This window comes from Lissotriton helveticus, chromosome 7 (genome assembly GCF_964261635.1).
Source record: "Lissotriton helveticus chromosome 7, aLisHel1.1, whole genome shotgun sequence".
Classification (NCBI taxonomy): Eukaryota; Metazoa; Chordata; class Amphibia; order Caudata; family Salamandridae; genus Lissotriton; species Lissotriton helveticus.
This window is the reverse complement of record NC_136068.1, coordinates 1,126,215,953-1,126,360,131: the sequence shown is the minus strand read 5'-3', so window position 1 is coordinate 1,126,360,131 and position 144,179 is coordinate 1,126,215,953. Positions and strand designations below refer to the sequence as shown.

Here is a 144,179-nt window from a genome sequence, read left to right as displayed (position 1 = left end):
TTCCCCGTGTGCCCGTTTTGTCCTCCCCGTTCCCAAGCCGACACCCAGCTCTGCCGATACCATCCTTGCCCCTCCCCGTACAATAGAAAGCTTCCCCCATCAAAGAATCCCCGGGTTGATCAAAGCCCCCACCCCGTGAGATCCGATCAAACTCCCCCCATTCCGTGAATCGGCGGATTATCCAGCTGCGCGATGCTCATCACCTGTTGTGACTAGGGTGGGGACTTCAACTGTAAATGTGTGTGGGAACGGGCCCAAAGGGGAGTTCCGAGAATGTCTTTTCCGTACATCAAAGCTTTTACATGTATGTGTAATCTACAATAAAGTCATAAATGTGGGTATAAGAGGCCAGGCCTCAGAAATACAGTTAGAGCACCTCAGAACGATACCTTCTGTCCGTTTCGTTGTGTTCTCCTCCGGAGAGAATAAAAAAACCTTGTTTCCTGCTTTCCAGTCTCCAGCGCCTGCCTCTTCATTGATTTAAATAACTAGGGGGTCACAGAGGCAATACCGCCGGGCAAATATCGATTGTCCCCGACCCGATTTGAACTTTTTACACTGGTTCCCCCTAAAAGCCTCTTATAAACGCCTTAAACGACTCCCAAAAACTTTGTTCTGTGGTTGATCCCACATTAAATAAAAATAACTCCAATATACTGTTCTTAATTTTGACTCTGATGCCTTCCTCCAAAAGAATAGTTCTATCAAGAGTCCATCTGTGTTCACATACATGGGTCGCAAAGTTAATAATTAATTCTACCACCGAGTGGTCTGAAAGGCCCACTGGGGTATGGGAAAATGAGATCAAAACCGACTTGAGTATATGGTCCACCAGAAACAAATCTATTCTTGAGAATTGCCTGTACTTTTTAGTGTAGAAAGAGTACTCCCTTAGATCCCCATTCTTTGATCTCCAGGCATCCAGCAAATTGAAGTCTCTTATTATATTCTTGAGAGCTGAAAGAGACCTCTTAGGTGGAACATACTTTGCTCTAGAGGTGCGATCTAGTTGACAGTCAAAAACAAGATTAAAATCACCCCAAGAATAACAGGTGCTGTACCCAAGATTAGGATCTTCGCTAGATTTCGGAGAAAAGTTTCATTGTCTTCATTCGGGCCATAGTATACTGCAAATGTGTAGGGTAAGCTAGCAATCAAAAGGACCGCCACTAACCACCTCCCTGACTGATCAGTGTCCCAACTTTGTATCCTTATTCCCTTATTTGCCCTTACAATTATTGCTACCCCCCTGGAGATTCCCTTCTGTCTAGAGCACAGCACATCCTGTACCCAACGTCGTTTCCCAAAAACTTTCCTGCACGCATCTGCCTCGAGGTGAGTCTCCTGCAGCAGGTATACACTGGCCTCTAAGTTCCTTAAAAATTCGCATACCCTCTGCTGTTTCTTCTGACTCCCTATACCATTGAGGTTACAGGAGATAATTTTGCTACTAGATTCGCAGCCATAACCAAGTGTTACCCAACCAACAACCCCCCTGAGTGACTGTAGCATCTGAGTCAATAAACATTGCATTTTTACTACAAAAGAGGACTTTTTGTTTTTTTCTCCCCCCGCTCCCCAACCAACCCACACCCTCCCCTGATGAACCCTCCCTTCATCTCAGGCATTGTCTAGCCCCTATGGAGCTCCCCGCCTTCTAGCACCGTGTCTAAACCTTCCCCTTATATCTGTTATATCTACTGTATGTGATTTGGTGCTTTTTCTTTTTTTCTTAGTGTTTTCCCCTTTTTTTCCCCTTTTTCCCTTTTCCTTCTCTTTACCTCTCTTTTCTTTTTTACCCTTCTTTTCCCCCTTTTTTTCTTCCTTTTTCTTCCCCTCTTTCCTCCCCTTTTTTCTTCTTTTTTATCTTTTCCTTTAACTATTTTTCCACGCTTCTCTCTAAAAGAGAACCCCTTATTTTTAACTAAGTGTTATGCCACCTAGCAATGGGTGCAAAAAAAAAAAAAAAAGAAAAACCCCGACTTCCAAGTATCATTAGCAAGTATCCCTTGCAAGCAATATTCGTGTAAACAGTAGACAACAAACAATGGCAGTGACTACATATAGTCAAACCAAACTACTTCCTCATACTCATTAGCAACTCATCGACCTCATCTGGCTGGTTACATGTGTGCATTTTATTGTTCCACATGATTTTTAAAGTGGCAGGGAACTTCATCTGCACCCGCGCACCCAATGATCTAAGTTCGGGCATTCTTGAACCCAGATCCCATTGCCTTTGAGCTGTACGTCCTCCTATGTCTGACCTGATTTGATATGGATTAGCCCGATAGTGAAGTGAGGCACTCGCTAGGGACCTGCTGAGTATCAACTCCTTGACACTATATGTCTGGAAATGTACCAAAATCTTCCTAGGTGCCTTGCGGTCTGGATGGAGTCTGAAAGGATCTCTATGGACCCTCTGTATCTCTGCCTCTAAATCTATATCTAATCGATCTTTCAAAACGCCATCCCTAAAGAGCCTACAAACAAAGGCTTTAATGTCCTCCACTTCCTCGCCCTCAGTTATTTTCAATATACGAAGGTTGTTCCGCCTTGAGTGGGTCTCCAGACGCTCCATATCTATCATTAAAGCCCGGTTTTGCTTTTTTAGGGTGCAAAGGTCCGTGGAGCTTTCTGCAGTAGTGACCGAGAGGGTAGAGACCTTTTTTTCGAGTATGGTAGTCCGAGTCTCTATACCCTCTAATTAAGTTTCCAAAAGATCGAACCTATCGTGTAATTTCTTTTGGTTGGCCTCAGAGATTTCAAATTTCTCAAATAAATCCCCCCTCAATGATTGGAATAAGAGCCCTATTTTGTCAATTTCTGGGGCAGGGTCCGAACATATATCCGTTTCGGGTCCAACCAAAGACAGACAAGTTAAGCCGCTTGTAATGTCAGACGGGTTAGGTCCTGAAGTCATTCCTGAAACTGGGTGCTTCCCTAAGGGGGGTTGAGATGGCTTTACACCTTCTGTGTTAGTAGAGTTTTTAGGTCCCAGTCTCCCTTAAAGGACTTGGGATGATGCTGCTATAGGAGCTTGTTGAGTTTGTTGAGCTGGGGGTCTCTTCGCCACGGTAGGACTACCACTTGCCCGTGTATCTGCGTCCGGGTGAGCTAAATCAGCTAGCTCATCTAGTGCCTCCTTAGCTAATGCCTCATTATCTTGCGTCGCCGCAGGGTGGGTTGACTAAAGGTCTGGGTAAACTGTGAATCAGGATCCACTCCTACCCCCTCCTTCAAAGAATTCAAGTTCTCCATAACTTTGAAGTAGCTTTTGAGAGAAGGTGTACTTTTTTGTGTGTAAACCTGTTGTTGGGGGGTTTTATTACTGCCCCCTTTCTTAGCGCCCCACTTCTTCTTGCTCCTATGTGGTGTAAGTGGCGTAGGTCTCACTTTCTCGCCTGATTCTACCAAGTCCCAAATCCCCTGCTGCCTCAAATCTTGTTTAGACCTCAGTTGGTACCTGTTTCTTACCACCTCCCCCCTGTTTTTAGGCTCTTTAGTCCCAAAGGATCCCTTCCCTCTGGGCGCTAAAGATGCAGTTGCAAGGTTTGTGTTCAATAGAGTATTGATAGTATAGCCTCCCCCTGCTCCTGCTGACTTGACACTGGCTTGATAATGCTTCTGCTCCTGTTAGCAGGTCTGCCTCCATGCAAACACTCCCTTTGCCTAAGGCTAAATATTTTGTGGCCGAAAAATGCCCCCAGCATACAGGGCCTCTAAAATGGTATAGAAGCGCTCCCTTTGAATGCTGCCACATTTCCCATTTCCAATCGGCATAACCCGTGTCTCTATCCCCGGCTCCTAGACTTATCTGCTGCCTTGGTCCGAGGAAACTGCCACAAGCGCCTCTGCCTCTCCCTCAGCTCCCACTTCAGATGCGGCGTTTCTCCAGGCGAATGCCGGCTCCTCCTCTCCCTCCAGCTGCAACATCGATTCCACCATTCCGCCTCAGGTCCTAGAGCCGCCGCCGCAGCCGCCTCTGACAGCGTACTCTCAGTACCGAGGAGGTGGAAGAGTATGGGGAAAAAGAAAAAAAAGCTAAAAGGAAAGCTTATTTTTTAACGCGCTGAGTTTTCCGTAACACCATGTATTTCGCTCTCACCGTGAAACTTGGGAACTCATCCTAAACTTCACTCTTGGTGCCTCGATGCGGGGAGCTCCGCAACAGCCGTTAGCCTGCCGCCACCATGTTCCTCGTCTGGACCGATGTTCTTTGCTGGCGTTTGCTGATTGTTCGCGATTCGGTGCTCATTTCCTCACCCAAGATGGCCGCCTGTTCATGTGATTTTGCGTACTGTTTTGGGCGGTGGCCGGGTTGTCTCTGCACGCGTTCTGGCAGTAATCATGGCGGTCCCCCTCTGGAAGTACTTTGCTTGGTTGTACTTGGCTCGATGATCGCTTCCTCCCGGACTAAGGTCGCCTGCTTGATGCTCGCTCCCACACCCAAAATGGCCGCCTGTTTGAGTGAGCCCTGCTCGCCGATTAGCTCGGTAGCGCTCTAGCAGGCCATTCTTTCCCCAAGGCGGCTGTGTGGCTTCTTCAATTTTGTCCGGTGCCCTTATACATTGTTCGTTAACTGTAGTGCCTTTCCTGTGCTGGCCCGGAGCTGGTTTCTCTAAGATGGTCGCCCCCTGTGGCAGTGTTGGTTTCGCTTTCATTTATGATTGCGACTCGTGCACTGTTCTGTTCATAACCTCGTTAAAAAGTTGTGTGACGGTGCTGTGGGGGCTATTTATTGTAGTAGTCGCGCTGCGCTAACCTTGTGGCTTTGGTCTGCTATTCGGCGCGGTCCGCGTTGCTGTTGCTTGTCCTCCGTTGTAGCGCTTCTCCCGCCATCTTCCGATTCCGCTCTGCTCTGCTAACAGGATCGCAACTTTCTTGTTTTTTTGGGTGATGGGTCTCGTGCAAGTCTCCGTTTTTCTTGCAGTGATGTGCCTGGCCGGTTCCGATTGTTGATTCTCTGCTTGGATGTTGGTAGTTCGGTAGATTTGCACTGAATATTCTTTTTCTGGTCCCGGGGTGCTGAGGAGCTCTGAACTTACTCGTCTCCTCTCATTCCCGTCCAAGCCACGCCCTTATTAATTGCACAATTGTGTGCAAGACTCAATATACTTCTTTGTATTATTAATTTGTGTAATTTGCATCAGAGAAAGCATTTTCATAAATAATTCCCATAACTATTTTGTTAAAATAATATAGTAATCAATTATTAAGCATGTCCAACTCATTGCATTTTGATTCTTCTATTTCTACAAATCCAAACACACTTTTATTGTGCTGGTACTTTTCTCAGTTTCAGTGCACATTATAATTTTGATGTCATGTAAAGAATGATCAGCCTTTTAGGCTGTAACACTTTCATAAAGATATAAACATCACATGAGTTTCACAAGTTTCAAAACAGTAGTTTTCTAAAATCTGAATTTTTCTTTCATACACAAAGTGCCTGCTTTCTTCTCCTCACAATGTTACACTCTGAATATAGTAATTTGTGGTTAGCATGGGAAAAGAAATCTCTGAAATTTAAATATGGAGACATTAATGCAATTAGTTTTTATGATCTGATGATAGATGGGGCAATGATGCTAATACCTTACAATAACGTTGTGCTTATTAAAATAGCAGTTTGCTTTGCTGTAATATAATATGGTATCATCTGCAGATGCAGGAAAGTGCTGTCACTGAAGCTCTGTGGCTCAGAAATTCTTTCTAGTTTGGAACTGGTAGACAGCCCAACAAACAAAATCTGTTAAACCTCTAAAACCTTATTTTTTCACTCCATAAATATTATAAGTCACAATAAAAGGCTGGATATAAGAACTGGTGCATATGAAGTTTTAAATGCTAGGAGAGCTGAATTTTCCGAAAAGAAAAGACATCCAAGTGCTGGCTTGTAACTATGTTTTTTTTCCTGAAAAATTGACTGAAATGCCAAAATGCTTTTAAACTGTGAAGGTAAGGAAATAAAGCAAAACTACATGAACCCCGCTCAGGTTAAATTATGCTGTTTTTTTGCTGTACAATTCACCTCTAATTAAACCAAATAACTAATCAAAAAGGATCATCACAGCTCAAACTCCTAATTAAAGTTGATATCATGGACTTAATACAAATCCCTATATTCCCTGTATCAATATTGGGAATTTTGCAGTAAGTGGCTACCTGTTCAAATCCCCCACAATCCATCTCAATTTAACATGTTTTGGCATGACAAATGCAGAGGTTATATTCTGACTCAAATCATTTGTACCTTTTAACATGAGTATATTGCAACTGAAACGAAAATGTTGGGATGTATATAAGTGTGTTTTCTGTCCTTTTCTTTACTGTGCCTGAATTAGGTCTCAGCTCCTTATTGTAGAACATGGCTGTTGACTTTATAATATTCATCTTGCGTTTATATTTCATATTTGAAACCACACACAATAAAAGGTGCACAGCTTGTTTTGTAATGATATGCTAATCTAGAAGAACTCCAGAAGTAGCTTTATGTTACTTTCAAGGCTCTTCCTGCTGGCTCACTGAAGTCAGTTCAACTATGAGTCTTTTCATTGTTTGTGGTAACACATGTTTTCTGACATCTCCAATGAGGTTAGTTCATGAAGCGTTTAATATATGTGTATTCAAATCATAAATATATTCATATTTAATATATTCATATAGCTAGTCCGGTCTATTGAGATTGAAATAGAAAGAGGTCTACATCCCTGAATCAGAAACAAAAAAAGGGCTTTCTGTTTACACCCCTATATCAGAAACAAAAGAAGTTTCTTTTTAGCTACCCTCTTAAGACAGCCATATTGTTAAGAATCAAATCAGTGTCCTATTTTACCTATAGAAATAGAAGAGGTACAAAAATAATAATAACTACCTGCTTTTAGCAACCACATTGAATTGATTCCAAACTGTTCTGACATAACTGGCCCTGCCCTGCTTCCTAATCTGCTGATCCTAATGTTGAAAATGGCAATGTATGTGTACATAAGCGGCGTTCATTTGTGTTCACTGTACCCCTTGTTGTAAGCAGAACGAATAATTACGAAACACTGACTGTGTTATCCCGCCAGCATAAGACCCATGCACATATGTACACGACAGCTATTTTAGGCACCATGGCCTCTCTGACCGTTTGCTAAACCCCCGACAACCCTCCCCGCGCGCACTGCTCATGCATCGGCCACAAGACCCTCTCCCTCTGCGTGACCCTGCTCTAGAAGTAGCACTCCTGCTTGACCCACACCCCCCATTTCCTCCCAAGAACACCCTTCCCCTCAGCTGACAACCCCACCCCCGGCTGCACTTGACCTCTCGACCCGGTCCCAAGTCCTAAGACCAAGCCTCGTGGATGTACATCCCCCTTTTCCCTGCCCAGCATAACAAAACCGTGATGCACCAACCGAAGTGTCCGACCTTATCACCTGACCAACCTTTGACCTGATCATCCCCTCCTGCCCTCGTGCCCTGTAGGAATGTCCAGCTGAGAGGTCACAATCTCTTGTTACATTCAGGAGGGGAGGATGACATCTGAGCGACTGGTATGGGAATAGGCCTGATGCTGGGATTCCAAGCATGCCTTTTCCCACCTCAAAGCGTCTTTATTGTAATAAGGAATGTTTGTGCATCATAAACATGTGTATAAAAGACGAAGCCTCAGAGAACTTTTTAGAGCACCTCCTGAAGACACTATGCGAGTGTCCGAAATGACAGGCTCTCCTCATGAGAAATAAAACTCTATTCTTGTCTTCCTGCTTCCAGCGCCCGTCTCTTTATTTGGTAATTGTTCAAGATGGAAACTAAGAGGCGTCGTGCGCCAGCAGCCTGGGCATCAGGTGCGTTATGGGCTGACTTTTCCTCAATTGGCGCCCCAACGCGGGGCCCATCAGCGACATAAGGTCCGGTAAGAGAGGTCCAGACGATGGGGTGAACATATAAACGATTGGAGTATACCTGCCTTGAGAGGGCCCTCGTCCGGCTGCCGATTGAATGAACTTCACCGATTCTGAACGGACCTCTCTCAAGTGACCTACTGTCCTGACTGGAATCCCACAGGAATGCTGCGGTAAAAACATGGAGAAAGAGAACGATGGGGCGCTGGAAAAAGGAAGGCGAAGAATTGCCCACATGGTCCGGTCCGGGTAAGGTTAAGTAGGACGTCTTTACGTCTGATTGGTAGGATGGCTTTATCCATCTGATTGATTGATTGATTGTTTTGAAATCAGTATTTAAAATACTGGTAGTGTTCATTGATTGGTTCATTTAGCCTCGGTTGCTACTTGAAGTATTGGTTCTCTTTGAGACATTCTCTGTTTGCAAACAGCGACGAATAGGAACGTTCCTCTCTCTTTGCAAATAGTGAAGGATAGGTAATGCGGACTTTTGTCCCCCGTTGTAATCCGTCATGCCTATTTTTCTCCCCACTGATTGATTGGTTGCTCTGTTGCTCTTTGAGACATTTGCTGTCTACAAACGGGGAAGAATAGGAATATTCTGTCTCCCTTTGCAGATAGTGAAGGGTAGGTAATGCAGACTTTTGTCCCCGTTGTAATCCGTCATGCCTATCTTTCTCCCCATTGATTGTTTGTTATCGGTTTTTATCGATTATTGCTCTTTGAGATATTCCCTGTCTACAAACGGGGAAGAATAGGAATATTCTGCCTCCCTTTGCAGATAGTGAAGGATAGGTAATGCAGACTTTTGTCCCCGTTGTAATCCGTCATGCCTGTTTTTCTCCCCACTGATTGATTGATTGTCTGGACATTTATTGTTCAAGGAATAGTTCTTTTGAGGCATTCTCTATTTGCAAATAACGTGGAATAGAAATGTTCTGTCTAGTCTTTGCAAGTAAGGAAGGGTAGTAATGCGGACCTTTGTCCCCCGTTGTTATCTGTCATGCCTATCTACTCCCCACTGATTGATAAACCAGTTCCACCCGGACCATTTATTGGAGGTAGGTCATCTGGCTCGGCCAGGAGGGTACCCCTAATACAAAAGGACAAATATAAAAATGCGGATTAGCCGCTGTATCGTGCTAGCAAATAAAAGAGAAAAATATATATATAAAAATCGTTAGGGAAAAGAAAAGGAATAGAGTGAAATCAGTAGGCCGCTGATGAGATCTCTTTTCAACCTCGCTGAAATGGAAACATAGGGAACAACCCCTCAGGAAATATGAAACTGGTGAGGAAAGCCGAACTCAACGCTATGACTTCGAGACAGCTTGGCTCCACCACCCACCCCGCCCAATTAACGACAAACCTTAGGCGAATAATAAGAAAATATACAACACTATAGCGAAGTAACAGGTGAACACGTTTTATTTTGTTTAACAAACAAAGAAAACATTTAAGCAACTATTTACATGACAAACGGCTGCAACGACAAACGAAACCCACAATGCATTTCGCCGTCTGCCTGACGCCGTTCCAGTTCTTCCTTCCCCAAAGTAGCAATGTTGGGCTACTTTGGGCTACTTTCTAGTAGTTTTTGGGCGTTTTAAAGTCTACAAAAACCGTCAGGGGCGGTGGGGTGGAAGGACCACTACGCGAATAGCCCGAAGGCGGCACACACGCCAAGGCCTGTCCCCCGGATGAATCAAGGGACCCGTTCCTGGGGCCAGGGCGAAGAAGCGTCCGGCCGCCATCGGCTGTAGGCCCGGCCCGAAACGTGCCAGGCGTCCCCACTTCTTTCATAATGGCTGCGACAACACTGGGGGGGGATGTCTTGCACATGCCTCCGACCCCCCCCTCGTCCTCATCGCCTGGTCCGGCCATAACAAATGTCAAGCAAGACGCCGTGGGGTGCACCGGGAGGGAGAGGCGGCGCGAACGAGCCTCTCCCACCTCCCCAGGTGGAGGCTCCCCAGCTGCACCCCCAACGCTCCTCGCACCCGGCAAAGGGTTCGTCCACTCTTACGGTGCAGCGACGCTCCACGCACCCGGCAAAGGGTTCATCCACTGTGGCGATGCTGCGACGCCTCGCCCGACAGGTTGGAGCCCGTCTGCTCATTTGACCCCGCAATTGCCGGTAGCGGCCGAACTCTCAAAATGGCGGTCGACCTTGCAAGAGCGGGCCCAGCATGAAGGAATGGCCCGGTTGCTTGTTGATTCCACCATCATAAAAGTTCTCCTCGACCTTGAAGACTCTATAGGAGCCGCGGGAGCCCCTGACCCCGCAGATATCCCCGATGGGGATTGACTACCATGACAGCCCGCGGAACGATGAAAATGTAGCCGCGGGATGTCGGCACTCCCATGCTGACGCCAGCTCAATTTGAATGACTAAAATCCTGCAGACTACAGTTCGGATCAGTTCCGGTGAAAACGCAGTATGACCCGGTAGAAAAAAAATGTTGACTCCCTCCCCCCTTTGACTGATGGTTCATACTGCCGATTCCTTTCTGTTGCCCTTTAACGGAACTTTTTGTACTGCCGAAAGAGGTTCTGGGCCAACCACGAGTTGGTGGAGGTTTTGACTATGCCTGGATCTGCCTGGCCGCACCCAAAATGGCGCTGGTACAAATGAAACTTTCAACTCCTTGTTGTACCCCGATTGCTCAACCTTGGTGTCATGAAATATGCATACAGTTTTTAAATACAATGAATTGATATGGGATGGGTACTGATTATGTGTTCGGACAATGAATTGAAGTGAGATGGGTGCTGATTGAACATTCGGACAATGAATTGTTGTTAAGTTTGGCGCATCATGATTATTGAAAGTTCGAATTTCAACACTTATGATACTTGCTCACACTGAAGTTTCGATATGATTTTATTGCACTTCTCGCACTTTTAGTATGAAATCAACGACCACCGACTCCATTAGGTTTTCCACTAATAAGTATTCCCACATGTACAGTTCTGGCCGGCCCACAGGGTTGTAGGCCCGTATTTATGCACCGACATTTTTTTATTAAAGATTTTTGGAGGAAAACGTACGTAGTTGTCACGTGTGAATTGGTAAGTTTCGAATAAATGACCACTGTTTCCGATATAGCTGAATTACAGGTGAAATGGCTCAGCTCGATTAGTTAAGGGTTAAAAAGTATAGTACGCAGAAATATTGCAAATATGAATGGTCTAGGTTTTTGTTGTATGTACTTTGCACATTTTTGTACAGCCTAAAGCAACCGCTAAAAGACCCTGGAATTCAGCCTATACTTTATATGCTACCTGTATCAGGAAAATTGTGCTAGAAATGCCCCTGAGTCGCCCCGAAGGAGTGCCACCTGGCCTCCCTACATACGATCCGTAATACCACACTTGGGTGACCTATGCTATCCACCGGCTTCCGATAATCATCTCTCCCACACTAAAAGGTCCATCTGGGCTTAAATGCCGAGTTGGCAAGGACTGCGTTCCGTGGAGATAGGCCGAGTATGTAGTAAGTAAAAGCCTTTTCGGGTTTATGCGCGCTGATGTGTTTTTTAAATGCTGCCCCCGCCCCCCTTCTTTTTCCCTCTTTCTGCAGGTCACATTGGAAAGTCGATTAAAATACGAAAAAGAAAATGGTGGTCTAGCGGACGAAGAGATGGGAAAAAGGGGTTCGATTATGGTACCTACACACGATGGCCTAACAATACCCTGAACTTAGCGCTTGAAAGGACAGCCTGAAACGGAAAAAAAAATACAAAATGTGACTTCGCTTGGCACCCCGAATAATACAACCAAAAATGACGTGCACTTATGATTAAGCATTCTACACTTAACTAAATAGGGAAAGTTTAAAAGAATATTCTGAGGTGAGGTTTACTCTAGTACCCTCCGTTTGGAGGACTAGGAATGTTGTCAGTGTTTAGAAATTACTACATCCTTTCCATACCCTCATGGACCGGAAACTCAGAGCTGCCCTATTGTTTTCCCAACTGACACCCACTGTTGCCTCAGCCTGGAAACACATTAGCCCGACCAGGTTAGTTCCTGACTGGTTGCCAAAGGTGTAAGTGTGTACAACCACAAAGACCAGTAAAGGCAGCCGACAATAAAAGAAACGAAAAGGGTAAAAAGAGCTTAGGATACTAAGGATGCGCAGCATACAGGAAGAGATCATTATGGCCAATAACGGTTATATGTCTTGTCTTGGATTTTTGTATATAATACATGTACTGTCTCCCTCACCTGAGTATGTGTGTACGTAATGTATGGATCTACGTCATCCCTCTGCCTGTGTTTCCGTATTACTTAACCCCTGTTGTTCTGTGTTGTGAGCGCATTGAATGACCCATTATTGTACACGTCTCTCTCTCTCTCTCTCTCTCTTTCTCTCTCCATGTCATACGTGTACCAAATGGACCATTTAGAGTGCGGTCTCTCTCTCTCTCTCTCTCTCTCTCTCTATCTCTCACTCTCACTCTCACTCTCACTCTCACTCTCACTCTCTATCTCTCTGAGGGTCCCCCTGTTCCCTCTTTCCTTGTATGGTGACGTTGTGCCCCCCCCGGCACCAAACTTAATTGGGTCTCCTTGAACACAAGGGTGTTCAGCAAAATTGACAGGAACTAAAACGATTGTAACTTGCCATATTACTACCTCTCCTTTTCTGCAAAACGATAGAACCCGAGTTGGTAATGAAGGAAAGGACAGGTAAGACGACTGATGTCCCCTAATCTGGCTTTTTATAGGGGGACTATAACGTCAGTGGCCTTCTGTTTTCCAGTTCGCTAGAAATGCAATTCCCAATGCACCGATTACTTCACCCCTCTGCACTTAAGTGCGGATGTCCAAAGCGCCCCCGCTTCTCCCGATTGACCCCAGCTCCCTGTCCAGAGCGTCCCCGTTTGCCCCGATTAACCCCAGCTTCATGTCAGCTACCCTCGAAGCGTAATTGATGACCTTGATTAACGGTCGCTCCCCAAGAAAAGCATGTTTAACATCTGCCCCCTCCCCCTTCTTCATGACGATAACGCCCCTGCTTGCAAGAGTTAGCCGACCCCGAAGGGAAATGTAAGATTGTCGATACTTGGGTTAAATAGAAAAAGGGCGAGTCTCTACATAAGGACTCGATTTTGAGTTTGATATAATACACTGTGTATAAAGGTCCAATTTCTCTCCACATACGTCACGAACGAACGCCAAACAGGTTTATGAATTCAATGGTAATGCCCTCCTACATACTCCATAAGTGATGACTTCTGACTGTGACCGATGAACTTATCTCCCACCTACATAGGATTGGGGACGGAATTGAGATGTTATGTTATGTTATGTTATGTTACTATTTTTTTTATATAGCGCGCAGCGACTCAAAAAGAGTATCCTGGCGCTTTCACAGCGAGACCTACAGAAAGTAACACAACACGACAATAAAACAGCAAGAAATAAAATAAACCAAAAGGGGACCTATAAAGTAAACAGCCACGTCTTGAGACCCTTCCTGAAGGCCAACAGACTAGTAGCACCACGAAGTGACAGCGGCAAGGCGTTCCACAACTGGGGGGCGCGCAGACCAAAGGAGCGGCCTCCGATACGAGCTTTCTGGACGCGCGGCACAACAGCCAGAAACTGTGATTCAGATCTGAGCGCCCGGGCCGGGTGATAAAAGGACAGTCTCCTTTGGAGATACTTCGCCCCTCCAGAGTGTAAGGCCTTGAAGGTCAAAGTCAGCGCCTTAAAAATAATGCGGTTGCGAATAGGCAGCCAGTGCAGGTCCTGCAAGAGGGCCGACACCCTCGCTCGCCTATTTAAGCCAAAGATGGCCCTCGCCGCCGCATTCTGCGTCACCTGAAGGCGCTGTAACAGGTACTCCGGCAGGCCCAGGTAGAGGACGTTGGCATAGTCCAGCCTGGACCCAATCAGAGCCTGCACAGTCAGCTTCCGATGCTCTTCCGATAACAAGGGAAGGAACTTTCTAAGAGTCTTCAGAAGACCAAAGCAGGAGCCCGTCACTCCCAAGATCTGGGCTCTCATTGACAAACCCTTGTCCATTTTTACCCCAAGATTTTTGGCAACTAAAGAAGGGGAAGAGGGCGGAAACATATCAATGGGCCACCAGCCATGCCAGTCAGGGTCAGACGCACACCCGAAGAAGAGCACCTCCGATTTCTCTGGATTGCACTTGAGGCCACTCGAATGAAACCATCCGAACACAGCCCCAAGGCAATCCCGGATGCTCTCCCCGTTAAAATCTCCTCCCCTCTCACAGGAGAAGAGGAGCTGAGTGTCGTCTGCATAGGACACGATCCGGGCCCCGAAAGACTCCGCCAGAGCCGCCAAAGGGGTCATAAAGATGTTAAAAAGGGTCGGGCTCAAAATCGAGCCCTGAGGGACCCCGACACCCAATGGCGGCATCACAGCAGAATCCGGCGGGGTCCAGACCGTTTGCCGGCGGTCGGCTAGAAATGACACAAACCAGCTGAGCACCGTCCCCCTGAGGCCTATCTCGTAAAGTCTCGAGAGCAGGCGATCATGGGGGACGGTGTCAAACGCCGCCGACAAGTCCAACATGACCAGCATGGCCCTGCCTCCAGAATCCAAAACTCCTTTGATATCTTCCGCCACCTCCAGAAGTGCAGTCTCAGTACTGAGATTGGGGCGGAAGCCTGATTGGGAGGGATGCAAAAGCTCATGCCCTTCCAGAAATTTGGAGAGCACCGCTTGAATGTGCTTCTCCACAATTTTCATCAGGGCAGGCAGGAGAGAGATTGGTCTATAACTGACCAAAGCCTCCGGATCCAAGCCAGGCTTTTTCAACAAAGGGATCACCATAGCCTGTTTCCAGGCTAATGGGACCAAGCCTTGGCTCAGTGATAGATTGAGTAATGGGTTGACCAGTGGATTTGGGACTTCCGCCATTCTAGATAGAAACTTTGCCGGACAGGGGTCCGGCGAGTATAAATGTCTTCTCCTGCCAGTCTTTCTAAAACTTATTTTGTACCCATTCAAAGATACAATCACCGGAGGAGAGGAGCTGGACGTGACGCACAGCCTGGCCACAGATCATGAAGCACGTATGACCGCGACCAAAGGTGGAGTCACAGAGCAACGAGACGCGGGACGAGGCACCACTCTCAAACTCGGCAGATTAAGGAATAAAGGGCTGCTTTGAAGCCCTCGATTTGCTAACCCACTCGTGCCTGAAGTCCCCGTCCCTTTTTTGAGCCCGACTGATGGGCCTGCCTGCTCGCAATCCTTTGCTCCTTTTGGTCCCTTGGTGTGCTCAGAGATCTGATCCCACTCCTCCCTCTCTTCCCTTGATTATTCAACAACATCACCCTTTTCGCATAACTTTTGACTATAGAATGAGGTTTTGCCACGGAAAAGGAAAGACACGCAGGTGCCCAGCATGAGGCACCCCTAAGAAAATCAGTTAAGAAACAGGACTGTGATCTAACAGCAGAGGACTGATCGCACCCTGCAACGTGTAAGGATGCATCCGAGCTGGACCTATAGCTCCACCGCCGGTGCTCAACAGCGCCAACAAAAGAAGACGGACTCTGTTAAAAAGACATTGTGACTAAAACTCCCTTCCTGAACTTTCTACTCACCCCCTTGACTAAATTGCTTGTATCAACTTGAACTCCTCCCTCAGCCATTTTGTATTGCTTTCTAAATTGTTTAATCGATCACTCATGCATTTAGTTTTCCAAAAGTCTCTTATAGCACTGACAAGACCCGAAGGTATCAGAACTCTTTCTACTGTATTTTGATGTCACCGGAGAGAAAGTCAGAACATGATTCTATAATGTGTCTAAACGTTTTTCTTGATTAACCCCGACTAAGTATAATATCGATCTCTAGACTTGTATGAAGAACCCAACAAATGTAAATTCACATGTATTGCATTCTGCCTATCGTATCGACTATATAGAATTGAACTTGCTTATGTAAAAAAGCGGCGACTGTTGAAAATGGCAATGTATGTGTACATAAGCGGCGTTCATTTGTGTTCACTGTACCCCTTGTTGTAAGCAGAACGAATAATTACGAAACACTGACTGTGTTATCCCACCAGCATAAGACCCATGCACATATGTACACGACAGCTATTTTAGGCACCATGGCCTCTCTGACCGTTTGCTAAACCCCCGCCACCCCTCCCCGCGCGCACTGCTCATGCATCGGCCACAAGACCCTCTCCCTCTGCGTGACCCTGCTCTAGAAGTAGCACTCCTGCTTGACCCACACCCCCCATTTCCTCCCAAGAACACCCTTCCCCTCAGCTGACAACCCCCCCCCCCCCGGCTGCACTTGACCTCTCGACCCGGTCCCAAGTCCTAAGACCAAGCCTCATGGATGTACATCCCCCTTTTCCCTGCCCAGCATAACAAAACCGTGATACACCAACCGAAGTGTCCGACCTTATCACCTGACCAACCTTTGACCTGATCATCCCCTCCTGCCCTCGTGCCCTGTAGAAATGTCCAGCTGAGAGGTCACAATCTCTTGTTACATTCAGGAGGGGAGGATGACATCTGAGCGACTGGTATGGGAATAGGCCTGAAGCTGGGATTCCAAGCATGCCTTTTCCCACCTCAAAGCGTCTTTATTGTAATAAGGAATGTTTGTGCATCATAAACATGTGTATAAAAGACGAAGCCTCAGAGAACTTTTTAGAGCACCTCCTGAAGACACTATGCGAGTGTCCGAAATGACAGGCTCTCCTCATGAGAAATAAAACTCTATTCTTGTCTTCCTGCTTCCAGCGCCCGTCTCTTTATTTGGTAATTGTTCAAGATGGAAACTAAGAGGCGTCCTGCGCCAGCAGCCTGGGCATCAGGTGCGTTATGGGCTGACTTTTCCTCACTAAGGCAGAGAAGGTCTATTAGAAAATAGTTCCAGATCACAACTCTCACCAACTACATGACAGGATTAAATATGAATCCAACTGGAAGTAACTCCTTCTCTACTCTTTACTCCGCTAACCTCTCTAAAATGCAACCAGAAATTTCAAACACACCCTGCTCAGAAAGAACCCAGACATTCTATTCTTAGACCCTTCCTTCAACATAAAAAAGGCACCATTAATAACGGTCTTATATTTTTCACCATAAGAATGGCGTACTACTTTCACTAAACAGCTATATATCAAGGAAAAAAAAACATTCCATATGGCTTCAAGATTCTAATGGCACCTTCACATAATCTTAGAGAAATTCTGAATATTACCTCCTACAAAAATGGCACAATTCTAATCAAAGCAGCAAATAAGGACCTCGAGCTATTCGACGACTATTTTGCCACCCTAAAAGACCTTGTATACAACAAATCATATCCTGCACACCATCAAGATGTTTCCTCACAATCTGACCCTCAATCAGATCGTCACCTCAACACAATAGAATGTATAATCTCTAAGGAGCTGCAGCAACCTACGCTTACGACCAGAATCCCTGAAACAAGGGACAGCATCTCCCTTCTCTTAGCTCCCAAATCACCCCCATCTCCATAACATCACGGCTCCCAGTCCAATCTCAAAGACCCTCTCAAGCCCCTCAGTCCCCATGGTTACCAGTGGGATCACACAATGACAGGCTCCAGATAGCAAAAAGGAAAAAACCTATACACCCAGCTCAAACTCTGTTACCACTGAACACTACTAATTCAACCACTCAAAACACCACCATTTCGGTACCATCTAGCACTGCCCAGGACAACCAAAGACTAAAACGTAACCCCAAAATGAATCCCAAGTCATACCCTTTAAAAAATCCAAAAAGGTCAGATGGAACTTCTACCAGACCCTCTCACATGGATGTCGAACAATCTAGCATTCCTACCTCCCGGCAATCTGTTCTAACCGTTCCCTTTGTCCTTACTAGAACAAAAAACTCTCTGAACCCAAACTGATAGGATCTATTTAAACTTTCAAAACACCATTTCAGAAATTAAGAATCTTTTACTCATCTCAGAAAATTACCTCTCTAAAATCTACCATTTTCAAAAATCTACTCTCTCAAACCACAGCAAGGCAAATACTATTCCCCTGCCTCTATCTTATCGCCATCTCCAAAGCTGCAAAGAACATTGATACCTGACAGATTTAGGACACTAAGTCCCTGTTACTATCTTACGAATCACCCCCCAATCCACCCCCATGATGGTTGAACATACAATTCGCTCACTCCCAATCAATGCAACCTGAACAACTCACCCAAACAACAGAAAGGTTACCCCTAATAACCTCCAAAAAGTAACATTTACTCCTGAAATACATGAAATTAACAGGGGTAACTCATCGAAACCAATCTCCTGCCTTCTACTCAACTGCCGCTCAGCAATCAAACATGCTGCTAACATCGCTGAACTCATTTTGAGCCGAGAAGTTGATCTAACTATCCTGACGGAATTGTGGCTTACGGAATCTTCTTCCCCTTGCCTAGACCTTCTGGTGCCTTCCGACTACAACATTGTTAGGCTAGACAGACCACACAAAATGGGCAGAGGGATTGCCTGTATCCATCGAGCGGACATCTCTATTATTATAATTCAATCCGACTCCCTCAAATCTTGTGAATACGTTGGGATCTCCTTAAAATCCACAGATTACCAGATTGGCAAACTACATGTATTTTACCATTCCCAGGCAAAACTTCCCTATTCATTGATCAACTAATAGAAATCATTACAACAAACTCTACCCTGCATTCCAATTATATTTTCCTAGGGGGTTTTAATCTTCACTGGCAAGACCCCTAGGATCCTCAAGTCAATGCAATCAAAGATTTCCTTACAGACCAATCCCTAGTCTAAGCCTGCACCTTTCATACCCAAAATAAAGGTGCAACACTATACTGGATAATCGCCAAAGAAATTATTAATACAATCCAAATCAACCCCTGTGATTGGTCAGACCATCATATTATCACCTTCCAAATACCCCCTACAAGAAAGAAACCAACCTCACAATCCACCAAACCTAAACTTTGGGTTTGTGACACAAGAAACCTAAAGTTGGAATTACTAACAACACAATACAAGAAAGAACTTTTCCCTCCCATCAATATAGAGAACGTCAATGAGTTCACTGAACACTATAATTCCACAATGACAAACATTATTGACGATCTAGCCCTGCCAAAACTCAAAAGGATACCGGATAAAGTCAGAAACATTTGGTTCAATGGTTCTCTCAACAAAGAAAGATGCAAACTGAGACTAACTGAATGGCAACAGAGACAACATTCTTCATACCCTCACTTAAGACTGCTAAGAAAGTCCAGAAACTCCTACAACAAACGTATCCTAAAATCTAAAAAAGACTTCTTCAAATCAGAACTTTGCAACGGCAAAAACAGACCGAGGAAACCATTTGAAATACTAAAACAGCAATCAAACAAACTGGACAAATCTGCGCCCTTGGTATCAAACTCTCATTTAAACAGTGAAGAACTCTCCTCCTTCTTTACTGCTAAAGCCACCTCCCGGGAGAAGGAACTAAAGACTGCCGCTGATAACCCAGCTTCCCCCAAAAATTCTCCAATCATTCATCCAACTCAACCATCTCTGTCAGGATCCAAAAATAAAGCCCACTGGTCCTCCTTCAAACTTTATGACTAAAGAGACATCACTAAAATCCTATTGTCTCTAAAACCGAACAACCACTACAATAACCCCCTCCCATTGAGTTGCCTGAAAGCTATCAACCATACTATCATCCCCATTTGGACCAAGATAATCAATGCATCGCTCTCTCAAGGATCCATCCTGGATTACCTCAAAACCGTCATCTCCATCCGAAAAAACCTACGAGATCCCTTCAGACCCAAATAATTTCCGACCGTTAACCAACGTTCCTATGTTAGCCAAAGTGATAGAAAATGTGTTCAACAACAGCTTAACCAACACATTATGGAATTCAAGCTACTTGACACCTGCCAATCAGGCTTCAGACCCGGGCACAGCACGGAAACAGCAATTCTACATATTGTGGATGACCCCCTACTAGTATTAGACTGTAGTAAATCATGTCTGCTTACACTACTTGACCTCTCATCTGCTTTTGACACTGTTAATCATGGCCAAATTCTCGAGAGACTTGAGAACAGCATGGGTTTATTGGGAAGGTCCTAAAATGGTTTAAATCCTTCTTAGACAACAAAACGCAAAGATTCCTGGTGAATGAAAAACCTATCCATGCCCCCTAACCTACTAGGAGTACCACAAGGCTCAATACTATCCCCATCATTATTTAATCTCTATATTGAACTCTTAACCGTAATACTACAGCACTGAGCACAATGCAAGAATTTGCCAAATGCTGCACCAGTGCAAGTCACATCCCACATACAGCTTAGTAGGCAAAGGTGAAATAATATTCAGTCCACATGATCCAAGGTTTGTTACACAATCAAAATTTGAAACAAAAAACACAATGGATATAAATCGTATTAGTAATTCATCCATTACTTTTAGGGGACACACAGTAACACAAGAAGAAATACGATACAAGTACTAAAACCAATGGCATCTATCTGGCAATCAACATGCTGGCCCTGAGGTGCAAGGCCAAACACCTACAAACATATTCAAACGTGTCTATCTTCCTATGTGAATTGAGTGAGAAACGGTGGAATTATTTTTAATGTTCAAATTCCCCGTCTCTAACAAGAGTATGCCGAGCTGTGGGCCCTTACTCACTGTGCCACTTGAACCAAGCTATACCCGATTGAAAAGCCCCAATCAGGTTGATGTCAGTCTTAAGTTGCTTGTGTTCTTGTTCAGGGAGGACATAGCCTGGATTTTCAGGCTGGACTGTTCCAATGGGAGCTAATTTGCATATGGCTGTGTCTAAACTGCGATGGTATGGTGGGCAAAAGAGTGTTGGTTTGGAATGCCACCCAAGCGATTACAAGTGTTCAGACAAGCTTTCCTCACATTAACTTTTGTGCCTTTGATATAAATCTTAGAAGCAATTCATCCCTGACATTTAGGGCACCAAAAGCAACACACCAAGATATATAGTACAAGTTCTAACACCAATGTTCATCCATCTGTTGATCAACATATTGGTCCTGAACTGAAAATCACACACCTACAAACATATCCAAACTTGTCTACCCTGTTAAGTGAATAGAGTGAGAAACTCTGGAGTTATGTTTAGTGTTGTAATTTTCCTTGTCCCTCATGTTTTCAATATAGTGGGGGACCTATGAAGAATTCCTGAGATTACATTATTAAGTTACATGAAAAGATCCCCCATTTACTGAAAAGCAGTTCTCTAGCTGTTGACCTGCTCTTTAATGCCTGTAAACCTCTTTTTTGCTTTAATTCATAGAACTGTAACAGTTACTTTCAGAGACTGCTCCTTTTCCGTAGAAGCTGTAAACATATGGAATAACTAAATATAAAATCAATGTTAGCCCTTGACAAAAAAGCATTGTAACACTCATTAGGAAAGAAAGAAGGAGGCAGACAATGGCGGTCATGCAGCGTACCTATATTTATGATCTCTCCTCTACACCTACTTTCTCTCTCTGGCCCACAATGGCCATGACTTCTCCTACCCCTGATGTGCTTCTTGCTTCCATCTCAAGGTGGTCGGAGTTGTTCCCCCTGAGACCTAATGTCTACTCCACACCTCTCTTCAAGTTAAATACCAAATCAGTTTTAGACATCAGTATTAGATCTCTTCAATCAGGCTGCGTGGCCAATTAATCTGATATCCAGGCCTTGAGGAATTCGCTTATAGACATACAGTTCCACCTGCTTCCTTTCTTTCTTTTTCTGCACTGGTGGGCTTGGGTTCATCCTGGGTCAGGACTTTGTCTCTGGATGGTGCCTTTGTTGGCTGACGTGCCCGCTTGAAGTGTGACACATCACATGTGATGGATTTACCTGGCCTTGTGGTTGTGGCCATGGTTTAGTTCCTCTCTTTTATCTGCAGTGGCTCGATGTGAAAGGGAGTGTCAGCCTATCATCTTTGTTTCTGTCTGACCACCACCGATTCTCATTCTCTCAGTGAGGTGCCTTGGGCTTTTCTCTTGCCTTCCACAAAGACTTTCAATGTTTTCTTCTCTGTATCATCTGTACTGAAGAGTTGGCGAGACTCCACATGACTTTCCATAGGCCAGTGAGGTAGCTTTGTGCAGACTGTTCCGCCAAACAAGAGCATGGGAGGGCTCACATTTGTTGTTGAATGAGTGGTGGTTCCGTAAGCTCGTAGGCATTGGCACAGAACTTGGTCAGTTATTCCTTCTGATTGGGCCCTCTACGTAGATCTTTTGAGAGTACCCATGAAGCATTCAACCACTCCATTAGCCTGGGGCCACAGCAGTTTGACTTTTCTGTGCTCTACCCCAGGTGAGACAGGAACTCCTTGAACTCCCGGCTGGTGAAAGGTGGGCCACTGTCTGACCTTAAGATTTTTGTGATTCCTCAGGTTGCAAATATATTGTCAAGAGCTTTGATTAGTTTGTCATGCCTTGTGGATAAGATGTTCTTGACAAAGGGAGACCTAGAGTGTCCATCCATGAGGACTAGTAGGTATTTGCCATTTACAAGGGCCCAAAGAATTCAACAGCAACTTGTTCTCACAGATTGCATGGGAGGTCTGAGATTATTAGTAGCTGTTGAGTCATTGTTGGAGACAGGCAGGCCCAGATGCGGCAAGCTTTCAGTTCACTTTCTACTTGCTCGTCCAGTCGTGGGAACCACACTCCTTCTCATAGGGCACATATGGTGGCCACAATGTTGCTGTGCCCTTCAGGTGCTAGTTGACTGGCTTTCTATTTTAGACACAAGTGTGGAATACTATTTGTGATGCTCTGAGAGTTACTCCTTTATCGGTAACAGAAAAACTGTCTTGAATGTTGTGGAACCTTTTGATTTCTTTACCCACGTTTTGTGTTTGACAGTCCATGTTTAAGTCTATATGAGGCATTTGACCATTGTTAGTTTGTCATCTTCCTGGGTGGCACTGGCTATCTGAGTAATGGAGAGTGAAAGCAGTGTGCCTTAGTGAACAATGAATATAAGACACTACTCAGCTATCGATGGCATGGACTTAGTCACTTGCATCAGGACTCTCCAGAAGTAGTTGGCAGTGTCGTGCTCCTTCCCTTGTTTGTGAATAATATTATAGTTGTATTCTTGAAGTCACAACCCCCATCGCTCAATTCATGAAGGCATTTTAGCTTTGGGGTTGCCAAAGATGATGGGTAGGGCTTGTTGATCCGTGATGATAGATAAGTGCTTCCCGTGGAGAAAGATGTGGAAGTATGGCACAAAGAAGGGTCAAGGCACACAAGTCCTGCACTCATCCACACAGGGTGATCGTAGTGAGAATTTTCCTAGAGCACTGGTGCAATGAACCAGAGACTTGACCCCCTTACGCCTCTATACGGGGAAAGAAAAAACCCAAACCACGACTCACAGCATGGTTCATCACTCAAATGCACATTTAAATGAACAAGTAACAGCGGTTATAATCCATTGTCCACAAATAGGGAAAACAAAGTGATATCTTCTCAATAAATCATTGTGTGAGTTGTTCTTCATTCAAAATGTATTCTTTATTCTTTTTTCATTAGTTGTCCTTACAAACCCAGCATGCAATTGATAGCTGACGTGTTTTGTCCCCCTGTGATTTCTTCAAGGCTTAGCATGCAAGTTATGTTTCCCGCATGTACTCCATGTCGTCCTTTCTAGTAAAGATACAGTGATGTATCGATTAAATGGAGTATAATATCTCCCAAAAGTGATGGTGTGATGTCCGGTTCAGATGGAACCGCATGAATTCATTCCATGTTGAGATGCAGATTTGCAGCTGTCGTGGGGCCTTTTTATGACTGCTTCTGATGGCCAGTGCCATCTTATTGTACATGGAGCCTGCCTCCATTGCTGCCACTTGTTGTTCCACCCTTTTTTCTGCTCTAGCAGCCATTAGCATCTTCTCTAGACTGTGAGTTTCCCTGAGCATTTGCCTCCTAAATGAGTCTTACTGCCATTCGTCAATTAACCTGGGTCGCATGGCTTATTCGTCATTGAAATCACTGAAGTGACAGTATTTTATGAGGGAATTGTTCTACGAATTTGCCCATAGTTTCTCCTGACTGTTGTCCTACCTTGTGGAAAAGGTACATTTCATAGTAAACATTCGGTGTTGGGTAGAATTTCTTGGAGAGTGCCTTCTTTATCCTTTGATATGACACAGTGTCTTCATTGCCAAGTTTTTGAGGGCTTCCTTACCTCCCTCATCTGCCAACTCTTGAGGTATTTGATGATGATGCCATCATCATCCTTCTCTGGGGAATCTATGAAGTTGGCAAAATGTTCAATCCATGTAGTCCATTGGGCTCAAATGTGTTGTTTCTTGGCCACCTAGAATGGAAGGGAGCGGTTTCAAGAAGGCAGCATCCTCATATTTGGTCCCATCGTCCTGCACTGTGGTGTGGAGCGTGTGTGTGGTTGCTGGGAAAGGGCGAAAGCAATTGAGAAAATGGTGTCTTGTAGAGCTTCAGCTGATGTATTATAGTGGCCACCCTGAGAAGAGCAACTTGGTTGCTGACCCTGCTAAGGAGGTATGCAGGCAACTGGGAGGCGACAAACGCACCCAGGGGCCCATGAGATTCTGGGGGTAGTAACTATCATGGGGCCCTGTCGGGAAGGTTGGCAGTGGAGGCTGTAGAGGGGGTGCCTGGTGACGCAGCATTGAAGAAAAGCAGGAGACAATGGTCTCAGGTGCTCTGCCCAGTCTCGGAGACTTTTACACATTCTGTAGGGCAGTGACTAGGGAACAGGTGACGCTGGCCAAAGACACTCTGCCTGAAAGAGTTGACACATTGTGTGGTCACGTGGTTCCATAGGTACAGTGCATCTTCTGGCCGTGTGGCAGAGGGCCATGGACGTGGCTGCAGAAAGCAGCATGCAGGAACGTAGCAGTATAGTGTGCTCCAGTGCTGTAGCACGGTTGTTCCATTGGACCAGCCAATGCGGCATGAGCAGAAGGTGTACTAAAGGGTTGTTTTTACACTTCATCACCAGTTGTAGCATTATTTAAGAAAGAGGTGAACAACGGGGATTGTGCACCATAGTTTTATTTCTCAAGCTCTTCTCTATAACTACTTTTTCTCACAGACCCACAATTCCCCGTGACTCCTCTTACCCCTGACACGCTTCCTGCTTCCACCTCAAGGTGGTCAGAGTCTTTACCCCAAGTCCTAATGCCGACTCCACAGTCATGTCAAGCTCATCCTATTTAAGTATTTAAAAAATAAAAATAGTCTGAAAGTCCTCAGTTAGAGTTTGTTGAGCTAACTATAACTTGCTCTCCCACCATGCACCCCTTATGACCTCACTTATTACATGACATGTTCAATTATCATTGATACACACAAGGAGATGATGAACGGAATGCTGAAACGCTTCAGACACTCACCCTCAGTCACAGATCTGGGTTGAATCCATCATCGTTCTTTAGCTACTTATCACTGATGACATAATGAATACCCTCTTAAATGACATCATTGATGGCATCCTTTATGACATCATACAGTCATTGGAACACTGTCCTGTCAGGACTGCGGTCTTGAAGTAATTCAAAATGCTACACCAGTTGACAATTTTCTATTCACCTTAATGAGATTACACTCTTAAAGACTGAAGTAAAGACATTGACAGGTATCATTTGCTACTGCTAATGTAACACCTTCAGTTAGGCCCCATGGACAGCACTCCATGGTTTAGTAAAAACATTTCATAAATTCCTTAGATGGGCATAATGGCATTTAACTTTAAATCCACACTTATAATACTATAATGAAGTAGACCACCTGTAAGTGGGACATACCTTAATTCTACATTATTCACTAATCTCAATTTTGTTTTATTTTGATATGGAACTCTGACGGAGGTCCACAAAAGTACACAGATAGAATAAAAAAGAGATACTTTATGTAGAATACAACATTCTTCCATATTCAATCAGATACATACATAGCATTTAAAAATTATCTAAGAAATAAACAGAAAAGTTAAAATATATATATATGTTGAAACAAACCATTTCATTTGGAGGGGAGAACACAAATGAGCGGGCCTCCTGGGTGGAATGAATATTTATTTGATGAATACAGGTCTTAAAAACATATACCCGGCCCTTTGTAACTCCGTGCAAACAAATAACACATGATTATAATCTTGAATTTGCGTGTGACACATTTCACAGATTCTCTCCTCACTAGGAATTGTGTCTCTTAAGGGCAACAAATTAGTTCCTGATAAAAGAATTAGCCTTCTAATTTCATGAGGAAGGTTCCAGGTTAAATAAACTGAGGTCTGTTCCCCAAAATCACTCCCACAAACTACCTCATTGCGAGACTTAGACTGACTTAAGCCAGTGTCTCTAGCCAAGCAGATAGAGGGTGCAAACGTCTTTATAACCAGCTTTAATGCAGTTTAAGGCATAGGTGAATCAGCATTCAAGGTAAGCTCAAATGAGTCATTGCTTGTACAAAGGACCTAAAAAATGTTGATTGTCTTTCAATTTCCCAAAGATTTCTATTCTCAAGGCAGCCTTAAGATTGCCCTCATCTCCCCAACACAAAGAATTACCCCAACTAAAGACCGCAGCCAAGGATAAAATATATGAAGAAACTAAACCAAATTCCAGACTTAAGACATGCACGGCAGCCTGAGAATTTAGGTTGCAAATTTGACAAAGGATACAGCCTTCAGCCTTATCAAAAGAAAGCCAATATATCATATCCAATACCTCAGCAGCGTATATGAATGAGGGGGGAATTTTTACCTTAAAAACTGACAGAACATGACTGAAATGGCGTTTCCCACAAATTTTGTAGAATCTGTTTAAAGCTCCAGCCTGCGAGATAGCCTTGCTAACACAAAGATTAATGTGCTCTAGATCTCGCCCTGTTTTTTAAAAAACCTTCCGCAGATATAAGTAGGAATCAACCAATTCCAGTTCTTCAGACCCCAGTGACCATTTGAAACATCTCTTTATTCTATGTGCTCTCTCACGGAAGACCAAAATTTTGCTTTTAGCAATATTAATTTTCAAAACGTGGGCTTCTGCATATTTGATTAGGGCATCCAGACGACGTTGTAGACCAATGGGTGTTAATTCAAAAACTGCGACGTCATCCGCATATAATAAAGGCTAATCTACAATGCCCTAAAATATTTAGAGAAGTTCAGGAAAGAAACATGCACAGTTTATCGAATATATATACATCACCGTAGTACAACTATTTAACACGGGCATGTGCCTACCTGTCCACTGGTGGATAATGCATTATCAATAACAGCTTTGGCCTTTCAGACAGATTTTGTAGAACAGGCGGTTGCTTTGAGCCCCAACCTATTTTGAAACATACCTCTGTAACCCACATTAGGTGTGCTCCACCTTTTCTTGTTTAAAATATTATAATTTTTCCCTCTCCTAAACTTTAGTGATTTGTAAACATTAACATTAAAAATACACAATTATACTAACTTGCTTCCAGGGCTTACACTTTTTCCATGCTATTGACACACACGTGTACACTCGGTAACTCCATGCTCCCAAGGAGGCAGAACTTAGTGCGGCAGAGAAAGGACCTTTAGTATTACCGCAGGATGGTAATTATGTCAGAGATCCACAATTTAGCTCAGGGTCTCTCAGCTCTAACTTATATGGCCACCCCCTAAAACCGCAGAAGCTTCATCTGCCCCCTGCCGCTACTCCCTATACAATCATTTTGGCCAACGTTCCTGCAGGGACACATGAAGCTAATGAAACATGGATTATCTTGAGAAACAGCGCTATACATTGCTTGGGAAAAAGAGTAGAGTTGACAAGAGAAATGTTCTCTGCCTTTAAGATGGTAAGACGTGTCCCATGGGTGGGTGCAAGCAGGAAAGTTTTCAGAGAGGACTGGGTAGTTCTGTCCCTGGGGAATCCCTATTGGTGAGAGAAATTATTCATAGAACGTATGACACCAGTAACATGATGGAAGGATACAGGTTCTACCCAGGGATATTTTTATCAACCTGAAACTACTATTAGACCATTGACTTTGCATTATTCCTCACAGCCCACCACTCTTTTCAATTATAATCTAGCGGTGTCAAACATATTTGGGCCCCTTCAATCTTTAGATGAAAATGATTGATTCCTTGATAGTAGCAGTGATGAATGTATAGGTAAAACTGGATTAACCTACCAAACTACTAGGGAGAGAATTTCAACTTGTCATACCAGGGTATTTAATACTGCTCAGAGACGGAATATGAATAGTAGAGGGGAACCAGGTGGCACCGGTCTTAGAGAAATTAATAAAGAGAGCTTAGTTGTGGAGCTAGGAAGAGAAGACACGGGTCAGGTATTGGATCGCCAGTCTAATGCTTTAACCAATGTAGGTGTATTCTCGGGCATCAGATTGCTCTACTGGAATATAGCCGGTTTGCAAACTAAAGTGAATAACCCCATTTGGTTAGACTACATTCGTGGCTTCGATACTTTATGTTTCCAGGAGACCTGGCTGTTGGAAGAAGCAAATATAGCAGGGTATAACACCTACCATACGGCAGCAATATGGTCAACTCATGGGAGACACAAAGGAGGGATTTGCGTATACATCTCTAACTTTTTCAGGGTTTTGAGAATTGAAATGAGTAAAGCAATCACGTTCTATCAAATTGTTATCATCTATTTGACCTGTAATATAGCTGTGTATGTTATCATTTTTTATAACACTGACAGGGGTCAACTGGGGGAGGTCCTAAAATCAATTAGCGAGGAATTGGCTAAGATAGGAGCTCCCAAAAAATCTGGCATGATTAAAATTTGGGAAGGCGATTTTAATGTAAATATATGCGCCCAGGCTGGATCGGGACAGTGTGGCGTAGTAAATGCAGAGAATGAACCTCTGTCTCATTTTATCCATGCTGATAGGAGAGATAAGCTCAATGATTTAATGTCTACGTATGATATGGGTTTCGCTAATACGTTGTGCTCTCCGCCTGTGGATTTCGCCCATACATTCATTGGCAGGGGCTGTAAATCTGCAAATGATTTCATAATAGTTCCAAACCACTATGCTTCTTGGTTTGGGAACTTTGAAATTCACCCAAACAAACGTGCTGAGTGACCACTTACCCCTAAGTATCAGGTTAATCTTACCCAAGTGAGAAGTCCAACCTAGTACAAACAGTCTGGCATGACTCAGAATATTGCCCTATCCCGCCAAAACGGTTACTCCCTCCGATGGGCCACGAAAGATCCAGAGGAGTTTAATAAACAGATCATCACGAAAGCATATGATCATATAGTAGAATGCTTAAAATAAAGCACTTCTCCTGACTTCTCTTAACTCGGGTCCTTGAAGCTTGTTGCACAAGGGGGTTTATCCGGACTTGGTTGGTATCTGTGATTATATCGATCTGCCTGCTACTGCCCAATATCACTTTTAGACTCCCTGGTGAAGGTAGCTGGCAGGATTGTCCTGAACAGACTACAAACATGGTCTGAGGATAACAATTTATTGAGCACGGTACAATATGATTTTAGACAGGGGCTTGGGACTAATGAGCAGGTCTTAAATTTAAGCTTAATAATGGGGATGTATATACAAGCTAAGGCTGACAATTTATATGTAGCCTTTGTAGACCTTACAGCCGCATTTGACTGTGTTATTCATACTAGACTGTGGCAAATTCTGATGGACTTAAAGGTCGATTCAGTCCTGGTACAATTTTTAAGACAGCTATATGCGGGGCTAGTGTCAGGGTGAGGTTTGGGCTAAAGGGAGAATGCACGGCATCATTCCGCGTGGAGAGGGGAGTGGGACAAGGCTGCGTCCTGGCCCCATTCCTATTCTCTCTATATACCAATGCTTTAAAGGAGGAACTGGTGGCTGGTGGCAAGAACCTCCTCGAATTAACAACAAGCCATTAATATCTCTTCTCTACTCGGATGATGCAGTGATAATGGACAGAACTCAACTGGATCTATAGCAAGCTCTCGCAAGGTATATTAGCTTCATGGACAGTTGGGGATTACAACTAAATGTTAAAAAGACCATGGTAATGTCTTGTTGAAAGGGGAAAAGCAAATTTAGTAGCATGGACAGTCGGGAAAGACAGGATAGATTCTACTTGTAAGTTCACCTATCTGGGCGTTGTATTTGAGCATACCTGTTCATGGGGAGCGGCAATTAAGAGTCTGTGCCTCCTCTTTAGGAGGTCAGTGATGGCAGTGATCAACTTTGCAAACAAATTGGGTAGACGACCCCCAGAGATTCTCCTCAAAATGTATTAAGCTAAGTGCATGAGTATTGCAATGTTTGGGTAAGGAATTTGGGGTTTCAACGACGTCTCCCTTATTCAAATAATTGAAAATACTTTTTTAAGATTTATTTTAGCGGTCACACAGAGCTCCATGGTTTTTAACTGCCACAGTGAATTGGGGATTTCATATATTTCAGATTTGATTCGTATACAACCTCTTATATTATGGCATCGAGCCTGGACATCTACCAGCTCAGGACTGAACAGAGATATTATTAGGGATAATATGAAATTGGATAATGTCTCTAGGATAAACTGGTTAAATTACATAAGGAAATTTATATTGTATATTGATCGATATGATTTTTATACCTCTCCTGAAACTATGAATTCTATTTCAAGGAAAGATGTTAAAATATTATGTATGACACATTTAGACTCCTTGAGAACTGTACAGGAAATGAATACATGTACAGTGTTTCAGCACCAATTGACACTGGTACCTTACAATATAAAACCATACTTGGCTTGGTGCACAGGAGAGTATGACTGATATGTCCTTACAAGGTTTAGGTTTGGCTGTTTCCACCGTTTGGTCAGCTTTCCTGAGGTTAATGACTGGTCGAAAAATGTATGTCTTTGTCCGTGTGATAATATTTCAACCCAATCAACTATCCATGTAATTCTTTTTTGTAAATTGTATTTTTATGAAAGAGCTAGATGTATTATGCCATTTTTAAAATAAGGGGGTTGGAGGCAGTACCGTCCAGGTTTTTTTAATTTACAATTACTGGAAAATGTGTATTGCATGTCCATCATGACTGGCTTTTTGAATAGTATAATAAGGAAAAGAAAGAGCTTAACCCTGTAACAATGTGTAATAATATGTTTTAATGTTTAGACATACTGACGAAAACTTGATGGAAATATCTCAAAATAGAACCACTCTATGTAATTTTGTTTTATGAATCCTCAATTTTAATGAATAGCTAAACTGTGACTTTACTGATTTTAACTTGTTTTGAAATCGAATAAAGTATATTTTGAATCTGAACTCTATGCTGTATATGGCAGTGTTTTCACCTAGGTCATCAAAAATGTCATCAATTATGTAATTTTACATGAAGAGTGATGTAATATGTGAGGTCATAAGGAATGCATGGCGGGCAGAAAGTGTTAGTTAGCTCGGTAACCTGTAACTCAGAAGGAATTGAATTGAATTGAATTGAATAAGCATCTGTAGAGCGCATGGTTACCCGTAGGCATCCCAGCGCTAGAGGCAGCAGTTCAGGAACTAAGTACCAGCATTATGGAAACAATAAAGTTTTTAAATGTTTCCGAAAGGCCAGATTATTGGGCTTGCGATGAATGTCCAGGGGAAGAGTGTTCTACAACCTAGCTGCATTAATACGTGAAGAGGACCACCAATCTGTGCTTTCCTAATTTTGGGAACAATCGCCATCCGTTTGTTGCTAGACCAAAAGGCTCTGTTAGGGAGATACGGGTAGATGATGGACTGAAGAATAGGTGGGCCATTACCTAGTAGTGCCTTATGTGCAATGCATAGTGCCTTGAACTGAACTCTCTTCTGAATGGGCAGCCAGTGCAGAATGCCCAGAGCGGTCCTAGCTGACTTTCGTCTGCGAATATTCAGCAGCAGGTGGGCTGCACAATTCTGCACAGTTTGAAGTTTCCTGATGGTGGTGGCATTAGCTCCTGAATAAAGGGCATTGGCATAATCGAGCCTAGAGAGTATAAGGGCCTGAACCACTATTTTCCTGGCGGGGAAAGGAATCAGGGGGAGAACATTTCGTAACATCCTCAGCAACCCAAAACAGCTGCCTGCCACCTTCCGAGCTTGTTCTCCAAAATCTAGCTTGTGATCCAGCCAGACCCATACACTTTTAATATATTCTTTAGATGAAAGGAGTACGGCCAAGGTAGATTAAAACTGGGTGAGGGATTGCCTAGTAGCATCAGCTCCGTTTTGGACCCATTGAGTTTCAGAAATGATGCTTCCATCCAAGACAAAACTTCTTCAAGGCACCCCATTAGATCAGGGACAGTTTTGTTGAGCTGATTAAAAGAGACAATCAGCTGTGTGTTGTCGGCATATGTAACCATTTGAATGCCGAACTGTTTGACAATGCTGGCCAAGGCACTCATATATACATTGAAATGAGTGGGGCTCAGGGAAGATCCCTGGGGAACCCCACATCTTAACGGCCGAGGTTCAGAGGTAATTCCATCTTTAAATACCTGAAAGGACCTGTCCTCCAGGAAGGAGCAGAGCCACTTAAGTGCCATGCCCCTCAGTCTGGCTTCTCTGAGTCTCTGAGTAAGCAGCTGGTGGTTGACTGTGTCGAAGGCTGCGCTAAGATCCAGTAGCACAATGGCAGCGCAGCCTCCGTTGTCTAAGATGTTTCTGGTTTCCTCAACTACCGCCAGAATGGTAGTCTCGGTTCCCTGTTGGGGCCTGAAACCATTTTGGGAGGGGTGAAGGCATTTATTGCTTTCCAGAAATGTAGAGAAACCAGAGTGTACATGCTTTTCAGCTATTTTACTAATACCAGGCAATAATGATATTGGGTGATAATTCCATAACACATCTGGATCTAAATTTGGTTTCTTTAAAAGGGTTTTGACCATTGCTTGCTACCATATAGGGGGGGACCAATCCTGTTGCATTGATTGTGACTAAGATAGCGGAGGACACAGTGTCAAATACTAGATTTAAAATGGGGGGAGGAACAACGTCTATGGGAGAGCCTGACTTCAACTGACTAGAAAATACTTTGTAAAGAACACTGGTCCTGGGCGAGGAGGGGGAGGACATGGCGGTCGGATAGGAACGCCGGTCGGGAACCTCCTACAAACATGGGCAGACCTCTAACATAATTTTAGTTAAGTTATGTGTTAGCGTTAGTGGAAGTTAAAAATCTACCTCTGAGATTCCCGCGGCCTGATGTGCCCCACACTGTCTCGCTGTCTGAACTACTGCTTCAGCCTCTCGTTCAGTCGGCGCCTGTGCCTTCCAGGATTCTCTTCGTGACTCAGCGCGGGATGCGGGGGGAGCCTCTGGCGTCTCCGGTGTTTTCGCCGTCCTGCTCTCCTGCGGAGACGGAGCAGCGGCTGGTGAAAAGTCCCGCTCGTGTCCCTGGTCGGAGCCCTGCTGAGGCCCCCGTGAAGTTTGGGGACTCAGTGTGGTCAAAGGCGGGGCGGTACTTCGGCAAAGCAGGAAAGCTGGAAAGCTGCAGCAAGAGTTTCCTTTCAGGTAAAGGTTGCTCTCAGCCCCAGCAGCAAAAGGGCCGTTGGAGGGGAGAAAGAATTGGCAGGCAAAGGAGAGCAAAAGAAAGGCAACAGGGATGCCAATCTCTCAAAAAAGGATCAGAGCAAGATCTTGAAAATAACAGAGAGGAGTCTAACAGATACCCAAGTTAGTGGCAAATTGGATATAAAATCGGTGGGTAATACAGCAATAGCTCAGAAATTGGCTTTGAACAAAGGTTTGGGGAGTCTAAAAGCATAGTCATTGATATTGATATTGTAGATATTGATTGTACAGTCAAATCACCTAAGAGAGGGATAAGATATTGCCTAAGAAGCAGGACCCCCTCAGAAAACCCACTAAATACTGTGACACTACAAAGGAAAAAGAAAAAAATATAAGAAAAATTAAAGTAGTGTCTCCACCACAAACCCTGGAGTCTAATATAGTCTCATTACGGCCCAAGGCTGCGACAAAAAAAGTAAAAATCATCCCCTCTCTCCGTACATACTTTAAGGTAAAACATACCCTCCCCAAAGAATTAAAAGAGCTGAGCCCAGAGAAGGAGAGCACGATTATTTACCCAGAAGAAAGCTCATCACGATTTATAATGGCTGAGAAGAACCTAAGAGCAGGTATCCCACATAGCCCCAATCGTTTTAATGAGCTGGCAACCCTAGAGCAGGATAGGATAAGGAAGGGGAGAATGATGAATGTACACCCCAAGGACTTTAGTTGAAAAGGACACGGGCACAAAACCAAAAGAGGGGGTTAAAACAGCAGACCAGTTAATGGAAATTTTGATCACGGAGATGCGATCGAGCTTTGCCACATCTGAAAAAAATCAACTTAGAATTCAAGGGGTCTGTGAGACCCTGGAGACTAAGAAAACAATAATGGAAAGGGTCACTACTCTGGAGACCAACATGAAAGAGCTGGATAAAAGGCTTACCATTAATGAAAAAAGCACAGGGGCCCTGCAATCTAGCGCAAAGGGAATAAGAGGGAAAATTGAGTCTCTAGAAAATCAGGATAGACGGAATTCTAAAAGAGGCGATAAGTGCGGGATCTCATAAAAAGGATGAGTGGTCATTCCGAATAAGATCGGATATATCAAAGATGACACAAGACCGCCAATGGCAGTTAGGCCAATACATGCAGGAATTAAAATCCTTGGGAGCAAATGTACAAATGAAATTCTCAGCATTGCTGAGGATCATGTGGGATAACCATATGTACAATTTGAAGGAACCGCAGGAGGCACTGTTAAACATGATAAAGGCACATAAAGTTTGAATGTAAAATGCCCATAGAGTAGGGATCTCGAATAGGCAGGATAGACATGCCAATGAATAAAGGGGGGGTTCTCTATGAGAGGGGTGAGACTGGGGGAGGGGAAGGGGGGCACAGGTTCTGTATAAAATATTACACATATGGTGTGGGAGCATTACGGGGAAAAAACTCAAAATAAATCTGTTCCGAATCACGCAAGTTAAAGGCAAAAGTGAATTCACCATTTTAGATTATGGAAATTAAAATTCTCTCATGGAATGTGAACGGCCTAAGAGTCAGACAAAGAAGGCGAATGATTCTAGACTACCTTAAATGTAAGCAATGGGACATAATAATCATTCAAGAATCCCATCTCTTAAAATCTGAATGGGAGGATATAATGAAAACCCTACGCTGGGTAGATTTTTATACTTGTACTGAAACATGCTGTGTTAAGGGGGTAATTATTATATTTAAAAAATCAGCGAAAGTAACTATAGATTCCTTCAAAACTGACATAAAAGGGAGATGGGCTGTTGGAAATATCCACTTAAGTGGCAGATCATTAGTGATTGCAGGGTATTATGGGCCTTATGTCGATGATCCATCAGCTCTACAGGCACTCTATTCACACCTTCTTGGTGGTGATTTTAACATACTGCTTGACCCCACACTAGCCAATAAAGAAATGGGGTAACCCAAAAAGGTACTGGACCTGGGTATTACATCGATATTAAACAACAATGGTCCGAGACCTCTACATTTTCAAACAAATTGAATTGATCAATCAAGATTCACAAGTTAGGAGCATGTACCTATTGATCAGCTCCAATCAGTTAATGATATGCACATAAATAAGGCAACAGCATCCATTTCCAAAGATCATACAACACTTTAATCTATTGTATCAATTTCAACCAAGAATGTAAAATTCAAAATTCAAAGCTTCAATTTGCAAATTAATACAAAAATATATACATTGCCCCGTATAGAACGTGCAGCGTAGCAAGGGGTGTCAGAAATTGTGAAAGTGATTAAAGAGGAAAGAAAAGAAAAATCACAAAAAAGGGTAAAATACAATTCCAATAATTTTCAATTTTAATGGACAGTATCAGGCCTGTAATTGCCGGACCTGCACAACCTAGCCACTCGAATTAGTTAATCCACACTCTCTCTTTTATTGACTTCAAACAGAATTATATGTCATTGATATCTGTAAACAACAATGAGGGAGTTACACCTGGGGGATACACTCAGCCTCAATAGAGGCGAGTCCGTGTGTTAGCCACAATCCAAAGGAAGGACGTCCTTTGTCCTTAAGAAGACCCCTCTCTCACCAACCTAGTTGGTGACATGCTTCATCATCGGGGTCCCACCCGGACAGCCGAATGCCATCCAGGTGTGCTGCCACACCTGATTACAGTGGAGCTGGTTTTGTTTTTTATGTGTGAGAGGGAAAAACTAAGTGTTATTAAAATTATCCGGAACTGCCCACTTACGTAATTTATTCTGGGGTGTAGCGGATATAGGTTAAAAGAAGGAGGCACCTGTTGCTCAATTAGGAGAGCTGTCGGTGAAAACTAATTGGCGTGTGGGATAAAATGGTCTACATGTTTCTACCTATGTGTCAAATTAACAGGTATTCGTCAGGACCGTGGGGTACTTACGGGACGGTGTGCGCACGCAAAGGCGCACCCTATCCACGTAGGTAGCAGTAGGAGAAACAAAATGAATCTCCAAAAAAGGTTTCTTCTTTAGTCTGTTGAAAAAACCTGTGGAAAGAAATAAGGGGAAAAAGGGTTGTGGATAACGAACATATACATATATAAAACACAAACATAACACACAATCGGTGAATGGTGATGATCATCAACATACATCATAACCTTGATGTGAGGGACGAGTGAAATGAGTCCCAATAATGCCACATACCACGTGGTGGCACACCCAATGTATCAAAAGATACTGAAATCACTTAGTGTCAGTGCTGTTTGTAGGAAAGGCACTGGACACGTAACGGCAAAGTACTGGGTGTTTGTGTCTCAGGGGCTGAGAAACAGCGAAGTCGTCGTGCAAGTGAAGGCGACTGCGCAGAAATAAAATAACACATATATACGTGAATTAAAAACTGATTCTGGACCTAGCACAACGACCACACGTGGACCGACGGTGTCTGATAGTGATTAGCATGCATGATTATGGTGAACAATGGTTCAGGCTGATCCTCTTACTAGGAGCTTTTATATTCAATGCTCCATGAGCCACTCCGGGATCGGCGTTTATTCTCGTTACGATCTAGGTAGATAATAGCAATACAGAGTGTTAGGAATAATTCCACTCTTGTCATGGGGGTTAGAGGCTACGCCGTAGAGGAACAATCTTACTTGTACGAGGAAAGTGAGGCGCCGTTCGCACCTATACCGTCACCGCGAGTGCTCCGAGGGTTACTGGGCTGCCGGGTCGGCGAGGTAAATGAGTGTGTCGTTTCCGGGTTTGGGCGTGGTTAGACGGGTAGGGCGTGATCGGCGCAGGGCGTGTGAGCGAATGTGTAGCCAATAGGAGGGGGTGCTGAACAGTTAGACGTCACTGCACGTTCTGCCATACAGGGAGCTGTCATCAGCGTTAAAGTGATATTGTTTATTTATTTCTGTGGTCTAGTGACAAATGACTATTTGGTCGAGTGCAGATCGAAACCATGCAAAGGTATCGGAAATGTGACTAACATCTTACAAAACGAAAATGCGGGAATAAAATGGCGCAAATGCATTGCAGCCAAGGCAATTCTCAGAACATGCAGCAAAATAGAAAGTACATAGGAGATTGCACAGATCCTCACAAGAAGGGTTAGTTATTTACTGAATTCCAAGGAATATTATCGTTCAGGCCCCGTTTATGAGTGGCCAATCTATAAACCCAATGCTGTTCCTTTTCGAAAAGGTTGGTTTCCTTTTCAACTTTTTCAATAATGGTCCATTTGAAGTCATTGGGGCCATGTTTCATGGACAGAAAATGTTCTGTGAGTTTAGTCATTGTTTTTTGGCAGCGGATCGTGCTGCGGTGCTCACATATGCGTTGTTTGACCTTCCTACTGGTCATGCCCACATATCTAAGGTTGCAAGGGCAAGTAATAAGGTACACCACCTGCGAGCTGTTACAATTAGTGTGGGATCTGATGGTCCAGATCTTGCCTTCCTCCAGCTGTAATGTCTTTGTGTTCTCTGTTAGGGGGCAGACACTGCAATTCCCACATTTGTAGTGACCCAAAACCTTAGGTAGGCCCCATAAATTTGATATCTGCACATAATCGTGGAGAGAGAAAATAATCGCGGTCCAGGTTTTTAATAAAATGTTGACGTTTCGACTCGTCTTGCGGCCTTGCGGTTAATTATGCCTGGGCCATGCGAGTCTTCTTCAGGACACATTGTAACGGGGCAAACAGGGATCTTTATGATGACCCCTTATCGAGAAACAAGTGGTTATAATTCCCACTCCAGTTGGATCAATCAATGTAATCCTAAAAGATTCCTGTTGTACGTACTGGTATGATGGTTAACCAGAGTTCTCTTCAATGGTCTAGAATTCTCGTGTTATTAGTAGGTGTTCACCTTAGTATTTCATGTCGTGTCCCCAGGAAGAGTGTAATAATTCCACACCACAGTCCTGGGTTAATCCGAGACAACAGGAATCTTTTAGGATTACATTGATTGATCCAACTGGAGTGGGAATTATAACCACTTGTTTCTCGATAAGGGGTCATCATAAAGATCCCTGTTTGCCCCATTACAATATGTCCTGAAGAAGACTCGCATGGCCCAGGCATAATTAACCGCAAGGCCGCAAGACGAGTCGAAACGTCGACATTTTATTAAAAACCTGGACCGCGATTATTTACTCTATTTCTCGAAACTTTTCGTGCTGAGGACTAAGAAAAAAAAAAGAAAAAAGAAAAACACTGGTCCTGATGAGGGACGTCAGTTAAAAGGCAGTTATTAGTACCAGCACCGGTGTTAATATCGGGGGTATTTGATTGAATAGTGCCCTGAGGGAAGGAGATATAAATGTCCTGTATTTTATTAAAAAAGAAGGTTGCAAATTCATTGCAGCAGGAAGGTAAATTGTCTAAGACCGTGGGGGGGTTAAATGAAGGGTTTCATTATGCAAAAAATTTCACGGGGATAATTAGAGGCTGAGAGGATTTGCGTTTCGTAATAGAGGGCCTGTGCCTGTTTAATTTCTTCTTTATATAATTTTATATTCTCCCTATAAATTGTTTTATTAAATGCGGAGAAATCTTTTCTCCATTTTCTTTCTGTCTGTTTGCAAGCTTGTTTGAGTTGCCAAGTTTGGGCGTGTACCAAGCTGTTCTATTAGCTCCCATCTTGTTATTGATCTGCCTTTTTTAGGAAGGTATTACTTGACTGAGAAGATGGGTAGGTTGAGTAAATTGATGTGGAAGGGGGATGCTGTACTTATGCAGATGTCTCCCTCATATACTATTTGTATCCTCTTTCAAAAATACTGTATGCCTCCAACTACTAAAATCCTACACCTCTCCTCACAAACGTAATCCCTGGTCTATGTAATACCCAATGGTGGTTGTCACTGGGGGGTTATATTTAGGATTGTGTTTCCATAGGTAATGCATTGTTGTGTTGCACTTTGGTGCAATTTTACGAATCTCCACAAAACTTTCTTAAATGTTCTATTTTGCCTAGTTTGTACACGGAAAGTTCCAGGATGATCTGTCAAGCGGAGTTTGAGAAAAAATGGAAAATACAAAATTCCGATGCATTTTCCATAGACTTCTTTAGGCAGCACTGTTGCAAAAACTGCAGAACGGAAGCTAGATCTTTGTTCACAGACTGTTCTTTTTCTGATTTGATGTAATCGTTCAGTAATTTTTGAGAAATTATTGCTCAATATTGTTAGTATATCTGGATGGTTTGTTCTGCAAGAGTCTTGCGGGAGCGCCAATTAAAAAATAGAGCATTTTTTCAATGAATTTCTATAGTTTTTTTAATGCTATTTCTTCACTATTACTTACCTGTAATCTTTGTTTTTTTCAGTGAATTTTTAATTGTAAAGTAATATTTAAGTATATTTAAGTACCATACGTTATTCCAACTGCTGCCTTGGGCCAGGACGGCGGGGGGTTGACTTCAGGGCCTGGCAAAACCTTGCTTGCAGCCAACTAAAGGTCATGCACAGTGTGGGGTTGGCCACAAGATCTGGCATGTGTCCAGGCCCTGTTGTCAACCCACCAAAGGTAGCCAACACGTGAGGCCCTCCCCAGGCTGCTTTTGACCCTGAGGACCCCATCCCCTGGCACCTGGTTTATTTTTTAGGGGGACAGGGACATGGGCCCCCCCTCCATGGGCCACTATTAGCCCCAGGGACCTCATCGCTTGGCCCAGCAACATATTTCAGAGGAAGGGGAGGAAGCTGCCCTCCTCCGTGGGCCACTTTTGGCCTCTATGACCCCATCCTCCTGGGCCCGGCACCATGTTTAATGAGCTGGGAGGCATGCTGACCTCCTCCCCTGGCTGATTTTATACCTGGGACGCCATTCCTCTGAGCCCAGTACATTTTGTGGGGGAGGTGAGCACTTTTCCCCTCCCTGTGCCATTTATGACTCCGGAGACCCCATTCCCTAGGGCCCAGAGCATTTTTTTATGGAATGGGGAAGATGGGCCTGCACCCCGGGCCGATTTTGGCCTGGGACCTTTTACCCCAGGGCCTGCCACTAAATTAATGGGTGAGGGGGGCCACACAGTCCCATTCCCAGGGCCGATTTCTGACTCAGCAATCCAATTTCCTAGGGCCCAGCCATACAGCAAAAAAGGTGGGACCATGTGGTTCCCCTCCCCAGGCCAATTTTGGCCCCAGAGACCTCATCCCCTGTGGCCTGGCCAACAGAAGGGGGGTACCCTGGTGCCCGCCTAGGGCATTCACTACACTGTGGTTGGAGGTAGGGGTGAGTCCCAAGGCCCCCGCAGGCCCATCTAGCTCCCCACCTCTAGCAGTGCTCCCGTCCGCAAGGGAGCAGCTCAAAATTCTGCTTCCTGTGGGTGGGAGCAATCATCTGTTCCCCTGCCTGATCCAGTGTGGGCAGGGAAACATATAAAAAGTCAGTTTCCAGTGGGTGGGAGCATTTCTCATGCTCCTGCCCACTGGATGTAACCTCCCTATTCTATATACACCTGGCTCCTAAGGAATTGGGCACCCGGGCAAAAATCCTTCACAGCCAATGGGATTCCCCACTCCTCCTCTCATTGCCAGAGCCGCTGAGCCAGCTGCTCCTTCAAAACGGCAAACAAAAGTGGCATGAGGGGACATCCTTGATGTGTTCCTTTGCTCACCTTAAATGGGAGGGAGATAGCTGGCCAATTTTCACACAAGCCATGTGCCTGTTGTGTAATGGTTTTCACATTAGATAACATGATAGAAACAGGGTTGTTAGTATCTAAGCCGCACCTTTAGATCCCAAAAGTTTTATTTATGATGATTGTAAATCACTGCTGATTTCATGGTATTACAATAAACACTACTGAGGCATGTCTTCTTGATAGCATCTACCTGCTTGTGAGGTTCGCTTTGGTTTCACATTAGGTCATTAGAAGATCACCTTAATTAAGTCGAATTCTTAAGAACTTCCTCTTTCCAGCCTAAGGCTACATTGTTCTTTGCTGTACAGTAGTGATGGGTTTTTATGACCTTAACAGCCAGGGTACTTTTCCATGGAGTGCTTCAGAAAACTATTATTTTTTGTTAGAAACTTTTAATTAGTATTTTACATAACAATAACATTACCAAATGATCAAACATAACAGATATAAAAAATATCACACAAGTATGAGCAGTGTCTAACATCAACCACTAAGTAACAATAACAAATATAGGAAGTCTTATGACAAAGCTGCAAGTAGGATAAAAGACACGTAGGTGGAGTCCACTGGCAGACTGAGGCGTTTTGATACCAGGGGATCCTGATCTACAGGGACTCACAGGACCTCCTCAATGAGAACCTGACCCGAACTGTTACAGCACTTAGAGCGCAGATCTCAATCTGGTCTACCTTGCTGCTGGCGGTCATTGGTAGAATTGCGCTGCTAAAAATGGTGGCTCTGCCACGCCTGCTCTACTACTTCACAAATTTACCAGTGTACCTCAGACACCTGTTTTGTAAGACTTTAGAGTCAAACATGCGGCAATTAATATGGCATGGGTCGCAGAGCAGAGTGTCGCTAGCTAAAATGTATCCGTCGACCGGCCAGGGTGGCCTTTCACTGACCCATATGGAGCAGTATTACTTGGCTGCGCAGCTTCAATGGGAGGCGCGTTGGATTTGCGCATGCCAACTGGCGGACACAGCAATGCAGGAACCCGAGCTTACTCATTCCCAGATTATAACAGTGTTCCACACGGGCAGTGCACCCACACAGCTTCTGGTGGGAGTGGCATACCAATGCTATCGACGCAGTCTTTATATTACGCAACGTGTTACACCATATGAGCCATCACTCCCAATACTAGGTACCCTAAGAAGGCTCCGCGCAATAACTAGTGCTGAGCTTGCACACTTGGAAGATGCAGGGTGCAGACGCTGGCAGATCTATATGCCGATGGGCTGCTCCTCCCGTTTGCAGAACTGGCAGAGAACTCAGAGTTAGGAAGGGTTAATTCCTGCTTCGTACTGCAATAATCCGTTCACTGAGTGCACGTTGGGGGGATATGACGCAGGAGCCTGCTACCCATTTAATGGTACAATACCTACATGAACTGGGCAGAGACCGGCACTTAACAAAAAGGGTTGCGGAATATCCCTGAACACACACAGCACTGCAGCTACTCTCCCACCGGGCCCGATGGGATGCAGACCTACAGCGGGCAGCCACAGATCGGGACTGGGCAAATATCTTCGAAAGTCCGTGGCACGTTCAGAGGATTGTCCGGTTCAGACTTATTCAATATTATATTGCCCATAGAGCCTATTTGACGCCGAAGTGTATAAATCGTCATTTTGGCCGCCCAGATGCCAAATGTGCAAGGTGTGATGTAGTGGGAGCAGATCTGCTACATATGCTCTGGACCTGTGCTGCCATTCAAACATACTGGGGTGCGGTCACCAACTGCTTAGGTCAATGCACGGTACGAAGACTGGATTGGGCATGGGAGCAGTGCATCTTGGGGCTGTACCCCAGATTCAGAAGACACAAGTTGACTTCCAGGTATATAGACCTGGGACTCATAATCCCCAAACGGCTGCTCACACGCCACTGGAAGTCTTCTACTCCCCAGTGGTCACGGCCTGGTACCAGTACATGCTGTGCTGGGCACAGGCAGAAAGTGTGGCTTTTCACCAGGAAGACGCCAGAGGGCTGCGTAAACTGCCGCTGGCTGCGGCATGGGAGGCAATTCTTTTAGACTTCCGTACAGCCTGCCGTGATTGCCCGCTGCTGTCACTGGGCTCCCCAATGCCTGACGGTGTACATTAAAGCGCAGATGGCTCGTAATGTAGGGAATGTGGTGGGGTGGTCGGCATCTTATCCCAGCGGCTGAAACCAGTGCATGCATGTTCTTTCACTGCCTTGCCTCCTATGCGTACACCTAGCTCCCCCATAACGACAGGGGACGCCATTCGAACTATGGACAATACGCGTTCTACAGAATAGAAGACTTGGGTAAACGCATTGCACAGACACAAAGCTGTGTCAGGTCCGATGTGCGGGTGCGGGGGGATCACGAGTACGACACACAAGGAAATGAATACTTCTACTGTAAGTGCTCCGGGTGCAGGGTACAACGTTCTATGTTATGTTGTTGTGACAGTAATTTGTAAGGAAAATTTTGCAATGCGCTATGGTACTAGATCAGTAAGTGAAGCAGATAGTCCAGTTGTAACAGTATAGAATGCCGAATAACAATAAGCGCGCTGTCTCTATGTAACCATGATCTGAACTGTAATAACTACAATGATCAACTAGAAAGAGAACTGTAAAATGCAAATATGCGGAAACACAAGAACAATAAAGTTAAACAAAAAAAAGACACCTAGGTGGGAGGGAATGTTAGCAGTAACTCATTCTGTCTGCGAAGGAGAATGGCACTTTACAATCCCCTTGGAAAAATCTCAAGATGCGGCAAAAAGGGCTAACATGAGGGAAAATGCTACTGTGCAAGCGCGTCCTAAAGTACTAAACTAGGCCGGAAATCCTTCTTGACCTAATGAAAAATAAAAAGGACTAATGCTGCTTTTGTGCACATTATTAACATCTGCTAGGAAAAGGTAATAACTATTATGGGTTGCGCAGGGATAAATGCCGGATTGGGTTGGTGCGTAGGGAAAAAGCATTATAAATGAATAATAATGCCGGTTTTGTTTTATAGAAGCATGGTTCCCTATTTCTGCATGGCAAATAATGGGTCAAGGAATCTTCTTGGAATAAAAGCGTTTAAATGATGAAAAATGAGCATGAAGAAGAAGGTGGAACATTATTCTGTCCTGCGAGTCCTGAGTGTCTGCCAAAATTTGTATGAAAGAAAAATGTGACACCAGAGTGAAGCTTCCTCGTCAGAAGCGCGAATTGCATGAAAGATATGCAAAGTTTGCAACTTTGTCCAAGTAGAGGAAAAGAAAAGTGATGGTGGCTTGAATTTTATTTTCCTGGGGTGGAAGGTTATGTCATTCATTAAACAAAACAATGGGACATTTAGTAAGGCTGACATGCTGAACGTGGTGTGACTATACACCCCTTCCTTAACCAATCAAATGTGAAGAAAACCCTTAGCTGGATTCATGTGTGGGTTGGACATCTGGGTTTTAGGTTATAATTGAGGTGCCTGGTGGGAGGGGTTAGGAGACTGACTCGTAAGACTGTTGGGAGATCATCGCTGTTGTCGGTTTTGCTGTTCGGTTTCCTGTCTACTGATTCCTGAACTTAGTCTTGGCTCTTCAAATCTTCTTGAGGGGCTTTGCTGCTCTCATGGCCAGGGAGTAGATTTCTGATTGGGTTAGCACAGACTGAAATCTGAATTTGTATAATCATTTGCAAATATATTTTGTCTTTGATTCTTTTGTCTCTTCGCCTATCCACCGCTTTATGTATTGTCATTGATAAGCATTTGTCATTTTCTCTTCTTAACTGGTTTACCTTGTGATGATCAATGATTCATGCTGTATGTTGTACTAAAGAGCATTATTTCACATTATTTAGATAAACATTATACATTTACAAATGAGTCTGTCTTTATTAAGAAGTGAATTATTCTAGAGTATTAATTTGCAAAATGTAATGAACTATATAAAATTGCATCCCCAATTTTGGTATATTAGAGAAGAGAAAACATTATAGGACATTGATTAGTTTGGCATAGTCTTTGGAAAAAGACTAACCCAGCGTGAAGGGACTTGTTGGGTAATGGAAATTGGGCCTCGTTTTTGGAAAATGTCTAGTTCTGAATTGCTGGATCAGTTTTGGTAGCAGAGGATGGTTATTTTGGTTAGTTGGGGAAATTAATAATTGATTTAACGATTTTGAGATTAAGAAAAGTTAGCATCTTGTTTTTATGTAGTCTTGAAGTATAGGTTCAGAGTTGCCTAAGATCCTGGGATGTTAATTTAAGCCGTTGTGGCATAGTCATAGTGTGGAGAAATATCACACTGGAAGTTCTTTGTCTATTGTTGTAATATCAAACAGTGAAATGCTTGATGTTATTTTAGGGACTTACTCTGTTATAAGACGAATGTATAAAATAGTGGAAAGTCCACTTCCGAATCTCTGGCCTTATCCCCAAAGGAGTACCAGACCTCTTTTCTAAAAAGTCCTTTTCCGAAACTTAGGCCTTATCCCTAGAGGGGTACCAAGACCTCTTTTCACTTGTTCGAGAGTAGAGTGGCGCTGGTCGTTATTCTACTGGAAGTAAAAGGAATCTATTGGAGAAATTGAACTATCTCTTTATTAGTGGAGCAGACAAAGGCACTGTGTAGTAATCCACGAGTCATAAAGTGAATACAAGTATGGTTTTATTGTCAGCAAATTCCCACAGACGGGCATAACGTGCATGCAAGCACCTCTCTGAAATGGCTGATCTCGCCGTTATTTTCAACTGCCAAACACCTCATAGGGTCTCGCGTGCCAAGGGGCAGCGCCAGACAGTAATAGAACAATGCCCTCTGGAGATCACCAAATCACACACTATCAGAAGAATCATCAGGTCAAGATGAGAACTACTTAAATATGACCAGGACCTTACTGGTTTATTCTCTGAAGAACCTTTGTTTGCATATACACGCAGTAAAAACATCAAAGGAATGTTGTTGCAGTCTCATCTTCCAGAACATACGAAGTTTACAGGAATGCTCAAATGTTACAACTGCGTCAATTGTAACAATGTTATAACAGTGAACATCATTAATCATCCACACTCAGGGAAACCCATCACACTGAGTTATAATGGCGACTGTAACTCCAGTAATGTTATATATACCATCAAATGTCCGTGTGGACTTCTTTATGTTGGGAAAATTGCATGCACGATCAAAGTGCGAATCATTGAACACAAGAGCACCATACGCACAAAAAGTATCAAATCACACTTTGTATCACATTGGATAGAACACCAACACACAAACGCGCAGTTGAGATTCATTATACTAGAAATACTTGCATGCAAACCAGGTTTGGATAATGCTAGATTACTGACACAAAGGGAAGTGTGGTGGACGAAATTCTTACAAACTTTAACACCAGGTGGTCTCAATGACAACATTGAAATGCAATGCTTCTTATGATGAACTCTGCTCAGATTATTAATGCGTTTTACCTATGGCAATTCCCTATTTTCTCATATGGCTTATGGTGGAGGTAATTCTGTTCATAACTCATGCAGTGTACGTTTACTCATTGGCCACCGCAATGTAATTAGTAATAATGAGCACTATTTTATTTAGCGATAATGAGCACCATCTTCAGTTAGAACGCAAATTTTACATTAGGAAGTCATTTCATTCAAACTGCTTATTATTGTTGGTTGAGTAACACACATTCGTTTAAAAACTGGCCTCTTTGGGACTATTGGTATATCGCGTTGGTAGAGTATTAGGCTTGTCAATAGTTGAGATACAAAAGCAGCAGGAGGAATGGCAATCTTATGTAGATTCCTGCAGTTAACTTAAACAGGTACAACAACTCAGAATCACATTCTAAGATGGCGCCCGTTGTAGGTTTGACATAGTCCGTCGTCTAGTTGTTCTAATCAATTCCGTGATATAACGGGTGCACGCAGTAGATTTCAATCGTAAATTAACAGCATACTCTGAACAAGGAAATGCGGTTTGATGTAATTTGAAGCTAGTTCGGATACGGAATACCATCATTCGCCTGGAGGTGAGCTTAATTGGTTGGTAGGAAAATATACCATTTGTGACTGAGAAATGCAAGACACATACCAATAAACGGTCTGCAGTCACAGATCCCATTTCATGTTCACAGGGAGAAGCGGCACAGCAGCCGAGAGCTGTAAAATAAACAAGTTAAAGGAACCTCTCTTCAAAGCGAACCAGCTAGGTTTTGGAATACTTATATCTCTAAACGCGCAAGACATCAAGAGAAAAGATTATGCAGACGATTGAGTCTGGGATAAGGTAATTCATTTGATGTTTACAGAGCAGATTGTTGTCAGTCAATACCAGGCATAACACTCATGGCAGTGTTTTCTTATCTTGTAGTTGACGTTTTTTTCTCGATTGTGGATTTTTTTTTTTTTTATTTCAAATATTTTTATTGAAAATAAATGTTTTACATATACAAAAGCATACAGTTATCTTGCTTGGGCTGCTCTTACAATGTGTACTTTTGGCCTAGTGGTGCCAGAGAGAGAGAAAAGAGAGAGAAGAGAGAAGGGGGGTGGTATTTCCCGGGTCACTGCTTCAGATAGGCATCGAGGGCTTCCCACATGTCCTCTTTGGCTGTGTGGTTTGCAGCCTTGTGTTTGGCGGTAATGTTGTCTGCCCCTCGAAGGAATGTTACCCAGTTGAACCAGCTTTTGAAGGTGGCTTTGCTGGTGTTCTTCCAGTTTCCCAGGATTGTTTTCACTGCAGCCGTCAACAGCACGTCGACTAGATCGCGTACTTCTTTGGATTGAAGCTGTGTCTCAAGGAAGCTGGTGGCAATCCCTGCTAGACCTCGTTGTATCTGGCATCCCGTGATTGTGTCTATGAGGTTGTATACTTTGTTCCAGAATACTTTAACTTTGGGACATTCGTATATCATGTGGGCTAGATCCCCCCTTGCTTTGTGGCAGTTCCAGCAGGTGCTACTACCGCTTGCCCCCACTGTTTCTAGTTTCGCAGGTGTCCAGTGTAGTCTGTGTAGTATCCAGTATTTTGTTTGTGCCAACTGTGGTGTGATCTTGTTTTTGGACGCCGATGTCCATAATCTGGCCCTCTCCTCTTCATTTAGCGGTCTCTGTATGGTCTCTTCCCAGAAGGCTATTGTTTTGTGATTAAGAGTTGTGGTGCGTGGCGTGATTAATTTGTAGATCTGCGCTGTTTGGTGGCCTATCTTGTTTAGATTCTGTGCATGCTGTATGATGGTGGGTTTGAGTTTGGAGAGGTTTGCTTTGGTGATGGCTGCTTTGATTCTTAGGAATTCGTAGAATTCCTTGTCTGGTAGACTGGTTATCTGTTGCGGTGCCTTGTAGGTGAGTGGGTTGTTTCCTGCTTCTAGTTGTGCCGGTGTTGTGATTCCCCTGCTGAGCCATTCCCTGCTGTCTAGCGCCTTGCCTTTGTATGTGATTTTGGTGTTGTACCATATTGACTCCCATTTGGTGCCTCTGATGCTTACTTCTAGTTCCCTGTCTACTCTTAGTAGCGCTGTTTTTGTATTGCGTAGTATTGCGTTTTTGGCTTCTGGGTGTCTGTTTGCCGTGAGCGCCATGATCGGGTCTGCACCTCCTAGAATGCTCCTTTCCAGGTCCAGCCATACTGGCATGTAGTCTGGTATGGGGGCTATCCAGTGTAGTCCCTGCTTGGCAAGGCATGCCGTTTGGAAGGCCTTGTAGTTTGTGAGGTTCAGTCCGCCCTGCTCTCTTTTAAGCCTGAGTTTCGCTCGGCTTATTCTTGGCTTTTTCCCTCCCCAAAGGAACGTGTTAATGGCTTTGTCCATGTGTTTATGGAAGTCCGTGGTTAGAGTAAGTGGCAGCATGGACAGCAAGTAGTTTAGCATAGGGGTGATCATCATCTTGATTGTCTCAATTCTGCCCCACCAGCTAACGAATTTGGGGCCCATGTGTCTAGCTTCATCTTGATCTTTTTCAGCATTGCCTCCTCGTTATGGTCTAAGGTTGATCTGAGGTCCCTCCCGAAGAGAAGGCCCAGATATTTTAGGGGTTTTGTTTGCCACACCAAGCCTGACGTGCCTAGGACTGTTCTGGTGGTGTGGCAGTTCATCGGTTTGCATTCAGATTTCTCCCTGTTAAGTTTATACCCTGAGACTTGTGCGTATTCCTCTATTGTTTGTACGAGTGCCTCTATTGACTCTTGTGGGTTGCTTGTGGTGATCAGGATGTCGTCTGCGTATGCCGCAAGTTTGAAGGCTTGACCCTCTACTTGCACCCATGTGATCCGCGGGTTTGTCCTGATCATGTGGAGGAGAGGCTCTAGTGCCAGCAGGAATAGTCCCGGTGATAGAGGGCATCCTTGTCTTGTCCCTCTGCCTAGGGTGAGTGTTTCTGATGTGGCTGCGTTGACCACCACTCGAGCCCAGGGGTTTTTGTACAGGGACATAATCATGCCTCTGTATCTTTCTCCTAGTCCGAATTTGCGCATACATTGGTCTAGGAATGGCCACGAGACTCTATCGAAGGCTTTTTCCGCGTCTAGTGCGATCATTACGGCCTTCTCCGTGCTGCTCGCCGTGCGGTTTATTAGGTGGCAGAGCAGTCTGGTGTTGTCTTGTGAGAGTCTGTTTTTCAGGTACCCCACTTGTGTTTTGTGTATGAGAAGGGGAAGGTATGCATTTATTCTTGTTGACATTACTTTTACGTAGATTTTGCAATCAATGTTTATTAGGGAGATTGGCCTGTAGTTTTGTGGGAACTGAGGGTCCTTCCCTTCTTTGGGGATGACAATAATGTTTGCTTCCGCCATTGAGTCTGTCATGCTCCCCTTCTCTGCACATGTCTGGAAGACTCTGACTAGTATGTCTTTGAGCAGCAGTTGGAATTCTTTGTAAAATGTCGCTGTGAAGCCGTCTGGCCCCGGGGCTTTGTTGGGTTTTAGCGAGTCTATGGCCATCCCTACTTCTGCTCTGGTTACGTTTTGGTCTAGCTCCTCACTTTGCTCGCTGCTTAGTCTGGGTAGATCTAGTTTCTCTAGAAGGCTAGCCCCCCGTCTGCCTCCAGTGTTGTGTCTGCGGTGTATAGGTCCTTGTAGAACCTCCTGAAGGTTTCGAGGATATGTTTGTTTGCCGTGTGCGTTATGTTGTCTGTATCGGTGATTGCCGCAACTGAGTGTTGCCTCTGTTTGGCTTTTAAGTATCCTGCTAGGGCCCTTCCTGCTTTGTTTGCTGAGCATAAGTTTATGGCTTTGTATTTGTTGATCCATGTGGATGCCCTTTCGCTTAGTATACTGTTGAGTTCGTACTTTTTCTTTGTGAGTGCTGTAAGTGTGTTTCTGTCCTGTATGTTTGCAGTATGGTTGCTTTCTAGCTCCTTTATCTGTTCCTCCAGCTCTCTAATTTTTTTGTTCCTCCCTCTGTTCATTCGTGCTTTAATGCTTATGAGTTTCCCTCTTATTGTGGCTTTAAGTGCATCCCATAGTGTCATTACCTCTATGTCTTCTGTGTCGTTGTATTGGAGATATTCTTTGATTGCCTCTTCTATTTCGGTGATGTTAGCGGGGTGTTCTAGTATGTCACTGTTGAGACGCCATCTCCTGCTTGGTGATTCATTGTGTTTCCCGCTTATGGAGAGGGAGATGTGGGCGTGGTCTGAGACTGTTATGGGTCCTATCTCTGTTCTGTCAGTCATGTGTGTGTGTGTGTTTGACATGAGAATATAGTCTATTCTGCTGTACGAGTTATGAGGGATTGAGTAGAACATGTATTCTCTGGCGCTGGGATGTTGTAGTCTTCATGGGTCTGATAATGCAAGTTTGGTGCATAGGTTTTTTAGTGTGTTCTGTTCTTGTGTGGCGTGGCTAGGCCTGTGCGGGTGCCTGTCTATGGCGTTGTCCATCACCTGGTTCATGTCTCCTGCCGTTATTAGCAGTTCTCCCAGTGGGATCTTGTTGAGTTCGCTTTCTACCTCCTCCCAGAACTTTTTGTCTGTTGCGTTCGGCCCGTAGATGTTTGCTATGTGCATGGTTTCCTCCCCTCTTTTGATGCATGTGACTAACCTTCTACCTTCCGTGTCTGCTACGCTGTCTTGAATCCTGAATTTCCCTTTCTTGCTGATGATGGTGATCACCCCTCCCTTTTTGTTGACTGCTGGTGAGCATACCACCTCACTTATCCAGTTTGCCTTAAGCTTGTTTGCGTCCTCTATGGACACTCTGGTTTCTTGGAGGACGTATACATCTGCTTTGAGTCTGTTTAGGTAGTCTAATGTCTTCCGTCGCTTGACGGGGTGGTTGAGGCCTTTGACGTTAAGTGATACGATCTTAATGTCTGCGGCTATCTGCGCTAGGCCCTGAGTGTCGTGTGTGGTCATGGTGTCTTTGTTAGATCGCTGCTAACTGGGGTTGGTCCTGTGTTTAGCTTCTGTAGTCGGTGTATGCCTGCCGCTCGCCACCAGTCTTTGGGCCCCCCCCGGAGTGTGGATAGGGATGGGGATGTGTGTGTGAGTAGAAGAAAGAAAGAAAAAAAGAGTAGATAGCCCCACCAAGCTATGATTGTCCGTGCTGCATGGCCTCCACCCAGCCCTCTCCTCCCCCCTCCCCCCTGCCCCCCTCCTCCCTGTCAACGTACTGTAAACGTGCGACAGCAACGGTTCTCCACCCTCCGCCCCCCCGGGTACATTAAATCTTCCCCTGCTCCCTTCCGTGCTTTGCGTTGATAAAAGGATATTTTGCCGTTCATTGGGCCAGCCCATCAGTGATCATGTTCTGAGAGTTCTGGTATATTTGTCCGGTAGTCCTTTAGTCCTTCATACCGTTTTCCATGAGGTAGGTGTCATTCTTGTAGTCTCTTAGTTCTTCTTTCCATTTATCGTGAGGTAGGTGTCGTTTTCCAATTGAGGTAGATGTTGTTCGTTTGAGGTAGATGTCCATCCGTTCCTCTGTGGACACATGACATGACAGAGTCTCCGAACCATCCGATGAGGCTCTTCTCTTTGCTGTTCCTGGGCTCTTTTGTTCCATCTGCTCCTGATCTGGCTCCTGAAGGTATTTATGTAACTCTGCCGGGTCTTCGAACAAGCGTGTGCCTTTCCTATCCGATATCTTCATTTTTGCTGGTCCTACAAAGCTGCACGTTATCTTGGCCCTCTTCATGGTGTCTCTTAGCGCCAGGAATCCCTTCCTTGTTTCTACCGTGCTCTTTGAGAAGTCCTGGGTGATGATTATCTTTTTGCCCTTCCAGTTGAGGGTTTGGCCTTTACGTGTGAAGGCGAAGCTGGCGTCAGTGTGGTTTGTTCTCAGTGGTTTGCAGATGATCGTTCTCGGGCCTTTCATGTGCTGTTGTCTTGTGGCTGGGACCCTGTACGCTTTGTCGATCTCGAAGGTTCTTTCAAAGTTTAGTCCAGTCAGCTTGGGTATCAGTGTTTCAAGTAGTGCTGCGCATGAGCCCGCCTCTTCTTCTTTGTCTTCTGGTACTCCTAGGATCCTGATGTTCCCTTTACTGTTTTTGTCTTCTTGTTCTGCTAGCGTTCTCTGCATGTCGCTAGATATCTTGGAAATGTAGCGTACATCTCTTTCCATGGTGTCTGATTTGTCTTCTATTTCACTGATTCTTCTTTCCGTCTCTCCTACTCTGCTCGCTATTTTGTTCTGGTCTGCACGTAAGGCTGTAAGCTCTAGCTGGACATTGTCCATGGAGATCTTTGTGGCTTTGGCCAGGTCATTGGCTTTAGTTATTTTTTTGACGAGCAGGTCCATCGCTGTCTCCGTGTTTTGCATGTTTTTCAGTTTGATTGGTGATTCCAGGTCTTTCCTAATTTTTTTGTTGTCACTGGTCGTCATCCTACCTAGGCCTCTTCTTTCTTGGTATATGGACAGCCTTTCCTTCTTCAGCTGGTCCGCCTGTTGTGCTCCTTGTGGTGGGCTGTTGTTTATGTTGTCCGTGTCTTTGTTAGTCTTTGTGGTGCCCCCGAAAGTGAACCTGCTAGGCCACCTTATCGTCCTTGTTCTGGTTTTACCGGACGCCAGGGCTTCTGTCCCTGAGCGGGGGTGTTCTTTCTAGGTGTGTTCGGTGTCCCCTTTTTGCTCCCTGTATCGCTTCGTTTTGACAGGCTCTTGGGGCTTCTGTATTGCTGTCCTTTTTCTACTGCTGTCCCTCCTTATGTGCTGCAGGTTGCTTCCTTTGCCGCCACACTTTCTGCTTAAGTGCTGGTAACTCCCGTGGCTTGGATGGCAACGCAGGCGGTTGCCTAAGTTCGAGAGCTCCGTGAATCCTGGGGGAAAGAACGGCGAGAAAAGCGGCGAAAGACCTCGGACTCCCACAAAAAGCAGAGCATAGTGTGTGGGAACACACAGAGCAGAAGAAGGAAGCCTGAGTGAACGAAACAACAAATAGAAGGCAGAAAAAGCCAAGATCCACGAGATCGGGAAAACGAAGTAAGGCAGACCAAGATGGCGGGGAAATATAAGTGCACGGAACAGCCGCAACGACTTTGGAAACAGACACCAGGCTCGTCCGGCACCAGGGGGAAACGCTGAAGATAAGAGCGAAGGTAGGACAGAGTCTGCGGAGTTCGCGGAGGGCAAACGCAGAGCAGGCGAGAGCAGGCGAGAGGTCAGACCACGCGAACAAAGGGAAAGAGAAACGAAACTGAAAACGAAGCCAAACAAAGGCGGCCATCTTAATCGTCTCACTGCATGAACACACCAACAGAAGCGCAACCGCGAGGGGAAATACACGGGAGCATAGTGCAGTAAAGCGAAGCACTCGCCTGATGGACTAGCACCCGAAAACCAAGAAGTCAGCAGCCACACACTGAGGAGCGGAGTGAGGCAAGGCGTAAGCGCAAGGCAAAGCAGCGGGACAGCCACCCTAAGCAGAGCGGCGAGAACCGGGCAAAAAGAGGCCAAGCCGAGCGCATTAAGCAAGGAAGGCTGTGGAAAATGGAGCGCTGTTTGTGTTTTTTTTTTTTTTTGCAAGTGTCCGACCGCCACTCGAACAAGCACCAAGGGAACCGCCCGCAAAGCAGAAACGCGGCGTCCATCTTAGAACGGGGCAAACAAAACAGTGGCGGCCATCTTAGAGGGGGACAAATCGGCGGCGGCCATCATAGTGGGGGCAGCCCCATCGGCAAGTCAGCAGAAAAAGTGAAACGAGCGATCTCCCCTACCGGTTCCCTACCGGACCCAGGCGGCGGCCGCCTAACAGCGGGTCAAGACGACGAAGGGGGCAAGGAGCAAGAGGCAAAAACTGGTTCTTGCAAGTGCCAAGCGCAGCGCGATCAAGCGCTCAAGCGCACCGAATCCTCCTGTAAAAATAGCGCGGCAGCCATCTTAGAACGGTCATAAAAGCACCCTGTGGCGGCAGAAACCGATCGAGCGCCAACAGTCTCACGGAGAAACGGCGGAGTGTGCGAAACAAAACGAAACGACCATCAGGAAGGTCCTGAGAAAGAGCGAACCCCCCCAACTGCCCCCACCAGACTACCAAAAGAGACTGGCGACGGCCACACAGAAACAGAAGGTGGCAGACACACTAAAAGGGGCTGACTCGATTGTGGAATTTTCAAAGCAATGGTTGTCTGTTGTTACAGCTCAACAGTAAGTACATAATTGAGCTGTTTCTAAATGGTTGTCTATCCCACTGGGATTTGCGGTTGGTCAGCAAATCGCGCGGTTGTGTGCACGTGTAACCTCACATAAGAGTGCTGGTAGAGAGAGCATGTTCACAATTTTCACAACTCAAGAATGATTCTTACACTTCATTTCAACTAATACTTTTGGTATTGCCTTGGGTAATATGTACTTAGGGATTTTTGCCACTTCTGGACATTTGTGATGAAGTATCTCTAAATGCTATATAACAGTGATATAATTACAAATTGGTATTTATTCTGTCTTTTTTCACAGTGGCCCCTGTAGAAGGGACTATGAAAATCCCATAATGCATTGGGCATGGTTGGGTGACCCTGTAGCAAAATTCTTAATTGTTTGAATAATTTTGTATGGTCATCACTTTGTTTATTACTATGTATAATATTTGCAATTAATGTAAGGATTTTCTTTGAGATAGGTCTTTGCTTGTAAGAACACAGGAAAGTTGATTTTTGAATACCATAAAAACAATGTTTAAATGTATAGAATAAATTGTGATCTTTTTCTGAGTACTTATGTGAAGTTTACATACAGTATCTTTAGCTGTGCATTCAGTACGCTGGTGGTTTTCCACCAGAAGAATTTTTCTAGTGACTAGGTTGGCTACCTTTCCACTGGATTGCACGCATTCTTTAAGTAAAATTCAATTATTTGTGATTACTTTGTAAAAAATCGGTGTGCGCAGACTTTCACAATTCTGTTGCACAGCAGATAAAATCAGCGCTGGTGCTAGGGAGAGGGGAGGAGACAGCCAAATCTCTGTGAATATGGCGCTCTCCTGCTCTCACACATGGAGCTGCGTTCTGTGACATCTATCAAAATCTGGGCCCAAGTTTTAAAAAAAATTTAATTGGAATGTTACCTATAAATAGATTGCATCTGTAGAACCAAGCGATGATTTACCCGGTGGTATAATAAGAAATATATTCATCCCAGCCTTTAGTAGAAAATACGCTTTGGGAGCCACAGTCAGAAAATCAGAGCATGCCGTATTCTTTTATTTTTTTCACACTTTGACATTGTTTTATCGGTGAGACAAATTATTAACCGTTTGTATGAATGTTCCAAAAAGGCAGCACATGCTTGTATCAGAGGAGCTTGCTGGATATAGCTTGCCTCAGACTGTACTTGCTGTTTTCACACAGGTTCAAGTCAAGGACACAGTGGCAACCCAGATAAGCCGCAAAACATGTCCTATGCCCCTGCCTTAGAGAATGCTTCATCATGATTAATATCAAGAGTTTGGGACTAATCACTTCAATGGGATCACTGCCTACCCCCAAAACAGAAATACAAAGCCTAGGAATATGGCTAGATCAGAACCTCACCTTTAAAACCCAGGCAAGAAAGACAGCCGCTTCGTGCTATGGCCAGAATTATTCGTAAAATCCTCCCTCTCCTACCCTCCACTCGCAAAAAAATTAGTCACCCAGGCCCTCATCCTATCCATAGGACTATGGCAATGCCCTCTACCTAGGTGCCCCTAAAGAATTCATTGCAAAGCTACAAATCATACAGAATTGTGCAGCAAGGCTGCTTACTGATACCCCCACACGTTGCTCAGCAAAACCAGACCTCCACTCTCTTCACTGGCTCCCAGTATAGCAGAGAATAAACTTCAAGGCCCCCTGCATAGCACACAAGTCCCTTAACGATCACAGGCCATTAATCAACAGGGCCATGATTCGTCCATACAGAGCAAACAGGGCACTTAGTTCAAATGAACTCCATCTTGCGACGATTCACAGGACAAAGAAGGCCAGAAGTGGTGGTAGGCTCTTCTCACTCAACGCCTCCAAACTTGGAATGCTCTCCCACTGCAACTTCGGAGCGAACCTAATCATCTGAAATTCCGTAAGCAACTGAAGACCTAGCTGTTCATATAGAGCCCCTCCTCCTCCTCCTCCTCTAATCCATACAGCGCTGGGATGCCTCCGGGTAGCCATGCGCTATACAAATAACAAATACAATTCAATCACGGCTGTGGCAGTCTGGGAACGGCCGTCGCTTATTGGCGGTATGACCGCCCACATACCTGGTGGTCCGACTGGAGGATTACGTTGCGCGCAGGGAGGCGGCCTACAGACCGCTGCCTCCACCAACATTCCTGCTCCTCCAGTGAGCGAGGCAGTGGCTGAGGCAGCCAACAAAGGCGGTTCCCACTCCTGTGCTGCTGTCCTCATTACGATTCTGACCTCAACTCTGCCAACTTTTTTCATGGTGGGGACACAACCATGAAAAGGTTGGCAGAAAGGCAGGTAATGGTCCAATAACATATGGCTCCAGGGCAAAAATGCCCTTATGTGACGTGCCTGGTGCTAAGCTGTTGACCTCCGACGTCGTCATGTCGGTGAGCGCACTGTTTTCCTTGCACGGCATGGTGCACAAAATAGTGAAACCGACTGACTGGAGGCACTACAGTGTGGCTGGCATAGGCTACTCTTTCCTAGAGCCATGGCATGCCGCTGACATGACTGTGATGCCAACACACCGCCAGCCCTGTAGGAAAGTCATAATGTGGTGGTCTGGGTGCCGCCAGCTTGGCCGCGTTCTCCGACCACCATCGCTGCGGGCTGGCGGTGTGAGTGCCAAAGTCAAAATCAGCTCCTTAGTCCTGCCAAGCATGTGCTGTCATTCACAGTCCGTGTGTAGTTTTACTGTATGCAGATCACTACTGTAGCCTTGCACCGGCTTAGCCAATACCAATGCTTTTACAATGATGTGAAACAGGAACATTGGCTGGTTTTTGATGGGCAATACAACCCAGAATCCTTAGGGTTGTAACATCTGTCCAGTGCTTTCTAATGCAGTGTGCATTGCTCAGGCTATAAAGTGCCATGTTAGGCTAGCCAATTTCAGATACTCTGTCTGATGTGCACACCTTACATTACAACCTCAAATGATGAAATTTCACTCAGCTGTCACACTTAGTTTTGCAATATGGGAGGACTCACATATCATGATCTTAATGACTCTGCACTGCAGCACCTCTGGACAATAACATACAATTGCAGGAGAAAATAGAAAAAACAAGTAGTATGTGGCATCTCACAGGTGGTGTGGCCTCAACCGCACACTCTTATGGACATGCAACAACTGGTCAAATCCTAGAGTTATCCCTAGTTTCTTTCTCCTGCCCCTGCAATGAAAGTTTTTCATCCGTTAGATGAACACTTACAATTTGATAGTTGTGGGCTTACAACATGTCCTCCTTCATAACTCAGAAGGGGCTTTTGAAGAAGGATTAGAGCCTTGCTAGCCCTTAACTTAACAGTGACTGTTACTCCCAAAGTCTATCTGCTAGGAACTTTATCGTCTTTTCTATTAGTCATCCAAAATTTTCCATGGCTTGTTAGAATGTCTTTACTCCTCCTCCACAGAACTTGTCTGCTGAGGCACACTTTTGCCAACCTCCAAGCCTTGAAAGATTGCCTCTCTATGCCAAGTGAAATCTGTGGTTAAGGAAAGTTTGTCAAATTACATCTTTTGAGGATCCCATCGCAAACCATTACTATTGCTCTTTTTACAGGAGAGGTATATAGGTTGGGATTCCTGTACCTTCACCGGTCACATAGAACCTCCCATGTGGTCCATTATTCATCTTATGATCAATCATGCATCAGCCCTTTTCCATTTTCTTTCGCATCCATTTGATAAGGCAACACAAAGGGAGCTCTGGTATTAAATTAAATCCAACACACTCTTGCCCTGTGTCCATGGCAGAGTGAGCATTGTGCTCTGCCTATTCATGCACTTCTCCTGGCCAGAAACAATCTGAGTACAGTTGTTTAAGCCCCAATAAGCATTCCTTCTTTACATATAAATTTAATGCCTGAAAAATATACATTATTTTGGGAAATATGGTGATTCTGAAAGCAGCAACGAGCCATATCCAGTTGAGCCCATTTGCCATTGTTTGAAACAGTATTACCTCAGGCAGAGCAGGACATCTTTGGGGGACACTCAAAGAATGATTCCCTTGATCCTTTCCTTATGGGTTTTGTGGTGGACGTTTTCGTTGCAAGTGAAAAAATATGAATAGAACTGGCAACGGCATCTTGAAAATTTCTTTGAGCTGATTGGTAGGCATTTATAAACTCCTTCAATCTTTAGGAATTTTTTACCATCCAAGGTGATGTTTGCATAGTGTAAGAGAAAAGGCAACATTTAGTTATTAATGACACACAAATAAATGAGCAAATCTTACCTACAGTTCTACATTCTGCAAACATCTTCAACAATAAGTTCTCAAAATTCTTATTATCAAACATGTTAGGCTGTCATTATTTTAAAGTATGAATAGAGACCGGTCAGTTGGGGCACATATAATAGTAGTACTGCGTGCGTGTGTGTGAGATCTGTGTTTCACATGGAGCCATGGATAGCCACAGCACAAACATGCTCTCTTAAGAAAAAATAAGATCTGGCAAAGAAGACAGAGAGATTTGAAGCTGGAGAAGCAGCTTGTGAATAGTGTTTTTGGTACCTGCTTTCGATATCCTATATTTATGTAAAAGAAAGTAGGCATTTCCACTGGCATCCATCCATGGCAACTGTGTAGAAACTGACCTTCATTTCTGTGGTGTATCGCTAGATGTTTGACCTGTCTGTTTTTTCTGGCTGTAGTACTTCGTACACTTTACTCCTGCTAACCATTAATAAAGGGCCTGTGCTCCCCTTTTCAGCCTAGTTGAGTTGATATAGTCCTAATACCATATTTAACTTAGCTATAAAACACTAGTATATGGTAAAAAAGTGTATGCAGAGCTTGTCAGATAAATGTCACTAGTGGACTGTAGCACCTATTGTGCCATCTACTACAGTAGCAGTGCAAATATCGGTTTGGGCCCACCACTGTAGCCTTTTTTTAGCAATCAATTATACCTATCAAAATAAATCCTTTTAAATATTAATAAGCCACCATATGGAAGCATTATAAAACATAAGCAGGGTGAAAATAGGACATATAGAAATGTAAATTCCTAACTAGCTCCTAAAAGCTATGTTCACTATAGGAAGTCTGGCTGACCAATTATTCTATGTCAGGGTAAGAACCAGCTAGAAGCAAGTCAAATTTATAATAAATATTACTGAAAAGGTACTTTTAGAAAGTTACCTTTATGCTGCATTAGCGTCCTGCTGCAGCCCTCTAAGTGCTCAAGCCCTGAGGAGGTGTGAAAACTGATCCTCAAACAGAGACAAATGCTTGGGTGTGGGGAGATGTTTTTGTTCCTCTGAAATGATGATCATGTGGGCTGTGCCCAGGAAATTAATTTACTTCAAAGTGCCCTCCCTTGTCATAGGCAGTTGTCATATGACACCTGTGCAGGCCACTGTCTTTATTCAGGCAGGCACCAATCCTAGTGTGCGGCTGCTCAGAACTGGTCGGGACTGACCAGAGAGGAGGGCTGCTCATAACACTGCTACACCTCTAGCTAGGAACACAAGTTTTGCAAAGGTGAAAGAGAGTGGTTTCACTATCTTGGATTTTGGCAGAAAGGTAAACTGTAGGATTGTTTACAGTAGAGGACACAGGGAAGGCTGCAAAAGTGGGTAGGGTAAACCCTTGGTTAGGGTGGTGCCAGGAGTCACCTTCACCCACAAGCTGGTGCCAAACATACATATAGCATTGTCAATACGCTCATCAGACCACTTTCTGGACCTGAGGAGGAACAGAAGAAGATTGGACCTGCTTTTTGTGAACAGAGAAGAGCCCTGAAGGACTGGACCTGTTCTTCTTTTGTACTCAGGACAAAGAAGTGATTCCAAAGGTAATGCAGCTGACCTCCTGGTCCAAGATTGAGGTGGCGCCCAGGCCCTGCCCCTTGGACTTACCTGGTGACCAGTTCTCCGACCTGTATCAGCCCTCACCTACCCAACTCCTGTACCTTGATGCTCCCGCCTCTCATCCTGGTCATGCTCTCATTCTCTCACTCTTCTAGTGCCACTGTGCCTCTCTCCTCCTGCTCCGTCTGTCTTTCACTCTTTTGACTTTCATGTTTTACACTTTTGCCTTTCACTCTTTGGTATGTTGCTTTGTAACTTTTTCACTTGTTGCACTTTCCCTTTGTGCCTTTTTGCTTTTACTTTTTACTTATAGTTCTTTTTACATTTTCACTCTTTGCTCTCGCCTTTTTCAGATTTTTGTGCTCCTAGGTACCCTTTGTGCCTCCTTCTAGGAGTCTATTTCCCACCTACTGCCCCCACATCTTTTCCTTCCTCTGCTGCTGCTCCTTGCTGCGCTGCCAATAAGCCCATCCACCACCACCTGAGCTCCTACCCCCTCTCAGTACTTACTTAATAGTGGATGCAACGCAGACACACACAGTGGGTGCCCTGCTAGATTGCCAACGACAAGCCTGTCTCCACTCATCCATGCCTGGACTGCCTCCAGAGCCACAAACCTTGCCGCAAACCTTGATTCTTCTACCTTCCCAAGCTACGCTGCAGGTTTCATCTGGTCATTTACCCCAGGATGCCCATCCCGATGCTACTGGTTAACCTCACAAAACAGTACAAGCCTTTTCCTGAACCCACTGCCACTTCTTATGTAACACCACACCCAACATGCCTACACCACTCACATCCTCACAACATACACACAGCAAACCTTCTCTCCCACTAGCAAACATGCACCCCAAGAAAAACTATCATGCATGCTCCTCAACATCCACTCACTCAGCAAACATGCAATAGAAATCTGGGACATCCTGGACATCGACTACATGGACCTCCTTTTCCTTATGGAAACCTGGCTGACTGCTGAGTCAGTGCCCAGCATCGACACAACCATCTGGGCAGGATACAATATTGCACAACATGATCGCCAACACAAACCAGCAGGTGGAATCACATTGTAGTATGGCCTGAGGCCTGCTTTGCGCGCATGTTATGTTAGCATTGCTTATTAGAAGTTTAAACACCATTTTACCTTTTGCTGCTTTTGCACACAACACTGCATAGCTGCTTTTGTATGTTAGCCTTCACGAAGGTCTATACATGAGAAAAGATTTGTTTTCGGCATCGAGACTTACATCGTGCCCCTAGTCTGAACAGTGAGTGCTGAGCTGTCAAGGTTATCAAACCATGTTAGCTGTTTTCGACATGTCCGTGTAACGCTATCTAGACAACACAGTTTTGCAGCTGTGAGCCAAGTAAGATTCTGGCGTCCTTAATATCACACACTCGCCATGATTTCACACACTGGGAAGATTCTCGTTTCCAGGGATGCAGAAAAACTATGCTGATCCAGATGTAATTTACTCTTACTGAGCGGAAAGGTAATGGGGTCCCCCAAAACAAGCCCAAGAGACCTTCTTTAGTCTATAATACATAGTTCCTATATAGGGAGGGTGTTAAAACTAGGTGCTATATAACCTGTTTTCACTATCATTGTAATATGATTCCTCCTTTTGTATTTTATAAAATTGTAACCATGCTGACCATATTATTCTTAATCATATGTCTGCTTATGTTGGCTAAAATACTGCACATGTGATCACGTTGTGGACTGGTATGACAGTATAACAAAAGAGTGTTCTCACTTCCCACCATTCCTGAGATGGTCCTAAGTCATATGTTCTAGTTTGTCTAATCATTGGTTACTTTGCTATAGGACACAGAGCTAATGTGACACTGATGCTAGCTCGTTGGGGTTTTTCTAGGTACTGAGCTGAGTTTCTGGTACACCACAATTCACTGATGTCCTAGGTCTCTGTGCACAGTTCTGTGTATGAGCAGGATCCTTGCAACAACATTAATCTTCAAATAAGCCATTGACTGCACTACAGCCACTGAGTACACAACCCTCTTCATGGAGCACCTATATTTCAAACTACGAGTCTCAGCAACATACTCTCTGAACAGAACCCTCATCTACTGACTATGGGGATAATGAGCTACTTTCACCTACAACACTGCAGATATCATCACCCCCTCACGATTCACTCGAAAGACTACATCCTGTTAGGAGACCTCATATTCTACCTGGAAGACCAGAACAACCCCAGGTCGTTTGCACCACTTGAAAGCTTTGAAGCCTCAGACTGGCACAAAGCATCAAAGAACCTGCACACTCCACTGGGCATACCCTCAATCCAGTCTGCAACACCTTCAACTCCATCAAAATCTCCATAAACAGGCCTCTCTCTTTGGCTGATAATGCTATAATCCACTTCCAAATAAGCATCCCTCATCAAACAAAACATGTCACCTCAAGCCTCACCAGATGCCGCTGGAGCAGCATCTTAGAAGCCAACTGACTCCACTCCCTGCATATGAACCAGCCCAAAATCACTGTCAACCTGCACAGCGGCACCACAAAGCTCAAAGAGTGGATCACAGAATGCGCTGAGTCCCTGGTACCCTGCAAGCACAATATTCAAATGAGAATCTGGAAACAAGCAAAGTGGTATGCTGAGGAACTCTGCTCAACCTAACAACACTGTAAATAACTGGAAAGAAAATGGAGAATGAGGTACAATGAAAACTACCAACACACCTACAAAGCAGCACTAAGACACTACCATCAGCAGGTCAGATAAACTAAGAAGAAGGCCTTAGTAGAAAGCATACACAACAGTTCCAAAACTCTGTAAGGAAACCTTCATGATCGTCAAAGATTTGACCTCACCAACTTCCACTACAAACAGTATGTGATACTATGCAATAACCTTTTGGAATTTTTTAGAAACAATAACAATCCCATCTACAACTATTTCAACCAACAACTGAACCCCTGCACCTTTACTTCCGGCCTTCCCATAAAAAAGTAGTAAGACACCCTGACGAACTGAGAGACATTCACTGCAGATGGAGCAGCAAACATCATGAGGACCATCCACTCCAGGGCAATGATGGATCCCTCCCCCACCATGTCTACAAAGGGGACACCTCCCCAATCCGTGAAGTACTCACCTGCATCCAGAACACTTCCACCAGCACATCAACTTTCCCAGACACTTAGAAACACAAGATTGCCAACTCACTCCCTTGGCAGACCCCACCCAACTAGCAAACTACCTCCCACATACCCTACACTGCCAAGAGCATGGTGAAAGCCATAAACATGCAACTCACCAACTACCTCAATGCACACTAACTCCTAGACACCATGCAATCAGGTTTCTGATCCAATCACAGCACTGAGATGCCATAGGCACAGTAACAGATGACTTCAAGATGATCCTCGAACAAGGAGGAACTACCACACTCATGCTGCTCAGCCTCTCAGCGGCCTTCGACATGGTCTCTCACTACACCTTGACCAGAAGACTACACAAAATAGGCATCCTCAGACACGCCCTCAACTGAAACGGCTCACACGAAGAACCTAACAAGTCTACAGGAAGAACATAACAAGTGTACATGACATCCTACACATCTGAGCGTAAGAACTTCATATGTTGAGTCCCCTAAGAATAATTTCTCAGTCGGAACTCCTTTAACATCTACATGTTGACACTGGAAGACCTCATCAAAATACACAACAAAAACATACTTTCCTACACTGGTGACACCCATGTGATACTCTCCATGTTGGATAAGCCCCACAAAAACTTCACCACTTACATGACCAGTGTAGTCACTGAAATCAGATCCCACTGCCTCAAACTCAAATAGTGAGTTGTGAACTTTGGAAAGAAATCCTCTGCTTTGGGCTCTACCTGGTGGCAGGCAGAGCTCGGCTCAACACCTCTCCCTACCACCCATGCCAAAAACTTAGGAATCATCCTACATGAAAACTCGACATGACGGCCCAAGTAAATGTGGTGGCCTCCATCTGCTTCCACAGCCTACGAATACTGCAAAAAATCTTCAAGTACCTACCAAGGAACACTAGGAAATCGGTCATACAGGAAAGATAACCAGCATAATTATTTGTAGCAACACAGTATAAGGAGGAATTACCTCTTGCAGGTCCTGAACAGGATTAAAAAAATGCCTTCATGCACCCACATCACCCCACACCTCAAAGAACTTCTCTGCCTCCCCATACACAAGAGCACTCAGGTCAAACTCCTCACACAAAAATACAAACTACTACACAACACAGGCTCCTCCTACCTCAACAGGCGCATACACTTCCACCAACCTCATAAGAACCTCCTTCAGCCACACTCCCACTAGCACATGTTTCTGTCAGAACGAAAACAGAGCTGGAGGTCGCATCTTTTCGTACATCTCATGACCTCCCAAAATACATCAGAGCCTTCCCATCGCTTTTCAAGTTCCACAAGAATCTGAAGACCTGGCTCTACGAATAAGATCAGCAGGGAGATGGCTGCCTTCCAACCTGCATAACAATTGGGTATCCTCACAGGTGGTTAGCATGCTATACAAACAGACATGATATAACATAACTTAACAAGCTACATGGACACAAGCAGCGACCAGAGACCTTTTCTGAATGTTTCCAGCTCGCCTGTTCCAACTGGATCTGCCCAGCTCTCTGGTTCCCGGTGTTGGATTTTAGCCATTTTGGCATGATTTTATTTATTAAAATATCTCTAGTTTTCTGCGTTGGTTTGGGATTCTTGTTGTGTTATGTTTTAACTTTATTACTGTTTAGGTACAGCATAAATACTTTATACATTGACTCTAAGTTAATATTATCTGTTCTGTGACTTAACTACCAGGATTTGAACTCGGGTTAATTAAGTGACTCTAGTGTTTCACCCTGGCATAGACTGTGTTTATTACTTAAGGTTCATAGTCACCACCCATAACTAATTACACAATGCTTAATTAATGCTTTAAATTAACGTGTATTAGATTTCCGTATTTGTTTTGCTTGCCCTATGGCAAAAAAATAAAAGAAAATGTGTATACGATTTTTTTTTAATATTAAGGAAAATAAATACTAACGACATAACAAGCAACGCCGTAAAAGAAGAGTGTAAAAATATTGATCATGGAAGCATATTTTGGTAACATAGTTTTGAAGCCCCTCCTATCTATTCGCTGTTTGCTGTTCACCTTCACTATTCGAGCCGACTGGTTTCGATAGAGTGCGTCCATGGTTTCACTGTAATGTTTTCCCATGGGAAGATCGTGGTGTATTGGTAATTGCATGGTGGCTGCAAAATGTTAAATGAGGGGGTGTGTCCACTGCCCTTCCTCGTGCCTCCTCAGATGCAAATGAGCCACAGTCCTGCAGACGGGTAAACACAGACAGTCACATGACCTGGCATGTCCCAGAATGCCTTACAGCGAAGGAAAAAAGGCGTGCCTTTCTGGCTGGCACTTGGCAAGTGGCATATATTTGTCAGCAATTTGCTACCATGCACATTCCTGCTTCAGGTGTAAACTAATATTTAGACCGCCCTGGTTGTTGCTGCCTGAATGTACCATAGGTGGAGGTAAAGACGTGCCAGGTTTCAATGCCCACGGTGATGATTTCCAGACCTCCTAAAATGACGGGGCCGTTCCTGAAATGTTTTCGAACTGGAAGTACCAATGAATGGCTACTGTGCTGCACACAATAACATGTGGGTTTAGGCTTATAGATTTTTGCTCCGGGCTGGGCATTATTCAAGTAAAACATTGGGTGTTATTGGAACAGATAATCACTCAAAATTACCACGCATTCCCTGAAGGAAAAAGAGTCACTTATTATGAAATGCAAATTGAAATAGATGGGTCCTGGTAGCAAATGTATGTAATTTTTTTAGATAAGCTGAATTAGGTGTGATAGCCTTTTCCTAAATGTTGATATTTTTGCCAGATGATAAAACCAAGAACCCTTCTTTACATTGATTTGCCCATTGTGATGCTTTGTCCATGCAGCCACTGTGACAACCTAACAATATCAAAGAAGCTAGTACAGGCGTTCCTCCACTGAGTAGGACATTGGGTACTTGCCAGCAGTGGTATGTTGGCCATCCCAATCCTCTTCTGGTCTGTAGGTCGGATCTCAAAGGTGGTGGACGAAGTTGTGTCCTTCTGTCAGTTTCACAAATATTGACACCAATGAAGACTTAAATGGACAACCAGTGGTTTCCCTTTTGTAAACATACAACAATTTAATAATTCATTACCAAAACATAAGTTATGATCAGCCATTAAAATGCACAATCAACATATATAATTATAGGGCAGATGCATCAAAGGGTTTTGCCCATTCTGGATCTATGGGAAAATGTGTTCATGCATATGCCCCCTAGTAAGTAACATAAGGAAAATATAGAGATAAAATAAGGAGTCTGAACTGCTCACAGTTTACACTGTTTGAAGTCAATACATTATTTGATCGATTTGATTTATCTGAAGCGCTATGCAATTTCTATTCTGAGATCGATATAGGATTCGTTCAAGATGCGATATATAATTCACAAACATGCTAATTAGGAACACTTACCTGTAAAATGGAAGATGACAAAGAGTCTACCAAAAGTAGTTACTTGAATCTATCTTGCAATCTTGCAGGATGCATACATTGGGAAATTGGCATAAAGAAAAATATAATATGGTGACAAAGCAGCAACATAGTATCAGCGCACAACGAAAACAGTGTCTCTGAGTTTAGTTTTCAGAATAAAGAAACTGTGAAGGTATGTTCTTCCCCACTTTTAGCATTAGTGTATGTCAGTCCTCCTTACAATGTAGATACTCAGAACCTTGGTGCCCTAGTAATTATTTGTCAATGGCTACCTACTCAAAGGATCAACCTTTGAGTAAGGTGTGCGCATGACTGCCTGACTCATAGAGACAGTGGAGTATGAGCCCGAAGGTACATGAAAACTCAGTAGGATTACTCATGTTATTCCCAGGTTCTCTCAATATGAGAGACACGAAGGCCACTTCTTTGGTAGGCTACAGGCTAAGAGACTGATTTTAGAGCAGGATGGGCTGCCAAGGCCCAACCATACTCCCCATTCATGCCACAATCACCTAAGTTTGAACATTTTGACAGTGCTGACTTTGCTTTTCAATCCGGCCTTATGTGCCTCGTTTCGGCATTGCTGGCCTCTAAGTGCTGGCAGGAGGATTCTACACATCTAAGAGCAGCAACAGGGTTGGCCTGAAGAGCTTAATCAGAGCTGCAGCCCTTGTCCTAACAACATTTTGAAGAATCATGGAAGTGTACAAGCATGTCTGTGTCAATGTTCTCCCAAAAAATAGGGTGAACCTTTAGCTCACAGCTTTCCAAACTTTTCATGTTGGGGACACACTTTTTGGAGATGCATCATTTTGGGACACAGTAAGGCAGTGTAGCGAACGAGCGTAGCGTAGCGAGCCCGGAACACCTAAGGGGAGTTCGGGGGGTTCTCACTCACTCTGTCTGTCTCCCTCCCTCCCTCTCTCTCTCTCTCTAACTGTCTCCCTCCCCCTGTCTCCCTCCTTCTGTCTCTCTGTCTGTCTCCCTCCCTCTGTCGCCCTCCTCCCTCCTTCTGTCTCTCTCTGTCTGTCTCTCTGTCTGTCTCCCTCCCTCTGTCGCCCTCCTCCCTCTGTCTGTCTCACTCCTTCTGTCTCTCTCTGTCTCCGTTGCTCTGTCTCCCGCCCTCACTGTCTCCCGCCCTGACTGTCTCCCGCCCCCACTGTCTCCCTCTGTCACCCTCTCTCACTGTCACCCTCTCTCTCTCCCTCTTGTCTCCCTCCCTCTTGTCTCTCTCCCTCTTGTTTGTCTCCCTCTTGTCTGTCTCCCTCCCTGTTTTCCGATGTCTCCTCCCCTCTGTCTCCTCCCCTCTGTCTCCTCCCCTCTGTCTCCTCCCCTCTGTCTCCCTCTCTCTGTCTCCCTCTCTCTCTGTCTCCCTCTCTCTCTGTCTATCTCCCTCTGCCTGTCAACCTCTGTCACCTCGCCCCAGCTTACAAGGCACATATCTAAATCATGGACTACTTCGACTCCAAATTCTCCTCTTCAAAACTCGTTCACTCCCCCACCCACTTCTGAGACCCGACAAGCATCCCTCAAGCGCATTTCTATGTAAATAAACACCCCCGCCAAATTCATATTTTAGTGCTTCACCACTGACATAGCACCTTCCTCAAGGACCTGGATTCCAACTTTATAACAGCCCCCACTAATCCTCCCCATATTATGTTTGGTGACTTCATCTTGGATCGTTACAGACCACACTATTCTTCTACTCTTACTGGACAACTCAATATCCAGAACACACAGGCTGCCCTCACATTTTCAAGGAAATATTTTCAATATCATACTAATCCTTAATCCACCCCCTCACCCAATATAAAGTCCTCTCATCTGACCGTTCCTTAACTCACATGCTTTATGCTTGTGTGAACATATGCACCCGAGTACTTCGCAGGTCTGTAAAAGACCATTTACATGTTAATGGGGCTTTGTTGTGAATCGCCGGACCCCATAGAGCAGAGTGTCTCGGAGTCCGCACTGCTGCGGCAGACTCCGAGACACTCTTTCAAATGAATGCCTCTTAATTAGTAACTGCTAAGTGCCCTTAATACCAGTGGTGTCATCCTGCGACACACCCATCACTTGCATGCAACACAGTACTGTGTCGGGACACACAGTTTGGAAAGCTGTGCTTTAGCTTATACATCCCCAGTCCTTATGCAGTAGCACACTGCCAATCAGAGTAAAAGCCTCTCATCAGGATGGCAACCACAAAATGCCCCTTGAAGGAGGAACAATTTTTACTTTAAATTTGTCGTGTTGATGTAATTTCTCAGTGATTATTGTATGACCAAGGGCCTGTGCTGTTAAATTGACCTTATACAGACATTGTGTTATATTTTGAGTATTACTAATTAAAAAAGTAAATATGATTCTATAGAAGCACACATATTCATATCATCAATTTATCCATGCAATCTTGTTGTACAAACGGATATAGTCTCCGTTTTCAATTGAAGTGTGTGTGGATTGGATTTTGCTAACTACCGAAATCCGTATCAAGAATAATTAAATCAAAAGTCAAAAAATGTCCTCCTTCAAGGGGCATTTTGTGCTGAAAAATATTTGTATACAGTTCCCTGGGCATTATTGGGCTGTCTACCATTTAGTTCTCATCATGATTTGACACAGCTTAATGTATTAGTAGGGAATCCCTTCCCTTCCTTTCAGAATGTTCTATTGTGGCCCGTACCTATGTGTTAATAGCAATGTTCAATATCCAGAGCTTGCAGTTACATCATATTATAGGCAGGGCCACTGTAATGATGCAGCAGAGAGGAAGCTAATTATGCAGCAGTGTTGACTATGTTCTGCAGCAAGAACCAACACATTATATGGTATAATGTGGCACATTTTGCGATATTAATTCACTATCTTGTACATTTTACACATGATGACAATGTCTGGCCTAAGATTTCAAATTATTGGCATTAGTTTGTTAGTTTAACACCCAAATACAGCAATAAGCAATTGAAAGATGAACAGTCAACCATTTCCTCTGTGCAGGAACATGTGTTGCCATGTTTTTTAGCAGCTTTTGATGTGTTTGAGCAAGAAACATTTTCTTGTTTAAATCTGCAGATTATGCAGCACATGATGGATAATGTGGCAAATGCAGCACATTCAGGTCTGCAGACAATGCCAATGCTGCATTAAAAGCATTAAAAGCATAAAAAGGTGACCTGATCTGACCTGGTCAGACCTGGTCGCTCCCTCCTCCCACCGCGTGGCCCGCCCCGAGTGCGCCCGGCCTCCTCCTGCTGCCTCTGAGCTCTGCCCCTGCCTCTGGACCCTGCCTGCCCTCTGTACCTGTATCACCGCTCTTTTTGCCGCTTTTCGTTACTCGTTCCGCCGTCCTTGTGAAGTTGTGGTATTGTACTTGTTGTGAAGTTTTCTTTTTGGATTGTACCTGATTTTTTGTTTCGCTAATTTGTGCCCTGTGTCTCCGCTTGTCCCCGGCCCCACCCCGCTCCCTGCTGCTGATCCCACGCGGCCCCACCCACGCTCCCTCCAGCATCACCGCACCGCTGCCCCACTCCCGCCACCCCGCTCCCGCCTCCCAGCTGCTCCTCCCTCCCACTAGGGTAGATAAGGCACGGCTCACGGTTGAGGAGCTGTGACCTGATCTGACCTGGTCAGACCCGGTCGCTCCCTACTCCCGCTGCTTTGTCCGCCCGAGTGCGCCCGGCCTCATCCTGCTGCCTCTGAGCTCTGCCCCTGCCTCTGGACCCTGCCTGCCCTCTGTACCTGTATCACCGCCCCTTTTTGACGCTTTTCGTTACTCGTTTCGCCGTCCTTGTGAAGTTGTGGTATTGTACTTGTTGTGAAGTTTTCTTTTTGGATTGTACTTGATTTTTTGTTTCGCTAATTTGTGCCCCGTGTCTCCGCTTGTCCCCGGCCCCACCCCGCTCCCTGCCGCTGCTCCCCCGCGGCCCCACCCACGCTCCCTCCAGCATCACCGCACCGCTGCCCCCCACTCCCGCCACCCCGCTCCCGCCTGCCAGCTGCTCCTCCCTCGCCCCTCCCCCCCACTCTCCATTTATGGCAGAGTGCATTCGTACACGCAGCGTTGACGCGCAGCGGGCGCGCCGATTGTGCGCCAAAGGCCAGCCCGTCTGCGCCCATCCGCGCCTTGACCGCGCCCAGCGCCAGAAACCCTGGCCCCCACAGCTGCCAGCCAACCCGCCGGACCTACGACGCAGCCACCCTCAACGCACTCAACACTGGCCGGACCCCCGGCTGCCACCGAGCCACCCCAGGACACACCCACGGACCCTTCACCTGCCAATCTTGCAAGTTCTCCTGCATTCGGACCTGCTCCGCACCAGCAACAACCACCTGAAGTGCATCCTGCTCAACACCCGCTCCGTCCACAGACACGCCGTGGAACTCTGGAACCTCCTCGACTCCACATCCCCAGACGTCGCCTTCCTCATGGAAACATGGATGAACGCCTCCTCAGCGCCCAACATCGCCATCGCCATCCCGGACGGATACAAGATCACCCGGAGGGACCGCGTCAACCAGACAGGAGGAGGCATCGCCATCGTCCACAAGCACACCATCCGCATCACGACCAACTCGGACGACACCCTCACAGCCGACGAACACCTGCACTTCCAGATACACACCGACCCCAAGACCACCCTCAGAGGCACCCTCATCTACAGACCCCCGGGACCATGCACAAAATTCAGCGAAGACATCGCCGACTTCATCAGCCCGCAGGCCCTCCCCTCAGCTGACTACATCCTCCTAGGGGACCTAAACTTCCACCTGGAGAACAACAACGACCGCAACACCACCACCCTGCTGGACAACCTCCCCAACCTCGGACTCAAGCAACTGGTGACCACCCCCACCCACTACGTCGGCCACACGCTTGACCCCGTCTTCCCCTCCAGCAAGGACATCTCCTTCAGCCACGCCACCGAACTCCACCGGACAGACCACAGCTGCGTCCACTTCAGCTTCAGAAGGACCACGCTCCACCACCACCCGCAACAGGTCCCCCGCAGAAGCTGGAACAAGATCACAGCCGATCCAGCTCGCCACATCCCTGAGCCAGAACCCTCCCGCCAGCTCAGCGAACCCCAACCAAGCTGCCAAAAACCTCACAAGGTGGATCAGCAACTGCGCAGACGACCTCGCTCCACTGAAGACCCCCCCCATTAAACCCGACAACAAGAAAGCATCCTGGTTCACCGACGAACTCAAGAGCTCTAAGAAGAACTGCCGAGCCCTCGAGAAAGCCTGGCGCAGAGACCCGACACCAGACAACATGACCACCCTCAAGCTCGCCACTCAAAAACACCACCAGCTGATCTACACCACCAAGAAAACCGCATTCAAGGAACGACTAGAAAACAACGCCCACAACAGCAAAGAACTCTTCAACATCGTCAAAGAGCTCTTGAACCCTAGCGCCGGAAACAACGACATCACCCCATCGCAAGAACTCTGCAACTCTCTCGCCCCGTTCTTCCACAGCAAGATCGCAGACATCACAACAGTTTCAGCACACAGCCGACGCACCCCACGAACGCACCAACGCCCCCCACCACTACCCTCCGCGCCTTGACACCGGTCAACACCGAAGACATCATCAGCACGATGAACTCCATCCACTCCGGATCACCAACCGACCCCTGCCCTCACCACGTCTTCAACAAGGCCGACTCCATCATCGCACCCCATCTCCGGGACATCATCAATGCCTCCTTCAACACCGCCACCTTCCCAGAGAGTTGGAAGCACGCCGAACTCAGCGCCCTACTGAAGAAATCATCAGCGGACCCCACCGACCTCAAGAACTACCGCCCCATCTCGCTCCTTCCTTTTCCTGCCAAAGTCATCGAGAAGACAGTCAGACAGCTGGCCGCCTTCCTCGAGACGAACTGATCCCTCGACCACTCACAGTCCGGCTTCCAGGCCAACCACAGCACCGAGACCGCCCTCATCGCAGCCACCGATGACATCCGAGCCCTGCTCGACAACGGGGAAACGGCGGCCCTCATCCTCCTGAACCTCTCTGCGGCGTTCGACATGGTCTGCCACCGCACCCTAGTACAGCGCCTGCACAACACCGGAATCCAGTAGAAGGCACTGGAGTGGGTCATCTCCTTCCTCGCTGGAAGAACCCAGAGAGTCCGCCTCCCCCCGTTCAGATCAGAGGCCACCGAAGTCATCTGCGGCGTACCACAAGGATCTTCACTCAGCCCCAGGCTGTTCAACATCTACATGAGCCCCCTCGCGGCCATCGCACGCCAACACAACCTCAACATCATCTCCTACGCCGATGACACCCAGCTGATCCTCTCCCTCACTAACGACCCGACACCGCCAGAACCAACCTACACAAAGGGATGAAAGACGTAGCCGAGGGGATGACGAACAGCCGCCTGAAACTGAACTCAGATAAGACGGAAGTCCTCATCCTGGGATCATCACCCTCCGCCTGGGATGACTCCTGGTGGCCCCCTGCCCTCGGCAGTGCACCCAAACCAATGGACCACGCACAAAACCTGGGCTTCATCCTGGACTCCTCCCTCTCGATGACCAGACAAGTCAACGCGTCTCCTCATCATGCTTCAACATCCTACGCATGCTCGGGAAGATCTTCCGATGGATCCCCACCGAAACCAAGAAGACGGTCACCCAGGCCCTCGTCACCAGCCGACTGGACTACGGGAACACCCTTTACGCCGGAACCACAGGCAAGCTCCAGAAAAGACTCCAGCGCATTCAGAACGCCTCAGCACGACTCATCATGGACATCCCCCGACACAGCCACATCTCCGGACACCTGAGAGACCTGCACTGGCTCCCCGTCAGCAAGAGAATCACGTTCCGACTCCTCACCCACGCACACAAAGCTCTCCACAACCAAGGCCCCAGATACCTCAACGACCGCCTGACCTTCTACACTCCCACCCGCCTACTCCGATCGACCACCCACGCCCTCGCCGCCGTTCCTCACATCCGAAGAGCCACAACGGGAGGAAGATCCTTCTCCTACCTGGCTGCCAAGACGTGGAACTCCCTCCCCATCCGCCTCCGACTAACCCAAGACCACCTCTCTTTCAGGAAGCAACTCAAGACCTGGCTATTCAAGCAGTAGAGGACCACCCAAGCGCCTTGAGACCCTCCGGGTGAGTAGCGCGCTATATAAATGCTTGATTGGTTGATTGATTGATTGATTGATTGATATTTCAAGTGGCCTTGATAATAGAATCTCAAAGCTCTTTTAGGCATGCAGATCAACGCAGTTGCTAATTTACTTCCAGGCTGTGACACACCAGGGTTACCTGTTGCAATGCCAGGATAGGGGCTAACTCAGTATTGTATTAGGAATGTAACCCAGCCTGCCATTTGCTTGTCTTTACTAGCTACTAATAGTACTGGTGCATATATATTAAAAGTTCATACAAAGCAGGGCTGCAAGAGAATGTGCTGCACTGTATTGCAGAAATTCTCCATATTTACAAAGATATGGAGCATTTCTGCTCTCTCCTTGCACTGGTGCACTGTATTCAGCAGAGCGCCAAAGTGCAAGGGTGCCTGCATTACAAGCAGGATTTTCTTATGTGCAGGAAGGTACCCCTTCATGCACAAAACAATCCTTAGATGCATTTACCTCTTTCTATGTGAGCTGCAGAATGCAGCACAAGCAGAAAGTGGAAATAATAAGGATAAGCACTCGATACCACAGTGTTCACAAGTATCAAGTAACAAGCCACTTTGCAACTGTTATTGGATCTTCCTTTGTAACTTAATATTCATGCATGTGTTTTCCCATCCAAGTTCTTCACACTAATTAATATAAACACTGGATTCCTGAGGTTTAGAGAACGTTCAGTCATGGAAAATGCAATATGAAATTTAATTAATAACATTTGGCTGCATTCCAAAGCACATGTTGCTGAATGAAGGTATTCTCTATTGGAAAATGTACTTTGGGTGTCAGGCATGCATACCTATGTCTAAGGATGTATCTAGCTGTGAAATATACATGGTGGCTGAGAGAGTGCTAGTATGGGTGCACATAATGTCAATGTATACCATGATATATGTGGGCCTGACAACAGCAAAACCAATAAATGCAATGTCAATGTATGCCATAATCTATGCATGCATAACAATGTCAATACCAGTAGAAACAATGTCAATGCATTCCATGATCTGGGCACACATAACAATGTCAATATCAGTAAAGACAATATCGATTACAACTATGACAACCGTATGCACAATACTGAGGATGCCGGTAAAAATTATTTCAATGACCGATACTTTATTTGTAGGAGTTCTAACAAACTAATTTTATTGCTGGCAGATTCACCCAAGATTACCTCCACATCAACTACCAGTCACAGATATGTGGACAGACAGGCCCTGCGACCGCAACCCATGCCAATCGAGTGACAGGTCACAGGTGGGATCTCACTTAGACCAAAGCGAAATGCACACCCAGGTAAAACCCTGAATTATCCCACAGAGAGGCAGTTGCACCACAAACAGGTCCAAGGAAATTGTCCCCAACAAAGCACGTTTGACCAGAGGCACGTGTTCCCCAAAATACCACAAAACTAGATGCTGCATATAGTTAGGAACACTCAAGCAATCAGGACACAACATGCACACCACACATAGTGATCACGCACTCCGCGAAGCAGACATCTGCACACATTCACACTGGCCCACATTAGCTCTCTCTGAGCTCGAGAGCCACGTGTGTCCCCTTCAGATGACTGTGCTTGTTATTTACAACTAAGTTGCTTTTCCAAGAATGCAGAATTAGTTTATTGTACATCACTTGATGTACAATACTCCATACGAGAGACCTTCAGAAGCAGCGCTGTTGATACTCTCCTGGCCGCTGTGTTTAATTAAACCAGCTTGTTCCTGTTTTGCCAAACACCTCTTGTTTTTTTCATTTCTTTAAGGTAAATTCATATCTGAGCAACAGGAGTGAGGTGTCTTCCTGGGCCTGTGAGTGGAAACAGGTGCAACTACGTGTCTGTTAATGCCCATACTGCCTGACCTACTTCAGGGCTCACCGCAAGTCGGCCCAATACTTGATTGCTGAATATCTTTGAGGTTTTTTGCTGATTGAATAGTCATGTTTATTTTTATTATATTTTATTAGTTTTATATAGCACAAACATGACCCTTGCGGGTATCAGAGCGCTTTACAGAGATTCACTAATAACTGAGTAATATAGTACCATCATTAAAAACAACATATTGTCATAGTTCAGACCACTGTAAATACCAGGCCTGGGCGGAGTTCATTGAGTTTCACTACGCGGAACTCCACGAAGTGACAAAAAATATAGCGGGGCTCCGCAAATGGTGTATTACAGTGCAAACTGTTGTTCCGCTGATTTTCCTGCCGCTTGTGTAGAAATTCTACCGTTGGCGAGTGTGAGCGGGGAAAATACTCAGCTGCACTAAGCAGAGCAGAGTTTTCTGAACTTCGTTTGCTCTGTAGAGTGCAGAAAACTCCATATACTCCACAACCGGAGCGGAGTTCACTGTCCAGGCCTACTAAGTACAAAGATATGTTTGTGGACATGTCAGGGAGCAGCACCTTAGGCAAGGGTTGGCCCTCGGGGGCAGACAAGTGATATTTTTAGGCTCATTCGCCTCCAAAAGGTCAGAAAAACACTAGTCACTAACGAAGGTTTCTGTGTGTGTGTGAACTGGAGTTCGGCTGACGGTCTGTGTGTGCTGGCGTTTGGCTGGCTGTGTGTGAACCTGCATTTTGCTGGCTGTGTGTGTGGACTTGCATTTAGCTGGCAGTTTGTGTGGACCAGCGCTTGACTCACAGTGTGCGTGGATTGTCCCTTGGCTAGCCGTCTGCAGTGATGGCATATGTCTGGTGGTGTGTGTGGACTGCGGCATGGCTGGCGGTGTGTGTGGACTGTCGCATGGCTGGCTGTGTGCGTGGACTGTCACTTGGCTGGTGGTATACATGGATGACACTTGGCTGGTGGTGTGGCTTGCGTGGATCCTTCAGCGTATTATTACCCAGAATCCCCTGCAAATCTTAAATTTAGCTGAAAATTCACACTTTCCTCACATTTTTGTGTAGAAAAGTTGTGGGATCACCACAGCAGCAAACATTTCCCACCACCTAGTGTTACCCTTGGTCTCCTGATAAAAATTATACCTCACTTTTGTGGGTGCCCAAAACAGAGAACCTAAAAACGTATAGTTGGTCCAAAAGGGTAGTTTTCTAATCATAAGTTTTTAGGCTGTCTCTGCTTTGATCACCCACACAAGTGAGATATCATTTTTATCGGGATACTTGGGGGAATTGTAGGTGCTAGCAAATTTTGTGATCCCACAACTTTCCCACACAGAAATGTGAGGAAAATGTAATTTGTTTAAGCAAAATTTGAGGTTTGCAGAGGAGTTTGGGTAAAAAATTGTTGGGGGTTCCACGCAAGCTACACCTCCCTGGACTCCCCCTGGTCTCTAGATTTCCGAAATGTCTAGGTTTGGTAGGTTTTCCTATATGGCAACCTAGCCCCGGAACAGAAAGCGCAGGTGACTCCCTTGCAAAACTATGTCTCTTGGTGATCGATAATTGTGTACTGGCGTTTGGCTGGCTGTGTGTGAACCTGCATTTTGCTGGCTGTGTGTGTGGACTTGCGTTTAGCTGGCAGTGTGTGTGGACCAGCGCTTGACTCACAGTGTGCGTGGATTGTCCCTTGGCTAGCCGTCTGCGGTGATGGCATATGTCTGGCGGTGTGTGTGGACTGCAGCATGGCTGGCGGTGTGTGTGGACTGTCACATGGCTGGCTGTGTGCGTGAACTGTCACTTGGCTGGTGGTATACATGGATGACACTTGGCTGGCGGTGTGGCTTGCGTGGATCCTTCAGCGTATTATTACCCAGAATCCCCTGCAAACCTTAGATTTAGCTGAAAATTCACACTTTCCTCACATTTTTGTGTAGAAAAGTTGTGGGATCACCACAGCAGCAAACATTTCCCACCATCTAGTATTACCCTTGGTCTCCAGATACAAATTATACCTCACTTTTGTGGGTGCCCAAAACAGAGAACCTAAAAACGTATAGTTGGTCCAAAAGGGTAGTCTTCTAATCATAAGTTTTTAGGCTGCCTCTGCTTTGATCACCCACACAAGTGAGATATCATTTTTATCGGGATACTTGGGGGAATTGTAGGTGGTAGCAAATTTTGTGATCCCACAACTATCCCACACAGAAATGTGAGGAAAATGTAATTTTTTTAAGCAAAATTTGAGGTTTGCAGAGGAGTTTGGGTAAACAAATGTTGGGGGTTCCACGCAAGCTACACCTCCCTGGACTCCCCCTGGTCTCTAGATTTCCGAAATGTCTAGGTTTGGTAGGTTTTCCTATATGGCCACCTAGCCCCAGAACAGAAAGCGCAGGTGACACCCTTGCAAAACTATGTCTCTTGGTGATCGATAATTGTGAAGTCTCCATAGTATGTTTTGTACCATTTTCTGTTGTGGGCAATAGGTCTACCCACACAAGTGAGGTACCATTTATATTGGGAGACTTGGTGGAGTGCTGGGTTGTTAGAATTTTGAGGCTCCTCGCAGATTTCAGAACTTTCCATCACAGAAATGTGAGGAAAATGTATTATTTTGACAAAGTTTGAGGTTTGCAAGGGATTCTGGTGAACAGGACCTGGTGAGAGCCACACAAGTCACCACATCCTAGATTTCCCTTGGTGTCTATTTTTTAAAATGTACAGGTTTTCTAGGTTTCGCTTAGTGGCAGCTGAAATAGGGCCCACAATCTACAACTAGGCACATGGTGAAAAAAGGGTCAGTTTTCACTGGAAAAATGTGATGTGTCCACGTTGCGTTTTGGGTCATTTCCTGTCACGGCAACTAGGCCTACACACACAAGTGAGATACCATTTTTATCTGGAAACTTGGGGGAATGCTGGATGGAATTTTGAGGCCTCCTATAGATTCCAGAACTTTCCATCTCAAAAATGTGAGGAAAATGTTTTTTGTTTTACAAATGTTGAGGTTTGCAAGGGATTCTGTGTAACATCACCCCATCCTGGATTTCGCTGGGTGTCTAGTTTTTAAAAATTTACATTTTTGCTAGGTTTACTCAGGTGCTGGCTAATATAGGGCCCAAAATCCACAGGTAGGCACTTTGCAAAAAGGGATCAGTTAGGAAGTAGAGAAGTGGGTTTATTAATGTGTTTTGGTTAAGCCAACGATCTGTGTAAAGCTCCACTTTGAACACGATGACTTCCGTCTCTGTCACTCACTCCTGCTTTCACCCCTGCATACATCCTCTGCTGACATGCTTTGCAAAGCAGAGTCAAGCTGTTATCATAATAGTTAATTTCCACTGCACTAGCTGCCCTGCTGGTGTTAAATCTTCTATGGTGCAGATGTAGTACTAAACATGTTGCTTTGTTTTCCATTCTTTCACTAGTCCTGTTCATTCAAAGAAGGTCATATTGTTAAAGGTTTCATATTTGTTCAAACACCCCCCGGATGATATTAGCATAGGGGATGTTGAATAATTATTCAAAGCATTGGGATTTATTTATTTGTTTTATTTGAAAAGTTTTGTATAGTGATGGTTAGACCCGGAGGTATCAGAGCGCTTTACATGAGGACGAGCATTGTTACTAAGCATAGTTACAAGTTACATAGTTACACAGTTTCAGAGCATAGTTACAAGTTGCTGGAGCTTAGTTACATGCGTTAAAAACCTATACGTAAGGGAAAAGCAGACAACGGGAGATATTCAGTGGAGAGGGGATAGGAGCAGGAGAGGTAGACAGAGAATGAAAGAGGGAAAGAGATGGGGGAGGGTGAAAGAAACACAAACCGGGAGACGAGGAAAAACAGTTGTGTATGAGAGTTCTTATCTTTTTCAAAGGTGTAGTTCTGACTGGACATTGAAGTATTGAGTGTACCTTTATTTTAGTCTTAACTTTGGCTATTAGGGATGAGACTATCTATGCTCCTAATCATAGCCTTAAACCTTTCCCAAATTTCAACAATGCATGTAATTACCCAACGTCTCTGGTAAAAAAAATATACCATGTTTAAAACATCTAGACAGCTTTGCCCACACACATACAGCATGCTCATTCGCAAATTAACTTTACATATCCGTTTTTCGGTAGAAAAAAAATCACAGTAGTTAGAAGAATATTGGACTAAAACAGCACTGCAAATAAAGCTATGATTTTGTCTTAGACACACGCTGGTGCCCGACAGTTTTGGATTTACTGCTCCCCATTTTCTTTGCATGTTTAAACACAGGACGTTTTTTTACGTCTTTTCAAGGAGAATCGAACTTGTGTTTGGCACCAGTGAAATTCTGTAGTCCAGTACGAGGTGCCCAGTCCTTCTGAACGCACCACTTCACTCGCACTTTCCTGCCCATCAGCACTGAACCGTCCAGCTTTAGGGCCAGTTGAGCGCCATCTGCTTCCTCGAAAAGGACATATCTAAAGCCCTTGCCCACTCCAGTCTCCCTTTCGTGAATGATCCGCACAGCTGCTACCTCCCTGCACTCAGCAAAATGGTCATGCAGAACCTGGTCCTCTACATTGTAGGGTAGGTTGCCCACAAATGCTGAGCATCGGTTGTCGTGACTGTGGCTGCCAGAGGCTTGGTCCACTCGGATGTTGAAGCCACCCTCCACCTGGGCCCCATTGCAGGCTAGTGCCAAGCCGGTTGCTGCCTCCTCCTTGAAGACAACATAGGTGTGGATGCTCTTAGCTTGGGGTGCACCTGGTGCCAGGGTCGGATTGGGATCACAATTTGGTCCGGGCACTGATGAAAAAAGTGGACCACATTTGCAGGGCGTGGCCCACATCTGCGAGTCATGGCCCACATTCGCGGGCGTGGCCCACATTCGCAGGCGTGCCCTTTCATGAAACACACAAGGAATGTAAGTGGGAGGATATTGTTCTTGGGAAGGACACAGGGCTAAGGTGATAATGTCCTACAAGCTGAGCACCTGAAAAACAGCCAGACCCCTTTCTATTACAAATTATTTGCAGCCCTCCAGTGCAGGAGCACCTGAGAACAGTGAGGCCCCTTTCTATTAAAAAATCATTCCTCAGCCCTCCAGCACATCAGCACCTGAAAAACAGTGAGGCCCATTTCTCTTAAAATATTATTCCCCAGCCCTCCAGCGCAGGAGCAGCTGAAAACTGCGGGGCCCCTTTCTATTGAAAAATGATTCCTCAGCCCTCCAGCTCAGGAGCACCTGAAAAACAGTGAGGCCCTTTTCTATGAAAAAATTATTCCCCTGCTCTCCAGCGCAGGAGCACCTGAAAAACAGCGAGGCCCCTTGCTCTTAAAAAAAGTATTTCCCAGCCCTCCTGCTCAGGAGCACCTGCAAACAGCGAGGCCCCTTCTCTTAAAACAATATCCCCAGCCGTCCAGCGCAGGAGCACCTGAAAAACAGCGAGGCCCCTTTCTAGTACCAAATTATTCCCCAGCCCTCCAGCGCAGGAGCACCTGAAAACAGCGAGGCCCCTTTCTATTAAAACATTATTCCCCAGCCCTCCAGCACAGGAGTACCTGAAAACAGGGAGGCCCCTTTCTATTCAAAAATGATTCCCCAGCCCTCTAGCGCAGGAGCACCTGAAAAACAACGAGGCCCCTTTCTATTGCCAAATTATTCCCCAGCCCTACAGCACAGGAGTACCTGAAAAAAGCGAGGCCCCTTTCTATTAAAAAAAAATTCCCCAGCCCTCCCGCGCAGGAGCTCCTGAAAAACAGCAAGGCCCCTTTCTATTACCAAATTATTCCCCAGCCCTCCAGCGCAGGAGCATCTGAAAACAGCGAGGCCCCAGCTATTTGTAAATTACTCAGCCCTCCCCAGCCCTTCACTGCCTCAGGGCAATGGCGTGGCAGGAGAGGGGATAAAGCAAAAAACACAGCTGCTGGGCCATTCATGGGGGTGGGGGAGGCTAAGGTGAAGATGGTGCGAGTTCCCCACATCACCTGGCCCCCATAGTGAGACCCATTATTCCTCACCCACTATGCCCTGAATGAGAAGGGCTGTGGGCGAGGATTAATGCAAACACTGTTTCTGGGCTGCTTGGGCCCCAGGGGGGCAGAGGTGAAAATGGCTCATAGGCCTGAGCAACACCTGGGCCCCTGCGAGGCCGATTCTGGCACACAATCACCCCTCCCCAGCCCACCATCAGCATGATTGCTTGGTGGGGCAGGGCAGGGGGTCAAGAAGAGGCCACAGTTGATCATCGCTGAATGGCAGGCTGCACAGCGAAGCTGCTTTCCTCTACCTGTCAGTGCTCTCTGTGGACTGGTAAAGAGGGAAAAAGCTGGCCCACAGAGTGCACTGAGACACCGGCCCTTCGTCCCATGCCCGAGTGCCCGCAGTGCCATTCAGTCCCTGCCTGGCGCTGAACGGCAGCTACTTTGCGATTGGAGGTGGGCTCTGCATGGGCAACCGAGCAGAAGCGGACAGACTCAGTAAAGGAGACCGGCAGATTGCCCACAAAGACCGTGCGATTGTCTTCGGTCCGCTCCTCTGCCCTGTTCTTGTGGCGTTGTGGCCTCGTGGGACCCTCAACCTCGTCTTCTGGCTCTCCAGCTCATTGCAACCGCGCTCCTTTTGCTTTTGCCAGATTTGTTGCTCCCGCTGCCCCTCCTGGAGATCAGTCTCTTCTAGGGGACCCTCTCTGGCAGACACCAGCAGCCCAGAGACAAGAAGGACTTTAGGCTTTTTAGGTGCAGGAGTCTGGACGTCCTCAGCTGACCTACTATGTGGGGTGGTCGCAGATTTTGACTCCCTTCTTGTGTGGGCGGCGCAGGCACATAGATGGGAGTACAGAGATTTGCAGCTCTAGAGCTAAAGAGAGATGCTAACGGGATGGTGATTGTTTGTTAAGCTAATGACATTTATTATTCTCATGTTCTGATTTACTACAGAAATTGACTTTAGCTCACACCATTATGGAATTGTATAGGAAAAAAACCTTTATTTTGGAAGTGAGAAAGAATTGTTAGCTTTTCTTGAAGCTACTGGAGGTGCTGCCTGACTGTTTACTATTTCATTTGGGACTTAAATCATTTCTGATTTTTAGGTACTCTGTATAACTCTGATTCTGAGAGCCTTTGTGGCATTTATTTGTGCTTATTTTTTGAATTCGGCACAAAACCCTCATTTTATTGATCTTGAATTCAATTATTGAGTGAGTCCATTGCTCTTTAAAATTGTTTACTGAGCTATCTTGACCACTGGGTAGGTGACTTATGGTGGGGACACATTGCCTCCCTAAATTGAGGTTTAACACTGTTTTCTATCTGGCATCCTGTGGGAGAAATGAATTAAGTACATTTTGGGGTGTTTACATTTTGGGTTACAGTTTTGCTCCCACAATACTCAACCCTGACTTTCACTCTTGAACAAAGTGCCACACCGATTCCTCCACCAATGGCTCGCAGACTTTTGAGGGTTCATGATAACTCTTAAAGGGTCTACGATTGTTTGCAGAGTTAAATATTGTTAGAAGATCAATAAAATATTTTAACATGAAAAAGCAAAATGCAAAAATGACAAATGTACAAACACTTTCAAAAATATGAAGAATAAAAAATTCAGGGCTAAAAATGATGGCGGTATCCTTAGCCTGGTGGAGCAGTGCAAGCAAAGTAAACAGATTTTACTACTTCTAGAAACTGGAAATTAATACTCCAATAAAATTCCTGTGACCAATGGTTTGAAACTGGTTTGTATAGTATTCTGTCTTTTTTTTTGCTACATTCAATACATGACAGCAGCAAAACCCTCTACATCGCCTCTATTTGGAAGACCATGTCCCTACATATCAGTTGAATATGGAATACATTCTACATACTGTGTAACCTCAAAAGACCCACATAGAGCCACGTACATGTTACCCACAATTACAATTTGCTTGCACTGAACATGCATTGCGAAATAAAGTGCAGCCGTGTGTGGTTCACTATAATGCATTGAGCACTCTATTCAAGAGAAATTCCTTTTCCAGAATACCATCAAGTTTTGCACACCCATCTCTATTCAACCTAGCTACCGACTCTGCCAGCACCAATGGCATGGGATGTCCTTCGCCGTAAGAAGCGTAAAGGAGCAGCCACCCGCTCTTAAGGTGTAGTCACGAGACCATGAGTTACTCTCGACTCTCATATATTCCCGAATGCATCTAAGAACTCAGCCCTGCTACCTCGAATCTCCTATCTTCAAATCAATCGGAGCCGAGCCGGGCCCTCGTATGCTCTATTCAGCCTCTGATATGTAATTTCGGGCCACCAACTCACGACTCGGAATAAGGAGCACATGCAGATGCCAGAGTACTTTGGGTACCAAACCAACTATTGACCCGAGGAAGATATGAAAGGACAAAGTTGAACCTTAGTAGGACATTGCAAGTCAGTGTTTTCTAACCCGGAAGCACTGACACTTTCATAAACTCATTATAACGCCAGGCTTCACAGCTTTGTGATCCCGAAGGATGTGCTGTCTCCCATGCAGACTTGACCTTGCACAAGCAAGCCTTGACATCACCCTACAGACAAACGCACAGAGACGTTTTAAGGCATGGGCAAAGTGGGCACTGGCCCAGGGCCCCAGCCTTTTAGGGGGCCCCCTGATTGAGTCAGCTCTGTTCTGCAGAAGTCTTGTCCTGACCGTTGGAAATTCTTAAACAGATTGTTTTAAATATGGTTTCCCTTTCATTTATGTTTTATGTGAGTGATGTGTGGGAGTCTATTACAAACATTTTGCAGAGAAATATTGTGTTTGTTTTATGCAACATCCATAAAAAAGTTGCTTTCAGATCAAAATAGGACCTCACATATGAGAAATGAGAGGGTATAACAGATTATTTGCAGAAATATTAGCGAGCTGCTGCTGTATTACAACAGGGAAAACACAGATCACTCACTATCCTTAAATATTAGATGTCAATACATTAGAATTTGGTAGTGTGTGCCTGCGCACCCACAGTGACCTGACAAAAGCGTGCATGAAAAAGCTGTAATTAGATCTTAAATTCAAAGTTGTTCTGAACAGGGGCCCCCAAAATACATTTGGCCCAGGGCCCTAAAAATTCTTAAAATGTCCCTGCAAACGCAGACTAGTTGCCAGGGGGGGGTAGGATCAGACCCCAAACACCAGGATTAACAGACCTCTGTTTACACACAGCCTCGGTGAAAGCCGACTGAAAGAGCTGGCTCTTGTCAGGTACCTTATTGTTTGAACTACCTGTACCTGCTGGCAATGTTCATTCAGGTTTATTTTGGAAAAACAGACTAATTGCTATCTGTGGTTATTTTAGTGGATGACATTGGTTCTAATAACAACCTGATGGGACTGGAGGGAATAACAAGCTTCAGTTTCTCAAGGGCATTCGGTGCCCCTGCCCTCTAAAATACAGTCTCAGAAGCATACGCACTCGCCCTAGCACCGATACCTGTGTTTTATAGAGAGACACGGACGCGTGCACACACACACATATATACACACACACACACACTTACACACATGCACATGTGCACACGTTTACACACATACACTGATTTAGACACCAACACACGTACACGCCCCAGGCATGCGGACACTTACACTTGCAACAATGCAAAAACATGCATATAGACGAACACTCACAAACAGAAACGCATGCTGAAATAGACACACAAAACTGCAGATGCACAGACAAAAAAAACAACTACACCAAACTAACAAAGACAAAAATACACATACCGTTCAGTAAGCACACCAAAGACTCATAAAATGCACCTGCACATGCACACAGGCGCGCCCAGGCATGCACACACACGTAGACTCACGCTCACTCACTACTCACTGAAAGACCACTTGTAATTTCTAACGAAATATTATTAGAATAGTTGTTCATAAACAATTTTTCAGAAATTTGCATTTTAAAGTTAAATGCAATGAAATAGTCGTTGTGAGAGCAAGGAGGAAATGCTGTTTGAAGTTCTACCTTCTATCTATGCTTGGACGATAATAGTGCCCCTACCTCTGAATCTCATTCCATCTCACAAAAGCACATCTTGGTGAAAGAATGGCATAGCAGTTCCTGCTCCCTAATGGATGCCTTGGTATCCATTTATGAACCAGTTTGCGTTGCTCTTGCTCCACGCAGCACGGTGCAAGGTTGACACAAACCTTACATGTGAGTTATGAAGCCACGCAAGGCCACTTTGCGTAGCCTTGAGAGGCTCCATCAATCTGGAGTAAGGCAACACAGCACAAACAACTGCATTGCCTTACTCTGCCCTGGGAAGGCGATACATGGGTGTTGCGTGGGGGTTCCCACGTACCTCCCATGGCTTTTGATGCATTCCCAGATTTAGCAGAACTGGTGGACCTGGGATGTGCCAAAAAGATATGCTTTCTCCGGTGAGGCATAACGAGGAGAAACATCTTTATTTCTCCTTTTGACTTTGTCTTTCTATGTGTGCTGCATTCGGCAGTACTCAGAAAGAGGAATATATATTTCTCATGATTGTTTTTGCGCAGGAAATCCTCCACAAAATGAATCCTGCATGCAGCTCAGGCACCTTCGCAGTATAGTGCACGTAGGTCTGCATTGGCAGAAGGCTGCTAAAAGGGCTCCAGTACAGGGGAAAAGACAGGAATGTGCAATATTGCCTTAAAAATGGCACAATACTGCCCTTTCCCTGTCACGCAGTGCAGCGCAGCAAGGTGACTTGCTGCACTGCACTGCCTGACATTCTCATAAATAGACCCTGTTATGTCATGTTACGTTGTTTTAGGGTTGTTTTTTCTTATGTTATAGGTTTTTGTAAAGAGCATAGTCACCCGGATGTCCTTTGACGATGAAGGAAAGGAATGCATTGCTGTCTGTCTTAAAACTAAAACGTGTTATGGTTCTTTCGGAGTTCTATGTTTGAAACATTCGATCTTGGGGGCAGAGGAAGTAAATTTCAGGCTTTATAAGCTTGATAAGAGAAGGAATTACATCCTATTGTTGTTTTACAAATACTGAGGGCCTTTACAGAAGAGGTGATGCAAAGTGGAGAAATATAGATGGTTTCATATATTTAAATTTATTGGGAATAGCCATGGGCGTGAGAGCTGCAGAATCTTTTATGAACTAAAAATAGAATCTTGAATTGGATTATAGATTTGATCAGTAGATATTGGAGAAGATGTAACAAGCAGGAAGCTCGATAAAAAGGGAGGAACTAGAAGAACTCGTTTTGCAGCTTGGTTTGAATAGACTGTTATGGTATGTTATGTTAAAAGAAATTTCTTAAGCGCACTAACACCAATTGGTTTCTTGGCGCTGTCAGTGATAGAGGGTATGGCCAGAGAAACGGGCAACCGAGATTTATTGGAATGCTTGCTGGAAAAGCCAGGTCTTTAAGGCTTTCCTAAATGACAGAAGGTCAGGGCAGTGCCGGATGTCCAAGGGGAAGGTGTTCCACAGCCGTGGGGCCAGAGATCCGAATCTGCAACCGCCCGTGCGCTTGCGCTTAAAAGATGGTATCTGAAGTAAGCCTTGATTGACCGAGCGCAGGTGTCTAACAGGGGCATATTTTATAATAAGTCTCTCGATGAATTTGGGACATTTACCGTGTAGGGCTTTAAAAATCATACATCCAGATTTGAAGGTACTGCGCTGAGCCACAGGGAGCCAGTGGAGTTTTGTCAGAAGTGGGGTGGCCGGTTGCCATCTAGGCTGATTTAAAATCAGTCTGGCCGCATGGTTCTGCACCATCTGAAGGCGTTTCAGAAGGTACAGAGGCAGGCCCAGATATATCGAGTTCGCATAGTCTAAATGAGAGATCACAGTGGCAATCACCACCTGTATCAAGGCCTCCCGAGTAAAAAGATGGCGGACCTTCCGAATTTTCCTAAGTTGGAAGAAGCTTTTAGAGACTACCTGACCTACCTGTGCTTTAAGGGAGAGGTCACTATTATGTTTTTGCAGAGGTAGAGGGGATTGGTGCTTGGCCCATTTCTGACGGCCAATAGTGCGGGCCCCAATATTTAGCACTGTCTCCTGTGAGGACCAACTCCGTTTTCCCTGGGTTCAACTTCAAATGGTTTTGGTCCATCCATGATTGAATGAACCTCAAGGTAGATAGGAAGGTAGAAATGGAGGCATCAGAGTTATCCATTGTGAAAAGTAGCTGCAGGTCGTCCGCATAGTTGAGCACTGTCACCTGTTTATCTCTAAGAGCCTGAATGAGTGGAAAGGTATAGAGATTGAACAAGTGAGGTGACAGGGAAGAGCCCTGGGGTACACCGCATGTGATGGTCTGAGTGGTGCCCACCAGGTCACCCATGCGGACTGCCTGAGTACGGCCCTCAAGGAAAGACTTCAACCAGCTGGCTGCCGAGCCCCGGATGCCGGCCCTGGTGACACGGTCGATCAAGATGGTGTGGTCGACCGTGTCAAATGCGGCCGATAGATCCAGGAGCACCAGAGCTTGAGGGGAATGTTTGTCTGCACTGTCACGGAGCGAGTCGAGAACCGAGACTACTACTGTCTCTGTCGAGTGGGCGGGATGAAATCCCGCCTGATGAGGGTCAAGACACTCAGCTTCTTCCATAAAGTTGGAAAGGCATTTTGCCACATGAGCCTCCAATACCTTTGCCAAAAATGGCAAAAGGGAAATCGGTCGATAGTTTGCATTACAGGTAGGGTCTGCCCCAGGTTTTTTCAAAAGCGGTATGACCGTTGCTGCCTTAAATGCAAGGGGGACCACGCCGGAAGTCAGTGAGTCATTTAGAAGGGTACATGCCGGAGCCGGGATAGCTGAGAGGCAGTCTTTTAAGATGTAGGGCGGGCACTTATCCGAAGTTAGTGGATTAAGTTAGACTGAAGCTAGTGGATTAAGAAATGGTTTATACCAATTTAGGGTGAATTGCAGTAGTCTAGTTTAGATATGATTATGATGGATACTGCTGTTTGATGGACATCCATGGAAAGCAGAGGCATGAGTGTGCATAATATCCTTATCTGAAAATTACTTGCAGTGGCAAAATTTGCTGTGCCATATCCAGTTTATTATTGAATTTTACCCCCTGACTTTTCACAACAGGAACAATGATCCACCAGTCAGACGTTACTCGTCCAAATTAATTGCGGTTTCACTATGAACCTCTGTCTGTCTGAGTTCAATTAGTGGAGTTTTTATATCATATTGATGTCTCCCTGAAGGGCAGTACATTCAAAATAGTATTTGCATATTGTCTGCATTGGTGCAACATTGCATACCACAGAAATGAACTAAAGTTGTTCGAGGTTGAACATAGATATTAAATACACAATACACATGGTGGCTGTCTGTCGAGTCCACCGCCACGCCATCCCACCCCACCGCTGTTATCTGCACCGGGCCGCTCCTAGGATCTATAAGTGGTATATGAAGGTTACTCTGAGTATTTGAATATATTTTCTTTGTTTATGTTATACCTTTAGTAGTTGCTACAGTAAAAATAATGGGCTTCTTTATTTGCTGCCTTGCATTTATTTAACTGAGTTTGTATTTGTCTCGAGAGTTGGAATAATAATCTTTTTGCCAGATTTGTTTCGTCACTCTTGTAGTATTTTTTAAAATACAAGTAAATCTGCAAACCAAGATACAACTTTCATTGAAAGCAGAACTTGTGTCTAATTGATCAGTGATCAACGTGGCAAAGGATGAATAATCATTGTTAGGTGGGATAGAGACAATTTCCATATACGCTGCCTCTATGAAAGTATCAGGAGAAAGGTGAGGGCAGTTTCTAGTCATGTTTGAATTATGTTTTGTGATTCATTGGCGCGCTAAGACAGGTTTCAAACACTATTAAACAGTGATCAAACCAAATTACCCACACTATTTTCATCTTGTGAACTAAGATGGGTGGCTCAAAAATCAGACATGGAGGTTTGAGTAACCCCACAGTAAGCACATAAATGCAACCAGTTTGAGGGATGCTTTGAGAATTGATGTCTTTTCACAGGTCTTCGGCAGGTTGACATAGCCAGTCGTGCTAGGGGTTTGTTAGGTCTCGCTGAGTCAGCGCGCATGCGCTGCTCGGAGAGACATTTAGTAGCTGCTTTGAGAAGTGCTACTTTGCCGGCGACCAGCTTGCTAGAACATGCACAAGAGCACGCGCGACGTGCACAGCTGGCGCGGCTTCTTTGATCAAGCGTGTGTGAATGCCTTCCCCTACCCCCAGCTGGCATGCACCTTCATTGATCAAGCGCACGTGAATGCAGGCACCGCGAGATCTTAATGAATGCCACTTGTGTTATGTACTAACATTGTTACTTCTCTGGCTAGACTGACGCCCTCTCTTAAACAACCCCCACCGCATCTTTGTTTCTAACTATTGATTGCCTTGGGGCTGTTTTTAATTGGTTTCAATTGAACAGCCTCAAGTGCAACTCAGACAAATCGGAGATACTTTTCTTCGGATATCCATCTGTTCCGGATTGGCACGGGTGGTGGCCCGCCGACATGTTCCCCCCAGCTCATCCATCCCAGTCAGCCAAGAACGTGGGAGTTAAAATTGATAATGGGTTGACACTTAAACCCCAGGTGCTGGCTCTTACTGGAACATGTTTTGGCATCCTCAAGATGCTCCGAAAGTTCTTTCCGTTACTTTCGGAGGAACATAGAAGAACAACAGTTCAGGCCCTCATTGGATCCAGATTGGATTATGCTAACATCTTATACCTGGACCTCCCGGAGTACCTCCTACAACGCCTACAGGTGGCCCAGAATGCGGCCGCGCGAGCCATCTTCGGCCTTCATAGGCGAGCCAGTGCCTCGAGCTTATTGCAAGTTCTTCATTGGCTCCCCATCCGGAAGCGGATAATATTCAAGGCTATGACGCTGGCCCACAAAGCCATGCATGCCACGGGAGCTCAATACTTGCAAAGGAGGATTACTTTTTACCATCCAGCACGATCCTTGAGATCGGAGTCCCTTTCATTTGCGGTAGTTCCCCGTATAAAAAAAGCCCGCATTGGAGGACGGTCATTTAGGCTGTTGGCCCCTCAGCTGTGGAACTCCCTATCCCTGACCCTGCGTTCTACGCCTAACTTATTAGCGTTCAGGAAGGGTTTAAAGACCTGGCTCTTTACCTGTTAGAGACTACCCGCCTTGATCTAGGATTTGCGACTGCTGGTCTCTATTTTCATTGTTCTATTTTCATTGTTATGTTTTGTCTGCTCCTTTCTAGGTCTGATAGTACAAAGCGCCGGGACACTCCTTGGAGTAGCCGTGCGCTATAGAAGCCCTATAATAATAACATAACATAACTATGGGACTTAAAATATAATTTTTTTAATCTTTTAATTCATTTCTGTGTCTATTTTGCTTATACCTTTATGTATCATCTGAACTTTATGTTTACACACAACGGCATGTGATTGTTGTTCCTTATTTGTATAATTTTGAAAAAGGCGACCAGAAGCCCCAGTTTGTGCAGGCCAGGCTCAGTTTGTGCTAATGGGCCATGCTGTTGGTAGCTGCAAGCGTCACAGTCGGGCAGGGCTGCTCGCCTCTGCGTGCTCGGAGCTTCTCACCAGCCTCCCATGCTGGGGGCCTGCTCGCTTCTGGCTCTCCTAACATCTGCCGCCATTAGACCCGGGAAGAGGCGGGCACCGGGCCCGGCGGCCGCTGGGGTAGCACCAAGCAAGGAGACGAAGGTCACACATCTTTGTACACTATTCACTGACTGGCACCCCCTTCCCTCCACTGCAGCTCGGGCGCATGAAGTTCCAGTAACAGGGAACGCAATAAGGAGCACATGTTTTCGCTTACTCTGAGCAAGTTCGCCACTATCTGCATACTTAACTACAAATCACTGTTCAGCCCATCTAATACAGCTCTACATCCAATCGGCAACTTATTCCTGTCTGAGCATGTTCGGTTGGGGTCATAGGTGCGCCTTTCATCATATTAGGCACCGATTGGTCTAATTTGTCAGAGTGAGGCTTGAAACGCAATAAGAAAAATTGTGCGTCCTGGACCAGTGCTCCTTTGATCGGGTTTGTGTTGGTCGCTGCTGTCATTATTTGAGGAGGCTTGTGACCGACAAGAGCAGCATGGCAACCCTGCTGAGATTTGATGGGAAAGTGGTCCTTGTGACAGGAGCTGGAGGAGGTAAGAGTTCCTCCATAGTGACTGTCACTTCGATCTGCACTGTTGGTGGATACACTTTTAGGGACACTTCTGTGCTCTTAAAACAACACTATACAATGGCCATAACTGGTTTCTTCTACCCTATTCGCTCGGTTTTAGACTACACCAAGCAGTACTGAACCAAAGGAAAATGTCACTATTCACTATAAGAGGCATTTATGTCTCCACGCTCTGCCAGTAGCCTGGGACGCAATGTGCATTTTATAACTGACACACACACACACTCTCACACTCACACCTCTCTGTCTCTCCAGTGTGCGCAAAACAAAGTCACATGATATGTTATACGCTACCAGTCAGGGGGCATTTTTGTACAGTCATTGCACTAAAGCTTCACGCATCGCTATCAGGGCACAAGTCCTAAATAAAGAAGTGGGGGGACGCTCAGAGACAGGATGTGACGTCACGACAGGAAGTGACGTCACAAAAGAAAAAAACATAGAAATACAGTAATAATCACGTTTCAGTGGGCCCGGCCCCCGGTGCCACTGCACCAGTAGCAGCTCGCCCCTGGGTGTATGGGGGTGAATGAAGTCACGGGAAGAGAGGAGTGAGGGGACGAGAAATGGGGAAAGGATGCGCGCCTCGTAGTTAAGAAAGTGTGAAGGCTCAAAGGGGGGGGCGTGAGCAGGTCACGAACAGAGCGCGGGGGGGGCATCTGTGAGAGGGGAGAGCGGGGCACAGACTTCAGGAGAGGGAGCATGAGATGGGTAGCGAGTGAGTGGGCAGGGGAGGGTGATGGGAGGGGTGGAGAGAGGAGGAAGCAGGATGCGAGGTCAAGGTTGGGAGATTGGCGGTGCGCCGGTGCAGTAAGTAACACCATCATTGTCCAGTCCAGCTTTTGGTCAGGGGGGACGGCGTCCACCCTGTAAAATACGTTAAAATAAGTGGGGGGACGCCGTCCACCCGCGTGGTACCCCGACTCGAGCCTTGATCGCTATGCACAACTAACCCTGTTGGTTGCGCGTTGTTCCACACGCTATTGGCTAATGCCAAAGTGCACCACAAACTGCCATACTGTGGTCTCCAAGTAGCGCCATTATGTGATGTGGAGCCTCGCCATCCCGCACAACTTTAGGGTACACCATGCTCCCTCCTATGCAGTGCTCACAGCAGCTGATTGTGAAGTGCATCTACCGTAGGGAGCCCTCCTCAGCACTACACCCAAAGCTATGCTATGCATTACCAACCAGAAGGCCTCCTGGTGCTATGTAATGATAAAGAGTTGCCAATGGGGAACATTTGCTTAATTTCCTTATACTCATCTTCACAATAAAACCCCAGTATTAATCAAGGATGTATGTGCATTTTGAGAGTTTCCCTGTTTTTGCTCCTTTATGCTAAGGATTCTTGCCTGTGGGGCACGTTAGTGTGCACTGTGTAGTTTGCATAAGTGCTTTTAGCGAATCAGGACATGAGTATTTCGTGAACTTCTTAGTGTAAGTTTAAGGAAAGTTTACGAATATACCCTGCCTCCGTCAGTTTTATTTGTGGCATGGACCTATTTACTTTACACATTTACGGTACACGCTCAATTAAAGAACGTGTTTTAAATGATGTTCACATTATTTTAAAAAAGGTAGGAGCAAACTTTTCAGCGTGTGCTTAATATGCGTATTTCAAATGCAGTTAAGCGATTTATTCACGGATGATCAGTCGTGCAAACAAGGTAAGGTTCACTTACTTCTTTGTGGTTTAAACGGTTTTCACATTTATTTGCGATCAGAATGTTCATCTGAGTGCCAGTGCGTGATCTCTACAATGAGCGGAAGGCTGTCTACAGTTGTGCAAAGTATGTTTTATAATTTCTGTTATGTTTTAGGAAGAGCTGGTAACCCTGCTTGTGTTAAAGACTAGTTTATTTCAAGTTCTCACGCTGTTTGAAAAGCGTGACAATAGAAAAGTGCATACCCTGGTGTCGGAACTTGCTACTACAAATAGCATCTCTCGCTATTCTTTGTTTTATTTCGACAAGCTAATAAAAAGCGCGTTTGAACGGGTGCGAATGTTCTGATATTGAAACGCTTTCTATGTAATGCAAAACCCATTACTTCAATGCTGTCTCCCCTGTCCCACTTGGTTGGCCGCATTTTCCCCCCTTTGTAACTCTAATGGCTGACTAGCTAAGTGCCTGTTCGTTCCGGTTTTAGGCCGAATACTAAATTCATCCAGCATTTGCAATGCAATAGGTCTCGCATTTTAGCGAGTTTAAGCTATTGGTATTGTAAATGACAAAGCCTTTCATTTATGTTTTAAAAACCAATACATAAATAAAAGGCATTGCCATTTACAATGCCAATAGCTCAAACTCACGTAAATGCGAGACCTATTGCATTGCAAATGCTTGTTTTTAAAAATTCATATCAACTAATGCTGAATGTCAGCCCGAAAGTAGTCCAGGCCTTTATTGCCTAGGAGCATACGCCTTGCCTTCAAAAGTCACACTTAATACGTTTGTCCCAGTAGTATGAGCATAGAATTAAAAAATAACACTTTATCAGTGTTCTTTTAATTTTTAAAAGCCTATAACCACTGCTCATCAAACTGTATGTTCCACCTACCCTGTGTCAAGTGATGTCTTGCAGAAGAAAATTAGGCAGTTCGTTTTCACTATCTTTCAAACAATGTTAGGAAACGTTGCTGACTTTGTCCATCCATGGAGTTCACACCACTGTGAGCTTGTTAAAATACATATGACAAAAAATGAAGCAGTATCATATACATCTCTCTGTCAGCAGCCACAGAATATCTCAAATTGACTCATGTCAGATACAAGATGCTAGTTTAGTTTTGTTTTCTTTTGAAGTATTTAACTTACATAGATGCCAACAAGCCAAGTAAGGTGCAAGCTGAATTTCTGGCTCTATCTTAGCCCTTGAATGAACGGGGCCCAATTCAAACTTGAACCAGCCAAAGAATTCTAGGAAGTGCCCTTTTCCCTAGACCTGGCTTTTGAGTCCTAAATAAATCACAAAAACACCTGCTGCAGTAAAAAAGTATGCTTTCTGTATTAACATAATCTATGAGGTAAACAACATATTGTGTGATTATTCTGTGTATTTTTGAGATGTGACAGCCCTGGTGCAATGCAGTGCAAACACTCCAAAGGAGGCAGAACAAAACATCAAACAGCCAACAGCATGTGGAGAGAGGATTATATTCCTCTGGGTACAGCCAAAATATACTCTATGTCTATGATAAAAAAACATAATAATAATACAACGAGCAGACAGCTGCATTGTTCAGCTAAACCAAAAAACCCTAATAAGAAACTCGGGGGCATATGAGCAAGAACATCATTAAAATTATCTCCGTTTTAGCTGCAGGAGTCCTGCACATCTAACCTGGGCTTCTACTGGAATTCTATAACGCATATTAGCAAGCCCACTATCGCCGTTTTAGCGGCATTTTCCTGTCGCTAAAACTGCAATAATTTTAACGAGATTCTTGAAAATTTTTAAAACTTCAGGATTTCACAGGAGGAGCTCAACTGATGCCAGCCAAGGGTCTAGGACCTGGGGAGGCACCATTTGGGGACCAGGAACTCACTCCAGCAGACACCAGCAGGGCTCAGGCAGATCCAATTGAAGGTCCAGGCAGGTCCAGTTTCATGTCCAGGCAGGGCTAGTTGCAGCAGGTCAGTTGGGCAGTTAAGGGGAAACTCTGGAGCTTGTTGTGTCCCTGTAGTGCAGAACAGGAGGTCAACCAACTAACCCTTGGAGTCACTCGGGTAGCCCTGGGTTCAAGGAGGGTCCTCTCTCCTTCAAGCAGCAAGGCAAGCCTCAACTCACAGGGAAGTCTGCTGAAGAACAAGGCAGGCCTCAAGTAGCAGGGCATTCCTCTGATAGCAGCAAGGTAGTTCTCTGAGAAACAAGGCAGGTCTCAAACAGCGTGGCAGTCCTCTGAAGTACCAAGAAGTCCTTCTGAAGTCTTATACAGGTCCAAGAGTGTACTGATGAGTAGCTCAAGAGGTTCAATATTTCAGGTACCACTTTTTGAAGTGGGGGAAACTTCCAGTCCAACCCCATGTCTGGTTCCAGAAAGTTCCTTCCTTCCCCTTTCTTCCCGTGCCTATGCTCCAAGAACTATAGGGAGAAAAAAGGTTGGTGTCAAGTTCTTTTGTGAGTGAGCTGGAGGGAGCCCTTGGAAATGTAAGAGGGGAAGGGAACATCTATGTCCCTCCCATCCTGGCAGGATTGCCCTCTCCCAGCTATTCACATGTCCAATTGTTTACTGTCTGGACCAATATGTATTCCTGAAGAAGAAGCAATTAACAGGCCCAGGAAACTGAAAACTCCAAGAAGACCTCAGAATGTTTAGGGAAAATACCAACGTTCTAAAAGGGACATTTTCCAAATTGTGATTAAAAAAATCCAAATTTATCATTAAGGGGGATTTTAGATTGCAATTTATTTGAGTCCAAACATGACATTTTTACCTGCACCAACCAAATGTTAGCACTTATTAAATGTAAAAAGGTAGCCAAATGTTATCCTTTGGGAGAGGTATGCCTTACAGTAGTGAAAAATACATGAAGGAGTGTTTCAGTACCAGGACATGTAAAACTTAAAAGCAGATGTCCCATTTTTTAATGCTATGCACCCTCCCCTATGGGCAATTTAGGCCTACCGTAGGTGTGACTTATATGCATTAAAAATGGAGGTTTAGGCCAGGCAAAAAGTTTCTTTTGCAAGGTGGAATTGGCATCTGTACACTTGCTGCAATGGCACGCCTGAGCAATGTTTTAATAGGCTACCTAAATGGGTGGAACAATAATTACTGAAGGCCCACCTGTAGTATGTACTGTGGAGACCCTGAGTACATGTAGTACCACTTCACTAGGGACTTAAAAGTAAATGAAATGTGCGGATTGGGTGTAAGCCAATGTTACCATGTTTAAAAGAGAATGCAAGCACCCTGGCACTTGTTAGCAGTGATAAAGTGCAGAGTCCTAATGCCAACAAAAATAAATTTCAGAAATCAGGAGGGGTGAAGGGAATAATGTTTGGGTGTGACCTTGCAGAGGGAGCCTAGGCCAGCACCCCTAGACCCAGTACAGCAGGGGACAAATCAATCCAAAAAGCGGAGAAGGCAGGACATTGGTGCACTTCAAAGGAATGCTCTAGAAGCTTCTCGCTCCTTCAAAGACACCAATATGTATAAAAAAAGGACCTCAGACACCAGCTCTTGAGCACACTTCGTGACCTGTGGATACTCTGGACAGAAGAAAGACTTCTGTGCTGCTACAAAGACTGTCTCTCTGCTGGTCTGTTGCTCTAAAACAACTGCTGCCCTGCTGTGCTGACTTGCTGCCCTCTTGCATGGGGAAGATGTACCTGACCCCCCAAGTGTTGCCTCTCATGTCCTGGTCACCTTGTGTGGCTCACAGGCCCTTTAAATCAAACGTTTGGGCTGTTGGTGACCACAAATGGGCCAGTTCACAACAGAACTACATCGCTCACACTGAAAATCAGTGTGAGTCGCTGCACTGCCTCTTTGCACAGCAGCATCAACAGTTCACAGGGAAACAAAATGCGAAGCTCCCATTCTGCCAATCCGCGACTACTGTCCTGCTCTCTGCAGCATACCAACTGCCATTCGAAGTGCTTTTCTTGCTCATCGCAGCCCTCTCTAACGCAAAAGGGACTCTTGGCACAAAACTTGAGAAGTTAAAACTTCAGCGGGACTAAATGTGGGACTGTATCAAACATGTGCTCCATTGCGGTTGACTTGAACTTTTGACTTTGACCTGGTCCAGCGCGAGCAGCTAGCCGTGGTTGGCACTTTATGTTTTTAGGTGCTAAATTTCTGTTTGTTCTTTAAAAATTCATATCTCTGGTTCAACTGATTGGATTTTGTTGTTTTGTCATTTTAATTTTGTTAATTTAAGCTCCATTTTCTAACCTGGTGTGAGATCTTGTTGTGTGGTGGTTTCACTGCTTAACTATTTGGAGTGTTATGTTATGTTATGTTAAATGATTCTTGTTAAGCGCACTAACACCCGAAGGTTTCTTGGCGCTGGCTGAAGGGACATGTAAATGAGCGGAGGAACATTTATTCAGAAAGGGTGAACAGAAAAGTCTTAAGGAGTTTCCTGAACTGAACGAGGGAGTTGCTGGATTTGATAATCAAAGGGAGGGAGTTCCAAAACTTGGGGGCGAGAAGAACAAAACGACGGCCTCCAAATTTATGAAGTTTAAATTTGGGGGTGACAACCAAGTGATGGGAAGCTGAACGAAGAGAACGAGCAGGTTGATACAGGATGATCCGAGATTTCAGAAAAGCAGGACAAGGACAGTGAAGGGATTTGAATACCAAGCAGCCCATCTTAAAGGCCGCTCTCTCCTTCACTGGCAGCCAATGAAGCCTGCGGAGCAGAGGCCTCGCCGATTGCCACTTAGGGATCTTGAATATGAGGCGGGCTGCCTGGTTTTGTACCACCTGAAGACGGTGTAAAAGGAATCGTGGGAGAGCATGGTAAAGGGAATTAGAAAAATCCAGGCGCGATATGACAAGGGACATGACGACCTGACACAGGGCCGCATGTGGGAGTAGGTGCCTGATCTTCCGGATTTTTCGGAGTTGGAACATACACGAAGAAATCGTGGCACCCACTTGGGCCTTGAGTGACAGTTCGGCGTCGATTGTCACCCCCAGACTCCTGACGCTCTTGAGAGGTGTCGGGGGGGAGCCCAAATCAGGAGGCCAAAACTGCGGACCCCAAAAAGCGGCACTGGAACCAGGAAGGAGTAGCTCAGTCTTTCCAGGATTGAGTTTCAATTGATTCTGATTCATCCATTGATGGATATGGATCATAGCGGCATGGAAGTTGTTAGTCGCCTGAGGAGAATCAAGTGGAAAGACGAGCTGCAAATCGTCAGCATAATTAAAGACGCTGACGTCCCAGTTATGAAGGGAGAAAATTAAAGGGCGCAGGTAAAGATTAAATAATAACGGGGAGAGTGAAGAGCCCTGGGGAACACCACAAGTGATAGGGGATTTGGTTGCGGTGAAGGGACCAAGGCGCACGGCTTGTGATCTTCCCGTCAGGAATGACTCCACCCACTTGAGGGCCATGCCCCGAATGCCGGCTTGTTCGACACGGTGGAGAAGGATGTCATGATCCACCGTGTCGAACGCGGCAGACAGATCCAAGAGAACCAGAGCCTGCGGTCTCTTGGCATCTGCGTTCTCTCTCAGGGTATCCATAACTGCCAAGATGACTGCTTCCGTGGAGTGGGCCGGCCTAAAGCCAGCCTGGTTGGACTCAAGGAAGCCCGAGCTCTCGATGAAATTAGAGAGACACCAGGTGACATGGGCTTCAAGGAGTTTTGACAGGTAGGGCAGCAAGGATATTGGGCGATAGTTGGAAAGTTCAGCCGCATCAGCCCCTGGCTTCTTCAGGAGAGGCAAGAGAATGGCCTCCTTGAAGGTTCCAGGGACTGTGCCAGAGATGAGGGAAGCATTCAGAAAGGGAAGTATACACTCCGGTAATTGTAAACAAACCTCACGCAATACCGCGGGAGGGCAATGGTCCTCCGGCGAGCCCGATTTTACACGATTGGCTAGCTTTGCCAGGGAGGGAGGATCCAGAATGGGAAATAAAGTGAAAGAAGATAGATTGCCCGGAAGAATGTCCAAAGGTAGTGACGGCTGAGGGGTAATGGTGATAGAGTTTTTTATTTTAATAATTTTTTCAACAAAAAAGAGGTTAAGAGCATCACAGGTCTCTTTAGACGGAGTTTGAGCTGGGAGAGTCCTATCGTCCGTGGTCAGTTCGTTCATGATCCTGAACACCTCACGAGATTTGTTGGTGGCAGTGAGGATTCTATCAGAGATATGCTCCGATTTGGCTGATAAGATAGCCAATTTATATTCCCTCCGAGCAGTAACAAATTTCTGTCTGGAAGACAAGGAGTAATCCCGCCTCCAGATACGTTCCCATTGACGTACCTCAAGTTTTATTTGCTTGAGGTTGTCAGAGAACCACCGGTTGGCATTAAGGTGTCTGGTACAAGGGAATTAAACTACTGGGGCAAATTGGTCACTAGCCCCTTTCAGCCAGCTGCAGATGTTGGTGTCCATCCTATTGATATCCTCATAAGGGAGGGTGTTCGGACAGGTAGAAGCCAGGGTGGTTATGAAACCCTTGGAGTCATAGTTCTTCCAATTGCATGCAGAACCGCCTGCCCTTAGTGGGGCCTTGATTCGCCCACTAAGTGTGATGGTCGAGTCGACTATGAAATGGTCTGACCATACGCATGGAAGTGTAGAAGGGGTTGAAAGGGTTATATTCGAAGTCCAGACCTGATCTAGTATATGGCCTTTTGCATGCGTCGGTGAAGTGACTTGCTGACTCAAGTTCAGACTAGTCAGAATCTCAGATAATGCTGAGGCATGCGCCCCAGCATTGGTATCATCAAACCAGTAATTGAAGTCCCCAAATAGGGCGAAACTGGGTAGTGAAGGCAAGAGGGCAGTCAGATGTTCGCAGAGTTTCTCCGCAAAGTCTGGCATGGGACGGGGCGGACGATATAAAAGGCCAAAAGAAAAGGCCCCCACTTCCGTCCCCAAATTAATAACCAGATTCTCTACTTGTGGAAGTGCAAGGGAAGATGAAGAGATAAGGTGAAAACGTTTCGAGATAATGGCAGCCACCCCCCCACCGGGGTGATCGGCAATACGGTCAGCATGGAGAATAAAATAATCTGGGGGAAGGGCTGCCAAGATGTCAGGGAGAGAATTCTCTGTGAGCCAGGACTCAGTAAGCAAAAGGAGGTCAGGGCTTTCTTGTAGCAGTAAGGTGAAAATATCTGCCTGGTGTCTGACCATTGAGCGGGTGTTTAAAAGTAGAACCCGAATGGAGGTGTGAGTCAGTGCAGGGACCGACCAGGGAACAGGGGGGCCAGGCAAAAGGGGGGGGGTTGCAGGAAATACCGAGTGCAGTGAGTTTCCCCAAGGTGACTGAAGGGGGAACCAATCCAGGTAGGTTATAATATCTAAGTTGACTAGCAGTGTATGAAGTGTTATGGCAAGCATCTCCTGCCCCTTGCCCCTGCCGGCCGCGGACGGGCGCAGACGGGCTCGACTCTGGTGCGACTCCGGCGCGCCTACGTCGCTCCCGCTGCGCTCGTCCGCTGCGCTGACGCATAGTGGTCGTTTAAGTAGTGAGGAGACGAAGGGATGTGGCGAGGATCGCCGTCCACCCCTACCCAAAATGGCGCCCACGAGCGCTAATGAGCACCGGCAAGCGTACTGAAGGCAAGGTAGGAAAATTAAAAACAAATGCTGCTAGTAATCAGCGGAGCGGGTAATGGCAGGGAAATTAAAAATTAAGAATTAAGGTCCACCGCTCGTGGTCAGCGGGACCGGTCTGAGAGGTAGTTGACACCGTTAGTAATCAGCGGAGGAAGCGAAAATTACTTTAAAATTGCGAGCAATCGCACTCCAGCAGTCGCAAGCTAGCCCACTGCCACTGGGCTGCCAGCGATCACAGGAGGCAGAAGAAGGCAGGTCCTAAATAGTGAGGAGACGAAGGGGTGTGGCGAGGATCGCCGTCCACCCCTACCCAAAATGGCACCCACGAGCGCTAATGAGCACCGGCAAGCGTACTGAAGGCAAGGTAGGAAAATTAAAAACAAATGCTGCTAGTAATCAGCGGAGCGGGTAATGGCAGGGAAATTAAAAATTAAGAATTAAGGTCCACCGCTCATGGTCAGCGGGACCGGTCTGAGAGGTAGTTGACACCGCTAGTAATCAGCGGAGGAAGCGAAAATTACTTTCAAATTGCGAGCAATCGCACTCCAGCAGTCGCAAGCTAGCCCACTGCCACTGGGCTGCCAGCGATCACAGGAGGCAGAAAAAGGCAGGTCCTAAATAGTGAGGAGACGAAGGGGTGTGGCGAGGATCGCCGTCCACCCCTACCCAAAATGGCGCCCACGAGTGTTGCACAAATACTTTACACATTGCCTCTAATTTTTTAAAATTTTTTACAGAGTTGTATATATTATGAACTTGACCCGAATCGGGTATCGGAGCGCTTTACATAGCACCAGTTGCATTACATGAGGACACATTCATTTTGTTAGGCACGGGGAGATTACGTGATTTGCCCAGAATCATAGGATGTTCAGCGTCATTGCAGAGACTCGAACCCAGTTCCCCAGATTCGAGGTTGGATGCCTGAGCTGTTAGGCCAACTCCTCTCCTCAAGTTAAGTCTGACTGCTCTGTGCCAAGCTACCAGGGAGTTGAGAACAGGTTAATTTGGGGGTTTGCTTTTGCCTTACCTTCACTAGTATTGTGGTTGTTGCCTGACCAGGGCTCATATCCCAATCAACCAGTAACCCAATTTCTAACAGCACCCAGCTATCAGGCATAACGACCAAAACTTACAAAACTAAGTTACTACGTGCCCTTTCAAATCTATTCCCATCATCGTATCCCTTCTCTACACTCTACTAAACACAAAGAAACCAAGAGCACAAACCTAACGAAACAAATGCAAAATAAAAACGCTCATTTACTAACTATATACCTCTAATTATGGATTCCATACTAGTGGATGCAAATTCATTCAATACCTCACCATAGGAAGTAAGCACTATATAAATACTGTTTACCATTACAATTACAAGTGGCTTCTTGTAGTAAGTTGTACTACTGTAACAGTACTTTGTGTAGTGAAAAATCCAGTTTGTGAATTAGACCATGTGTGTGTGTTTGTGTGTATGTGTGTGTTTCTGAGAGAGAGAGGGAGAATGAGAGAGAGAGCACTGCTGCTGCACTGTTGCTGTACTTGTGAATGTTAATGAAGCTTGCACACATGTCTCCAATAAGGAAAAGCTACAATTATCATAAAGCTGCAGTGACATGTGTTGAATGCATGCACTGAAAGAACATGTTGGGTAGACTTCGGATGGCCTGGGCTTTTAGGCACATTTTCACCAGAAAGGAGTGGTAATTAAACTAAGATACTTATAATGAGTGGCATCCTAAGTGAGATGAGGATGGTAACAACGAGATCCATGGGAATACTGCAGATATATTTTCCTTTCACTCAATCCCTTCAGGTGCTGAAACAGCCAGAGTGGCTGTATGAAAGCACGAGGGCAAAGGAAGAATTACTGGGGGAATGGACCCAGATTTAACTAGTACTCTGGTAGTTTCTCCTTTTTTAACGGACCCTCCCTGTCCAACTTATGCTGGGCCTGATTCATGGAAGACTGCATGACTGCATGGATGAGTGTGTTGAAGGCTGGATGGATGATGAAGATGTGCGTATGAGTGGATCGATAAGTTGATCGATGGACATAGTTGGTGTGAGTAGATGAATGAATGCATTTCTGTTGGTGGATAGATGAATGAAATGTCTTAGATGAATGTACATGTTAATGTATGTTTGGTATTTCTTTGCTTGTGCTATTTTTACACAATCTTTTTTATTTCTTTTCCTGTCTCTAGCACACCTAATATTTCTAAATGTTATAATCTCCACTATTCAAGGAAAAGAGAGACAGGGGCAGATTTATCATAGTGTTGCATTGTCTTTCCATCATGCAAGGTAACACAAGGGCAACACAACACTAAAGTCAGATTTACCAATCAACGCAAGGTCACCTTGTTTGGCCCTGGGTGCCTGGTAGATCTGGAGAAATGCAATGCAGCACAAGTCGCTGCTGTGCATTAATCTGTGCCATGGAGGCGTTCCATGGGTGGAGTATGGGTGTTTCCATGCATTTGCCCATGGATTTTGGCGCATTCCCAGTGTTACCATGAGTGGTAGACCTGGGAATGCGTCAAAATGCAACTCCATCCCAGAGGAGGCGTAATCAAGAGAAATATGTTTATTTCTCCTCGTTTTTCCTCTTTCTACTTGTGTTGCATTCTGTAGGACAAGTAGAAAGCGAAAAAAAAGTACAAGGATTGTTTTTGTGCTGTAAGGTGTCCCTTTCTGCACAAAAAGAATCCGGATTACAACAGAGGCACCCTTGTACCACCTTTCAAGGGTGCCTGCATTGGTGCAAGGCAGCACATTGTGCACCAGCAAAAGGAGAGCAAAGGAATGTACTTATATAATGTTAAATGTTGTGCATTCCTGTCCTCTGCCTTTCACACAGCGCAGCAAGATGTCTTGCATTGTGTTGCGATACGTGAAAGTTTGACAATCTGTACCATAATATATAAAATACATTACATTGCAACACATTATTGTGTTTGTGAAAACTGACTGGAAAAGCAGCATATTATATTTTAACAATTGATTGTCCAATTAGCTAAATATAGCAGCTACACTGCAAGCCTATAGTCACGGGAATCTTCTCCTTGTCATCTCTAGACATTTAGATATTTGTTCAGGTGAGGAACATAAGTAAATAAATCTTTATTGTTAACATGGTCAAAGCAAAGGCAAAATGGCTTGTTCTGATAGCTAGGGGCATACTTCCTTATCCTGAAATTGGCAAAGTGACACTAACAGTGCAGACCCTTGTCTCGTTTTTTGGCTTTACAGCAAATAGTGATTTAATGGATAAAGCGCTAGCCTTCAAAGAAGGGGTGGATGGAAATCTCTGAGTTAACTAAAAACTCTGAAGGGCTCTGCGGAGTTCCGTGGCCAGCAGAATGCCGGTCTGATTTTTCACACGAGCAACCAAGATGCCTAATGGGGAGATGTTCTGCTCCATTTAGTGCAGCTTGTGCAACCATCACTGCTGGCTTACATTTCAGCTCTGCAGAAGGAAAACTGGAATTTTTCTGAAGCAATTGAGAGAGCGCAAACTGACCTAAATGTATGAGTGCATCACACTTACCTGTAGTAAGCACAAATCATGAGGAGAAATGCCATGAGTGCTAATAGTATCTGTAATTATATTCTAAATGTATAGCTAATATAGAGATTTAAGTAGAAGTGGAACTAATACAGAAATGTGTGACACTATATGATTTTATTAGATGTGATTATTCCTGAATCCATGTCGTGTAGCTGTTAAAATGTAAGATGGTAGGTGGTTAAACGCAGAATGTGGTAGGCCTCAGGGCCAGAGCTGGAGGGAAAGGGAAGGTGTTTCTTTTCACGACACAGATTGTATTAATGTTTTGGTCATTGCATTAATGGGCCAGGATTTATAAAAATGTTTACTGAATAATAGAATAAGAGTATTAACATGCTTCAATTAATGAAGAAGTTGAATGCTATAATCATTATGAGAAATATTGTAGGCCTGAAATGTTTTAACATTGATTTACACGTACATGTCTGGGCTGAGAAATGTTGCAAGCTTTTTTTTTTGGAAGTCTATGAGAGTTGGGTTCTTGGCTGCAGATATCTGTCTGCAAGGGAAAAGGGGGGATCCAATTATAAATGAATGAATAGAGGTCTGTTCAGTAGACGGCCCAGACATGGAGGAGGGTTCTGGAATGTTTAAGGGGTATCAGCGGGCCGGAGAAGAGTCTGAGAAGCAAGGTCAACTCTAACGTATGAGGCCCAATACAAAGCATCATGGAAAAAGCCAGAAGCTACACCACGTGAGGGGCGTCTCGAAAGGGGCGTCTCAAATGTTGTTGACTGTTTTGTATTAGGGACAGCACCCCTGGGTGGAGTTAGAGCAGATACCTGAGGACCCTTTAGAGAGCGGATGGGTAGGCAGAGAGGGGTCATGACTGGAGAACTATAGGTTTTCACCAAGAGACTTAGAGTGAGTGACTTCCCTTGGGGGTCATTCACTGCTGACACCTTTGTTAGGTTGGGACTTGGTTAAGTAGGGATACCATCTAGAGCAGGGTAGGGACAGCCTAACCTGTGCGTTTTCCTCCAACTTAAATGAAGGAGAGATATGCGTCAATGCTGATAGCTTTATTATTCTTAGAACTTGTGTTAGTGATTTCCGTTGCTCGTCTGAGGGCTTTCCGAGAGCACATGTATGTAATTGGACCTGTGTACCTCGTGAATCTCATTCTGAGATGCCTGTATTTGCAGCTTATCATATCCTTACAATAAACTTTTGAAAGCTAGAAGTTGTTTGTGATCTTTGGGAGTAGAGTCCTTTATTGGGTGAACTAACTTGGAAATGGATGTACTTCGACCTTAAAGACAGGCAACAAAGGTTCAGTCGACCAGATCGAGGTTTAGATCAATAGTGCTAAGGTATCGATCAAAATCTCGCCCTTCCAGTTGGTAGCTATAGAGGATGGTTGCCTTCTTGAGGACGGTAACCTAGGCCAGGTTAGCTTACCCCAAGGCCCCTAGAAATCGATGATCGGAAGAACAGCCCGCCGAAGAAGATCCGGATGACGTGAGACAGAAACAGCAGCAGTATCGGTCGAGAGTGCAGGCTGCCGAGGTTCCATCGTGCCAGGGCCCGTGCCATGACCTGTATCCTGGGGACTGGGTCCTGGTGAAAAAACATGTGAGAAGAAGCTGTCTGGATGTTCGTTGGCGTGGGCCCTTCCAGATCATCCTGATCACGAACACAGCTGTGAAGGTGGGAGGCCTGCCCAATTGGATCCACGCGTCACATACGCGAAGGGTTCCAGCACCTCTGGAAGAAACAGCTCCTCTCTCGGATAGACGTCCAGCAGAGGACCGAGAAGCCATAGAGGGGGCTATCCAAGCTGTAGAGGTGCCAGCGGAAGCAGGGGAAGAGTCTGACCAAGCTGAGGACGGTCAGTACAACAGCGAAACAGACGACGCTACAGAAGGAGGAAGTAGCTGGGAGTACGAGTCAGACACTGACCGGTCTGAGAGAGAGAGAGAACAGACAAGAAGGAGAAGGAGTAGAAGGGCACGTGGAGAAGCTAATTGGCCGCAAAGAAGGAGTTCTAGCCTGAGGTCAACTCCAGAAGTAACCCTTCCTCCGATATCAGAAGACTCAGATCCGGAAGAAGGTGCTCAGGGCGCTGAAGCACCAGACCGAAGAAGGTCAAGAAGAGTGCGTGTGCCTAACAGAAGATACTCCACACCTGAGTGGACATATCTGGCGACAAATGTCTGTGAAACCGGAGACAGGGAGGATCCGAGCGGTGGTGGTGTCCAGTTCTGAGCCCATTATCACCGTGGAAATACGACTGTTGGTACCCGGTGTCGAACAAGAAGGGTCACTAACATTCATGCTCCCCAGACCTCCCCGCCTCAGCAAGTTAAAACACATGTTTCTTTCAGAATTGCAATTCCCCGACTTTGGTACAACGATAACAGCACATGAAGAGCACAATCTTCGTTTGGAAATATTGAACTATGCTATTGAAGCTGCAAGCACAAACCTGATAGTAGACTGTTAAAGGACTTTGTAAATAAAGTGAACAGAAAAAGAAGATTACCTAGCGCCCAGGAAGCAGAAAATTTTAGGGAACTTCCCTTGAGTTGATGGAGAAGGGCTAGGGTTGTCTTTTTTTGAACTGTTAAAGGACTTTTGCGAAGAAGGTTGTCAGCTTCCAGTTGTGTGGATTCTAAAGACAAAAGGATTAAAAAGAGACTGTAAAGGAACGAGAGGAAAAGAACTTTTTGCTAAGATAAGAGAGAGCCATATTGTCTGACGAAATGGAGGCCGGCACCCAGAACCGCAGAGCTAAATGTATAATAGGTACACTAATAGTAGGAGTGATAATATTAATAGCTTTAGTGGTAACAATTTCTTATGTAAAGGGACATGAGGAAGAGGCAAAGGTAACTGATGTGAATTCTGTAGAAACGCTTACACCTACTGTTGCTGGTGAAAAAGGGGAAAACACTCAAGAGAAAGCGTTATTAGCTGCAGAAGCCCGCAGGTTACACGTAGATGAGTCCCAAGGAGACTTTAGGTCAAATGCTTATGCTAAACTCTTATATGAATACGTGGATGCCATGGAGGTTAAGAATTGTTATGTCTGCATGCAGTTGCCGGCGTCTGTAGATGAAGGAATTCGATATCATCACCTCCCGCTGACATATGGCATTACATGTAGCTTATTGCTTAGTATATTTTATGAGAGAGATAGCTTTGAATACTATTTCTCCAATTATGATTCAGTGTTGCCAGAAGTCCCAAATTATAAGCAGATGAACAAATGGGATTACTGGAAGAGTGAAGACAGATTGGCCAAGTTCTTCATTCCTTGGATTACCTTAGATACTTCACATGCCCGTAGAAATAACCTGACATGCAAGGTGTCAGAAGTCGAGAAGAAGTTCATAGGGCAGGTGGATGATCGTTACAGGAGACAAAAGATTTTGAAAAAATCAGGACAATGGAAAACAGATTGGACCGAGGAAGAGAAGGCACACAAGAGAAAGGGTAGTAGTGGTCCAATAGCTTTAGATAAAACGCAGAGAGGAAAGCTATGTCTTCACCGAGCCAAAACGTATTATGAAAATGTATACGTTGGAGAAGTCGACTGTGAACATGCTTTCAATATAGAGTACTATACTAAAGATTTCCTGAAGGGAATGCAAGTGATTCCAAATGTGTATTTTGTATGTGGAAGAAATGCCTACGTGAGACTACCTGACAACTGGTATGGATCATGTTACTTAGCAATTGTCTTCCCCAAAATATATCATGCACAAGACTTAGTGATCATTGAGGGCAAGACATCTTCGAGGGGAAGGAGAGATGTAGGAGATGCCGAAATGGTTGGAGATGTCTTCGGAGCTATGTTCCCTCTTTTAGGTCTAATCCTTAATGATGTTAAAATTAGACGGCTGGCAACAGTCGTCGACAGGTTGTCTGCCAGCACTGCTCAGTCCTTAATGCTGGTAGAAGGAGAGATGCAATCGATAAGGGCCATGGTTCTTCAGAACCGTCTTGCATTAGATGTCCTACTAGCAAAAGAGGGCGGAGTCTGTAAGGCTTTGAAGGTCCAGGAATGTTGCACTTACATTCCAGACAATTCAAAACCCCTTGAGAAGGTTATTAGGAACATAACGGATATTCACAAGGAGATCGAAGACTTGAGTAGAGAAAATGTCTGGGAAAAGGTGGGCCACGGAATGAGTGCAGTTGGTGGGTGGATTTCCACCTTAGGCAAAAGCTTTGTGTGGTATATTCTAAAACCTGTCATCATAATATTGATCTGTGGGATCATATTGTGGGGATTGGTGAGGGTATTCAAATGGTACAGAGCAAGAAGGTCAGAAAGGGCCCAAAGAGAGCAGCTGCAGAGATTGGCTGCCATACAAGATAATCAGTACAGGAGTCTGAGGGCTCTGGAAGCGCAGAGGCAAGTTATGCTACCAATAACTGCAGTTTAAATGTTAGTGATGACCCCGAGAGGTCATCAAAGGGGGGAACTGAGAGAGCGCAAACTGACCTAAATGTATGAGTGCATCACACTTACCTGTAGTAAGCACAAATCATGAGGAGAAATGCCATGAGTGCTAATAGTATCTGTAATTATATTCTAAATGTATAGCTAATATAGAGATTTAAGTAGAAGTGGAACTAATACAGAAATGTGTGACACTATATGATTTTATTAGATGTGATTATTCCTGAATCCATGTCGTGTAGCTGTTAAAATGTAAGATGGTAGGTGGTTAAACGCAGAATGTGGTAGGCCTCAGGGCCAGAGCTGGAGGGAAAGGGAAGGTGTTTCTTTTCACGACACAGATTGTATTAATGTTTTGGTCATTGCATTAATGGGCCAGGATTTATAAAAATGTTTACTGAATAATAGAATAAGAGTATTAACATGCTTCAATTAATGAAGAAGTTGAATGCTATAATCATTATGAGAAATATTGTAGGCCTGAAATGTTTTAACATTGATTTACACGTACATGTCTGGGCTGAGAAATGTTGCAAGCTTTTTTTTTTGGAAGTCTATGAGAGTTGGGTTCTTGGCTGCAGATATCTGTCTGCAAGGGAAAAGGGGGGATCCAATTATAAATGAATGAATAGAGGTCTGTTCAGTAGACGGCCCAGACATGGAGGAGGGTTCTGGAATGTTTAAGGGGTATCAGCGGGCCGGAGAAGAGTCTGAGAAGCAAGGTCAACTCTAACGTATGAGGCCCAATACAAAGCATCATGGAAAAAGCCAGAAGCTACACCACGTGAGGGGCGTCTCGAAAGGGGCGTCTCAAATGTTGTTGACTGTTTTGTATTAGGGACAGCACCCCTGGGTGGAGTTAGAGCAGATACCTGAGGACCCTTTAGAGAGCGGATGGGTAGGCAGAGAGGGGTCATGACTGGAGAACTATAGGTTTTCACCAAGAGACTTAGAGTGAGTGACTTCCCTTGGGGGTCATTCACTGCTGACACCTTTGTTAGGTTGGGACTTGGTTAAGTAGGGATACCATCTAGAGCAGGGTAGGGACAGCCTAACCTGTGCGTTTTCCTCCAACTTAAATGAAGGAGAGATATGCGTCAATGCTGATAGCTTTATTATTCTTAGAACTTGTGTTAGTGATTTCCGTTGCTCGTCTGAGGGCTTTCCGAGAGCACATGTATGTAATTGGACCTGTGTACCTCGTGAATCTCATTCTGAGATGCCTGTATTTGCAGCTTATCATATCCTTACAATAAACTTTTGAAAGCTAGAAGTTGTTTGTGATCTTTGGGAGTAGAGTCCTTTATTGGGTGAACTAACTTGGAAATGGATGTACTTCGACCTTAAAGACAGGCAACAAAGGTTCAGTCGACCAGATCGAGGTTTAGATCAATAGTGCTAAGGTATCGATCAAAATCTCGCCCTTCCACATTTATGGTGCTCAGCACAAGCGAGGAGCTTCTGAAGAGTTTCCTGCTCACTATAGGCAATTTGGCAGCCACCCCTGTAACTACACTTACTGCAGACCAGGAATTCATAAAATCAAACACCAACTATTAACTATACTCCATAAATTAATATACTGAGGCATACAAAAGTGGGTCGCAGTTATGTACATTGTTAGCATCAAAAGGGAGTACCTGCTGGGCGGTGACGTGGGGAGGGGGAGGGGCAGGGTGGGGGGTAGTAATGTATAGATTACTACCCCCCAGATGTATAGATTACGGAGTTTAACAAGTAAGTAAACATATAAATAAATACAAGGAATTTTGTTACGTGCACTGCATCGCAGTTGGTGATGCAGTGCACGTAACACAGCCACCACAAACAGATGTGACTGCTCCCTTTCCCTACCTGCATGATGCCTAGTTGAGGTGAACCTCAACCAAACAGCTGTTAGTAATAAAAGCCAGTCCTGCAGGAAGCAGCTCAGAGTGGAAGTTGCCCTTCTCCAGGCAGGTGGTCCCCTCAGCAGCACGTGCCAGAAGCAATGTAGGGCAGGAACATAAAGACTTGGGAGGAGAGTCGGGACGATCCATAAACTGAACTCGGCTCTGTCAGCGGTTAGCAGACTTTTTTTGCCGAACTCCATGCTCCAAGTGGAACACGGAATGACAAAAGCTCTGTGAACTCCATCGGCCAAGCGGAGTACACCTCCCACCCCTACTTCAAGGTAAGGGATTGAGGCTTTTGGTCCTTCTCAATAAGTGATATTTATTTTCAGGACAAAATTAATTTGTCATATTATGATGATTGAGATAGTCTTTATTTAGCTTGATCCATAGGATGCCACAAATATAAGTTGACACAACCAAAACCCCGAAATCTACTCTTTAATATGCTGGGCAGCATTCAGTTCCTGCTTCAGGTCACACCCAATTACCAGGAGCACAAATGAAAGCACTTTGCATTCACTCTGGGATATTTTAGTGGGTGAGGAAAGACAGGGACTGTGTGGCTTCTGGAATTTAAAAAATGAAAGGGGTTTGGGAATTGGAACTTGAGATCTGCTGGCATTTGACTACAGGATGAAACAGAGGGGAGCTGGTGATAATTTAACAAGGGGAAATTATAACCTACTAGAACACTAGAAACAATTTTCATATAGACTGAGCGGCTTATTTACAAGCTGTGTGCCCGCAGGTACGTCAGATTTTGTGACATTCCAATGGTGCACAGGGTTTAGACACACCTACAAGGCAACATAAAGCCACCCTGTATGGATTTTCATGGCCTTGTAAATATGGAGTGAGTCAACACAGCGCAAGTCGCTGTGTTGACTCACTCTACAATGGGAAGTTGTGCCATGGGTGTTATGGTGGGTGTTTCCATGTAACACCTATAGCATTTGACACATTCCCAGATTTACAACAAGCGGTAAACCTAAGAATGCGTCAAAAGCCTACTCCTCCCCATGGGAGGCCTAGTGGAGGCACAACAAAGAGAAATAACATTATTTCGCCTTGTTTCTTCCTCTTTCTATGTGGGAGGTGGAAATCACCTCCATTGATATACCGCAGACACCCTTGCACCATGATACATGTCTGCATTAGGCAGGGCAACCATTTGAGCACCAGCACAGTATAAGAGGAAAGGAATGCACCATATCTTATAGATACAGCACCTTCCTGACCTTTTCTTTTGACGTTGGGCAGCGCAGCAGAAAGGTTTGTGGAGCTGCACTATATCAAACAGTTGTAAATGAGCCCCTGAGTCCCTGTAGGTTGGCAGAATAGCACTAATTATCACCCACACCTTGCAGCGGTTGTTCGTGAGTCAGGCACTGATGTGGTTCAGACATCGATTACGGCAGAGTCTGACAGGAACATAGCGTTTGTGAAGATGTATACAGCGTTGATATTGCCCATTAGTGAAATGGGAGACGCTTCGAAATCGGCGTTTGCTGGCGCAGGACAGCGGGGGCAAGCACAAAGGACCACACGGCCCACAAACCAGCGGGGCGACCGACAGAGCAGCAGCCCCTCCCACATGGCACCGGGGGTTATTTCAGCACCTCGCGCCTCCGGCTCCGTGGGAGACGCTTCGAAATCGGCGTTTGCTGGTGCTGGACAGTGGGGGCAAGCACAAAGGACCACATGGCCCACAAACCAGTGGGGCAACCGGCAGAGCAGCAGCCCCTCCCCCGTGACACTGGGGGTTATTTCAGCACCTTGCGCCTCCCGCTCCGCGGGAGATGCTTCGAAATCGCCGTTTGCTGGCGCAGGACAGCGGGGGCAAGCACAAAGGACCACACGGCCCACAAACCAGCGGGGCGACCGGCAGAGCAGCAGCCCCTCCCCCTTGACACTGGGGGTTATTTCAGCGCCTCGCGCCTCCCGCTCCGCGGGAGACGCTTCGAAATCGGCGTTTGCTGGCGCAGGACAGCGAGGGCAAGCACAAAGGATCACACAGCACACAAACCAGCGGGGCGACCGGCAGAGCAGCAGCCCCTCCCCCTTGACACCGGGGTTTATATAAAGCAAAGGTGATATACTGATCCCTTACCAAGACTTTGAACGTATTAAGTGAAGTTTTTACTGCCAAAATGACTAAACGGAAGGGGGTAGTCGGCACACTTGATGACTTTATCATAAGGGCCGAATCGGTGCTCATACACGAGATACATGCAACCGAGAGACGTCTATCGTTAGACCTTGCCCCGCCCCATTTACGTCTGTCAACTGCGGGCACTCAGGATTTATTTTTTGTACACAATTTGAGATCTTCCCCTGTGCCTTTGAGTACGGATATAGAAGTTATAAACAGCTTATCTACCTCCTCTCCGGCCATCCAGGACTTAAATGCCCCCGCCAGCAACACACGAGGCAAGGTAACTAGAGGGCGGACACCGACCGCTTTAGTACCTGGAGGAAAGAAAAATCATCAAAATCAAACCAGGCAAAACCCAGGCGAAATATAACAGATCCCAATACAGATGTCCCGAGTAGCAACGAAGGAGGGAGTGGCAATGGAACAACGGAGGCAAGGCTGATTAACTCCATTTCCACTCAGACTGAAGACTTCCGGGCTATTGGCCCTAATACAACTGATATGGGCATTGACATTTTAGATACTTTAATGGAAGGTTTTGAATCTAGATTAGATGTCCTAATGGGGATTTTTGTAAAGAAACTTGATGTCATATGGAAGGAAATGTCTAAGATAAATGATGTGGCAGCAAATATAAATAGGGACGGGGAGGCACAAACGCTTTGCAACCCATGTTGGCTGGCCGAATAAGTGGGCAAACAATTTGTGATAAGGACCCGCACTCTCGAAGCGTAGCTGATCCCATGGTGCCACTCCAAGCTGCCTCCGACGACTTACGTGGGGAAGGGGGGCATCGTTATCGGCAAAAAGTAACACCAATACTAACAGAAGTGGCAGGCTGTTAACAGGGAATGTTGGTAAAAGTTACAAGGGAAGCACTAACCAAAGTATGTCATCTAAGCAGGGCATAAGGCTGACCAATAGCAGCAATAATGTAAACAGTGTGTTTAGCGAGTCTAGCCCCACTAATAATCCAGATGTTTTACACCTCCCACCCGCCTCCGCCCCATATGTGATTGTTCTAGGTGGGGTCCCTGTGCTTAGAGAGGACAGAGGGAGTCCTGGTCTGATTTGCAAAATAAGTCAGTAGACTGGCTCCATAAACATAACAATTTTGACCCACATAGAAGGGAGGACATAATCATGGCCAGGAGAGTAGGGTGGGTTGGACCCTCAAACAAATGTATAGAGGGGGACTGCATTGTCCTAAATTTTAGAAGGCTCCAGCTGGTTCATCACCTTTTATCTGTTACTGATGAGACATTTAATCCCCCGACTAACATCAGTACACTCCCTCTGGGCTACTTTTACAAGCCACCGTTAACCCCAAATATAGTCTGGATCTGCAAGATTGACCATTAAACATGCTATCCGTTGGAGATGCTAGCGACACGCCAACCCAAAACACACTAATCAAACCTAACTGTGCCCAAGGGAGGACAGATTTAGTAAAAAGTGACAATGGAGCTAGTCTGAGAGTATTGAGCTGGAACGTGGCAGGTCTCCGAACAAAACTTGATAACACAGAATGGGTAAAATCGATAAGGGAATATGACATTCTTATGTTCCAGGAAACCTGGGCCAACGAAGATCTATATATTGAAGGTTTTCATTGTTTTAGCGTGCCATCCCAAACACCTAGGATGGGAAGACCTTCGGGAGGATTGTTTATGGGGATTAACGTGGCAGCCTGGGGAAGTTTCAAGGTAATCCCAACTCATAGTTTAGATTATCAGGCTGTATTTTTTAAAAGAAGGATCCACTTTTATTTGATACATTTTTATAATAACGATTTTCAGTCAGTTCCAAACAAGAGTTTTATAAAGCTTTTCGATTTTATTTCAGATTTGGATAACCAATCTAATAACGGAGACCTCTTGGGTATAGTAGTGGGGGTGATTTTAATGCTAAAATTAATGATATGGGATCTAATGAGGGATCAGCTTATTTCGCACAATCTATAAGCAGAGGTAGAGAACTCGAACGTTTGACTAAATGGCGTAACTTATCCAACGTTATGGACTTGGTCGTAGGGTTAACCACGACCAATCATCCAACTTGTAGGGAAAGGGGATGTAGATCTATAATTGATTACCTTTTTGTATGCCCTCTGATTGAAAAACAGTTGGTCTCTGTCGAAGTCATACCCTCTGACTTCGGAGACCACAACCCCATTAAGGTAATGATATACACAGCCCAACGGCCGATCTTTCAGACCGAATGTGGGGCTGCAAACTTAGTAGTATCAACTGATAACTTAAGATTGTGCTGGAAGGGGGCGGATAATTCTGACATTTTTTGGAAATTGGTAAAGGATAATAGGCCTCTTATTGATTCCTGCCTCTCATTAGAATCGCCATCAGGGCAGATAATTGAGGATTTTGGAAATATCTGTCAGACGATCAAATCCATCCTCTCTAAACCCCCTCTAAGGTGGTACCCATTCCTAGATGGTTTAACCACAATTGTTCCCAAGCGAATAGGAACTTACGTATGGCATTAGATACCACCCGAGGTGCTCAATAGGAGTCAAACAGGCTAGAGAGGAATATAAGGAGGCTATCAGATGCAGGAAGAATGAACTCCTGAGGGAACGATGGCACAAATTGTCCGAGGCTGCTAGTTTAAAAAATGGTAACATCTTCTGGGCGGCGGTCAGGGAAGCCCGTTCTATGGGCCAGTCTCTGACTCCGATCAGCTGCAATATTGCTAGCGATGCATGGGTTGATCATTTTTCAGTTATTTACTCCACCCCATCTCCATGCGAATCAACCTTTAACCTTTAATCCAATACCTATGGACATAAATATTTCAGAAGTAGTGGAAGCGATTAATCAGAGTATAGGCAACAAAGCGCCGGGCCCAGACGGGCTCCCTATCGACCTGATTAAGTGAAACCCGGCCTTCTGGCCCCCGCTGCTTTTTAATATTTTCAATAACCTGACATTGGCAAAGATACTTGGGCTAAAAGTATAATAGTCACGATCTTTAAGAAGGGAGATAGATCTCTTCCGTGTAACTATCGACCTATCTCCCTAATAGACAATACCCTCAAAATCCTAGGAAGAGTCTTGTATAATAAAATTGTGGATTGGACAGAAGCAAACGACATTCTAGATCCATGCCAGTTGGGCTTTAGGGATAAGGTAGGTAACCAAGGAACAATGCCTCAACCTAAACCTAATTATTGGTAAATACGCTATCGCAAAGAGGTCCCCTGTCTACATGGCTTTCATGGATTTGTCCACAGCCTTTGACCTATTTAATAGGTCAAGGCTGTGGGCAATCCTTTTGGCTGGTGGATTGGACGAAACTATGGTAAATTTTCTGGCATATTTGCATAGAGACCTCAAGGCCCAAGTAAGGATTGGGGCGGGTAGAGAGGTTTCGGGGACCATTGATATTGGCAGGGGAGTCAGACAAGGATGCGTGTTGGCCCCCCTGCTTTTTATTATCAATCAATCAATCAATCAATCAATCACAGCATTTATATAGCGCACTACTCACCCGGAGGGTCTCAAGGCGCTAGGGGAGGGGGGGTCCGCTACTGCTCGAACAGCCAGGCCTTGAGCTGTTTCCTGAAGGCGAGGTGGTCCTGGGTCCGGCGGAGGTGGTTTGGGAGGGAGTTCCAAGTCTTGGCGGCCAGGTAGGAGAAGGACCTTCCTCCTGTGGTGGCTCTTCGGATGCGGGGGACGGCGGCGAGGGCGTGGCCGGTCGATCGAAGTTGGCGTGTGGGAGCGTAGAAGTTGAGGCGGCTGTTGAGGTATCCTGGGCCTTGGTTGTGTAGGGCCTTGTGTGCGTGGGTGAGGAGACGGAAGGTGATTCTCTTGTTGACCGGTAGCCAGTGCAGATCTCTCAGGTGTCCGGAGATGTGGCTGCGACGGGGGATGTCCAGGATGAGTCGTGCTGAGGCGTTCTGGATCCGCTGGAGTCTCTTCTGGAGTTTGGCGGTGGTTCCGGCGTAGAGGGAGTTGCCGTAGTCCAGGCGGCTGGTGACGAGGGCCTGGGTGACCGTCTTCCTGGTCTCGGTGGGGATCCACCGGAAGATCTTACATAGCATGCGCAGGATGTTGAAGCATGACGAGGAGACGGCGTTGACTTGTCTGGTCATGGAGAGGGAGGAGTCCAGGATGAAGCCCAGGTTGCGTGCGTGGTCTGTTGGTTTGGGTGCGCTGCCCAGGGCGGGGGGCCACCAGGAGTCATCCCAGGCAGAGGGTGAGGATCCCAGGATGAGGACTTCCGTCTTGTCCGAGTTCAGTTTCAGGCGGCTGCTCATCATCCACTTGGCTACGTCTGTCATCCCTTCGTGTAGGTTGGCTCTAGCGGTGGCGGAGTCGTTGGTGAGGGAGAGGATCAGCTGGGTGTCGTCGGCGTAGGAGATGATGTTGAGGTTGTGTTGGCGTGCGATGGCTGCGAGGGGGCTCATGTAGACGTTGAAGAGGGTTGGGCTGAGCGAGGAGCCTTGAGGAACGCCGCAGATGACTTTGGTGGCTTCTGATCTGAACGGGGGAGGCGGACTCTCTGTGTCCTTCCGGCGAGGAACGAGGTGATCCATTCCAGTGCCTTCTCCTGGATTCCGACGTTGCTGAGGCACTGCACTAGGGTACGGTGGCAGACAGTGTCGAAGGCCGCGGAGAGGTATAGGAGGATGAGGGCCGCTGTTTCTCCGTTGTCGAGCAGGGCTCGGATGTCATCGGTAGCTGCGATCAGGGCGGTCTCGGTGCTGTGGTTGGCCCGGAAGCCAGACTGCGAGAGGTCGAGGGATCCGTTCGTCTCGAGGAAGGCGGCCAGCTGCTTGTTGACGGTCTTCTCGATGACTTTTGCAGGAAACGGGAGCAGCGAAATGGGGCGGTAGTTCTTGAGGTCGGTGGGGTCGGCTGATGGCTTCTTTAGTAGAGCGCTGAGTTCGGCGTGCTTCCAGCTCTCCGGGAAGGTAGCGGTGTCGAAGGAGGTGTTGATGATGTCCCGCAGGTGGGGTGCGATGACGGCGTCGGCCTTGTTGAAGACGTGGTGAGGGCAGGGGTCGGTCGGAGATCCGGAGTGGATGGAGTTCATCGTGCGGACGGTGTCTTCGGTGCTGATCGGGGTCCAGGCGCGGAGGGTGGTGGTGGGGGGCGGTGGTTCGGTCGTGGCGTGCGTCGGTTGGGAGCTAAAGCTGTTGTGTATGTCCGCGATCTTGTTGTGGAAGTAGGAGGCGAGGGAGTTGCAGAGGTCTTGTGAAGGGGTGATGTCGTTGTTTCCGGCGTTGGGGTTGGAGAGCTCTTCAACGGCCTCAATGCCTCTCTGAAATTGGCTACTGAAGACATCCCATATATTAACAAAGAGACCATCCCAGTGCTGCTTTATGCAGACGATGCGGTTCTTATAGACCGTACTCCAAATTCACTGCGTCTTCTTGTTAAAAATGTTAACATTTATATGAAAAAAATAGACCTGCGGGTGAATATTAAGAACTCTTTTTTAATGAGCAGTGGCCCGGGGAAGCGTGACATAGACCCGATTACAATAGATGGCCAAAAACTGACATCGGTAAGATCTTTCGCTTATTTAGGATTGGCCTTTGCTGCGAACGGCTCCTGGAGTGAGCATTTAGCTCACGCCCGGTGCAAGTTCTCAAAGGCTACCAACTCGATCTTAAGCTTACCCCGTCCAAAGACCACGGGTGCGCTTTTAGCTGTACAGAAAATGTATAAACTTTAGTGCACCCCGGTGGCCATATATGGCACCGAGATCTGGGGAATGGTGAACTGCTCTGCAATCCAGCAGGAAGAAAATAGGTTTTGCAGAAAATTATTGAACATCCCAATTTCTACCCACCAATATATATGTCACAAAGAGCTCAATAGTAATTTTATAACTGATTTTATTAGGCACGTCCGGCACTTATGTGGGTTGCAGTGTGAAAGAACGAAGCGGCATCCTTGACACAGCTGATCATTAAGGACTGCCTACGCTGTGAGAAGGGCTTAGAAATCCCATGGCTAAGCGGTGTGCTGAGTAGTTTGCGCAGTATAAATAGAGAAAGTGTTTTCCGGGACCCCATAATAGCAGCTTCAGTGGCAAAAAAGGAACTGCAGAACACTTTGTACTCCCTATATAATAATGAGTAGGAGGTGGCAGAGACCAGGAAATCAACTGGGCGTAACTACATGGCTATTGAACAATATTGCTATCCGCTTCACACGTACTTGACCTTACCAATGAGCCGTTGGGAAACGAGCCTACTGTTCCGACTAAGAGAAGGCACAATTCGATTTGCACTTTGCTTCCCACTTGGATATAGCCCAAATTTGAATTTTAACTTGTGTTCTTGTGATGGGAGGAGTGAGCAAACTATTATGCATTTTACATTTTTCTGCAAACATTACATCAAATATTCCAAGCAGTTTTTATATCCTTATTTTAATACAAGAAGACCAATTACTCTGGAGGCAGCGTACCGATTAATGGTAGATTTAGATGACGTTGAACGTATCTTTCGCACTGGCGCTTTCTTAAAAACCACATCAAGGGCGCGGAGATCTATGATGGACCCTTGACACCGAATGATATAATCTGCAAACTGTTTTTAACAATTATATATAATGACATGATGGATAGTTTTGCACAAGGCACTTTGGAAACTTGTATGTTGAATTTTAATCCTTTGTATTAACCACTGTGATGTATTTGTGTTTTGTGTGCTTTTATGGGTACTATTGTATCCGAATAAAGTTGAACTGAACTGAACTGAAATGGGGAGATGCTATATGCCAGTGGTGCAGCAGTCATTCTTACCATGTGCATCATGATGGTTCCCTTCCTCACCTTTCCTCCGACCACGTAAAAGTGGACAGCATGTCAAGTGGCCGATTACAGTGGTCAGATTGGGGCAGAAGAATCTTGACCTGAGCTCCGAATGCAGGGTCTGTACAAGTATTTTTTTTATTTTGTGCTTGCTTTTCATTCCAAATTGTCATGTACTTCTTTTGAACGTGGTGCTTGCACAGGAAACATTACTTGCTTGTTTCAATGCTCTTGTGGACAGGTTTTGTGGACATTTCTGGTGCTGGAGCGCTTGTTAAATTCTCCCTCTGAGTCGGTGATTAATGTTACGAAAGAAGGGCTTGCTTACTCCCTTTTACAGCCTATTGGTACACTTTTTGTATAGCATTTAGCCAGCAGCGGTTTTTGCAAGAGGAGGAGGGAGTGTCAGACCCTGCCTGCTTGCCTGCCATGCAGGAAAAATAAATTGGTAATGAAAAAATGCAAATGCCATTTTATTTTTCTGACATGCGCACTGCAGCAGTCAGCCGACCCCAAGCCCAAAGACATATGGGGCATGTCCTCTGCTGCCAATTGGCAGAAGAGGACAGGAGCAGTGGATGGCTGGATGCTTGAAAGTGCGCATGTCACTTTTGCCAGCTGTCTTGTGCCGTCCAAAGTGACAAGCGAACTTTGAAGATCTCCACTCAGCTGTCTTAGACAGTTGGGTGGAGACCAAGCACAGACTTAAAGGGACTGAAAGAACGTCCAGCCAAACCGCTCTATCCAATCCAGGAACTTCTCTCATGCTGGTTAACAGAATGAGAGCAGTGTCTGGATTGGTTATGGAACTCGATTGCAGATTCAAAAGTAGCACTCCAAGGAGGACAGAGGGCATGCCGCTGTGGGGTAAGTACTATTTATTTAATATGTTATTCTAGTTTTTTTTTTTACTATTGAAGCAAGGGGATATTTTATTTTGAGCTTTTGGAGGGTATTGGTGGTTTACTTTGGGCTCTTGGAGAGGGGTATTTTATTTAGTTTTTTTGAGAACTGGTTGGGCACTTCACTCGTCGGCCACTTTCAAAGGGTACCAGCCGCCCCCTGATTTTAGCTGTAATATTTGCTTCTCTACTTGACTGAATCCCGTGATTTTCTACTAAGCCGCAATTCCTTTTCTTCCATGACCTCATTTCCATTAAATCACCAGCATTAGTGCATGCTATGAAAAAACAAAAGAAAATTAAATTGTGAGTAACAAAGAGTTTGCCTTCAGGGGATTTTGAAGCACTCGTTACCTGCCACGTACCTACACCACTCCGTTAGTGAGAAATTAAGAACATTTCTCTTTTTAATCAATATTCTAATTTTATAAATAGTACAATATAACTCTTTCCAGCGTGATGTCTGCATTAAGACTGCCAGCGTTTGTCAGTTTGTGCCCCCTGTATTTTCTTTCTCTCTTTGCAGCCAGTTTTATGACAGTGGCCTTACCAGTTTGCTGTTGACGCTTAGAATAACATTCCCTTGTTGTGCGTTGGCGACCATGGCTTAGGCCCAATTGTCATTCGCGTGATTAAGAAAAATTGCACATTGCATCAGGAACCAAAATATTTTCGTAGGATTGTGGTTAGTGTGGCAACAGGGCAGGGCAGGAGGTGCTCCGTCAAAAGATGTTCACTTTCCCAGGAACTGTTGAAAGCTCTTAACTTCATAGTGCTTCCGCTCACGGCCCATAGAAGTTTGTTCAGGGCGATCTTGTCACCACCAATGGTTTTTTTTTTTTTAACATCATATTTTATTAATTTTGCATGGCGTAGCCCGGGACGTGTCATCCAATGTTTTTGATGATGCTTTTGCCCACCATCTGCGATTTTTTAAATGAAAGTCACAGCATGTATTTCAAATCACAAAAATAAGTTGTTTTTCTTGCTCTTTGTTAGTACTTGTAGAGTTAATGGCTATCATTGCTAAAACTATTTTTGTATCTCGAGCTGTAATAATGACAGCAAAATTTAGGTCACAATTGGTAAAGGTGAATTAGGTCAATGATTTGATGCATCTGCTGCAGATTTCTATATGTAGTCTGTGCATAAACAGCTTGCCATTCTATGTGTGCTCCGAACATATTAGGATAGGAATAGACAGAAAGAACCGAATCTTACAATTTTTGCATATATATATCCAGGACTGGATTTGATAAAAACAGTTTTGCATTGGTGGTATTTGAATTAGTCAGCAGTATGAGTGGGCTCCCTTAATCAGATTTGAATTGATGGTCTTTGAAGTTGTAGGAGGTAAAACCTACTAGTTATGTTGCAATTTGTCTGCGTTAAATTGAGCAGTGCATGATGCCAGACCCACATGGATACATAATGTATGTTTATTGCCAGTGGAATTTCAATGCATATTTTGATCAGCAAATTAGAATGATTCCACCACAAATCTATTAACTTGATATGGGCTCTGAAACATATTAAGGGCTTTAGATACAAATCTCAATGGTAAGCTTCTCACTTCAGGCTAGAGCTTAATATATATAAAACATACTTGGTAAGATTTTAACGCACATAATAATTGCTTCGACATATGTGTGGGATTGATTGTACAAGTGATTTCTCAGTGCACACCCCTGATTTTATTATTATAAAAATAGGACTTAAACGCATCATCAGCTATACTTAGTTTACAAAGATGTATGTAAATGCAGAAGTACGAGGGCATAATTTACTAATATGTGCTCATTTTGCACAATCATTTTTTTTATCTTAAGCTACACTTCTGTGTATTTCCTGGGATTTATCAAGGTGTTATAAGGGAAGATCAAGGTAAATATAATTAACACCTAATCAGGTGGAATTAGGCAAACAAAAAGGGGTAAACATCTGCAGTTAGTGTGGTGGTCACTGTTGATGTGCGCAGATGAAACCCAAATAATACATTTACAAAATAAAATCCAAATTAAATGAAGAGTCCTACTGTCTAAATATATACAAAGTAGATTATTTTAAGGGAAAACTGTTGGGTTGGATGTGTAGACGTGCCTACTCCACTATCAAACTCAGACTGGATCTTGCTCAGCTGCGTAGCAAAAATTAGTAAATGTTACCCCCACTCAGGAAGATAGTAGAAGAAGCTATTAATAAAGGAACAAGCATTTTTGAAGTCAAATGGTCTGGCCTTAGCAAACTGGTCCAATGGTTAATTTAATTTTTTTAGCGTAAGAAGCGCCACAAAAAGAAAAAGAACACAAGAAAACATTTGCCATCCTATCCATATGTTTTTTAATCTAAATGTTAAATTAAAAAGAAAATCTACTGATGCGGCAACTTTACTAGTCATGATAGATAAAATTAAATAGCATAATTGAACCAATTGTATCACTGAAGAGAAATTAACTATGTATACATGGATGTGAACTATGTGTACATGCTCTGTGCAGTCATTAAATTTGAGGGGAGCTAATGGGTTAAATGGGTTGAACCACATCACTCCGTGGGCAGAAGCAAGATTTGAATGACAATTTAACAGACCAGTAGATGAAGCCCGCTGACCAAAAGACCCTCTATGTTTGTATATTTTTTATAATTATTTTGAAAATATTAGTCTGGTGAGATAGGTAAAGATGTCTCAGAGACCCCACCTACAATTTGGAGTGTTGTCTGTAATATGTGAGCAGATGGAGCAGATAGTAGCGGCCCGTAGTGGGAGTGCAGCCCGGCGCTGACGTGGGCGGGGAGGGGTAGGGTGGGAGGTAGTAAACTCCGGAATACAGCCACACAGAGGTAAGTACACAAACAAATAGATACAATAATTTTGTTGCGTGCACTCTATCGCCAAATGCGATGCAGCGCGCGCAACGAAATTCGTTTTATCTATTTGTTTGTGTACTTACCTCTGTGCGGCCGTATTCCAGAGTTTACTACCCCCACCCGAGCCCCTCCTCCGCCCCACGTCAGTGCCCAGCAGCACTCCCACCACGGGCTGCTGCTGGCAGCAGGCCAGTGTTTTTCATCACTTGAGATCTGTGCTTGACTGCACACTTATTTTAGACTACATGTGCCTCAGTTTTGTTTGCTGCCTTACTTTCTTTGTAAACAGATTTTACGATTTGAACATTCCCGTTGAATACTGACCTAATAGATTTTGGAAATAAAGTTGGCTTTTCGCAGTACCCAGGCAGACCTCAATGTTCATTGGCTGTATAATTGGTGATTCACAAACAAGGTAATAGATTTCTATGAAGAGTTTTGAAATATCCCCTCGTGGAACACTGTCTTCTTTGTTTCTTCCAACTGCCACAGATTTGAGTTGGAAGGTATCATGAATAACTGAAAACTATGTTTCTTATACCCATGCGAGGATGTAAAGGAGCCCAGTGCAAATTATAATAACCTTTTTCCTTAATCAAACACTAAAATGTTAGGAAGAGCAATTTGTAAAGACTCTGCTGGCACTGTTCTAAAATAGGAGGTCTATATGTTCGTTTTACAAATGGAGTTGCAGAATACGTTGGCATTGGGGGCAGTGAGGCCATTAGAAAAGAAGAGATGAAAAATTGTTGTTAGATGAATTTTCACCTCTTCATTTACATAATAATCGGATATCTAAAAAGGCCTTAGGCTCACAACAACCCCTGCTTATTAACCTTATTAACCTTAATTATATCTTGACTTTATTATCTGGGATTGCCCAGGGGTTACACACAGCTTCTCATAGTGCAGGAGTCTAAAGGATCTCTAACTCTGTCACATTACTTTGTTTACATCACAAAAATGATTTATCTGCGGAGCCTTCTGGGCACTTGACCAGAAGTGTGTAGATTTTTTTAAAATGTATTTTTAATTGGCCCTTCTCCAGCCTAGCCCAGCGTCATTCCCCCCACCCGACCAACTGGCCTGCACCAGTTTCTTGTGCTGCTCTCTTGCCCCCCTCTCTTACTCCTCCTACCTCCCCAGGACTACTTAATGAAGGCTGCTGTGTGGCCGCTTTCAGTGGGCGTGCCACTGCAAGGAAGCCTGTCTGTGCCTGTCCGTGCGCGGACCACGCCCAGCACCAGGACCCCTGGTCCCACACCGGCCTTCACTATTCCGCCTGCAAAATCCAGAAACTCCAACCCAAGCTACGAGACAACAACTGCAGTACCACCTCACAGCTAAACCCCCAGATACAGTATGATTCACTGCGGCTGCCCAAACAGACCCAGCAGAGGCATTGCCATCATCCACAAAGACTCCCTCGACTGCATCGCCCTTGACGACAACACCACACCGATCATGGAACAACACAACTTCCAGATCAAACCCAAAGCCAAAACCACCATCAGAGGAACCCTCACTTACAGACTTCCAGCCCCCTGTGCCAGCTTCTGCAATGCTGTCCCAGACTTCATTAACCCACAAGCAATAGACTCCGATCACTACATATTCTTGGGAGAACTCAACTTCCACCTTGAAGACCCCGGTGACTCCACCACCACCTTTCTTCGCGACTTGAGAATCCTCAACCTCTCTCAACTGGTCACCACCCCCATGAACAGTGCAGGACATATCCTGGACACACCCTGGACCCCAGTTTATCCACCAGTGACTGTACCAAGTTCTCCCACACAAGTGACATGACCTGGACATTCCACAGCATTGTTCACTTTTTTATTGACCGCCCGCAAGAAGCCCCCACGAGACACCCAGTTCCTCCACAATGTAGCTGGAGCAAAGTCATCAAACCCATCTGGATCGTTACCCAGAAAGAAACCAGACCACCCCCCACTGACTTTCTTGCACTCGACATCCTGTACTTCTTGAACAGGACCATCTATACCACCCGTCAACATTGCCCATAGACGAACAATCCCAATCCCAGTGGAAGACCCACCAAGCAAGCCAGATGGGTCACCCCTGAACTAATGACCCTCAAACTCCATTTCAAGAAGCTGGAAAGACTCTGGTGCTCCGACAAGACAACTGAAAATCTCAATGCCTTCAACAATTACCTCAACTAGCTCAAGGAAATCAAATATGAAGTCCTCACCATCCACCTAGAAGCTATCACCAACCACACCAAAGAGCCCTTAAACATTGTTTTTTACAGTTTCCCTGTCCCTCTGCCACAGAGAACACCACCACCTATCCCAAGCCCTTTGTGACACACTAGCAGATTTTCTTTCACCGCAAGATCGGCAACATCTATAGCAACTTCGACCCACAGCTCACCAACATCTCCCATCCCTATGGCTTTAGCAACAAACCTCCAGCTAATCACCGAATGGAAGCAACTCTTATCGGAAGACATCATTTCCATCATGAACTCCATCCACTCTGGATCCCCCTCAGACCCCTGCCTACACCGCATCTACAACCTAAGAGGCAAAGCTATTGGACACACCCTTGCAGGACTCCTCAACTCCTCCATCATCACAGCCACCATACCCAATGCCTAGAAAAACGCTGAGGTAAAACCCTCCTAACGAAACCCTCAGCCAACTTCAATAACTACAAAAATGACTGACCCATCATGCTTCTGTTTGTTTGTTTGTTTGTTTAATGTTTTATGTAGCATGAACCCGACCCCAGGCAGTATCAGAGCAGTTCACATTTAGGATTATTACATCGCAAATTACATCAGATACAAGAGCATAGCAAAGAACAGTATAAAATCAATGTTGCGAGAGTTTCGTGGGAGGGAGGGAGAGGAGGAAAGAGCCAAAAGCAGGGAGACGAGGAGGAACTGTGTCCAATGTCCAGCTGGGTAGGTGATGGTCGAGGAGATGTCAGGGCCGGTCTTCTCTTTAGCTGTGTAGCAGCTCCACCGGGCATCAGCCATGTTGCTAAGGTCTTAGCGTTCAGTTATAAAAACAGATTAGATCAGAGGGTATCAGAGCGCTTTGCATGAATTCCACATTGTTCCAAAATTACATCAGTTACAGGAAACATATAAAGATTTTTTAGGACAACGTCATAGGAGCGTAGAGGGTAAGGGGTAGGGTAAAGGGGTTGGGGGAGATACGACGGAGAGATGAAGGGAAAAAACTGCCCAAGGTCCGGTTGGGTAGGTGACAGCCAAGGGGGAAGTCAACAGCTCATCTACTCAATAGCTATCAGGTAGCTCCACTGGGCCTCAGCCAAATAGCTAGGTCTCCACAAAACAACATTTAAAAATCATAGAAGACAGGGTGAATAGAGTGTAGAGGGGTAGGGGGTAGGGTGAAGGGGAAGGCGGGAGGTATGACAGAGAGGCAAAGGAAGGTCTGACCAAGGACCGTCTGGGTAGGTGATGGCCGAAGGGGAAGTCCACAACCCATCTCCTCTTAAGCTATACAGTAGCTCCAACAGGCATCAGCCAGAAAGCTAAGTTTCCACAGAACAACATTTAAAAAGCATAGAGGACAGGGGCGTGGCCAAGCAGCATGGCCGATAGAACGTGAGCTTCTTCGGCTCCTTGCCGGCCGCCGCTAATATCCTGATTTCTTGATCCTTTCAGCCCACCTCAGATACCTAAATTGAGCTGCCGCGGACCCGGACCGCCCTGTGCTCCTCCGGTCCCGCTTTTGAGGTTGTGGGTGCCCGGATCACCAGCGAGCTCGACCCGCCTGATCTCCCGCCGCCAGCCTTCCCTGAAATCGAGGCCGGGGACTGCGGCCTGTCCCGACTATCGGCGATTCCGGACACGGGAGGACCTATTGCTATCGGGCCCCCAAGCAGTTGCCAGGGCACTGGAGCGGCGTTGTGCCCGCCGGGGCGCGGGGGGCGCCTGGGAGGACCGGACTCGCTGGCCAGCCACGGTGGTTGCGATGGCCGCCTCTAATTGAGGCCGGGGATCGGGCCTAGATGCGGCGGAGCAGCGGACTTGCCGGAGGACCCCATTGACGTCTGGGGGGCCCGGCGGCGGCGGAGGTGATAGCGGGAGCCTGATTTGCCGCACCAGCCGGTTCGGGAGGCAGAGTGACGGCCCGCCGGTGCCGGTGGTTGTAGCGGCTGGTGCCTTGTCGGGGTGCCTGGTGCGTGGGGGGCGCCGCCTCCGGGGTTCTCTGCAGCGGCCGGCGCGTCGCCCTACATGATGCCTACTCCTTATTGAGACCTGGCCCTTGGTTCCACACTGTGCCCGGACCGGAGGTGAGAGAACGGCCTGTCCGCATCAGGACAGGGACTCACGAGCGTGGGGACCGGGGATTGGGCCTGCCCATTGAGCCTGCAGAAGGAAGGGTCTCCAGGACACTTGCCACCAACGGGGGTTCCCTTCCCCCCCTTATATGGGAACAGTAAAGGTGGACACTGGGTGGACGGAGGCCGAAGCCCCGATTGCCCGGAGGCGGGGTTATTGTAAACCGGACTGGGAGCGGTATTCTGGGCCCCTGGAACAAGTTTCTCTTGGTGCTCGGGGACCCATGTCTACAGGAACTCACTGCTAACGCTGGGGCACAAGATTTGAAATACAGCATCTGGATGCCCAGAGGCCCGGAGGAGGTACCTTCGGGGGGTATGCCCTGCAGATGATGGAGATGGAAGGATGTCGTGTTGCCCACACATAGCCCCACTCAGGACTAGAACCGGCGTCTGGGCCTAGCCTCTCCTCTCCCTGTGGTTCATTGGACCCTGAGACGCACCCGCACAGTGCCCTCCTGGCTCGATCTAAAACAGAGCTACACCTGTGACGTCCCTGGGCGGTGGATTTAGTGTACCTGGTGGCCTGGTACCCGGAACGTATTAGGCATCTGAAGGTACTGCTGAGCCGATGATCTAGAGGAAAGGGGACGCTTGAGTGACCCTCCGCCGCACTCCATGATGCGAAAGGATAGAACGCCCCGGGCGGTCCAGCCCAACACCATTACACAGTATACCACGCAGAGGCTCCCTTCTCAGAGACTCACTCGCCAGTCGGGTCAGGAGGAGGGGGGTCCGGCGCCCGAGGAGCCGTCACGGGCAGAATTACTGAAGGCGATACAGGGTTCCCACTCGGCCTTGGAATGTCAGATCGAGACTGTGTCCATCGACGTGAACCTTCTCCGGACTGACCTCCGCAAGGTAGCCGATAAGGTCACGACTGCGGAAGCGAACATCACTCAACTGCAGGGAGAGGTGGCATCCCTCAAGAAAATGGTCTCTCAACTCTCAGCCACGACAAAGGCCCTGGTGTGGAGAGCGGAAGACGCAGAAGGGAGGGCACGCCGCCGTAACATCCGCGTGCTGGGTATCCCGGAACGAGCTGAGGCAGGCCACCCGGAACGCTTCCTTGAGCAATGGATTCGTATAGTGGTGTTGTGCCCTGAGGGCCTGTCAAACATTTTTGTGATAGAGAGAGCACACAGAGCGTTGGTCCTACCTCCGTAGCCCGGCGCCCCTCCTCGGGCCCTCATCGCCAAAATTCTGAACTACCGCGACAGGGACCACATTCTGCGAACGGCGAGGGAATCCAAGGACCTTACTTTTGGGAATGCGAAGGTGTCCATCTTCCCGGACTACGCGCAGCTAGTTCAGGAACAGCGCAAGTCCTTTCTGGCAGTTAAACAAAAGCTCAGGGAGATGCACCTCCAGTATATGCTACTCTATCCAGCGAAACTCAAGGTTCTCTCCCAGGGAAAGGCTCACTTCTTTGAAGCTCCTGCGGATGTGCGGGAGTGGCTCGAAATCCGGGGAGATGATCTCCCTCCTAGAGAGCGGGCTGGGGCTCGGGGGAGCACGTGGGGGACCAGACCGCGGAGGCAGCGCAGCCGGAGACGGCGTCGTGGATCCCGTGAGGATGAGAGTGTAGAGAGTAACCGAGTTACAGTGAGAGAAGATACCTCCCTACACATGGATGTACCGGCAGCGTCTCAGCCTGCCTCTCCTGGGGAGATCCTGGTGCCTGACACATTACTGCCCTCTGCGGAGGAGGTTTCGCCGACCAGTGCCACGGTCCCGGAGACAGCTGGAGCGCAGGGGCAGGAGCCGGATGGACTGTCGTGAGGAGGGGCCCTGCTCCTGATACTTTCCTAAAATTCTGGACGAATTACTAGACACTGGCTGGACAGTAAGAGGGCTATGATGGATGAGGAGGACACTGCTTAGTGCTGGGATCTGGGAGTGCGGGACGCGGGTGGGGGCGGGGGACGGGGACGGGGACGGGGAGATGTGCTAATGAGGATCTCCTTTATTGCTAACAATGAGGTGGAGGTTGTTTTTGGGTCCTGGAGGGCGGCCTGGGGGGGAGTCAGGTTGTGGGGAGTTTATGGGTGTTTTTTTACCGTTTGGGTATTTGGGAATGCTGTGTACGTCCTGGCACCGGCAGGGGAAGGGCATATTAGCGTGTTTAATTGTTGCAGTAATATTGCTCCTGGGTGGGGGGGTGGTTGGGGTTGCGGGAGGTTCAGTTGAGGGGGAATGTTGCAGGCATCAGGTGTATTACAGTTCGGGCACGGAAATGGTGGGACACAGGACGTAGGGCTGTTCGCCCGGATGGGCACTATTATTACTCATGGCACACAAGTTTATAAGCTGGAATGTGAGGGGCCTGGGCACATGTACCAAGCGGCATAGGGTTCTATCCTTCCTCCGGAGACAAGGGATCTCTATTGCGTGTTTGCAGGAGACCCATCTAGATGAGGAGGGTGCCCAAAAGTTGGCAAAGAAGTGGAGGGGTCAGGTGTTTCACTCCTCATTCTCAACATATGCTAGGGGGGTCCTAATTTGGGTGGCCCCTGGGGTCTCGTGCGCTGTTCAATATGTGGAGGCGGATGTCAATGGCAGGTACCTGCTCTTGCGGGTGAAGCTGGACGGGAGGGAACTCTCCATTTTAAACTCATACGCACCTAATGTAGACGACCCTGACTTCTTTTTGCACCTACAGGAGGTCCTTGTATCGGATCTGGAGGGCCCACTGCTATGGTTTGGGGACTTTAATTGTGTGTTGGACCCTGTATTAGATAGGTCCCCTCCCCGTGCAGGGACAAAACCCCGCATGACGGCGCGACTTAGAGAGGTGATGCAGAACTTAGGATTTAGTGACGTGTGGCGCCTGGGTAATCCGACTCAAAAATTGTTTACATGTTTCTCCCCCCACTCATAACACACACAGCAGACTGGACAGGGTACTGGCAGCCAATGTGGACGCTTCCCTCTCACTAACGATCACCCATCAGGCCCGTTTTTTATCCGATCACTCTCCAGTGACATGCGTGGCCCAGTGGGAGAACCAGCCCTCTCGCCCTCACACCTGGAGGATGCCGATAGATCTTTTGCAGGACCAGGTGGGGAAGGACCATGTGGAGACTGCCCTCACGAATTACATTGACTTGAACTGGGGGGGGGGACGACAACCTTACTTACTCTACTAAATGGGATGCCCTGAAGGCGGTCATTCGGAGTGAGTGTATGGCCCTCACCTATGGAGTCCGGAAACAGCTACTTCGGGACTTACGGACTGCGGAAGATGCACTTCTGCACCTGCAAACCTTGCCAGATCCCGATGACCTGGGTCAGGAGTCGGAACGGACGGCTCGCACGTGTGTACATGATATACTGAGCCACCTAGACAAATACACCCTGGGCCAGTATCGGCAGCGCCTCTATCGGGAAGGGGACAAATCGGGCCGGCTGTTGGCCTGGATCCTTCGGCGTGAGTTCGCCCCAGAGAGGATTGTGTCCCTGAGAAGCCCCACAGGAGGAATGGTGCACTCAGAGGCGGGTATCCTTCGGGTCCTCCGGTCCCATTTGCAGACAGTGTATGCCGTGGATCCCACGGTTACTGGGGCCTCCTTCCTCCCTTATCTCTGGGGACTTACCCTACAGACACTTCCACAAGAAGCCGCGGAGGAACTGGATGCAGTTTTGATGCTCCGTGAGGTGAAGGTGGCGATAGCTGGCCTGCCGAGGGCTAAATCCCCGGGAGGAGATAGCTACCCCTCCGAATTTTACCAAGCATTCACGGACGTCCTTGCCCGACCCCTCTTGCAGGTGTACCTGGAGGCGTTTGAACGGGAGGCTCTTCCGCCCAGTATGAATCAGGGCGAGATCTGTATGATCCTGAAGCCGGGGGGGGTTAGTGGCGACCCCGCGGCATATCGACCCATCATCATGATAAATACAGATGTGAAGGTTTTAACTAAACTTTTGGCTGCCCAGCTGGCGCCGCACATGGCACACCTGATTCACCCCGACCAATGTGGGTTTATCCCTGGTCGCAACACCGCCATGAATCTGAGACGATTGAACCACATTATCCACGAGGCGTGAGACAGAGAGGACCAGATGGTCCTGGTGTCGATTGACCTCGCTAAAGCATTCAACACCGTGGACTGGGGGTACCTCTTAGAGGTCCTCCGGATGGTGGGGATGTGCCCTGGCTTCTGTCGTTGGATCCGCATCTTGTACAAAGCCCCCCGGGCCAGAGTGCGGCTCGGCGCAGCACGTTCGGAAGAATGGCTCCTGGGTCGGGGCACGCGGCAGGGGTGTCCCCTCTCGCTGCTTCTTTTCGCCCTGGCGATCGAACCTTTGGCAGTCCATGTCCGAAAAGACATGGCGCAATGGGACATCACAGTAGGCGACACGTGAAATGTGATCTCCTTATATGCGGACGATGCCCTCTTTTATTTAATGACCCTGCGGGAGTTGGTGCCTGTTCTGCTTCAGCACTTCGATTTGGTGCGGCTTCGGGTCTGAGAATCAACTGTGGGAATTCCCTGATTTTCCCCCTGGCAGGTTACGGCATGGGACCGCTGACAGCCCTGCCGAATCTTGGGTTGCGATGGGAGCAGGAGGCATTCCGGTATCTCGGCATCCTGGTAACACCCACTCCAGTGCCTTCTACTGGATTCCGGTGTTGTGCAGGCGCTGTACTAGGGTGCGGTGGCAAACCGTGTCAAACACCGGTTCAGGAGGATGAGAGCCGCCGTTTCCCCGTTGTCGAGCAGGGCTTGGAGGTCGTCGGTGGCTGCGATGAGGGCGGTCTCGGTGCTGTGGTTGGCCCGGAAGCCGGACTGTGAGTGATCGAGGGATCCGTTCATCTCGAGGAAGGCGGCCAGATGTCTGTTGACTGTCTTCTCGATGACTTTGGCAGGAAAAGGAAGAAGCAAGATGGGGCGGTAGTTCTTGAGGTCGGTGGGGTCCGCTCATGGTTTCTTCAGTAGGGCGCTGAGTTCGGCGTGCTTCCAACTCTCTGGGAAGGTGGCGGTGTTGAAGGAGGCGTTGATGATGTCCCGGAGATGGGGTGCGATGATGGAGTCGGCCTTGTTGAAGACGTGGTGAGGGCAGGGGTCGGTTGGTGATCCGGAGTGGATGGAGTTCATCGTGCAGCCGAGTATTCCTGCACCCCACGTAGCCGTTCAATGCTGGAGTGCGGAGCAGGTCGCCGGGGCTCCGGTCGGGTCCTCCGTTATGCGGATCAATAATAGCGGGCAGGGTCTCGTTGCCTAACTCCTCTGGCCAGCGGGAGAGACTTTACAAATGGTGCCTCCATACAGGGTCTCCACTGGCTCCATGAGACCTCGATCTTCGAACATCAGGAGGTCGTCAGGCACGGGATCAGGGGAGCCCTCAGCGCTGAATCCCACAGCTTGTCGTTGTGGATATCTGCCTTCCAGCAGCAGATTGGCCACGGAGCGGGTGATCAGCCGAGTGGTGCCGGAGTGCAGGCATCATGGGACCGGAGCAGCCGCGGTGGTCGAACCAGCAGTAAGATAGATGTACGGAACCACTTCAGCGGTATGTTTCAGTAGTGGTGCGCAGAGCGGTCCTGGAGCAGGTGAGGGAGGGCAGGTGCGGTGGTTTTTTAGGGATAGACTACTGAATTGGTAATCCCTAAACCGGGAGCCTCTTCGGGAGGCTGCTACATGGCTGCCATCTTTATTTCAAAGATCCCCTCCCCAAGGTCTCCCCTTTCCAGCCAAAGTATTGGAGAAGGCCATCAACCACCAGCTCACACTTTCTCAAGGAGAACAACCTGCTCGAAACCTCTCAGTCAGCATTTTTGACCTACCTACAGCACTGAGACCACCCTGATCACAGCCACTGACAACATCAGACGCCTCTTCGACCAGTGCAGCTCACAGCCCTTATCCTACAGGACCTGGCAGAAGCCTGCAACATGGTCTCCCAGTACACCCTCATCACCAGACTCCACCACATCGGCATCCAAAGCAAGTCTCTCGAAGGCATCGCCACCTTCCTCTCCAGGACAAACTCAGAGTAGCCCCCTTCCACCCTTCGGTGAAAACTGTCAGTGTTCCAGGGAAGGACAGCAACAACAACAAGGTGATGGATGGAATGCTTGAATTAATCTTAGCACTGGCAATTGCTTGAGTCGCAGCCCAATCCATCATTTTTTGCCCACCATGCCACATCAGTTCGGACACAGCCATAGGCATATCACCCATGACCATGCTCCAATCAGCACAATTCAGGGGAACAGCCAAGTCAAGTCCTCCATTAACTGGAAAACAAACAATCCAGGACTGGCTTTAGCCCTTAATTTGGGCTCATAAGCCACGTATAGCTTGAGTCCAGTGTCATAGTGAGCACGGGAACCACGACTGGGCATACCTGTCACACGTAGGGCAGCCACAACAAGGTGATGGATGCAATGCTTGAATTAATCTCAGCCACAGGAAATTGGTTGGGGCCGCATCCCAATCCATCGTTTTTTGTCAACCATACCACCTCAATTTAGACTCATCCCTATGCAAATCAGTTTCAGTCAGAACAGTCCAGCCCGAATTTTACCAGGCCAGGTCTTCCCTGAATCAGACAACAAGCAACAACAAGCAACCGTTAATATGGGCTCATCAGCCAGGTATAGGTGGATTCCAGTGGCACAGTGAGCACGGAACGCTTGTCTGGACATACTCGTCACACGTAAGGTGGCTACTGAATGGAATGCTTGAATTAAACTCAGTCAAGGCAACCACTCGTGCAGCATTCCAATCCATAATTTTTCACTGACCATACCATCTCAGTTGGGAAGCAGTCCTATGCAAATCAGCCTTGACACTGCTCCAATCAGAACAGTCCAGTCGGAATTGCCAGGCCAGGTCCTCCATAAACCAGAAAACGAGCAGCGTAGGTCCGGTTTTGCTCATATTATGGGCTCTTCAGCCAAGGTACAGCTTGATTTCAGTGGCACAGTGAGCACAGGACTCATGTCTCTGCATACTCGCTGCACTAAGGGCAGCAACTGTTACACCGACAAGGAGATGGATGGAATGAATGCTCGATTTAATCTCAGCTACTGGCAATCACTGGAACCGCATACCAATATATGGTTTTTCGCCCACCATGACTCCTCAGTTTCGATACAGTGGGGGAGATTAATTCAAGCATTCCATCCATCTATTTAGTGTATACAGCAGGGAAGGGACAGACACTCGATGGGCAAGGCAAGCTATCGACTAAGAAGCAGGCAAATGAGAGGGACAGTAAAGTCAACTATTGAAAGCAATGTTTTGGCTGCAAGCACTCCTGTGGTCTTTATAAGCCCCAAAATGCCTTTTGCAACCAGACAGCTGTGCTGTCTGGTAGACTCGACATACAAAAATGGCCTTTTACTAGTCATCAGCAGTTACAAATGGGGTCTGGGGTCTTCGACTGTGGGCTGTTCCATTATTTTCAGTGGTCTCTGCTGGATTAATGAGCTGAATGCAAACAATATTGAAAGAGTTAAAGTGATTTTCTCTGTGGGGCAGCTGAACCATAGGACGTTCTGATTAAAATTTGATTCAGAGGGTGCATCTGACGTCTGAGATCTGAGAATTGAGTAGATGCTGTTCTAATAATTTCTCATTAAAGAGCCTGGGGTATCTACGTGTACTTGTGCAATGGTGAAATTCTGTTTTCTGTTGGCGGTCTGCCCAGTTTTAAAAGGTTATGTGTCTGTTGTGTTTGTCACCACTCCTAGCTTCGGTGCACGTGGTTTCAACTTTCAAAGATTAAAGTGAAGGGAAAATAAGGGACAAATATTGACTTTAATGAAGGAGAAGCCAAAGGAAGGCAGTGACGTCAGTGCCTGCAGCACAACAGTTTGCCAGTTCATAGCTATAGTTCCTTCTCTGACGAGTAGATGGTCACAAGACTCCTTAGCGCCAGAGCTAAGAACAGATAAGAACCTTTCTCTCTGGTCAATGGCAGTTTTAGAGACCGCTGAGATGATGCTGTAGGCAAGAGGGCATAAGAACATGATATTCGTTCTAAAAAGTATTTTAATCGGATAGTGCAATAATTTGGGTCATGGGAAGAACATATAGAAAAACACAATATAATGCAACACAATGCTGCATCGCTTTTGGCAATGCAGCGCGCGCATTGGAATTCATTTTATATATTTATTTGCTTACTTACCTCTGTTCAGCCGTATGCCATAGTTTACTACCTCCCACCCTGTTCCTCCCCCACCCCGCTCCACCGCCCGCAGCACTCCCACCACCGGCCGCTACTGCCTCCTGGAATTGTAAAATGTAAAATTTGCGGCCAATGTTTCCAGGCATAAAACCCCAAGGAATCCCATATCCCATGCGGTTTGACCACATACATTTACTATCTACTCTTAGCAGGTAGTAAATGTATGCTAGGACGGGAGCATGGGGTGAAGAAGGGCACTGGAGGGAGTAGAGGAGGGAAGAGAGCTTTGTTGTTTTTCTAGCAGGTGAAAGCATTGTATGCTTCCCCGAGTTACAATAAAACAAAAAGGCAGATGAGACTCAGCTCCTGCTCAGTAGTGGCTGCTCGGGTACGGTGGTGGGTGGCGGGGATTAGAAAAAAACAAAAGACGACTTACTTGCTGGTCGCTGGCCACGGCCTCTCCTTCATCCTCCCTCTGTCCTGGCTCCCGGCACCATCCAGGCTCCCAGAATCCCCTAAGCCAATCACGACATTGCTGTTACCAGCATGACCGCAGTATCATAGTTGGTCTGAATGGTCCGTTTGGCCACCGAGGCAGGGCATGGGATCCTAGGACAGTTCTCCACTCGGCTGTGAAACACAGCTAGGTAGAGAAATGCTAAGTACACATGACAATTTGGCCGGTCCAAATGGCTGTAGAAACAGTCATGTGCAGTTAGAGAATGCCCACCATTCCTCCCTCTGACGAGAGCCCAGCCCGCCCTAACCTGGCTCCATACTAAAAATAAAATGATAATAACATTGTATTATTTTCAATTTATGTTTCTTATGCACTGCTCAGAGAGCAGTGGGGCAACTCTCCTCCGCCTTAGCGGAGGAGCCTCTGCTGCTACAGCCACAGTCTCATGCAAATTTTCTTGTCAGGTGTATCGGCTGGAAAAATGGTCTCAGTTTGCTAAAAATCTAACTGGCAGTAATCAGTTACAGCAAAATCAACAAATAGAAGAATGCAATAGTTTTATTATGGCCTGACGTACAGCCTACCTTGTAATTAGGCGGTATGTCGGGGCACACACAGCTGAGCCCTGTTTAGACCATGCTTTTCCAAAGGAAAATATAAAAAAAATTATTGCTTTTGATCATGCATCAACTCATTAGGTAAAATATAATGAAAGAAGAATGTGTATGAAGGAAAACTATGAATTTATGAAAAGTGACGTACAATATAAGTTTAAGGATAGGAGAAGATCTGGATTTGGGGTTATCGATACAATCAGGCAACTCTGAAGGGGTTTTACAAAATTTGCTTTTTTGTATATGATAAATTATATTTGGACGTCATAAATGTAAAGCAATTCAATAGATAATGTTCTTCTATTCAGTATTAACACACCTGTCCCCAGTGCTCAAGGTAATCTGGTTGTTGCCAGTGGGGGCCACTCATTTTTGGGAACCAGCAGTTATTTTCCCACATCAAACATTAACAGAGAGTAAAAGAAGGCAAAACATACAAAGCGGAAACAGTGAGGAAAAGAAATCTGGAAAATTGCTACAAAGGGAGCAATAAGAAACCATCCATTGTTAGACGAGAGAATCATGAGGTAAAATTAAGACTGATCAGCATGGGTATTATGCACACCGGTATTTAATTACAGAGCTTCCGGCACCAGCACATCTTTTACAAATTAAGCGCTGCATGTCTTAATAAAATTTTTACCTCACATGTGTTGATGAGCTTATTGTCTGTTAGAGAAAAGACCCTAAAATGCAAGGTTGAAACATCAGGATTTTTGCAGTTGAATTTTAATAATTCTGGAGTTGAAGATAGGGGTGTGAATTGGGTCTTTGCTCAGCCGGCACCTAGGTAATCCCACCGAACCCTGATATTTCTGAAAATCAAACACCCAGGTGAGCCAATGATGATGTGACTTGCATTGATCCTACTCCTTTTTCTTCCCCAGAAAGCCCTGAAATCATCAAACACTGGCTACAATCACATATTTTTCTCACTTTTCTGTGCAATAGTGCTCTGGAAACTGAAGGGTTTGACAAAAGGGCTTACCACCTAATATTACCACTCTTCTTCCAATAAAAATGCAATCTCATTCATGTGGTTGGGCCTAACTCTTGCAACAGGAAATGCCCAAAAATACACATTTGAAAGTCAATAATTTTGTTTCCAGGATACATTGATTCTTATGATGTGGGTATCTGTGATATGTGGGCTCAGGAATGGCTGGTACCCAGTGATACCAACTACTCCTAGACATTTCAGAAGATTTGACACTCCAAGACTTTGTGATATTTCAACTCAAAAGGTTCCAACTAAATTTGCTTGTCCAAAAGGCTTTGCAAATGTCATAATTATGCCAAAAACATTAAAATTCCTCTCACAGTCCAGCTTTTGTTCCATGTTAATCTAAACTTTACCAACCTTGAACTTTTCCAAAACCTAGAGGTCCAGGACAAACCAGGATTATGTTGCTCAGATGGATCCCAGTACATTTTCCTAGCTAGAAAACCCTTGAAATGTCATACATATGCCTAGAAATATCCAATTTGGTCACATTGTCTACCAGGTGTGACTGCAGTTTTTTGCCTTTGGTCAGCCAGCAACCAGGGGAATCCACAAACCCCAGACATTTTTTAAAGCTAGACACGAGAAGTTGAATATGATGTCCCTCACGTAGGTCCCACCCCTGTTTCTTACCCAGAATTCTTTATATAAGTCTAAGTATGGGACATCAAACTCAATTTACTCATATTGATGTGAAAAAACATTTTGTGGCTAGCAGTCAAAAGCAAAAATTCTAATTTTCTGCATCTCAACACTTCTCCTGCTGAAAGCAGTAGCTTGTTTGTAGTTAAGCTTTTCATACCAATCTGGAACCCATCAAAACCTAGATCATGTGAGAGAATTTGGGTTTCTGATTTTGGGTGGGGAAAACCCTTGTCAAGCAACAACCACATTCCTTGTCAGGGTGAACAGCAAAAGTCACTAAAATAACCTGTGCTTAACCCTCCGATACCTTGGCACAGACGCAGTTAGACTTGGAGCCACTGTCTTAGGTATTTATGCAGCATACAAACAGTAATACAATGAAAACACAGCACAAGAAAAATACCACACTAATTTAGAATAATAGAGTAACATTTAACAAATAGTTTGACAACAATCTAATCAGAAGAACCAGAGATATGCAGTTTCAGAGATTTAGGTAATTGCTGCACCTTAAAACAAAAAGCACCACTTGCGGTCATCTAGTCGTGCTATACCAGGAAAACTCAAAAGTTCAGGCCAACCATGATGGAGTGTGGGCCAAATACAGGGACCAGGTTAATACCAATGGAGAAGTTATCTTCTCAAAGTTCAGCGCAAAGTGTCCAGTTTGCCGTGGAGGAGGGCAAGAGGAGCAGGCAAAGATTTTTGGATGGTCTTTGCCGCAGCACGAAGAGAAGGCTGTGAGTAACATATTGTTGTCACTATAGTGGGAAGATCCGGAAGAGCTTTGTGGGCAATCGTGGCTGGAGCTTCACATTGTTGGTCACCGCGGGCAGTATACGCTGTAGCATGGAAGGCAGATCTCATTTTGCCAGTTGTTGATTGCCTTAGCATTAGCAGTTGGGTTCAATGCAACTTTGCGTTAGCGTGCAGCATAGGCGGCAAGACTTCAGCATGAACGGGCTTGTTCATGGTCATATAGAGCTCAACATTTCTGAATTTCTCCTTAATGTCCAAAAGAGTGCAATCTGATGCTAACCAAGGGCCCAGCTCCTGAGACGGATCCTCTTGGGGATCAAGAACTCACTCTTGCAGAGGCCAGTAGGGCTCAGGCTGGTCAAGTTGCAGGTCCAGGCCGGGCCAGTTTCATCACGTCACCTGTGAAGTTGCAGGGAGGCCTCTGGAGCTTGCTGTGTCCCTGTAGCTCAGACAGGAGGAGAGACAACTGACCATCGGAGTCACTCAGATAGCCTGGGGTGAAGGGAGCAGGTCCAGTCTTCCTTCTCAGATAGCAGTGTAGCCCTCCAGCAGCAAGGCAGTCCTCTGCAAGCCCTTCTTCTATAGTATCCACAGGTCCAGGACTGTTCTGAAGAGAGGTTCTGAGGGTCTCATTTCTATACCTGGTATCAGCTTTGAAGTGAAAGAAAATTCTAGAGGTTTCCCACCATGGATAGTCTTGGAATGTCCTGCCTCCCTGCCCAGGCACCACTGTGGCTTGTGTCACAAAAGGTTAGTGTGAAGCGCTTTGTGTGTTTGCTGATGCAGCTCCTTTGGTACGTAAGTGGGGCTATGCACAGCTCCTCCCCCCATACTGCCAGGATGGCACATCCTGCCAACAACGAATCCCCATTTGCGTTACAGTCTGGGAGGAATACACAAAGGCTAACTGCCAACTGCACCTAGTCATGTGAACCGGGCTGCAGTCCCCAAATGATTAGGGAAAAAAATGCTAACTTTATAAAAGTGAAGCAAAACCTAGGAAACTGTCCTAGACATCAGGTGTTCTACAAAGGGGTCATTCCGTGTGAGGGTTAGCACAATGTGAAACAAATAATTCTGAAATTACAAAAAACAGTGAACTGAATTTAACGTAGTAACAGATCACCATTATTCTAAGTCCATTGTATGAAACCAAAACAAAGCGTGGACAGTTGATCGTTCAAATGTTTATTGAACTGACGATAACTTCAAAATTCTTGCGTTGGGAGACTATAAACATTCCATCGATGTAACTCCCAATGCATTTCGGGCTTCAAATCACAGCCCTTATGTGACTTATGTGTATTAAAAAGAAAGGTTTAGGCCTGGCAAAAAGTTTGTTTTGAATTACCGGAAAAATGCTCAAGCCTCGTCAGGCTCCTTGAGCACCAGGTTGCACAGCCAAAGAATTGTTAGTCAAACAGATTCATCCTGCTCATTTCCTTTTGAATCAGGTTAATCTATTCGTAATCCAAGTTCATCCATGTATTAATCCATGTAGTTTAACATCAGTTTCAACAGGTCCTCTTCAGGCTTTCCTAAACACACATCTGTTCACCTCACCGTTCTGCATAGTGCAGAATGGGAAATGTAGACCCAATGCATTTCGGACAAAAATCAGCCCTTACTCAGTGGTAACTATTATTAAAAAACATCCCATTGATGTCAAGTCACCAACTTCAAAATCAACATAATATCCACCATGTGATTTGCATGATATTCAATTAATGCATCAAATAAATATGCAAACATATTCCTGTGCTAGTAAAGGTTTGTTTTGCTAGGTCAAAATGGAAGTTTAATCCTGCTCACAGGCTGCAATTGCAGGCATGAGACATGTTTTAAAAGAGTTACTTAAATGAGTCACACAATATGTGGTGCAGGCCCACTGGAAGCATTTGATTTACCACCCTGAGTACAAGTTTAAAGGAGAGAGCATAAGCAGTTTAGCACTGGTTAGCAGTGGTAAAGTGAACATTGTTCTAAATGCCAAAGTGAGTTCAGAAACAGGATGGGTGAATACAAAAGTTCGGGGGTGAATGTGCAGAGAAGGCCCACTCCAACACCAATGTCAATGTGGTCTTCACATGGTTAAAGTCCATTCTTATTTGGTGAATTAGGCCTACCCACAAATGTTAGGTACTATTTTTTGCGAGACATGTGAAAATGTAGGAAGACTGGACAGAAAGTAAAAATTCGACATAGGATAAGAAGGCAGACAGTAACACTCAACAGGAGAGGTATCATGGGGAGCAAGGGGCAATGAACAAGTTAAAAACAAATACTATCCATAATGCAAATAGTGAGGAGTCACGACAACCACTGTTGGCAGAAAAGTAACATCAGTATGACTCAGGCCTAAATACTCTGTTTACCACTATAAACTGGTAAATGCGTCCGAGTGTACTGCTCCTCTAGTGGCTTGGGCTAACACTCTAACTATGGTAAATGTATTTTCACATCCTATATGGTGTAATTTCCATTATCATCTATTACATCCCTCCCATGTTTGCCTTATCCTGTGCTTCATTGCGTCTTGTGATCTGACAACGATAGTCCATTTTATGTCCTGGCCATTTTTGCCCCGTCCTGTGCCTGAGGTTCCTAACCTAGAGGACCACAGGATTCAGAGTCCTAACAACCCTATCACTACATAACACATTGCAGAGTGCACAGCATACTAAGCCACAGACTGAGCAGGGTGTTTTGGGAAATTTCATGATCTGTTTTGGAAATTCGAACGCAGACTTGTGACATTATTTTGTTTGCGAATATTGGAAACAAATATATTGTGTGGACAAAATATTGTGTCAAAAATATTGAGGACAGAAATATAGAGAAAGTAACTACAACTGAGTAAGCTTAGATTTACTATTCCTAACTCCATATCTGTGTATCTAGAAGATATATATATATATATATATATATATGTAGTCAAGGTACACATATGTGGAGTTTTATATAAGGTAAAACTTTACTTACCTATAGAAACTTGCCTTCTCAATATTTTTGTTTTCGATATTCCTGACACGATATTTTGTCTCACAATAATTTTGTTTCCGATATTCTGTCTAAATATTGATTTCCTGAATCCAATGACTCTACCTTACCTTTGGAACATTGGTCAGAGCCTCTGCCTTGTGGCTGATGAAGGAACAGGTTGTTGTGATACTTCAGATTAGCGAACAGACTGTGGCTAAAAGTCCTAAAAATGAAAATGTGAAATTTACAAGTGGAATTTTCAAATTCTGGTTCACAGCATCAGGATTTGCATATTATTGTCTTCAATTAATTCCCCTTACTGCTGAGGAAAACCTACCAAGTGGACTGCTTGTCCTCTGATATAAGTTTAGAAATGGATTGGCATTATATGTTCCCCCAGTGAGGGGCAGTGGAATGGGCACAGATAATAGAGGAAACACCCAAAAGTTTGAACATATATGGGTATATATTGTCAAATCTTGGGGTGGTCTCTCTATTTGCTATGGCCGTTGAAAGGGCTGGGACATGTATCAATGTGTTTTACCATGCATTTTTCACATACACATAAATTTACTCCAAAAAATGTCTGGAGCACCAAACAGAACTGTGGACTGTACATTTGGTTGCAAATGTAAGTTTATTATTGAATTAAAATTTTTATGCCTACCAAGAATCCACAATGCGATCCCTGATAGGCATAAATGCATATACTAGTGCAGATTTCTCTACCATGAGTGCAGAGAAATGCACAGTTGTACATACCTCTCAAGGGGTGAGAAATGGGAGTTATAAGGTGTGGTTTATTTCAGAACACTTGGTTCACCCACATGTATGCAGGTTTGTGGGCATTCCCAGGCCCCAATCTGACCTCTTTCCACCCTGGAAATACTTTGAGATTATCTCTAACCAAATGTTAGACAAATTCCCCTTCTAGGGTTGAAAGGGGACTGGGTCCCCCAAAGACTTGCTGTGAGTGCATGGGAAATACTTTCTCCAAGGGGCCTTTAGGGAAAGTCACATGACATTCACATCAGTATGCCTGGAACCCTGATGCTAGCACATCTCACCAGCCATACTTTTGGAAATTATTATAAATAGAAAACATTTTT

At 45.7% G+C, this 144,179-nt stretch overlaps 1 pseudogene; it reads right to left on the bottom strand.

Annotated features, from left to right (window-relative positions):
* Positions 1-80,288: 80,288 nt before the first annotated feature.
* Positions 80,289-121,854, bottom strand: LOC144769398 (RNA-binding protein 34-like; annotated as a pseudogene).
* Between the last annotated feature and the right edge of the window lie 22,325 nt (positions 121,855-144,179).